The sequence below is a fragment of the Coregonus lavaretus genome, assembly GCF_964263955.1.
Source record: "Coregonus lavaretus genome assembly, chromosome: 3".
NCBI lineage: Eukaryota > Metazoa > Chordata > Actinopteri > Salmoniformes > Salmonidae > Coregonus > Coregonus lavaretus.
In genome coordinates, this window is record NC_139990.1 from 78037614 (window position 1) to 78179939 (window position 142326).

The window sequence follows — 142326 nt, forward strand, 5'->3', positions numbered from 1 at the left end:
AGTGAGAGAGAGCCTCAAATATCACATTTATTTGTATTACTTCACTGTACATGAATCGTGGCAAAGTTGATCCCTTACAAAAATGTACAATGGTAGTACAATGAAAAAAATATACCATGGTACTATTATGTTTTTTGGGTCACTGCCATGGCAAGAAAATACCATGGTACTGGTGCAAATACCACAGTATATTCCTGCCATGGTAGTGACCAAAAAAACATGATACTTTTTTCATGGTATTAGCTACCATGGTAAAAATGAACCATGGTAATACAATGAAAAAAATACCATGGTTTTGTGCTAGCATCATGCAGTGAAATAAGCATGGTAGTTGTTTACAAGGTATTATGATGGTCTGTGTCAAAAAACGTAGTAATTTATTGTACTCACATAATGCAACACTGACTACTCGCTCTGCAATGGCAAAGTGTAGGCCTAGTACCCTCTTAAACCTCTTTAACTCATAGTGAAAAACCACAACACACATGGTCTAGTAATATAGTGTACCCTCTTCAACCTTGGGACCTGGATAGGGTATGGTGAGAAGAATGAAGGGAGTCTGAAACCTTGAAGATTTAAAATAGTTTATCTGGTGCTTCTCTCCTCAATACAGTTTTCAGTTGGCTCTCTCTTATTCAACTGACTTCGCTACTCATATACAATTATAAATAGCCAACATACTAAAAACAATGTATTAAAAGGTATACATCATCATCTTATTACATTTACATTTTAGTCATTTAGCAGACGCTCTTATCCAGAGCGACTTACAGTTAGTGAGTGCATACATTAAAAAAAAAATTATACTGGAATCGAACCCACAACCCTGGCGTTGCAAATGCCATGCTCTACCAACTGAGCTACATCCCTGCCGGCCATTCCCTCCCATACCCTGGACGACGCTGGGCCAATTGTGCGCCGCCCCTTGAGTCTCCCGGTCGGCTACGACAGAGCCTGGATTCGAACCAGGATATCTAGTGGCACAGCTAGCACTGCGATGCAGAGCCTTAGACCACTGCGCCACTCGGGATCTCATAGATACATTTTCATCGTGTAATTATCAACATATCCCTAAAAACAGCAAGTTACAATGTTTCCCATTGTTTACACTGTGTGCGAACGAACGATGGTTGGTCCTGTTGCCATGACTACGACAGGCTCGCTTGACTGGCGCTAACTTTAGCCGACCTTAGCTTCTATGCTAACGGACCTTTAACAGATAAAAAAGCACCGCCAGCATTCAAAAGTGACCAAAACATCAGCCAGGAAGCATAGGAACTGAGAAGTGGTCTGTGGTCACCACCTGCAAAACCAGTCCTTTATTGGGGGTGTCTTGCTAATTGCCTATAATTTCCACTTGTTGTCTATTCCATTTGCACAACAGCATGTGAAATTTATTGTCAATCAGTGTTGCTTCCTAAGTGGACAGTTTGATTTCACAGAAGTGTGATTGACTTGGAGTTACATTGTGTTGTTTAAGTGTTCCCTTAATTTTTTTTGAGCAGTGTACTTAAGTAAAAATACTTTAAAGTACTACTTAAGTAGTTTTTTTGGGTATCTGTACTTTACTTAACTATTTATATTTTTGACAACTTTACTTCATTATATTTCTAAAGAAAATAATGTACTTTTTACTCCATACATTTTCCCTGACACCCAAAAGTACTTGTTAGGAAAATGGTCCAATTCATGTACTTATCAAGAGAACACGTGGTCATCCCTACTGCCTCTGATCTGGCAGACTCACTAAACACAAATGCATCATTTGTAAATTATGTTGGGGTGTGCTCCTGGCTATCCGCAAATGTTAAAAACAAGAACATGTTGCTGTCTGCTTTGCTTAATATAAGGAATCTGAAATTATTTGATTTTTGATACTTAAGTACATCTAAAACCAAATACTTTTAGACTTTTACTCGAGTAGAATTTTACTGGGTGACTTTCACTTTTACTTGAGTCCTTTTCTATTAAGGTATCTTTACTTTAATCAAGTATGACAATAAGGGACTTTTTCCACAACTGATCAATATAATGCCAACCAACCTCTTTTGACCTTGAGGGGTTTATTCATTTAATGCATTATACTGCCATTGTACTACAGTAACACACAATTAATAAAGATGGTACCATATGATAATTTTTAGTACCATTTATCATAATTGTGCATTACTATGGTAGAATGTATAATGCGGTATAAAACCATGGTATTTCCATGATTCAGATCTATACCATGGTATAAATTATGCAATACCATGGTAATATTTAGGTACAATGGCAGCACCATGGCAGTACCATCATACGTCAAGGCTAAAACCATGGTACATTTCCACGATTCAGACTATACCATGGTATCAGTAAAAGTACCATAGTAGTACCATGGTACATTTTTGTAAGGGGTTCCTGTTTCAGTAATGTCTTTGGTCACATTCGCATGTGTCATACAAAAACACCCTAATGATTGGTTGATAACAGATCCTCCCACAATGCAGGCGATGGCTGCAGGATGAAGTTCGTGAAGAGGAACTGTAGAAACCTGCAGTCGACTGCGGTCAAAACTTCATGACCTTTGATCACATGATTTTTGTCAAGTTCATGCAGTTGACATGTAGATGTAAGTCACAAAAGTGATCTGCTTGAACGCACCCAGTGGGAGTCAATTGGGCACTAGCTCAAAAGCCCAACATTAGCATGAATTTCATGAAAAGAAGTACAACATTACAAATATTTTCCGAGATGTGAGATAATTAACTTATTCTCTATAATATCGTAGAGCTTTGGAATAGTGACATTATGTAGGCTACTTTCTATGAAAATAGGCAGGTTTCTATTGCTGCCAGGCCTCAAATTTCCCAGCGGCATTATAATGCCCCCTAAAAACATCCATGCCTTGCAGCCAAAGTAGCCGTTGTGCCCTTGTGCTGAATATAATAATTATAATTCCCTTCTCCCAGCTGCCAACTGCGTGCTCCGAAGCACTTCTCACTCACATGGCTCTCTCAGATATCTCAATTCTTATTAGTCAATGCCCGTCACGTGATTGGGTCCTTCTAACAGGCGTCTCAGCACCGAAGTAGGCTACAAGTGAAGACCGACACATCGGGGATGCAAACGGCGCGCGTCATTCTTATCGAATTCCGAGGCGCATATTGAAGATGTTAAAATAATTGTCCATATTAACTTTGCGTCAGCCAACAAGATGAGTAGGCCTAACGAACAGCAAAAGCACTAGCCTGTGTGAACCTACCATCCCCCATAGGACAAAAGTTCACCTATTCTATTGGTCAGCTTGTCCTTCTCTGCAATAAATAAATATTCCAAACAGGCTCTGGGACAGTTGTGGGAGTGACATATCACAAATTAATAAAACCACTTCAATCAAAAAACCTTTTAAAAGCAATGAGGCTGGTAATAATAATAATAATAATAATAATAATAATAATAAGCCATTTAGCAGACGCTTTTATCCAAAGCGACTTACAGTCATGTGCGCATACATTTTTACGTATGGGTGGTCCCGGGGATTGAACCCACTATCCTGGCGTTACAAGCGCCATGCTCTACCAGCTGAGCTACAGAGGACCAACAGATCAGAATGTTTAGCTTAAAATGTTGACCAACTATTAGGCTATTTCTTCACATTATACAGTGGGGGAAAAAAGTATTTAGTCAGCCACCAATTGTGCAAGTTCTCCCACTTAAAAAGATGAGAGGCCTGTAATTTTCATCATAGGTACACGTCAACTATGACAGACAAAATGAGAAAAAAAAAATCCAGAAAATCACATTGTAGGATTTTTAATGAATTTATTTGCAAATTATGGTGGAAAATAAGTATTTGGTCAATAAGAAAAGTTTCTCAATACTTTGTTATATACCCTTTGTTGGCAATGACACAGGTCAAACGTTTTCTGTAAGTCTTCACAAGGTTTTCACACACTGTTGCTGGTATTTTGGCCCATTCCTCCATGCAGATCTCCTCTAGAGCAGTGATGTTTTGGGGCTGTCGCTGGGCAACACGGACTTTCAACTCCCTCCAAAGATTTTCTATGGGGTTGAGATCTGGAGACTGGCTAGGCCACTCCAGGACCTTGAAATGCTTTTTATGAAGCCACTCCTTCGTTGCCCGGGCGGTGTGTTTGGGATCATTGTCATGCTGAAAGACCCAGCCACGTTTCATCTTCAATGCCCTTGCTGATGGAAGGAGGTTTTCACTCAAAATCTCACGATATATGGCCCCATTCATTATTTCCTTTACACGGATCAGTCGTCCTGGTCCCTTTGCAGAAAAACAGCCCCAAAGCATGATGTTTCCACCCCCATGCTTCACAGTAGGTATGATGTTCTTTGGATGCAACTCAGCATTCTTTGTCCTCCAAACACGACGAGTTGAGTTTTTACCAAAAAGTTCTATTTTGGTTTCATCTGACCATATGACATTCTCCCAATCCTCTTCTGGATCATCCAAATGCACTCTAGCAAACTTCAGACGGGCCTGGACATGTACTGGCTTAAGCAGGGGGACACGTCTGGCACTGCAGGATTTGAGTCCCTGGCGGCGTAGTGTGTTACTGATGGTAGGCTTTGTTACTTTGGTCCCAGCTCTCTGCAGGTCATTCACTAGGTCCCCCCGTGTGGTTCTGGGATTTTTGCTCACCGTTCTTGTGATCATTTTGACCCCACGGGTTGAGATCTTGCGTGGAGCCCCAGATCAAGGGAGATTATCAGTGGTCTTGCATGTCTTCCATTTCCTAATAATTGCTCCCACAGTTGATTTCTTCAAACCAAGCTGCTTACCTATTGCAGATTCAGTCTTCCCAGCCTGGTGCAGGTCTACAATTTTGTTTCTGGTGTCCTTTGACAGCTCTTTGGTCTTGGCCATAGTGGAGTTTGGAGTGTGACTGTTTGAGGTTGTGGACAGGTGTCTTTTATACTGATAACAAGTTCAAACAGGTGCCATTAATACAGGTAACGAGTGGAGGACAGAGGAGCCTCTTAAAGAATAAGTTACAGGTCAGTGAGAGCCAGAAATCTTGCTTGTTTGTAGGTGACCAAATACTTATTTTCCACCATAATTTGCAAATAAATTCATTAAAAATCCTACAATGTGATTTTCTGGAGAAAAAAAATCTCAATATGTCTGTCATAGTTGACGTGTACCTATGATGAAAATTACAGGCCTCTCATCTTTTTAAGTGGGAGAACTTGCACAATTGGTGGCTGACTAAATACTTTTTTTCCCCCACTGTAAGCGTAGCAATGCGCACATTGTAGTAGGCAATAAGCACAAGTGTTCCAAAATGCAGTTCGTGGGAAAACACTGTTCTCAAAAGTGCACCGGAAATGCGAGCGGTTTCATATGACAAATTAATATATCCTTCAGAAATTTAGAGAGATCTAAAGAAGCAACAACTAGCATGGTTGTTAATATGACTAGGATTGTCTTTGGATGCTGGACAACAAAATACATTTGAGAACATGAGAGAAATACTGGTTTCACTGGCATATAAGAAAGTGTTAATAAAATAATCCCCTTCACATTCCTATGGTCAGAACATGGTAAGACATGCCTCATAAAATGACAAAAAACCTCCAGGTTTTAAACAATTTTGTTTATGGTTAAATAGTTTCAAAATGTTGACTACCTCTGCTCAGATTGGAAGGTGGGTGATGTTGCAGTGCGGAACAGGCACTGGCCTTTCTCTCCTGTCAGAACGAACAGTATGTCAACAGAATCAAGCCTTTAGATATTAATAATGATCCTACATTATATTTGTCAAACATTACTGGCTTTTAGCCTATATTTATGTAATTAAACGTCTCATTAAAGCTTGGCTACATTTTCAGGCGCCTCCCTCATATCAGCATCGGTCTGAACATGACTGGCTTTAGCGAATACGCATAGGCTATCACGTACACTTTGACATGTAGGCTAATTATTTATGTACATTTACATACACGTTTTTCTGAACAGAATAGCTAGTGTTTTTCGGTTTTCAAATCAATTTAAAATGGGCTGTTTTGGTTAACGGCCTTGGTGCCCTGGCAGATTGGGCACATCTTGAAGGCCAAATGGCCTTGCTACTAAAATCACGAAATTCCAGGCCTGGTTACTGCGGAAATCAGGAAATGTTCGACTTGCTAACTGGTTGAACGCGGCACGTACATAACTACAACCAGTTATCAAGTCGGACATTTTAGAATGTGGCATCATACCCTGACTTTGAAAAGGGACGATATTTTAGCAACCGTGTGACGCAGCTATGCGTTCCGACATTTATTGCCCATTGGGATTCCCATCTTCTTTCTCTAATATCCCTGGTTTTCATCAAGTATTCACACCCTTTGACTTTTTCCACATTTTGTAGTGTTAAAACGTGGGATTCGAAATTGATTTAATTGTCGTTGTTCGTCAACTATCTACACAAAATACTCTAATGTCAAAGAGGAAGAAAAATACTAACATTTGTAAAAATAAAAAAATCACTAATATATCTTGATTGACAAAAAAAAACTAAATGTAATCAACAAAACAAAATATGGAAAAAGTCAAGGGGTGTGAAATACTTTCTGAAGTATTATCTACATATCATTGCTTTAAATGTTTCATACTGACATTTAAAACAGTTTCACACTCTCCCAGTCAGGACTCTTATAATAAATCAAATACCACAACTGTTTTTAAAAGATCTATGAACCTCCCCACTGAATCAGTTAATGTTTTCATGCTAATGTTTTAATAAATCATAGTATAAAAAGACAAGCACATTATTGTACCCACAAACCATTTTACAAGAGAAATATGCTGTCCTTTTTAGATGAGAGAACTTTATTTCCCAGAGCCTTATTGCAAATCAAATGACAGCACTTCCCAGATATAATAACCCAGCAGTCCTGCATGGGGCAAATGGATGCTGCTGGCCACGTGGCTGGAGAAAATGAAATTACTGGATGTATGACCAAAGGCCTCTTCTAGAAACACTGAATAAATTCCTGGAATGTGGCATCAGTGGTCTCTAATTGAACCTGCATTGATTGAGCCCAGTCATTCACATCATAAAGCACAATGAAATCCTGATGACCACCAGAGACCAGACATCAGGGAGAGGCTGAGAGAGGAGCAGCAGACTGGGTGGATGGAATTGTGGGGGCACTTCAACCTTTTGTCAAGCACAGATTAAACAAAACTAGGTCTACTTCCTACATGTAGTCATTCAGGACACAGTCTACAGCAGGGATCATCAACTAGATTCAGCTGCTGGCCCATTTCTTCTGGAGCGGATGGTCGGGGGGCTGGAACATAATTACAAATCATTTGTAGACTGCAAATTGACCTCTTCTCCCTCCTCTTCTAAATAATGTAAACATAAGATTTCAGTTCCTTCTTCTAAGACCAGCGTATAACCATCACTGATTGAAAACTTAACTCAGTCAAAAGCATGTACTGTTATAAAAAAGACATTTTATTTAACAAGTTCAGGTTGGTTTTTCAAAACATTATCAGTCATGTTGTAACTGCAGCGCCACAGTGTACAAAACTCACCTGAATCTCATGGGAAACAACAAACAAATGGAATGTTATGGTCCAAGCTGTTCTGAGGCCAGTATTACTGAGCCAGTATTACCTGCCTAAACCCTCAACCACATCCAATGGTGGAGGATCGTCCAGTGTCATCACAATGAGGCAGTCCCAAATGGCACCCTTTTCACTATATAGTGCACTACTTTTGACTAGAGCCCTATGCAAAAGTAGTGCACTATAAAGGGAATAGGGCGCCATTTTGAACGAGGCCAATTAATCATTCTATCACAAGGAGTCAGTACCTAGGATGACAAAGAAGACATCTCATCCTAGGTTAGTCCATGCTAACAACACATTTGGTATGCAACTGTGGGCCATACAACCAACATTCAGACTTTAGTTAGCCACACTGTTTTGATCAACAGTATACAGGACAATGACCATTCAGGGTGTATGAACTCAACTCTGCCACACTGTCCTACTAGCAAACAACATGTTCAATTCCCTATCATGTTACTATGGAAGCTAACCATGGGATTATTTTAAAGGCACATTCAAGTATGGGTTTTAAAGCAACAAACTAAAAGATACATCCACATCATATTGTCACCTAGTTTGCTTTCTTTCTTTCAACAACATATTAATTCATTTACTTAGCACCGACTGGCAGGTGCTTTGACTAAACCTGTGAATTGCACTACTAACATAACACTTTTTTTTTTTTTAAATTGGTCCCTCTGATATATAAGCTGATATGACAGGCTCATTTCTGACATTAACTCACACAGAGGAGTTTCTCTATCCATACTGCAACAGAGACCAAGACTACTGTTATACATCACTTCTCCTTATTGTCTGCTGGGCATCAGCCAGCCAGCAAGTCAGCCAGCAAGTTAGCCAGCCAGCAAGTTAGCCAGCCAGCAAGTCAGCCAGCCAGTCAGCCAGCCAATCAGTCAGCCAGCAAGTCAGTCAGCCAGCAAGTCAGTCAGCCAGCAAGTCAGTCAGCCATCTAGTCAGCCAGCCAGCAAGTCAGTCAGCCATCTAGTCAGTCAGCCAGCAAGTCAGTCAGCCAGTCAGCAAGTCAGTCAGACAGCCAGTCAGCCAGCTAGTCAGTCAGCCAGCTAGTCAGCCAGCAAGTCAGTCAGCCAGCAAGTCAGTCAGCCAGCAAGTCAGTCAGCCAGCTAGTCAGCCAGACAGTCAGCCAGCAAGTCAGTCAGTCAGTCAGCCAGCCAGTCAGCCAGCAAGTCAGTCAGTCAGCCAGCAAGTCAGTCAGCCAGCAAGTCAGTCAGCCAGTCAGCAAGTCAGCCAGCTGCTCTAGACTCAACAGAAAATACATTCTGAATCAGATGAATAAGAACAACTAAATAAAACAACCCCAGGTTACCAAAGCTTGTCATATCAAATAGAACCTCATAAGCAGACTTTTCACAAACTAGCTAAGTGAAAAGTCAAATCAGGAGAGACATCCTTACTATGGATCAGCTGCCAGTAGAACCTAACCCAGCCAGTGGGTTGGTAGATACAGTGCCTTCGGAAAGTATTCAGACCCCTTGACTTTTTCCACTTGGTTACGTTACAGCCTTATTCTAAAATGGATAAAATAAATAAAACATCCTCAGCAGTCTACATACAATACCCCATAATGACAAAGCACAAACAGGTTGTTAGACATTTTTGCAAATTTATTAAAAATAAAAAACAGAAATACCTTATTTAGATAAGTAGTCAGATCCTTTGATATGAGACTTCTAAATTGAGCTCAGGTGCTTCCTGTTTCCATTGATCATCCTTGAGATGTTTCTACAACTTGGGAGTCCACCTGTGGTAAATTCAATTGATTGGACATGATTTGAAAAAGGCACACACCTGTCTATATGAAGGTCCCACAGTTGACTGTGCATGTCAGAACAAAGACCAAGCCATGAGGTCGAAGGAATTGTCCGTAGAGCTCCGAGACAGGATTGTGTCAAGGCTCAGATCTGGGGAAGGGTATAAAAAAAAATGTCTACAGCATTGAAGATCCCAAGAACACAGTGGCCTCCATCATTCTTAAATGGAAGAAGTTTGGAACCACCAAGACTCTTCCTAGAGCTGGCCGCCCGGCCAAACTGAGCAATCGGGGGAGAAGGGCCCTGGTCAAGGAAGTGACCAAGAACCCGATGGTCACTGTGACAGAGCTCTATAGTTCCTTTGTGGAGATGGGTGAACCTTCCAGAAGGACAACCATCTCTGCAGCGCTCCACCAATCAGGCCTTTATGGTAGAGTGGCCAGACAGAAGCCACTCCTCAGTAAAAGGCCCATGACAGCCCGCTTGGAGTTTGCCAAAAGGCACCTAAAGACTCTGACCACGAGAAACAAGATTCTCTGGTCTAATGAAACAAGATTGAACTCTTTGGCCTGAATGCCAAGCGTCACGTCTGGAGGAAACCTGGCACCATCCCTACAGTGAAGCATGGTGGTGGCAGCATCATGCTGTGGGGATGTTTTTCAGTGGCAGGGACTGGGAGACTAGTCAGGATCGAGGGAAAGATGAACGGAGCAAAGTAGAGAGAGATCCTTGATGAAAACCTTCTCCAGAGTGCTCAGGACCTCAGACTGGGGCGAAGGTTCACCTTCCAACAGGATAACGACCCTAAGCACACAGCCAAGACAACGCAGGAGTGGCTTCGGGACAAGTCTCCGAATTTCCTTGAGTGGCCCAGCCAGAGCCCGGACTTGAACACAATCGAACATCTCTGGAGACATGAATATAGCTGTGCAGCAACGCTCCCCATCCAATCTGACAGAGCTTGAGGGCATCTGCAGAGAAGAATGGGATAAACTCCCCAAATACAGGTGTGCCAAGCTTGTAGCTTCATACCCAAGAAGACTCTATGCTGTAATCGCTGCCAAAGGTGCTTGAACAAAAGTACTGAGTAAAGGGTCTGAATACTTATGTAAATGTGATATCCGTTTGTTCTGTACATATTTTAAAGAAAATGTATGAATTGATTCGTGTTTGAACGATCAATAGAGCACTTGACCGAAAGCGTTCAGATCAAACTCTGTCTGGTCCTTGCCCTGCCCTGCTGACACAGTGGAAGAACCATGTCTGGTCTGGAAAACATATCAAAGCATGCACCATGAGCATTATGAGGAGCAAATTATGTTGTTGGTTAGAGAACAGCTCTACTGTTATACCCCTGACCTCTATGTTCCTGTTGCACTGTGAGCTCTATGGGAGGATCAAAAGGTCAAAACACAGCCTTTGAAATGCTTCATGTCAAAATATGTACATCAAATCAATCAATCTGACCTTTAAAATGATATAAAGAATGGAAGAAAAGTAAATGTGAAGTACTGAGCCTTTAGTATGTCATTTATGCTGCTGCTCCATATGTTTGCCTACAGTACATTCATCAGGTGCTGCTAACTGGAGCACCAAGATCCTGAGAGAACGTCTTACCAGGAAGATCTTTAACATCAATCTAAATATACACTGGGAGGATTCATCTAGCGCTCTGACGTTTTCACCAGGGTTGGGCTCAATTCCATTTAAAATTCCCAGTCAATTCCGAAAGTAAACCAAACTCAAAATGTTCATAATTGAAAAGGATTGGAATTTCAGTGTACTTCCTGAATTGACAGGAATCGAAATGGAATTAACCCCAACCCTGGTTGACCTGTAGAAATAAATATCCCTGTTATGCACAGACAGACCATGAGAATGTCCCTAAGAGAGAGAGAGGGTTCCGTGTCCCAGGTACTGGTGCAACAAAGAAGAGTGAGTCAGTGTGTCAGACAGAGAGAGGGGGAGGGGGTATCACTGGGAGAAGAACCACCATTAGACCCAAGGCCACGGCAGCTCAGACAGAGAGAGGGGGGTATCACTGGGAGAAGAACCAAACCACCATTAGACCCAAGGCCACGGCAGCTCCAGCCCCCACGTTGAGCAGGATAGGCCTCCAGTACAGCCAGCGCTCTCTCTGCCTCTCTGTGTCCGTCAGTCTCTGTTTCATTAGGTGCAGCTTCTGGGCCGTGCTGGCGATCCGCTCCTCCCTGTGTCTCCTCCTCAGACTGGAATAACATGAGGGTTTCATTACATGGTTACAGAAGTCTGGAGGGGTCCTAATTGAATGCCATCTAAACATGCCAGTCTGGAGGGGTCCTAATTGAATGCCATCTAAACATGCCAGTCTGGAGGGATCCTAATTGAATGCCATCTAAACATGCCAGTCTGGAGGGATCCTAATTGAATGCCATCTAAACATGCCAGTCTGGAGGGGTCCTAATTGAATGCCATCTAAACATGCCAGTCTGGAGGGGTCCTAATTGAATGCCATCTAAACATGCCAGTCTGGAGGGGTCCTAATTGAATGCCATCTAAACATACGAGTCTGGATGAGTCTGGATGTGTCCTAATTGAATGCGAGTCTGGATGGGTCCTAATTGAATGCCATCTAAACAGTCTGCCCAGTACTAAAGGCCTACAGCCAACTTCAGTAGGAGTTAAGCAGACAGAAAGCAGCAACACAATAGAAAGAACCAGTAGAGAGGAATACACCCTGAGGGGAACTGACCTCGTCACCTCCGCCCGGTCCTTCTCTGAGCTGTAGCTGTCTGGATCTGGCCCGTCTCCTGATGTCCCGTCCTCTCTGGACAACGCCACAGCCTCAGGCTCCACACAGGGCAGCGGCTGGCCGTTGGGCTTGTCTGAGGGCCGACTGGGGGACGGGGGGGCAGGGGTGTCTAAAGGCCGTGGTGGGGGTGGAGGGGGGGCGGGGAGACACCTGGGAGGGGGGGCAGGGGGCGACTCACACACTGTCTCTCGGTCCTCTCTGGACAGATCTCTCCACTGGCTCTGTGGAGACAGACAGACCAGTACTTAATGATCAACATGGCTCTGTAGAGACAGACAGACAGACCAGTACATAATGATCAACATGGCTCTGTAGAGACAGACAGACAGACCAGTACATAATTATCAACATGGCTCTGTAGAGACAGACAGACCAGTACATAATTATCAACATGGCTCTGTAGAGACAGACAGACCAGTACATAATGATCAACATGGCTCTGTAGAGACAGACAGACAGACCAGTACATAATGATCAACATGGTTCTGTAGAGACAGACAGACAGACCAGTACATAATGATCAACATGGCTCTGTAGAGACAGACAGACAGACCAGTACATAATGATCAACATGGCTCTGTAGAGACAGACAGACCAGTACTTAATGACCAACAGCTCCTCATACAGACGGACAGACAGACGGACTGAAAGAGGCTGGAATACAGAGGTCTTCATTGATTCTCTTCATGTTACTATAAGGCAGTACAAACCCTCATGTTTGGATACAGTTAGGGAAAAAAGTATTTGATCCCCTGCTGATTTTGTACGTTTGCCCACTGACAAAGACATGATCAGTCTATAATTTTAATGGTAGGTTTATTTGAACAGTGAGAGACAGAATAACAACAAAAAAATCCAGAAAAACGCATGTCAAAAATGTTATAAATTGATTTGCATTTTAAATGAGGGAAATAAGTACAGTGGGGGAAAAAAGTATTTAGTTAGCCACCAATTGTGCAAGTTCTCCCACTTAAAAAGATGAGAGAGGCCTGTAATTTTCATCATAGGTACACGTCAACTATGACAGACAAATTGAGAAGAAAAAAAAAAATCCAGAAAATCACATTGTAGGATTTTTAATGAATTTATTTGCAAATTATGGTGGAAAATAAGTATTTGGTCACCTACAAACAAGCAAGATTTCTGGTTCTCACAGACCTGTAACTTCTTCTTTAAGAGGCTCCTCTGTCCTCCACTCGTTACCTGTATTAATGGCACCTGTTTGAACTTGTTATCAGTATAAAAGACACCTGTCCACAACCTCAAACAGTCACACTCCAAACTCCACTATGGCCAAGACCAAAGAGCTGTCAAAGGACACCAGAAACAAAATTGTAGACCTGCACCAGGCTGGGAAGACAATCTGCAATAGGTAAGCAGCTTGGTTTGAAGAAATCAACTGTGGGAGCAATTATTAGGAAATGGAAGACATACAAGACCACTGATAATCTCCCTCGATCTGGGGCTCCACGCAAGATCTCACCATGTGGGGTCAAAATGATCACAAGAACGGTGAGCAAAAATCCCAGAACCACACGGGGGGACCTAGTGAATGACCTGCAGAGAGCTGGGACCAAAGTAACAAAGCCTACCATCAGTAACACACTACGCCGCCAGGGACTCAAATCCTGCAGTGCCAGACGTGTCCCCCTGCTTAAGCCAGTACATGTCCAGGCCCGTCTGAAGTTTGCTAGAGTGCATTTGGATGATCCAGAAGAGGATTGGGAGAATGTCATATGGTCAGATGAAACCAGAATATAACTTTTTGGTAAAAACTCAACTCGTCGTGTTTGGAGGACAAAGAATGCTGAGTTGCATCCAAAAGAATACCATACCTACTGTGAAGCATGGGGGTGGAAACATCGTGCTTTGGGGCTGTTTTTCTGCAAAGGGACCAGGACGACTGATCCGTGTAAAGGAAAGAATGAATGGGGCCATGTATCGTGAGATTTTGAGTGAAAACCTCCTTCCATCAGCAAGGGCATTGAAGATGAAATGTGGCTGGGTCTTTCAGCATGACAATGATCCCAAACACACCGCCCGGGCAACGAAGGAGTGGCTTCGTAAGAAGCATCTCAAGGTCCTGGAGTGGCCTAGCCAGTCTCCAGATCTCAACCCCATAGAAAATCTTTGGAAGGAGTTGAAAGTCTGTGTTGCCCAGCGACAGTCCCAAAACATCACTGCTCTAGAGGAGATCTGCATGGAGGAATGGGCCAAAATACCAGCAACAGTGTGTGAAAACCTTGTGAAGACTTACAGAAAACGTTTGACCTGTGTCATTGCCAACAAAGGGTATATAACAAAGTATTGAGAAACTTTTGTTATTGACCAAATACTTATTTTCCACCATAATTTGCAAATAAATTCATTAAAAATCCTACAATGTGATTTTCTGGATTTTTCTTCTCATTTTGTCTGTCATAGTTGACGTGTACCTATGATGAAAATTACAGGCCTCTCATCTTTTTAAGTGGGAGAACTTGCACAATTGGTGGCTGACTAAATACTTTTTTTCCCCACTGTATTTGACCCCTCTGCAAAACATGACTTAGTACTTGGTGGTAAAACCCTTGTTGGCAATCAGAGGTCAGACGTTTCTTGTAGTTGGCCACCAGGTTTGCACACATCTCAGGAGGGATTTTGTCCCACTCCTCTTTACAGATCTTCTCCAAGTCATTAAGGTTTTGAGGCTGACGTTTGGCAACTCGAACCTTCAGCTCCCTCCACAGATTTTCTATGGGATTAAGGTCTGGAGACTGGCTAGGCCACTCCAGGACCATAATGTCCTTCTTCTTGAGCCACTCCTTTGTTGCCTTGGCCGTGTGTTTTGGGTCATTGTCATGCTGGAATACCCATCCACGACCCATTTTCAATGCCCTGGCTGAGGGAAGGAGGTTCTCACCCAAGATTTGACGGTACATGGCCCCGTCCATCGTCCCTTTGATGCGGTGAAGTTGTCCTGTCCCCTTAGCAGAAAAACACCCCCAAAGCATAATGTTTCCACCTCCATGTTTGATGGTGGGGATGGTGTTCTTGGGGTCATAGGCAGCATTCCTCCTCCTCCAAACACGGCGAGTTGAGTTGATGCCAAAGAGCTCAATTTTGGTCTCATCTGACCACAACTCTTTCACCCAGTTCTCCTCTGAATCATTCAGATGTTCATTGGCAAACTTCAGACGGCCCTGTATATGTGCTTCCTTGAGCAGGGGGACCTTGCGGGTGCTGCAGGATTTCAGTCCTTCACGGCGTAGTGTGTTACCAATTGTTTTCTTGGTGACTATGGTCCCAGCTGCCTTGAGATCATTGACAAGATCCTCCCGTGTAGTTTTGGGCTGATTCCTCACCGTTCTCATGATAATTGCAACTCCACGAGGTGAGATCTTGCATGGAGCCCCAGGCCGAGGGAGATTGACAGTTGTTTTGTGTTAATTCCATTTGCGAATAATCGCACCAACTGTTGTCACCTTCTCACCAAGCTGCTTGGCGATGGTCTTGTAGCCCATTCCAGCCTTGTGTAGGTCTACAATCTTGTCCCTGACATCCTTGGAGAGCTCTTTGGTCTTGGCCATGGTGAAGAGTTTGGAATCTGATTGATTGATTAGGAGAGTGTGCTCCTAATCTCAGCTCGTTACCTGTACAAAAGACACCTGGGAGCCAGAAATCTTTCTGATTGAGAGGGGGTCAAATACTTATTTCCCTCATTAAAATGCAAATCAATTTATAACATTTTTGACATGCGTTTTTCTGGATTTTTTTGTTGTTTTTCTGTCTCTCACTGTTCAAATAAACCTACCATTAAAATGTAAGACTGATCATTTCTTTGTCAGTGGCCAAACGTACAAAATCAGCAGGGGATCAAATACTTTTTTCCCCTCACTGCATAGGCGTAGCACATTGTGTGGCAAGGAGTGAGCACATATTGTCCCTCAATGAAGAAAGTCACAGTTCTGCTAATGTCTAATTTCACACTGACAGTACTCTTCCCTCCCATACAGCATGACCCTGTACAGAGGAGTCACAACCCCCCCCCCCCAAATAGTTTCACATTGACACAGTACTCATCCCTTACACTAGTTACAGTGTGTGCAGAGCAGTCTCCCACGATGTACTTGGCTCCCTCCAGGACTGCCCTGTAGGAGAAGCGTAGCTGGTCAGGAGTCTGGATCAGACCCATCCTGTACTCCCTCATGTCCAGCAGAACCCTCTGGATGTCCACCGACAAAGGGTCCTTCCTCTTATCCATCTAGACAGGAGAGAGAGAGTTACTGTGAGTGTCCATCTAGCCGAGAGAGAGAGAGTTACAGTGAGGGTCCATCTAGACAGGAGAGGGAGAAAGAGAGAGTTAAAGTGAATGTCCATCTAGATGGGAGAGAGAGAGAGAGTTACAGTGAGTGTCCATCTAGCCGAGAGGGAGGGAGAGAGAGAGAGAGAGTTACAGTGAGTGTCCATCTAGCCGAGAGAAAGAGAGAGAGAGTTACAGTGAGTGTCCATCTAGATGGGAGAGAGAGAGAGAGTTACAGTGAGTGTCCATCTAGCCGAGAGGGAGAGAGAGAGAGAGAGAGAGAGAGAGAGTTACAGTGAGTGTCCATCTAGACAGGAGAGAGAGAGAGAGAGAGTTACAGTGAGTGTACATCTCCGTGTACAACAAAAAACACCAAATAATGCATGCAGAGCAGAATTAGGCCAATTACCGCTAATTATCAAAATCCAGAAAAGAGCCGTTAAATTCTATAACCATTTAAAAGGAAGCGATTCCCAAACCTTCCATAACAAAGCCATCACCTACAGAGAGAGGAACCTGGAGAAGAGTCCCCTAAGTAAGCTGGTCCTGGGGCTCTGTTCACAAACACAAACAGACCCCATAGAGCCCCAGGACAGCAACACAATTAGACCCAACCAAATCATGAGAAAACAAAAAGATAATTACTTGACACATTGGAAAGAATTAACAAAAAAACAGCGCAAACTAGAATGCTATTTGGCCCTAAACAGAGAGTACACAGTGGCAGAATACCTGACCACTGTGACTGACCCAAACTTAAGGAAAGCTTTGACTATGTAGACTCAGTGAGCATAGCCTTGCTATTGAGAAAGGCCGCCGTAGGCAGATCTGGCTCTCAAGAGAAGACAGGCTATGTGCACACTGCCCACAAAATGAGGTGGAAACTGAGCTGCACTTCCTAACCTCCTGCCAAATGTATGACCATATTAGAGACACATATTTCCCTCAGATTACACAGATCCACAAAGAATTTGAAGACAAACCCAATTTTGATAAACTCTCATATCTATTGGGTGAAATACCACAGTGTGCCATCACAGCAGCAAGATTTGTGACCTGTTGCCATGAGAAAATAGCAACCAGTGAAGAAAAAACACCATTGTAAATACAACCTATTTTTATGTTTATTTATTTTCCCTTTTTGTACTTTAACTATTTGTACATCATTACAACACTGTATATAGACATAATGACATTTGAAATGTCTTTATTCTTTTGGAACTTCTGAGTGTAATGTTTACTGTTAATTTTTATTGTTTATTTCACTTTTGTTTATTATCTACTTCACTTGCTTTGGCAATGTTAACATACATTTCAAATGCCAATAAAGCCCTTAAATTGAACTGAATTGAGAGAGAGTTACAGTGAGTGTCCATCTAGACAGGAGAAAGAGAGAGTTACAGTGAGTGTCCATCTAGACAGGAGAGAGAGTATGACTTCACCTTCAACATCAGTGACAAGTGAAGACTGCCTGGTCTACATAATGCTGAACAGTGAATTTAGACTGGAGACACAGGTGAGAAATACAGTTTGACCAGGAGCTGATCTTAAATACCAAGTAGCAAGCCTTGTCCGAGACAGAATCTCCTGTGTCTGTAGCGTGAGCAAGCTTCATGTCCAAGTACACCCCCTGAACAGGACGCTAGTCTGGTTTCATACCAAGTAGGGCATTCAATTAGAACGTAAAACAGGAAGTATTGATATTACCAGGATGAGACACGTGTCAACCAATGAGAAGGTCCCCGAGCGTCCAATCCCAGCGCTGCAGTGGACCACGGCGGGCCCATGCTCCGCCCCCAATGAGCCAGACTCCCGCACCTTGACCAGGAAGTTGAGGAAGGACGCCGGGGATTCTGGGACGCCAAAGTCAGGCCAGGTGGTGTAGTGAAAGTGGTATATCTCTCTGGTTTGTCCTGTCTGGAGAAGGAATGTCATTTTAATACAGTGACTGTGCTAACAACAACTTCATCACACAGAGTCAATGGAGAAGCAGTGCTCACCTCTGTATTCCTCAGCTCCAGCACTCGTATGATGTAGTAGGACTTGTCCTCTTCTTTCACCAGCGTCACAACAAACCCGGTGTCAGTGTAACACAACTGGTGTTCCTCAGCTGTGGGCCAGTACTGAGCACACTTCTCCTGTTGGGGGACAATACATTAGTGATTAGCCCAACCTGAACGCCTGATGGGATGGCTAACTAGCTACGGTAGCTACATGGTCTATTTGTGCATGATGATCACAGTACCCTGGACAGAGATACAATGAACAGCGGTGTGTTGGTCCACACTTGGTTGTGTGGCCTAGAGTGTGGTGTAAACCTAATGCATAGGCTTGTCTGTCAGAGAGGGATGCCAATGTACTGTAGTTACAGATGCCTTCTCTAGGATTCTGTTCAGCATTATAACATTTATGTAGGCTACTTACAGATCCCTTCTCTATGATTCTGTTCAGCATTATAACGGCTTTGGAGTTCTGCTCCCAGATCATCAACCAGAAGTGACCACAGGTGTTCCTCAGGGGTCCCTTTGGGAGAAAACACAACACACTGCTTATTCACCAACTTAAAACACAGACCAATCCTCAAATGTAGATCCATAATCATTAGTACATGTTTTGTGAAAGTCTAATTTACATGATCAGTACATAATGAATGAAAGTCTGAGCTACTTGTCTGCACTTACCTGGGATAGAATATAGGTTCTTTGGGCTTCCTCCACCACGACTAAACTAGCATTGATGTAGTCATTTTCAGAATGTTCAAGTTTAACACGACTGTGATCATCTGTAACCAGAGACAAATATATTTAAATGTGTAAATTAAAACTATTGATAATCGTCGAGGTGCAAGTATTCATCACAATGATGACTAGTGTAGGGTACTTCATAAATTATAGTTAGACAAAATACTTACAGGGGCTGACATCTCTATATCGGTTTAGATTCCGATTCTCTGGAAGTTTTGCCATTTTGTATGAATATTCACTGGCTTGGTTTCGGATTTCCTGAGAAAGCATGAGAACAAATACCAGTCAGTGACTGTGAATATGATTATCATTAAACTGTGTACAGATCAACAGCAACTAGCAGCAGACATCTGCAGTTGCAGCACTAACAAACAAGCTATCAACTTCTGAGAAAGGCTTACTCCTGGCTACTGGCTATACACTACCTAACTAATTAGCTAGGTCAGCTTACTACTGGGTATACACTACCTAACTAATTAGCTAGGTCAGCTTACTACTGGCTACTGGGTATACACTACCTATCTAATTAGCTAGGTCAGCTTACTACTGGGTATACACTACCTAACTAATTAGCTAGGTCGGCTTACTACTGGCTACACACTACCTAACTAATTAGCTAGGTCAGCTTACTACTGGCTACTGGCTATACCCTACCTAACTAATTAGCTAGGTCAGCTTACAACTGGCTATACACTACCTAACTAATTAGCTAGGTCAGCTTACTACTGGCTACTGGCTATACACTACCTAACTAATTAGCAAGGTCAGCTTACTACTGGCTATACACTACCTAACTAATTAGCTAGGTCAGCTTGCTACTGGCTACTGGGTATACACTACCTAACTAATTAGCTAGGTCAGCTTACTACTGGGTATACACTACCTAACTAATTAGCTAGGTCGGCTTACTACTGGCTACACACTACCTAACTAATTAGCTAGGTCAGCTTACTACTGGCTACTGGCTATACACTACCTAACTAATTAGCTAGGTCAGCTTACAACTGGCTATACACTACCTAACTAATTAGCTAGGTCAGCTTACTACTGGCTACTGGCTATACCCTACCTAACTAATTAGCTAGGTCAGCTTACAACTGGCTATACACTACCTAACTAATTAGCTAGGTCAGCTTACTACTGGCTACTGGCTATACACTACCTAACTAATTAGCAAGGTCAGCTTACTACTGGCTATACACTACCTAACTAATTAGCTAGGTCAGCTTGCTACTGGCTACTGGGTATACACTACCTAACTAATTAGCTAGGTCAGCTTACTACTGGGTATACACTACCTAACTAATTAGCTAGGTCGGCTTACTACTGGCTACACACTACCTAACTAATTAGCTAGGTCAGCTTACTACTGGCTACTGGCTATACACTACCTAACTAATTAGCTAGGTCAGCTTACAACTGGCTATACACTACCTAACTAATTAGCTAGGTCAGCTTACTACTGGCTACTGGCTATACACTACCTAACTAATTAGCTAGGTCAGCTTACTACTGGCTATACACTACTGTTCAAAAGTTAGGGGTCACTTAGAAATTTCCTTATTTTCCATGAAAACATACATGAAATGAGTTTGAATAGGAAATATAGCAAAATGAATAGGAAATGTAGTCATTGACAAGTTTAGAAATAATGACTTTTAATTGAAATAATAATTGTGTCTTTCAAACTTTGCTTTCGTCAAATAATCCTCCATTTGCAGCAATTACAGCCTTGCAGACCTTTGGCATTCTAGTTGTCAATTTGTTGAAGTAATCTGAAGTGATTTCACCCCATGCTTCCTGAAGCACCTCCCACAAGTTGGATTGGCTTGATGGGCACTTCTTACATATGGTCAAGCTGCTCCCACAACAGCTCAATAGGGTTGAGATCCGGTGACTGTGCTGGCCATTCCATTATAGACAGAATACCAGCTGACTGCTTCTTCCCTAAATAGTTATTGCATAGTTTGGAGCTGTGCTTTGGGTCATTGTCCTGTTGTAGGAGGAAATTGGCTCCAATCAAGCGCCGTCCACAGGATGTGGCATGGCATTGCAAAATGGAGTGATAGCCTTCCTTCTTCAAGATCCCTTTTACCTTGTACAAATCTCCCACTTTACCACCACCAAAGCACCCCCAGACCATCACATTTGAGATGATTGTGGACTACAGGGAAAAAAAGAGGACTGAGCACGCCCCCATTCTCATCGATGGGGCTGTAGTGGAACAGGTTGAGAGCTTCAAGTTCCTTGGTGTCCACATCACCAACAAACTATCATGGTCCAAACACATCAAGACAGTCGTGAAGAGGGCACGACAAAGCCTATTCCCCCTCAGGAGACTGAAAAGATTTGGCATGGGTCCTCAGATCCTCAAAAAGTTATACAGCTGCACCATCGAGAGCATCCTGACTGGTTGCATCACCGCCTGGTATGGCAACTGCTCGGCCTCCGACCGCAAGGCACTACAGAGGGTAGTGCGTACGGCCCAGTACATCACTGGGGCCAAGCTTCCTGCCATCCAGGACCTCTATACCAGGCGGTGTCAGAGGAAGGCCCTAAAAATTGTTCAAGACTCCAGCCACCCTAGTCAGACTGTTCTCTCTGCTACCGCACGGCAAGCAGTACCAGAGCGCCAAGTCTAGGTCCAAAAAGCTTCTCAACAGCTTCTACCCCAAGCCATAAGACTCCTGAACAGCTAATCATGGCTACCCAGACTATTTGCACTGCCCCCCCACCCCACCCCCCTCTTTTACACTGCTGCTACTCTGTTTATTATTTATGCATAGTCACTTTAACTCTACCCACATGTACATATTAACTCAACTAGCCGTGCCCCCGCACACTGACTCTGTACCGGTACCCCCCTGTATATAGGCTCCCTACTGTTATTTTACTTCGCTGCTGCTCTTTAGTTATTTGCTTTCATTTTTTTTACTTAACACTTTTTTATTTTACTATTTATTTTCTAATTTTTAACTGCATTGTTGGTTAAGGGCTTGTAAGTAAGCATTTAACTGTAATGTCTACACCTGTTGTATTCAGTGCATGTGGCAAATACAATTTGATTTGATTTGATTGACTCCACCATGCTTGACAGGTGGCATCAAGCACTCCTCCAGCATCTTTTCATTTGGTCTGCATCTCACAAATGTTCTTCTTTGTGATCCAAACACCTCAAACTTCGATTCGTCTGTCCATAACACTTTTTTCCAATCTTCCTCTGTCCAGTGTGTGTTCTTTTGCCCATCTTAATATTTTCTTTTTATTGGCCAGTCTGAGATATGGCTTTTTCTTTGCAACTCTGTAGCTCAGCTGGTAGAGCACGGCGCTTGTAACGCCAAGGTAGTGGGTTCGATCCCCGGGACCACCCATACACAAAAAAAAAATGTATGCACGCATGACTGTAAGTCGCTTTGGATAAAAGCGTCTGCTAAATGGCATATTATATTATTATTATTATTATTATTATTATTATTATTATTATAACTCTGCCTAGAAGGTCAGCATCCTGGAGTCGCCTCTTCACTGTTGACGTTGAGATTGGTGTTTTGCGGGTACTATTTAATGAAGCTGCCAGTTGAGGACCTGTGAGGCGTCTGTTTCTCAAACTAGACACTAATGTATTTGTCCTCTTGCTCAGTTGTGCACCGGGTCCTCCCACTCCTCTTTCTATTCTGGTTAGAGCCAGTTTGCGCTGTTCTGTGAAGAAAGTAGTACACAGCGTTGTACGAGATCTTCAGTTTCTGGCTACACACTACCTAACTAATTAGCTAGGTCAGCTCACCTCTATAACCCTGCCTATAATCTATATCCCTGTCCCTAGCCTAGAACCTCTACTATATCCCTGTCCCTAGCCTAGAACCTCTACTATAACCCTGAATATAATCTATATCCCTGTCCCTAGCCTAGAACTACTATAACTGTCTATCCTATGTAGAATACACAACCACATGAGCCAGGTGTGCCAGATATATAATCATGTTCAATTATTCACATAATTGTGGTAAAAATGTGCCCAAAAAGCAGTCTGAATCGCTGATTTCTGAAGATAATGGCAACATTTCATCTTCAAACGTGTAAAATGGATATGTGAATAGTCATGGATGTGAGGGGATTACAATGATATATTATGTTATCCTATTAACTGTTTTCATAAAACAGAAGACTAGAAACTTGCCATATACATTACAATGTAAAATTCCATAGGAATGCCAACACATTTTCACCTGATGATGAGAGCAACAAACCATTACACGTAGTTAGTCTAAATGAAGCTGTATTCCTTTTCTAGCATGATGGAGCACCTTGCAATAAGGCAAAAGTGATAACTAAGTGGCTCGGGGAACAAAACATTGAAATGTCCATGGCCAGGAAACTCCCCAGACCTTAATCCCATTGAGAACTTGTGGTCGATCCTCAAGAGGAAGGTGGACAAACAAAAACCCACAAATTCTGACAAACTCCAAGCATTGATTATGCAAAAATAGGCTGCCATCAGTCAGGATGAGGCCCAGAAGTTAATTGACAGCATGCCAGGGCGGATTGCAGAGGTCTTGAAAAAGAAGGGTCAACACTGCAAATATTGACTCTTTGCATAAACGTAATGTAATTGTCAATAAAAGCCTTTGACACTTATGGAATGCTTGTAATTATACTTCAGTATACCATAGTAACATCTGACAAAAATCTCATTACACTGAAGCAGCGAACTTTGAGGAGACCAATACTTTTGACCACGACTGTAGGTAGAGTTATTAAAGTGACTATGCATAGATAATGGCATGAAACAAACTGTGACTACATACAACTACCATTGCTGCACTGCTAGCACACATTTTTCAACTCTAGGGATCATGGGCGGTGTGTTCAATAGGGCGATATGGGCGACGCACTGCCAAACGGGAAAAGGAAGGGATTTTTTTTCTAATCAATTATATAATGGCAACAGTAGTTCAGTGTTCACGTCTGATCTGCCAGCCACTAAATGTCCAATCAGGCTAAAGTCGTGCTTCAAATGTCCCCGCCCGTTTTGGGGCGATTTCAGTCAGGTTGAAAATCGCCCAGAAGTCTCTCATAGCCTCTAATGTAAAATATTTTTTTTTCAAATTTCGGAGCTTTCAATACATTCTCTATGGGTGTCTGAGGGCTTGCACTTACGCGCTTTCGTCATACGTAACGTAACGTAACCATGAACGGCAGACAGCAACGCTTGGACAGCGACTGGTGTAACCGACATGCACCATCTTTCAGAAAAGATTAAGAAAAATGAGCTGTCAAAGACCCACATTGATAGCTGTTTGAGATTGTCTGCTTTGGTGAGAGTGAATATTGCCACTCAACTGGATGAGGGATACAGGCTAGCTGTCCGCCGCCACAACGATGAGGTTAGCAACAGCAGAGTCGTGAACACTGTCTACGAGAATCGAGACGACCTCATAGAATGTTTTGAAGCCATCCGGACGGGTTCATTGGGTTCATTTGACCAGCCCACCGTACCAGAAGCTACAGAATAAGGACATCGATGCTGTCTTTATCAAACGTGCCCTCGACAGCTTCGCAAGCAGTGTGCAGGCCATAAGGTAAGATAAAGATTAAACAATATCATTCGATCTTTCTCAAAGCAGAGCTTTATTTGAAAATGTATGCATGAAAGGAGACTGCATTTGTGTTTGAAATTACATTATTGTCATTATATATGGCCAGTGGTGTAATCTATCTTATTTTATATACTATGTGTACTGTACAGTGGTGCTCATAAGTGTATGAACACATTCTAAAGCTGACTAAAAAGAGGAATAAAAAAATAAAAAAATCATCTTTTGGAAATTGATCTTAATGACTTAATTAAAAAAGTTGGAAAATCCAACCTTTAAGGACACCAATTTTCTTTTCTTTTTTATTCCTCTTTTTAGTCAACTTTAGCATGGGATCATAAGCTTATGAGCACCACTGTATACTGTGCTGAACATCCAGGCTATGTGAGACACAAAGGCTAACTTAAACACTAAAGACTTTATGCATCCCTGCCCATTTTAAGTGGAACTGAAGTATTTGTACTATACATGGATACATTGCATATACCTGTGCATCACATAGACAACAATACTGTACAAAGCCAACAAACACATTGGTCTGTTTGCCTTCAGGGACTCCTCTCAACAGCAGCTGCAAGAAGCAACAGGAGCCAAAAGACCCAGAACAGCTTTGAGAGAAGAGGAGAAGCAGAGGCTGTCTGAAGAGGTCTGCAACACCATCCTGGATCACACCAAAGAAAGGTTATCTTTCTCTGGCCACCTTGTGAGTGCTACCTTACTGCAAGCAGACATGTTTGAAAGGTACTGCCATTCAAAAAAATAAAAAATCTGTTCATGTTCATTTTTACAAATCTATACAATTGGCCAGAATATGGTTGTTCATATTTACAAATCTATACAATTGGCCAGAATATGGTTGTTCATTTTTACAAAGCCATACATATTGTTTATGCAGTGTTGAGGAATGTGAAAGAACACCCTTGGTTATTTTTACTGTGATAACTTATTTTGCTTTTGTAAGCCAACACTTTTGAGATCAGTCAATAAATGCTTCTGGTATTGACTTATATGCTGCCCCTGTCTTCATGTTGTTGCTGGACATATCTTTTTAAAAATGTGTGTAGGTCACCTAAATCATCAGAAAAATTGCCCCTCCTGAGAATTTTTTCAGGAGCCGCCACTGCTAGGGATATAAACCTTGAAACAAATCACAGACATCGTCGGCCCTAGTGAGCCCGACTGGCTCATGGACTACTAGAGTGCATGTAAATGTATGAAAAATAAATAAATCAAACATTAGCTATAACACTCAAAAACCAGAATTAGAAAACAGGACTATGTGTTCCTTGTGGCCGAGTAGGTATTTATAGGTTATTAACTAACGTTAGTGTTCTGGACATCCACTTCATTGTAATCCGCCCAGTTTCCTAGATATGGCATTAGCAACACATGCGCACATATTATTTCAGGAAGTCTTTGCGACTTCTCAGAAACAGGCTAGCCAGCTAATGTTGATGCACGTTTTCCGGAAGTCTGAGTCTTTTCCTGTAAAGCGTATCAGTTTATTTTTCAGGATGAACACCAGTTTGACCAACATTATCCATTCAATATACGGTTAAAAGGACATAGTTTGGGCTAGTATGATGGATAATGTGCATAATTGCTAGCTAGTAACCGGCAGATAGCTAGTTAGTCAATTTAGCTACCTAACGTTAGCAACCAAAAAGAACACAATGAATGCCCAACTTACATTGTAAAGGTTTTGCCACTGCCCCGACGAATCTATGTCCTCAAACTGTTGATCCATTTTGGTATTGTGGATGTCTTGCTAAAAAATAGTATTTGAACGTTACCGTTGTCAATGGTAAGTTAGCTGGCTAGCAACCGACTGACAGCCATCTACAGCGGAGAGTCAGCCAACTGTGTGTGGGGGGGGGGTAGATACCTACGTCATCTAAGCCAGGGGTTACCAAACTTGGTCCTGGGGGGCAGGTTTAGTTTTTTTTGGACCTAGCGCTACACAGCTTATTCAAGTAATCAAAGATTGGTTATTTGAATCAGCTGTGTGTTGCTAGGGGCAACAACCAAAACGTTCCCCAGGAACGAGTTTGGGGAAAACCTGATCTACGCATGCGCTCTCGCTCAGCCCGTACACAAGAGAAAACTATATATTTGTACTGATGGAAAGGTCTTTATGGTTTTAAATTAGTATTAAAGACTGGCACCCAGACCCAGTGAAGTTTCTTTCGAACGATACGTTAGTTTCGCGTAGCTACCCTTCTCGTGATTGACTCTAGCAAAAAAAAAATGTTTTTACGGCCCTTTGTGGTCGCCATGTGAAGTGTGTGAACTCTTGCTAGTTACTGGCGCCAAGACCGGGAGCCGCATGACAGCAGCGTCCATTCTGAGGAAGAAAACGGAGCTACTAAATAAACATGTTTGTGGCTCGTAGCATTGCAGCAGATCACAAAGATCTAATCCACGATGTTTCCTATGATTTTCACGGCCGGAGAATGGCAACTTGTTCAAGTGACCAAAGTGTCAAGGTAAAAAACAAGTGAGCTAAGCTAGCTAGCTAGTAGCAGGCTAGCTTGCTTGCTAACTCTTTACCTTATCGATATTGAAATAAGTAGCTAATTCAGCAACCAAATTAACTGCAGCAAACTAGTTTAATTGATGACTATTACCCACTTTAGAGAAAAGTAATTAACTGACTATTTGCAGTTTAAAACAGCTTGCTAACGTTAACTAAGCCAGCCAACCAGATTGCAAGCCATGTAACTAGCTTGCTATGTTAGCTGGATGTAAACAAAATGCACAGACTGTAACCAGCGCTTGCTTTAGTAAAACATTGTCAATGTTCTTCCTCCTTCAGGTTTGGGACAAGAGTGAAAGTGGGGAGTGGCACTGCACTGCCAGCTGGAAGGCAAGTCTATTTTATTTCTTACATGCCAAGATTTAAAAGTATGTTTTAAGTGTCTGCTTTGAATTGTAGCTAGCTACTAGGCCTAACTATCTTCTCTCCCTTTGAAAGGTCTTTGCCTATTAAATTTGGAAATGCACTATGTAGAATGAAGGTTTTGTAAGATCTCGTCTTTGCAGACACACAGCGGGTCAGTATGGAGGGTGACATGGGCCCACCCTGAGTTTGGACAGGTGCTGGCCTCCTGCTCCTTTGACCGAACAGCTGCTGTGTGGGAGGAGATAGTTGGGGAGTCAAACGACAAACAGAGGGGGCAGAGCCACTGGGTAAGACTCCTGGACATTCAGCTATGAGCCTGTTCCCACATCTATTTGTACTGTCTCACCAATTCCAATTGTCTTTGTCATGCCAGTTTGGCACATGCCGGTCTTGTACCAGGCTATTATCCAGCCACCGCAGTAAGGTGATTCTCTACCCAAGTGATAGTCAAGGAGACATGCGCCCGGATGTACAGTATCGGTAACAAACTCTCATTCTGTTTAGATAAAGAGGACGACTCTGGTGGACAGCAGGACGTCGGTGACGGATGTGAAGTTTGCTCCTAAACACATGGGTCTGATGCTGACGACGTGCTCAGCAGACGGGGTGGTGAGGATCTACGAGGCTCCAGACGTGATGAACCTCAGCCAGTGGTCCCTGCAGCACGAGATCTCCTGCAAACTCAGCTGCTCCTGTATCTCCTGGAACCCCTCCAGGTCTGCTTCACTGAGTCGGTAGATGTAGGCCTAATTTCAGTCTACGGTCATTTGACTATCGGTTGTGTGAAACCAGTCAGTGATTTAAGATTAATATCACTTTATTCGTCAATTGTACACAATGTCCAATGAACTGAAATGTGACTTCTGCTTTGATGAATCAATGGCAGTGTTGCTGATTGTCCACTGCACACGCTAACAGCCCTGTGTCACGTTCTCTATAGCTGGGGTATTCAACTCGTACCTGACGAGGTCCAGAACCTGCTGGTTTACTGCTCTACCTGATAATTAATTGCACACACCTGGTGTCCCCGGTCTAAACCAGTCCCTGATTAGAGGGGAGCAATGAAAAAATGCAGTGGCACTGGCTTCAAGGTCCAGAGTGTTCCACTGCTGTGAAAATGCATTTGGAGCGCTCCGGCAGCTGTAGATACTAATGAGCTATTGTATTGATGACTATTAACAACATGTTACCTAGTTTAATAACTTGTCTATTTATAATTTTCTCCTTAGCTCTCGTGCCCACCCGCCCATGATAGCAGTGGGAAGTGATGACAGCAACGTGATGTACGGTGGGAAGGTTCAGATCTACGAGTACAACGAAAACACTAGGTCAGTCCTATTACATGATTAGCACAACAAACACTAGGTCAGTCCTATTACATGATTAGCACAACAAACACTAGGTCAGTCCTATTACATGATTAGCACAACAAACACTAGGTCAGTCCTATTACATGATTAGCACAACAAACACTAGGTCAGTCCTATTACATGATTAGCACAACAAACACTAGGTCAGTCCTATTACGCGATTAGCACAACAAACACTAGGTCAGTCCTATTACGTGATTAGCACAACAAACACTAGGTCAGTCCTATTACATGATTAGCACAACAAACACTAGGTCAGTCCTATTACATGATTAGCACAACAAACACTAGGTCAGTCCTATTACATGATTAGCACAACAAACACTAGGTCAGTCCTATTACATGATTAGCACAACAAACACTAGGTCAGTCCAATTACATGAATAGCACAACAAACACTAGGTCAGTCCTATTACATGATTAGCACAACAAACACTAGGTCAGTCCTATTACATGATTAGCACAACAAACACTAGGTCAGTCCTATTACATGATTAGCACAACAAACACTAGGTCAGTCCTATTACATGATTAGCACAACAAACACTAGGTCAGTCCTATTACATGATTAGCACAACAAACACTAGGTCAGTCCTATTACATGATTAGCACAACAAACACTAGGTCAGTCCTATTATATGATTAGCACAACAAACACTAGGTCAGTCCTATTACATGATTAGCACAACAAACACTAGGTCAGTCCTATTACATGATTAGCACAACAAACACTAGGTCAGTCCTATTACATGATTAGCACAACAAACACTAGGTTAGTCCTATTACATGATTAGCACAACAAACACTAGGTCAGTCCTATTACATGATTAGCACAACAAACACTAGGTCAGTCTTACAGATAGATTACATTATTGGGCCCCGTGTAGCTCAGTTGGTAGAGCATGGCAATTGCAACGCCAGGGTTGTGGGTTCGATTCCCACGGGGGGCCAGTATGAAAGAAACACACAAAAAAACATGTATGCACTCACTAACTGTAAGTCGCTCTGGATAAGAGCGTCTGCTAAATGACTAAAAATGTATTTTTAAAAAATGACATTATACAGGTGGAGCTGATGGTTACATGAACCCCACAGTTCCCTTGGGAGAAATAAAGCTATTCTATTTTATTCTACTGTATCATGTTGTTAGACAATTTCGCTCTTAAAATAGAGGAATCTATCTTTGATCAGGAAATATGCCAAAGCTGAGACATTGATGACGGTGACTGACGCGGTGCATGACATAGCCTTCGCCCCTAACCTGGGGCGGTCCTTCCACGTGCTCGCCATAGCAACCAAAGACGTTCGGATCTTTAAGTTGGTACCTTTGCGGTGAGTGGATAAATGTAGATTTGACACTTTTTTTTTTTTTTTTTACTAATGTTTTCTGACTATAGGAGAGGCAAAATAGGACTAATGTGTGAAGTACGTATTGAGAGTTTTCTAATAGATATTAGCTGTATCTTTTGGACTGGCTGTATTGTCTAAGTAGTATGTAGATCACAGCAGTTCACAGGCTGTACAGTGTCAATATATTATACTGACCTGTGCTGCATATCTCTCCCGTCTGTCAGTAAGGAGAGCAGCTCAACAGGCCCTACTAAGTTTGAGGTTCAGATCGTGGCCCAGTTTGACAACCACAACTCCCAGGTGTGGAGGGTCTCCTGGAACATCACCAGCACCCTGCTGGCCTCCTCAGGAGACGACGGCTGTGTCCGACTCTGGAAAGGTAGAGTATATGTCTAGTGTAGACTGAAAAGGCTGTGTCCCACTCTGGAAAGGTTGTAAAATGAGGCAGAGCTGACGACTGACTGCCTCATATGTAATTCTATGCTGGAACTTGACAATAAACCACTAGATTTGGCAAGGCTGCACCAACAGGTTTGGGACCAGGCTAAAAGTCTGTACAATAATTAAAGCCAATGGTTTAGCTGAAATAAAATAAAGTGCCATCTACTAGTGAACTGTGTAAGGTTCCTATTTCATATGTACACCACACATTTACACTATTTCATTAGTTCTCATACCAATCTTCTGGTCCCCAGCCAACTATATGGACAACTGGAAGTGTACAGGCATCCTGAAGGGAGACGGTAGTCCTGTCAACGGGTCGTCAGGACAACCCAGTGCCATGAATACCGTGGTGGGGTCGACTGTCCAGACCTCCCAGAGTGCACTGAACGGCTCTGCTGCAGGAAGGTAGGAGGCTACGCCCACTGTCGGAGCTGACGACTGACTGCCTCACTGCTTTACTCTCTCTGGGCCTGACTGACCCTGCAGCACTGACCCCTCCCTGGGTCAACTGGCACCGTGTGCTGCACTCATGCAAAGAGCTTGGCTTCTGGCAAGGCCTAGCAGGTCAGACCCAGCACATAGGCCTGCTCCCTGTGCTAGGCCTGTCTGCTAGTCATAAAAGGAGTGTTTGGGAGGGGGGTTTGCTACAGTTTAATGTTAGCACAACAGCAGGTTGGTGTTTTATTGTACACTTTTTTTTGGGGGGTGATTGATTGTTTACACAATTTTAGGTTGAGGGAACAAGAATGTTATTTTGAAGAATATAATTTTTACATTTTAGATTAGTTACAATTACAGATGTCTGTCATCATCACATAATGCCCCAGAAATTGAGTTTAAGCTTTTCTCATTTCATGGTCTTTATACCAGGGCCAAACATACAAGCTTGCTAAATGGAATACTTTACTCTTTTGATTTAATCTTCTTATGATAGAATGTAAATAATGTTTGGTGGGCATATTGATAAAAAATAAAAGTTCATATTTTCAATACTTTTAAATTTTTATTTTTATTTTTTTTTTTTACCAAAAAGTTGCCAAAATCTTTGCATGGTGGAGGAACATCTGGACTATAATCTGGTAATAATCCCTATTAACCTGCTGGTAATCTGTAATTAATCTGAAAGAAATAGTGACTACAGGCCGGTAACCATGCTAGTGCTTAACACACAAAGTTAATATTGCTGCGTTTATATTCAATATTCCACCTTGTACTATACATCAACATTCCGTTTCCAGACATTATACTCTCACCTAGTACTGTACGTTGGTTCATAATAAAAGTATAATACTCCCTCGCTTGTGGTGACTATTCTGCCTTAAAATCCACTCCATTCTGAAAGGCCTCTGCTAACCTGTTACATTATGACTGCATTGTACAGCGTATTGTTTCTGTTTTAATAATGACAACTTTTTCTGTACTGTCAATCTTGATAAATGCATCTTATTGTGATTTGTTCATGACTGTGTATGTCTGAATGAAGTTGTTCAGTCTAATTGGAAATGAAGTAGTTTGCTTGCGTGTTATTATCCCGTTTCAATAAGGACTCGTCCCTGTGTGGTCTATTGGACGTGATGGATGCTGCTTGATGCATGCACACAGGAACGGCAAGAGAACCCCCTTTAGCCCTCGCCTGCGAAGCCTGACTGCCCCCAACACACTCCACCAGCCTGCATACTATTAATCTAAAGCCCATTGACCAGCAAGCACCTCAATTCTCTACAGTGTTTCCATACGTGGACAAGGATGCCACTGCTTCAGGAATACTTGGTTCTAATTGGTGGAGTGGGTGTTTTGATTTATTTGAGATAACAGCACAGATCGGTGAAACATCTAAATGAATACCCTACCACAGTCTTCTGTTTTGTTCATGTGTCTGTTAGTTCTGCTGAATACAGTGTCTTCTGTTTTGTGTTCATCATGCTTCTGCACGTCTTACCCTCCCCTTTTACTGTTCTGTATAGCTGCCATAGCCTGTTCATGATTCCCCTTTTACTGTTCTTTATAGCTGCCATAGCCTGTTCTCGATTCCCCTTTTACTGTTCTTTATAGCTGCCATAGCCTGTTCACGATTCCCCTTTTACTGTTCTGTATAGCTGCCATAGCCTGTTCACGATTCCCCTTTTACTGTTCTGTATAGCTGCCATAGCCTGTTCACGATTCCCCTTTTACTGTTCTGTATAGCTGCCATAGCCTGTTCATGATTCCCCTTTTTCCTATTTTAATTCACTTCTCATTTCTCTGTTTTTGTTTATTTATTTGTATCCCATTGTTGTCTGTTCCCTGTTCCTGTCTGGTCCATGTCTGTTCTCTGTCTCTCTGTGTTGTTTCAGGTATTTCTTCCCCACTCTGGACGCCCCCAGGGCAGGGTCCAGGTACGGCCACCTGCTGCCCCCCCCCTCCCTGATAGAGCACTGTGATGCCCAGTCCAGCCCCCCCCTGTCCCCCCACAGCCTGGCTGTACACAGCCAGCTCCCCCAGTCCCCTCTCTCCATCTATGGCCAGCCCCCACACTCCCCTCTGTCTCTGCACAGACTGTACTCACCCTCTAGAGCCCTCAACCCCCTGCCTGAACACGACTGACCCTCCAGAGCCCTCAACCCCCTGCCTGAACATGACTGACCGTCTAGAGCCCTCAACCCCCTGCCTGAACACGACTGACCCTCCAGAGCCCTCAACCCCCTGCCTGAACACGACTGACCCTCCAGAGCCCTCAACCCCCTGCCTGAACACGACTGACCGTCTAGAGCCCTCAACCCCCTGCCTGAACACGACTGACCCTCCAGAGCCCTCAACCCCCTGCCTGAACATGACTGACCGTCTAGAGCCCTCAACCCCCTGCCTGAACACGACTGACCCTCCAGAGCCCTCAACCCCCTGCCTGAACATGACTGACCGTCTAGAGCCCTCAACCCCCTGCCTGAACACGACTGACCGTCTAGAGCCCTCAACCCCCTGCCTGAACACGACTGACCCTCCAGAGCCCTCAACCCCCTGCCTGAACACGACTGACCGTCTAGAGCCCTCAACCCCCTGCCTGAACACGACTGACCCTCCAGAGCCCTCAACCCCCTGCCTGAACACGACTGACCCTCCAGAGCCCTCAACCCCCTGCCTGAACACGACTGACTGGGATGGTACTCTTATTCTTAGTGACTAATCAAAAGAAGACCATCCCTCTTCCAGAACAGTTTGGTTGGTGCATAAAACTAGTGATTCTTGATAAGCAAAAATGTAATGTTTTCTTAGTAAGACATTTTGTTTATGATAGTCCCTCCCTAATATGAACAGCCCTAGTGCTGACTGACAATTCTCCTCCCTTGCAGTCTTCCTAGATGTAGTTGCCCAGAGTTGTGAGTGACGATTCCCTAAATGTATTTGATCTTTAATAGTTGGAGATCAACGGATGTATTTCTTTCATTAAAAACCAACATGCTGGTTTACTATGGTGCCTGCGGTTCAAACTCACAGCACTGTGTTGGAATGTGTCTTACTTTATAAGACAGTGGCTCTATATGTGTTATTCCTGTGTGTTTATTTAATTTCAAGCCTAATGTAGCATTAAACAAATGGGGGCTAGTCGATGCATATGAGAAATGTATTTCAAATAATAAATGTTCATTCACAATGTCTAGACTGTGTGTGTTGTAGACTGTAGCATCACCACAGTAACATTAAAACCCCAACACTGTTATACAATGTAGCTGTGTATCCAACACACAGTGTCATCCATGAATGACTACCATGTGAATCAGCCGTTACTATAATAGGTAGTGATCCAGAGGTATCACATGGTTTAAGCCTGGATTTGGTCTGAGGGCCCTGAGCTCTTCATATTCTAGCAGTGGGTTTCTCTCAGGAAACTATCAGACTGAGGGCCCTGAACACTTCACATTCTAGCACTGGGTTTCTCTCAGGAAACTGTATCAGACTGAGGGCCCTGAACACTTTACATTCTAGCACTGGGTTTCTCTCAGGAAACTGTATCAGACTGAGGGCCCTGAACACTTTACATTCTAGCACTGGGTTTCTCATGAAACCGTATCAGACTGAGGGCCCTGAACACTTCACATTCTAGCACTGGGTTTCTTTCATGAAACTGTATCAGACAGAGGGCCCTGAACACTTTACATTCTAGCAGTGGGTTTCTCTCATGAAACCGTCTATCATTCTCATACTGTACACAAATCACAGCAAGTATCTGAAGTCAACAGAAAGATGGGGGTCAGTAAGAATTGGTATGGTGTGTTTATTTACTGTGCAGCTGTCAGCTAGCCATATGATGGTTGCAGCTGCTGTGGGGAATATATGATACGCCTGCAAGTTCCTGACCACTCCTTAGACTTAGGATTTATGATACAGTATGGATGCTATTGAATCTGCAACAAGTGCTACACATTTTGAATATATATTACATACATTTCAAGAGCAAAATAATATTTCATTTAACTATATGTCACAACAATTAGTTGATGAGAAGCACTTCAATCCAATGCTATAATTTCAGAATGTAAGGACCATAGCGGTAAGGACATTAATCTGAGTAATAAATATATACTTTTTTTGGCCTCTACAATTGAACTAATTATAGTAAAATGACAGGAGCACAATCCAATGGTGATTCAGCCTTTCACAGCGTCAAAGAGGTTAGTCCAATCAAAACGTCTCTTTCTATCTACGTCCCGCCCACAGGGAGTGACGCTAGCGCGGGCTTCCTGTGAATGAACCAACTGGATTCCTTTTTTCTTCGAGAGAAACGCGACGGTTTGTTACTTATCACTATGCAAAACTTATAACTGGGTATGAAAAGCCGTTATCATTTGAACGTTTCGTGGCTTGTGTTATAATTAATCAATTCAACTAAGAAGTGTTGCTACTTAATAAACTATAACGTTACAGTGTGGACTTCATGGTTTCGCGGCCCGGTCTCAAACGTATGCGAGTCGGTTTTCACTCGGGAGAGAAGGCAGAGAGCTTTTTCATTTGTTGGGAAAATTTCAGCGCTGTTTACTTTTGGTATTTTTTGGAAAGTACTGGCCTTAAACTATTCAGTAAGTTAGAAAACGGTTTATTCGTGTGCACAAACCCACTTTGGCTAAAGTGTTTGTAGCTAACTAGCCTTGACAAACTTTCGTCTGTGTCAACACAAGTTTGTTTTGCCAGGCCACAGCGACAGCTGACTGGCTACATTGAGGTAGCTAGGTATCTGTCCATCTAATATTAATCTAGTTTTAACAATGTGGCAGTCTTCTTTGTTTAGTAAATTTTTTTGGTTACCTTGTTGCTTGAGTTTGGACTGGAGTCAATTGATTGGATACTAAAGCGTCTTTGGCATTGCCATCATGTGAACATCACAAGAAGAAATCTGCATGGCAGTTTTGTTTTGACTACAATACAAACTTTCCACTATAAACTGAATTGTTTATCAGCAATTGTGATAAATGCTTTCTCCACTCAGTTGATGGTCTGCAGTAGAACCTGAGGCGGCGGGCCAAACCATAGCCCAACATCATGACAGAGAGTTTCCGCAACATCGAGGATGAGGCTTTCCCCAGTTTCCTGTCTACCTCTGTGGGCAGCGGCCGTGCAACCCTGGGGGACGTCACCCTGGCCTCCACCCTGGGGCTGCCCGTAGCTGCCTCCACCGTGGCTAAAATTAGAGCTGGGGCCGACAACAGGTGGGTCAGCAGCACGACTTGGACAGAAGAGTAGAGCCTTTACCACCAGCCCTCACATCAACAACAATGTTACTGGAACACAGGGCCCTGCAGAGCTATAGAGGTGCAGGGTTTTGTTCTAACTCTGTACCCTCAAATACAGTGTTGTGTAGCACTGATCAGTGTTTATAACAATCTGATTTGTAAAAATGAATCTCACTCCTTTCTCTCCAGAGTAAATTCTATCCAGGCGTCGTATGTGGAGAACGGTCGGCTCTCTCTGGCTAACTCGCAGTCTAACGAGGAGCAGGGGAAATTTGCCCTCAGCTTCACAGATGATCTGTGAGTATCAAGAGTTTTAGCAGCAGTAAAAGTCATGTCATTTAGGGCTCTACGCTGACGTGTTTTCCAAGGAGCACGTGCTCCTAAGTTGAAAAATGAAGGAGCAGATAATGAAATTTAGGAGCACAGTGAAAAATATTTGAGATTTTAATGATAAGAATTGTCAACAATGACAAATTACAGGGTTAAGGAGCACCAGAAATTGATTTTTAAGCTTGCGTTAAAGCATACATTGGTCTGGTCATGCCTAAGGGGTTTAAAGGTGTATATATTAAAACATAAATAATAATAAATAAAGCCACATGGTATAATGCTTTTCCCAAGGGCTTTACCACACGGTGTAATGCTTTACTACACAGTGTAATGCTGTTCCCCGGTGCTTTACCACACGGTGTAATGCTTTACCACACAGTGTAATGCTGTTCCCCGGTGCTTTACCACACGGTGTAATGCTGTTCCCCGGTGCTTTACCACACGGTGTAATGCTGTTCCCCGGTGCTTTACCACACGGTGTAATGCTGTTCCCTGGTGCTTTACCACGGTGTACTGCTGTTCCCCTGTGCTTTACCACACGGCGTAATGGGGCGGCGCACAATTGGCCCAGCGTCGTCCAGGGTAGGGGAGGGAATGGCCGGCAGGGATGTTGGTAGAGCATGGTGTTTGCAACGCCAGGGTTGTGGGTTCGACTCCCGCGGGGGGCCAGTATGAAAAATAAATACAAATATGTATGTACTCACTAACTGTAAGTCGCTCTGGATAAGAGCGTCTGTTAAATGTCTAAAACAATTTTTTTTTAATGTAATGCTGTTCCCCAGTGCTTTACCGCACAGTGTAATGCTTTAACGCACGGTGTAGTGCTGTTCCCCAGTGCTTTACCGCACAGTGTAATGCTTTACCGCACGGTGTAGTGCTGTTCCCCAGTGCTTTACCGCACAGTGTAATGCTTTACCGCACGGTGTAGTGCTGTTCCCCAGTGCTTTACCACACAGTGTAATGCTGTTCCCCAGTGCTTTACCGCACAGTGTAATGCTGTTCCCCAGTGCTTTACCACACGGTGTAATGTTGTTCCCCAGTGCTTTACCACACGGTGTAATGCTGTTCCCCAGTGCTTTACCACACGGTGTAATGCTGTTCCCCAGTGCTTTACCACACGGTGTAATGCTGTTCCCCAGTGCTTTACCACACGGTATAATGCTGTTCCCCAGTGCTTTAGCATGCGGTTTGGGATGTGAATATACCCCATGTTTGTTTCAGTGAAAGATGTTGCCAACATTGATTCCCTCTATCCACCTCTCAGGGATGATGCAGATGACTTCATAGCAGCGCACCGGTTCTCAGACATGCTGGTGAAGGTGAATCTGGACGAGACAGAGCCCAGGACTAGAGCCTCCTCCCTCGGCCCCAACACACAGACTGGACCTCTCCCTGGAAGACACTCTGAACATGGAGATGGTAACAACTTCCACTGTACCATTACCTTGGGTTGGTTTGCGGTTCTGTATGGCTCAGTTGGTAGAGCATAGTGCATGCAACGCCAGGGTTGTGGGTTCGATTCCCGGGCCACCCATATGTAAAATTGTATGCATGCGTGACTAAGTCACTTTGGATAAAAGCATCTGCTAAATGGCTTTTATTGTTGGGTTGAGAGGTAAACCTAATGTACAATGTGGTCTTGCTTAACTCTCCGTCCTTCAGTAGTTGATAGATCAGTGTGTCCATCAGGCTGATGTGTTATGTTCGCTAACAAACCAGCTAATAGCTGTTCTTTTCTCTGGTCTCCCTATCAGATCTCTCTACGGGGTTGCTGACCTTCACCCACCTGGGAAATGGGGATGTTATGGATCTAAAGGTATAGCCTCCCCTCCGTCCCCCTGTCCAGGCCTTTAGGATCCAGTATGAGTGGTCACCTTCCCTCCGTCCCCCTGTCCAGGCCTTTAGGATCCAGTATGAGTGGTCACCTTCCCTCCTTCCCCCTGTCCAGGCCTTTAGGAGCCAGTATGAGTGATAACCTCCCCTCCGTCCCCCTGTCCAGGCCTTTAGGATCCAGTATGAGTGGTCACCTCCCCTCCTTCCCCCTTTCCAGGCCTTTAGGAGCCAGTATGGGTGGTAACCTCCCCTCCTTGCGCCTGTCCAGGCCTTTAGGATCCAGTATGGGTGGTAACCTCCCCTCCTTCCCCCTGTCCTGTCCTTTAGGATCCAGTATGGGTGGTAACCTCCCCTCCTTCCCCCTGTCCAGGCCTTTAGGATCCAGTATGAGTGGTCACCTCCCCTCCTTCCCCCTGTCCAGGCCTTTGGGATCCAGTATGAGTGGTCACCTCCCCTCCTTCCCCCTGTCCAGGCCTTTAGGATCCAGTATGGGTGGTAACCTCCCCTCCTTCCCCCTGTCCTGTCCTTTAGGATCCAGTATGGGTGGTAACCTCCCCTCCTTGCCCCTGTCCAGGCCTTTAGGATCCAGTATGAGTGGTCACCTCCCCTCCTTCCCCCTGTCCAGGCCTTTAGGATCCAGTATGAGTGGTCACCTCCCCTCCTTCCCCCTGTCCAGGCCTTTAGGAGCCAGTATGGGTGGTAACCTCCCCTCCGTCCCCCTGTCCTGTCCTTTAGGATCCAGTATGGGTGGTAACCTCCCCTCCGTCCCCCTGTCCAGGCCTTTAGGATCCAGTATGGGTGGTAACCTTCCCCCTGTCCAGGCCTTTAGGATCCAGTATGGGTGGTAACCTCCCCTCCGTCCCCCTGGCCAGGCATTTAGGATCCAGTATGGGTGGTAACCTCCCCTCCGTCCCCCTGGCCAGGCATTTAGGATCCAGTATGGGTGGTAACCTCCCCTCCTTGCCCCTGTCCAGGCCTTTAGGAGCCAGTATGAGTGGTCACCTCCCCTCCGTCCCCCTGTCCAGGCCTTTAGGATCCAGTATGAGTGGTCACCTTCCCTCCTTCCCCCTGTCCAGGCCTTTAGGAGCCAGTATGAGTGATAACCTCCCCTCCGTCCCCCTGTCCAGGCCTTTAGGATCCAGTATGAGTGGTCACCTCCCCTCCTTCCCCCTTTCCAGGCCTTTAGGAGCCAGTATGGGTGGTAACCTCCCCTCCGTCCCCCTGTCCAGGCCTTTAGGATCCAGTATGGGTGGTAACCTCCCCTCCTTCCCCCTGTCCTGTCCTTTAGGATCCAGTATGGGTGGTAACCTCCCCTCCTTCCCCCTGTCCAGGCCTTTAGGATCCAGTATGAGTGGTCACCTCCCCTCCTTCCCCCTGTCCAGGCCTTTAGGATCCAGTATGAGTGGTCACCTCCCCTCCTTCCCCCTGTCCAGGCCTTTAGGATCCAGTATGGGTGGTAACCTCCCCTCCTTCCCCCTGTCCTGTCCTTTAGGATCCAGTATGGGTGGTAACCTCCCCTCCGTCCCCCTGTCCTGTCCTTTAGGATCCAGTATGAGTGGTCACCTCCCCTCCTTCCCCCTGTCCAGGCCTTTAGGAGCCAGTATGGGTGGTAACCTCCCCTCCGTCCCCCTGTCCTGTCCTTTAGGATCCAGTATGAGTGGTCACCTCCCTTCCTTCCCCCTGTCCAGGCCTTTAGGATCCAGTATGGGTGGTAACCTCCCCTCCTTCCCCCTGTCCTGTCCTTTAGGATCCAGTATGGGTGGTAACCTCCCCTCCGTCCCCCTGTCCTGTCCTTTAGGATCCAGTATGAGTGGTCACCTCCCCTCCTTCCCCCTGTCCAGGCCTTTAGGAGCCAGTATGGGTGGTAACCTCCCCTCCTTCCCCCTGTCCTGTCCTTTAGGATCCAGTATGAGTGGTCACCTCCCCTCCTTGCCCCTGTCCAGGCCTTTAGGATCCAGTATGAGTGGTCACCTCCCCTCCTTCCCCCTGTCCAGGCCTTTAGGATCCAGTATGGGTGGTAACCTCCCCTCCTTGCCCCTGTCCAGGCCTTTAGGAGCCAGTATGGGTGGTAACCTCCCCTCCTTCCCCCTGTCCTGTCCTTTAGGATCCAGTATGGGTGGTAACCTCCCCTCCTTGCCCCTGTCCAGGCCTTTAGGAGCCAGTATGGGTGGTAACCTCCCCTCCTTCCCCCTGTCCTGTCCTTTAGGATCCAGTATGGGTGGTAACCTCCCCTCCGTCCCCCTGGCCAGGCATTTAGGAGCCAGTATGGGTGGTAACCTCCCCTCCTTGCCCCTGTCCAGGCCTTTAGGATCCAGTATGGGTGGTAACCTCCCCTCCTTCCCCCTGTCCTGTCCTTTAGGATCCAGTATGGGTGGTAACCTCCCCTCCTTGCCCCTGTCCAGGCCTTTAGGATCCAGTATGGGTGGTAACCTCCCCTCCTTCCCCCTGTCCAGGCCTTTAGGATCCAGTACATGATACTAGAATGTAGTTGTAATTGTGTCTCTGTGATCCAGGTCCAATCCCTCCAAGGCTCCGTAGAGGACCAGAGTCTGGCCAGTGAGGGAGCCGACAGCGACCACTTCAGTGGGAGTGTCTCCAGCTTCCTGGCCAATGAGAAGCTCATGTCTGTGGACAGCATGAACAGTGATGTCACAGGTGAGGCCCCACCCCTTTCAGTGCACAACATTTATTTTTATTTAACCTTTATTTAACTAGGCAAGTCAGTTAAGAACAAATTCTTATTTACAATGATGGCCTACACCGGCCAAACCCGGACGACGCAGCGCCGCCCTATTGGACTCCCAATCACGGCCGGTTGTGATACAGCCTGGAATCGAACCAGGGGGTCTGTAGTGACGCCTCAAGCTCTGAGATGCAGTGCCTTAGACCGCTGCGCCACTCGGGAGCCCATGAGGCTTATTCAGGAAGATGCAACATTACTGACGATTCAGATTGAAATGTATAGTGCACAGCAGACGTTATACATTTGTCATAAAGGGAATAAGCAATTGTGCCAGCTCTATGCATTTCATTTCTATCTGCTACATTGTGAACATTCACCTTTCTGAACTCACCCCTGCTCTCTGTCTCTGGTGGTGGTTATAGCTGTGTATTGTGTCTGAACTCACCCCTGCTCTCTGTCTCTGGTGGTGGTTATAGCTGTGTATTGTGTCTGAACTCACCCCTGCTCTCTGTCTCTGGTGGTGGTTATAGCTGTGTATTGTGTTTGACTCGTTCTATTGATTATTGATCTGTGCCCGTGTGTGTTTGATCTCCAGATGACGACATGGACGTGAACGACCTGCAGGATGAAGAACTGGACCTGTACTTTAACAAGCTGGTTAGCCCTGCCATGCAGAGAGGACGGGTGGAGGGACAGGAGATACCTGTTGCTGTAAGACAGCCTCTTCCTCTGCTTTCTTCCCGTCTCCTCTTCTCCTCTTCTGACGCATCCGTTATTTATTTTTTAGATCTGTCTGTTTCTTCATTCATAATAATATTGTATTCATTTTCAGGACCAGCCAGCAAACCAAGACTATTCATCTCAGCCCAGTTCCACAGAACCACAGAAGAACAGATACCAGTTCCTGGATGACTATGATCAGGTAGATACAACTTCTCCATGACACAATTACTTTTATTATGCAACTCTCTATACAGACATGCAGTATTCAGTGTTTTCCATTAGCGTTGGCTAATCAGCTGGTTACAGACTTAATTTCAGCCGGTAACTTTTTCCCCTTCATATTAACTAGGCTACTTTTCATAGAAGTTTAAATCCACTAGTCCGTCGAGCCCTTTCCCGCTAGAATGAACAATATGTATATTCTAGCGATCTATTGATAGGCTAGGTGCCTGTCAGTCACAAAGCGAGCTACGACAGGGAAACACAGTCTGCTGTCTGTCCCGCCTCCCAATTTGTGTACTGTTGTTGTTTGCAGTCAAATTTCTTTACACAGAATTTCCACGTCTAAGTGGTAACGATGAGTTGAAATCCGCCACTTAGCCGATTTATAGTTTTTTTGGCACATTAATTTATTTTCACCTGTTTCTCATAGCCAGCCGCGAGGAGTCGTGGAGCATAGTAGGCTATTTACTGTGCTGTGATTGACAACTGAACAGCAAGTGTTGACTAGTGTATAAAAGGTGTCCAGCTGACTGAATAAAGTCTCCTATGTCCCTTTGCCATTCATAAATCATGCAATGTGGTTATATTTACATGGTATCGAATCTGGACAAGTAAACCAAAGGGTTTCCTTTCCTAGGGGCTTGTCAGACAGGGACGCTAAAGTGAGTGACTCTCGTCTCGTCAGTCAGTTGTAGCCAATCCCATCGGTGACAGAGCCGTTCATTTGGCCGTCTAATTCTGGTAGGCTACTGCTATGCCTAGTCGTTTTGGTGATTCTGCAGATCAATGACGAAAACATTCTATGAAGATGGTGAATCATCACTGCAGGAACAATATGTAATGGAGAGTCTCATTCTGGTCCAGATATGATCATTAGGGCACTCACGGAATCCACGCATTAAAACTTGTTGACCTAAGTACAGAATTAATTAAATGTATTGAAAATGTATTAATTAGCCCAGGTTTATCATTTTTTAAATTTGATTTATTAGGATCCCCATTAGCTGACGCAAATGGCGACAGCTAGTCTTACTGGGGTCTGACACATAACGAAAATACATTACTGACAATACTTTACAATTAACATTTTAAAAACATTAACATGTAGTGTGCGTGTGCAGCTATCAGTTACACATACAGTGCCTTGCAAAAGTATTCATCCCCCTTGGCGTTTTTCCTTTTTTGTTGCATTACAACCTGTAATTTAAATCGATTTTTATTTGGATTTCATGTAATGGACATACACAAAATAGTCCAAATTGGTGAAGTGAAATGGAAAAAAAAAACTTGTTAAAAAAAAACTATAAAAAAATAAAATAAATCACGGAAAAGTGGTGCGTGCATATGTATTCACCCTCTTTGCTATGAAGCCCCTAAATAAGATCTGGTACAACCAATTACCTTCAGAAGTCACACAATTAGTTAAATAAAGTCCACCTGTGTGCAATCTAAGTGTCACATGATCTGTCACATGATCTCAGTGTATATATACACCTGTTCTGAAAGGCCCCAGAGTCTGCAACACCACTAAGCAAGGGGCACCTCCAAGCAAGGGGCACCATGAAGACCAAGGAGCTCTCCAAACAGGTCAGGACAAGGTTGTGGAGAAGTACAGCTCAGGGTCTGGTTATAAAAAAAATATCTGAAACTTTGAGCATCCCACAGAGCACCATTAAATCCATTATTAAAAATTGGAAAGAATATGGCACCACAACAAACCTGCCAAGAGAGGGCCGCCCACCAAAACTCACGGACCAGGCAAGGAGGGCATTAATCAGAGAGGCAACAAAGAGACCAAAGATAACCCTGAAGGAGCTGCAAAGCTCCACAGCAGAGATTGGAGTATCTGTCCATAGGACCACTTTAAGCCGTACACTCCACAGAGCTGGGCTTTACGGAAGGGTGGCCAGAAAAAAGCCATTGCTTAAAGAAAAAAATAAGCAAACACGTTTGGTGTTCGCCAAAAGGAATGTGGGAGACTCCCCAAACATATGGAAGAAGGTACTCTGGTCAGATGAGACTAGAATTGAGCTTTTTGGCCATCAAGGAAAACGCTATGTCTGGCGCAAACCCAACACCTCTCATCACCCTGAGAACACCATCTCCACAGTGAAGCGTGGTGGCAGCATCATGCTGTGGGGATGTTTTTCATCGGCAGGTACTGGGAAACAGGTCAAAATTTAAGACATGATGGTGGCATGTCTGGTGGGGTAAGTGTGTGTGTCAGTGCTGTGTGTAAGTTGACTATGCAGACAATTTGGAATTTCCAACACATGAATGTTTCTAATAAAAACAACAAGTGACAAGTCTTTCCTCAACTCTTAGACAAGGGACTGGCATGCATAGTATTTATATCAGCTCTCTGATTACAATGAAGAGCAAGACGTGCCGCTCTGTTCTGGGCCAGCTGCAGCTTAACTTGACCAGATGACTGGACAATAATCAAGATAAGATTAAACTAGTGCCTGCAGGCCTTGCCTTGTGGAGTGTCAAAAAAGCAGAGTATCTCTTTATTACGGACAGACCTCTCCCCATCTTTACAAACATTGAATCTATATGTTTTGACCATAACAGTTTACAATCTAAGGTAACACCAAGTAATTTAGTCTCCTCAACTTGTCCAACAGCCACACCATTCATTACCAGATTCAGTTGAGGTCTAGAATTTCGGGAATGATTTGTACCAAATACAATGCTCTTAGTTTTAGACGTTCAGGACCAGTTTATTACGGGCCACCCATTCCAAAACTGACTGCAACTCTTTAAGGGTTTCAGTGACTTCATTAGCTGTGGTTGTTGATGCGTATATGGTTGAATCATCAGCAGACATGGACACATGCTTTGTTTAATGCCAGTGACTGCATCTTCAAAGTGGTAGGCATGTTGTGTAAATCAAATGATACAAACCCCCCCAAAAATCAATTTTAATTCCAGGTTGTAAGGCAACAAAATTGGAAAAATGCCAAGGGGGGGTGAATACTTTCGCAAGCCACTGTACATGTCAGTACGTGCACACAACAAGTAGGTCACATGGGGGAGTGGCGTTGTGCCGTGAGGTGTTGCTTTATTTGTTTTTTGAAACCAGGTTTGCTGTTTACTTACGCTATATAAGATGGAAGGGAGTTCCATGTACTCATGGCTCTGTATAATACCGTACGTTTCCTTAAATTTGTTCTGGACCTGGGGACTGTGAAAAGACCCCTGGTGGCATGTCTGGTTGGGTAAGTGTGTGTCAGTGCTGTGTGTGTGTAAGTTGACTTAGCAAACAATTGGGAATTTCCTACATTAATATTTCTTATAAAAACAACAAGTGACAACAGTCTTTCCTCAACTCTTAGACAAGCGAGACTGGCAAGCATATTATTAATATTAGCCCTCTGATTACAATGAAGAGCAGGACGTGCCGCTCTGTTCTGTGCCAGCTGCAGCTTAACTAGGTATTTCGTTGCAGCACTTGACCATATGACTGGACAATAATCAAGATAAGGGGCGGCAGGTAGCTTAGTAGTTAAGAGCGTTGTGCCAGTAACCGAAAGGTCGCTGGTTCTAATCCCCGAGCCAACTAGGTGAAAAATCTGTCTGTGCCCTTGAGCAAGGCACTTAACCCTAATTGCTCCTGTAAGTCGCTCTGGATAAGAGCGTCTGCTAAATGACTAAAAATGTTTTTTTTTTTATAATTAAACTAGAGCCTGCAGGACTTGCTTTGTGGAGTGTGGTGTCAAAAAAGCAGAGCATCTCTTTATTATGGACAGACCTCTCCCCATCTTTACAACCATTGAATCTATATGTTTTGACCATGACAGTTTACAATCTAAGGTAACACCAAGTAATTTAGTATCCTCAACTTGTCCAACAGCCACACCATTCATTACCAGCAAGCTGATAGGTCTGCTGTTAGAACCAGAAAAGGCTTCCCTCCAGGCCTGAGGACAAATACTTTCCTCTAGGCTCATATTAAGGATATGATAGATAGGAGTGGCTATAGAGTCAGCTACCATCCTCAGTAGCTTTTCGTCTAAGTTGTCAATGCCAGGAGGTTTGTCATTATTGATCGATAACAATTTTTCCACCTCTCCCACACTAACTTTACAAAATTTCAACTTGCAATGCTTTTCTTTCATTATTTGATTTTTAATGCATGAGTACGATGGCTCACTGTTCGTTGTTGGCATTTCCTGCTTAAGTTTGCCCACTTTGCCAATAATCATTAAATCATTAAAATAATTGGCAACGTCAAATGGTTTTGTGATGAATAAGTCATCTGATTCGATGAAAGAGTTGAATTAGTCTTTCTGCTCAATGTTATTTAAAGTACTCCAATGTTTTTCCCCCCATTCTTTATATCATTGATCTTGGCTTCTTAATACAGTTTCTTCTTCTTTGTTGAGTTTAGTCAAATTTCTCAATTTGCAGGAAGTCAGCCAGTCAGATGTGCAGCCAGACTTATTGGCCACTCCTTTTGCCCCATCTCTTTCAACCATACCGTTTTTCAATTCCTCATCAATCCATGGAGCCTTAACAGTTCTAACAGTCAGTTTCCTAACAGGTGCATGCTTATCAATAATTGGAAGCAATTTCATAAATTCATCAAGTGCAGCGTCTGGATGCTCCTTATTAATCACATCAGACCAACCCAATTTTATGATCTCTTATACACTGTTTTAGGTCAAGCTTTTGGGACTTTGGCTTTCCTGGATATAACCACTATATTGTGATCACTGCATCCAATGGGTATGGATACAGCTTTAGAACAAAGTTCTACAGTATTAGTAAAAATGTGATCAATACATGTGGATGATCTTGGTAGGTTGATTAATAACCTGAACCAGATTACAGGCACTGGTTACAGTTAGAAGCTTCCTCTTGAGTGGACAGCTTGATGAAAACCAGTCAATATTCAGGTCCCCAAGAAAGTAGACCTCTCTGTTTACATCACATACACTATCAAGCATTTCACACATTATATTAGATACTGACTGTTAGCACTTGGCCTATAGCAACACCCCAAAAGAAAAGGCTTTAGATGTGCCAGGTGAGCCTGCAACCATAACACTTGACCTTAGATCTTCTCTAAGCATTACAGGGATATGGCTCTGAATATACAGCAACACCTCCCCCATAAGCGTTCCTGTCGCTTCTATAGATGGTATATCCTTGTATTGCTATTGCTGTATCATCAAATGAATTATCTAAGTGAGTCTCAGAAATGGCTAATATATGAATGTTAGCAAGTTATTGATTTCATGAACCTTATTTCTAAGGCTCCATATATTAATATGGGCGGCCCTTTCTTGTGTAGCTTGTCAGAGATTATGATAATATGGAAAAGAGCAAACCAAAGCATAAGATAATTTGTGATTCCTGCAACTTTCTGAAGATGTAAGGAGAATGCCCCTATGTGTGCGGCGCGCCCATCTACCACTTTGTGTAGCTGTTAGCGATGATGCTAATGAAAACAGTCTCCTGGTAGATGGAAAGGCTTCCCTATAAACCTTCTCAGTTAAATGTTAACTACAAAGTAGCCTATGCTTACCTGGCAGAATGATATTATGTTTATTTTCATCAGCCCAGTGGGTATTTGTTTTGCAAACTCGAACGAAGTGTGTGTGCTACAAAAACACAGCTTCTTGCTAGGTGCACACTGGAATTAAAGGGAAACTGCACCAGAAATCTAATTTGTACAGATTTTTCCCAGACCTCAAAAGTGATCTAATGATGTGGTTTCCACATTATTGTGGACTTTAGAACATCCAATGTTTTTTTCTTCTTCTGTTAATAGTGTGATTTTTGAGAGCGAAAACCTGAAAAAAATGGGAGAGAACTGAAACCTGGAAAAACAAAACCTTTAATTTATTTTTCAAGACAATGTGTGCTATTTACTCCCATTTTTCTGTTTAATAAAATACATAATTTGAAGCACGAACATCATTGTGGTGATTCATATATACATTAAAACTGTAAATAAGACCTTTCAAGAGAAGATCAATTAAAGGTTTAATGTTCTTAGTCCTGATCATATATCCAAAACAACTAACAATACACTGAATTCATACATGTTCAGTAATTTAAATTGTAAAGTCATGTCTTTTTCTACACAATACCACAACAAATGTTTCCAATCTGGGAGGTGAACTCGATAAAGTATTGAATAATTTTGTGTGTATTTCGGATGGAATCAAGTTAGTAGAATGTACCAGATTACACAAATTCCGACCACCTCAGGGGAGCCTGGTTAGCTGCTCCTCTGTACTGGTGGAAAACACTGGTATATTGATACCTTATTTATAAAGCTGAAGAGCAGCTCTGTCATACACTGGTCAGCCAATGGAGCTTGTTCACAACTGGTAGGCTTTATTCATCTTCCTTTACAAACAACACACTATATTAGTATTCTATTTCAGCCTGAGTTGTTTTCACTAAGATTGGGTTGTTTGTCATGTTGTGAGGATTTCCAGATGCCTGACGTGCGGCTGGCTGCTACAGGGATGGACTCGTGTCCTGGTAGTGATGAGGAGGATACTGAGGATGAACTGGAGGCAGCTAGGAGACACAGCAGTTCTACCAGACACAGACTACTGCTGCCCAGCACCACCCGACAGCTGGTACGATATGTCTCTGTTTCTGTCTCTTTCTCTCTGTCCCTGTCTCTGTTGCTGTCTCTGTCAGCTCTGTTCCTCTCTCTGTTGCTGTCTCTGTCAGCTCTGTCCCTCTGTCTATGTCGCTCTGTCGCTCTGTCCCTGTCTCTGTTGCTGTCTCTGTCGCTCTGTCCCCGTCTCTCTGTCCCTGTCTCTTTCTCTCTCACTGCTTCTGTCTGACCTTTGTGGTTTTCAGTAGAAAACACACAAAGTTGAACAACGTTGCAAAACAGAATGTAGAAATCAGTCTCAACCAATCTTAATTGATATGTGGTTTCAAAATGTTTTCTCCCAAATAATCCTACTGCACACAACCCTGGGTTAGCCTGTCAGACCAGAGGTAATGTGTTATGTCTGTCTGGGTTAGCCTGTCAGACCAGAGGTAATGGGTTATGTCTGTCTGGGTTAGCCTGTCAGACCAGAGGTAATGTGTTATGTCTGTCTGGGTTAGCCTGTCAGACCAGAGGTAATGGGTTATGTCTGTCTGGGTTAGCCTGTCAGACCAGAGGTAATGTGTTATGTCTGTCTGGGTTAGCCTGTCAGACCAGAGGTAATGGGTTATGTCTGTCTGGGTTAGGTGGGAGAGAGCAACCGCCCCAGCTTCAGACCTGGGCTGGAGGGAGGCAGCTCTGACGAAGAAGCTTACTCTGGTCGTAACCCTCCTCCTCTAACTGGGATAGAACACAGACACTCTGCAGAGGGCCAAGTCATCAACACTGTAACAGGTAACATATACTGAACAAAAATAGAAACGTAACATGTAAAGTGTTGGTCCCATGTTTCATGAGCTGAGATAAAAGATCCCAGTTAATATTCCATACGCACAAAAAGCTTATTTCTCTCAAATTTTGTGCCCAAATGTGTTTACGTCGCTGTTCGTGAGCATTGACAAGATAATTTGTGAGCATTGACAAGATAACCTGACAGGTGTGGCATATCAATAAGCTGATTAAACAGCATGATCATTACACAGGTGCACCTTGTGCTGGGGACAATAAAAGGCCACTCTAAAATGTGCAGTTTTGTCACACAACACAATGCCACAGATGTCTCAAGGTTTGAGGGTGCGTGCAATTGGCATGCTGACTGCAGGAATGTCCACCAGAGCTGTTGACAGAAAATGTATTGTTCATTTCTCTACCATAAGCCACCTCCAACATCGTTTTAGAGAATTTGGCAGTACATCCAACCGGCCTCACAACCGCAGACCCCGTGTATGGCGTCGTGTGGGCGAGCAGTTTGCTGATGTCAACATTGTAAACAGAGTGCCCCATGGTGGCATTGGGGTTATGGTATGGGCAGGCATAAGCTATGGACAACTAACATAATTGCATTTTATCGATGGCAATTTGAATACACAGAGAAACCGTGACGAGATCCTGAGGCCCATTGTCGTGAGGCTGACATTCTTGGCCAGGACTGCTGCCTTTCTTGGCCAGATTTCAAATCTCAATGAGCCCTTCCTGGTTAAATAAATAAAAATAAAATAAAAATGGTTGTGCCATTCATCTGCCGCATGTTTCAGCATGATAATGCACGTCACCATGTCGCAAGCATCTCTACACAGTTCCTTGAAGCTGAAAATGTCCCTGTTCTTCCATGGCCTGCATACTCACTAGACATGTCACCCATTGAGCATGTTTGGGATGCTCTGGATCGACATGTATGACAGCATGTTCCAGTTCCCGCCAATGTCCTGCAACTTCGCACAGCCATTGAAGAGGAGTGGGACAACATTCCACAGGCCACAATCAACAGCCTGATCAACTCTATGCGAAGGAGATGTGTCGCGCTGCATGAGGCAAATGGTGGTCATACCAGATACTGACTGGTTTTCTGATCCACAGCTCTACCTTTTTTTTAAGGTATCCGTGACCAACAGATTAATATCTGTATTCCCAGTCATGTGAAATCCATAGATTAGGGACTAATGAATTTATTTAAACTGACTGATTTCCTCATCTGAACTGTAAGTCAGTAAAATCTTTGAAAATGTTGCATGTTGTGTTTAACTCACCTATAACTGGTAATGCTATGTAAAATGCTTTATGGGACAAATCATAATTTGACAGCCATGGGTGTAACTATTATTTAACTCACGTTTGCCTAAGTGTTCCATTCACATCAATGTATAAATTACATAAAGGTTTGTTACACCCACAGTTCTCAAGTTAGGATTTTGGATCCACTAACCTCTCTTGAGTGGGTCCACTAACCTCTGAGTGGATGTGTGTTATTCACCAGGAGGAGGAGGAGGGGGTGATGGAAGCAGTGGGAGTGAGGAGGGAGGGAACGATGGAGTGTCTTCTCTTCCCCTCTCCACCTCCTCGGCCCAGACCACCTACGATGTGCTGCGGGGGCTGGGGATCCTGGGGGGCAGCGTGATGGGAGAGAATGCCCAGGACCCTCACTCTCTACTGGGGCTGAGCCGGGGCAGCCTGATGGGGGACCGTGTGGGGCCGGTCGGGACAGGAGAGAACAGCTCTGGATCCCAGAGGATGTCTCCTGTCAACTGGAGTATGTCCTTAGACAGACAGGAGGCGCTGGTGAGTATTCTATTGGCCTTTTCCCATTACAACACTGGTCTGGACTGAGACTTTGAATGTGGCAGGAGTTGTACCTTGAGCCCAGGAGTTCCTCCAGGTCAGGTCACACTGTCAGGAAAGACTCCTGGCCGACCACTACCCTGTGTTCTGTGCTATTTACTGCAGTAATACTGTTACCTGAAGTGAAGTCATACAGTTTCCTGAAGTGAAGTGATACGGTTACCTGAAGTGAAGTGATACTGTTACCTGAAGTGAAGTGATACAGTTTCCTGAAGTGAAGTGATACTGTTACCTGAAGTGAAGTGATTCTGTTACCTGAAGTGAAGTGATTCTGTTACCTGAAGTGAAGTGATACTGTTACCTGAAGTGAAGTGATACTGTTACCTGAAGTGAAGTGATTCTGTTACCTGAAGTGAAGTGATTCTGTTACCTGAAGTGAAGTGATTCTGTTACCTGAAGTGAAGTGATTCTGTTACCTGAAGTGAAGTGATTCTGTTACCTGAAGTGAAGTGATTCTGTTACCTGAAGTGAAGTGATTCTGTTACCTGAAGTGAAGTGATTCTGTTACCTGAAGTGAAGTGATTCTGTTACCTGAAGTGATACGGTTACCTGAAGTGAAGTGATTCTGTTACCTGAAGTGAAGTGATTCTGTTACCTGAAGTGAAGTGATTCTGTTACCTGAAGTGAAGTGATTCTGTTACCTGAAGTGAAGTGATTCGGTTACCTGAAGTGAAGTGATTCGGTTACCTGAAGTGAAGTGATTCTGTTACCTGAAGTGAAGTGATTCTGTTACCTGAAGTGAAGTGATTCTGTTACCTGAAGTGAAGTGATTCTGTTACCTGAAGTGAAGTGATTCTGTTACCTGAAGTGAAGTGATACTGTTACCTGAAGTGAAGTGATACTGTTACCTGAAGTGAAGTGATACTGTTACCTGAAGTGAAGTGATACGGTTACCTGCAACATGGAGACCTGCATAATCTTTCCCCCTCCAATAATATATATATATATATATATATATATATATGTATGTGTATGGTTTGGTTGTGCAGGATGCCATGGACAGTACAGAGTCTGCAGTGGCAGGGGAGGGTCAGGGTGTCTTGGATTCTATATACCTGAGGACTGGTGCTGGACACTGGAGACCCCAGGACATGACCAACACCTCTCACCTCCAGACCACACAGAGCAGCTTCCACCTCTCTCAGGTGCGTATGCACACACACACACACACCAAAACATTAGGACATGCTGCCCTTGGTAAACATCTAATTTGATGTTATTGAGTGCTGACCTTCTATACCAGGTGCTGCCTCCGCATTGTGATGAGGAGGAGGAGGAGGAGGAGGAGGAGGGGAGGCCTGCTGCCTTGGGGCTAAGACGAGGTCCATGTGGGGACTCCTCTGCACCTCCTGGTCCTCCTGGCCTGTCAGACAGGAGTCAGGGTGAGGAGGGTCCTCTCTCCACCTCTCTGGAGGCTAAGTACCTCTCCCAGAGCTTCCACCAGGAGGACTCGTCTCACTCTGACAGCGACTGGAACCACTGCCGTGATAACCTGGAGATCCAATCAGGTACGTCCCAAATGGCACTCCCTATGTAGGTCACAGTGTATTTCATTGCCCATATTACAGGTATTGGTGTGTGGGTTGCATCAGGGTCTTTCTAGAAATAATGAGGCCGATGTGCGACATTGGGGATCGACATTTCAAAATGGTTTGAAACAAAAAATAAAAAATATTCTTATGCAGTTCCACATGTGTACATTGGCCCATAACTCCACCTATATAACAACATAGCCCTAGGACTATACATCCTTGAAGCAGGGTTCATACAGACATCAGCAAGTCAAATTCAGGGACTTTCAAGCACTTCATTGTAATTGTTATATAATTGTATAATTTATATCATTGTACATACAGGGCCTAATATACAGTGAGGGGAAAAAGTATTTGATCCCCTGCTGATTTTGTACTTTTGCCCACTGACAAAGACATGATCAGTCTATAATTTTAATGGTAGGTTTATTTGAACAGTGAGAGACAGAATAACAACAAATAAATCCAGAAAAACGCATGTCAAAAATGTTATAAATTGATTTGCATTTTAATGAGGGAAATAAGTATTTAACCCCTCTGCAAAACATGACTTAGTACTTGGTGGCAAAACCCTTGTTGGCAATCACAGAGCTCAGACGTTTCTTGTAGTTGGCCACCAGGTTTGCACACATCTCAGGAGGGATTTTGTTCCACTCCTCTTTGCAGATCTTCTCCAAGTCATTAAGGTTTCGAGGCTGACGTTTGGCAACTCGAACCTTCAGCTCCCTCCACAGATTTTCTATGGGATTAAGGTCTGGAGACTGGCTAGGCCACTCCAGGACCTTAATGTGCTTCTTCTTGAGCCACTCCTTTGTTGCCTTGGCTGTGTGTTTTGGGTCATTGTCATGCTGGAATACCCATCCACAACCCATTTTCAATGCCCTTGCTGAGGGAAGGAGGTTCTCACCCAAGATTTGACGGTACATGGCCCCGTCCATCGTCCCTTTGATGCGGTGAAGTTGTCCTGTCCCCTTAGCAGAAAAACACCCCCAAAGCATAATGTTTCCACCTCCATGTTTTACGGTGGGGATGGTGTTCTTGGGGTCATAGGCAGCATTCCTCCTCCTCCAAACACGGCGAGTTGAGTTGATGCCAAAGAGCTCGATTTTGGTCTCATCTGACCACAACACTTTCAGCCAGTTCTCCTCTGAATCATTCAGATGTTCATTGGTAAACATCAGACGGCCCTGTATATGTGCTTTCTTGAGCAGGGGGACCTTGAGGGCGCTGCAGGATTTCAGTCCTTCACGGCGTAGTGTGTTACCAATTGTTTTCTTGGTGACTATGGGCCCAGCTGCCTTGATAATTGACAAGATCCTCCCGTGTAGTTCTGGGCTGATTCCTCACCGTTCTCATGATCATTGCAACTCCACGAGGTGAGATCTTGCATGGAGCCCCAGGCCGAGGGAAATTGACAGTTCTTTTGTATTTCTTCCATTTGCAAATAATCGCACCAACTGTTGTCACCTTCTCACCAAGCTGCTTGGCGATGGTCTTGTAGCCCATTCCAGCCTTGTGTAGGTCTACAATCTTGTCCCTGACATCCTTGGAAAGCTCTTTGGTCTTGGCCATGGTGGAGAGTTTGGAATCTGATTGATTGCTTCTGTGGACAGGTGTCTTTTATACAGGTACCAAGCTGAGATTAGGAGCATTCCCTTTAAGAGTGTGCTCCTAATCTCAGCTCGTTACCTGTATAAAAGACACCTGGGAGCCAGAAATCTTTCTGATTGAAAGGGGGTCAAATACTTATTTCCCTCATTAAAATGCAAATCAATTTATAACATTTTTTACATGCGTTTTCTTGATTTTGTTGTTGTTATTCTGTCTCTTACTGTTCAAATAAACCTACCATTGAAATGATAGACTGATCATTTCTTTGTCAGTGGGCAAACTTACAAAATCAGCAGGGGATCAAATACTTTTTTCCCTCACTGTAGACCCCCTCCCCCCAAAAACATGCAAAATGTGTCAAAAAAGTAGGTCATTACCACTAAGAATTATATATAGTTTTGGCCTTGCCAATGCATTGATATTCAAATTACAACATTTGTAAAGAATAATGTGGACCTGCCGGACTGAATATATTGGATGGGATGGTGATTTCTCTGTGCCCTGTGTGGCTGACACAGGCATAATAAAGCCATGAATAGTGGTAGCTTTAATCTCAGGCACACATAATAAAGCCATGAATAGTGGTGGCTTTAATCTCAGGCACACATAATAAACCATGAATAGTGGTAGCTTTAATCTCACCATTTGAATCTCACCATCGCTGTTTTTATAATGAGAAAGTGACCAAAAACCAGGTAAAGTTTTTAATGGAAGGATTTGTATGGAAAGCCAAGTTGAAGCCAACATTAGATCTGTCGTCCTCCATAATAACCTCATTAGATCTGTCGTTCTCCGTAGTAACCTCATTAGATCTGTCGTCCTCCGTAGTAACCTCATTAGATCTGTCGTCCTCCGTAGTAACCACATGGTTTTACCGCCACAGAGTAGCTCAACACCCTTCAATTGAAGCGGCGGGAAACAAACGAAAGTGGCCACATCTCACAAAAACGGATCAAAAATTAATTCACTGGCCGTTATAAGGCAGCAGGAGAACAAATTGGCTACAATAATTACAAGGACATTGAGGAAATGTCGGTTTTTCGAAGTAGGCCTATTCCAGTACTTGAATTTCTGAGCTCCATATTCAAGTTAAAAAAGGCTGCTTCAAGCCCCTTGTATTGTTTAACATTGCTGGTGTAGCATGGAAAACAAAATGTATTTGTCTTATTTCATTACCAGATCATATTATGAAGAAGCCCACTAGGCTATGTAATTTTTTCATTATTCATAATAGTGTTGGATGTTGCGCGATAGTAGACAGTGTCCAATCTGAGGCACAAAAACACATGAAAACTCAAATCCTTGACGCTTTCTCTGTTAAATCTAAGGAGACCCTGCTGTAATTCAAGCAGACAACCGATGATCAACATCAATTCGCTAGGGATATTAGATCCAACTTGGATCCAGGCACAACTGTCTTCACCGGCGTAACCAATGAGACAACAAAATATTCTGGACATTTCTTGTGAACACCTTTTTTCTGTCACATGGGCTGTTGTTGCATTGCATGCACTATCACAACAGCTGTTAGTCACTTGACTGTCATTCACAAAATTCCTTCCTGGGTCAGATGTGTGAAAATATCATGGCGTAACTAAATCAGCTGGACACCAAATGTGCATCCAATAAGTATTATGGGATGGTAGTCCCCTGTAGCTCAGTTGGTAGAGCATGGTGCTTGCAACGCCAGGGTTGTGGGTTCGTTTCCCACGGGGGTCCAGTATGAAAATGTATGCACTCACTAACTGTAAGTCGCTCTGGATAAGAGCGTCTGCTAAATGACTAAAATGTAAAATTATGCATAATCATTGAAGAACCACGATAATGACTGGTAAGGTGATTTTCAGTTAGAAGCATTCGATTTTGCAATCGCATTGATTTTGGGGGATTTGTGTGCCCATGAGAACTGTTTTCACCCCATAACATAAGGAGACACAAAATGTTACGTAGTTAGACAGCATTTCTGAGATCTCTACACAAAAAATTTCTGACCGCTAGAGCCAGGATCCTTACAGGGTTCATGTTTAATATCTAATTTAACTGATTAACGCTTAATATATGATATAACAACTTACACTGCCATAAATTAATGGACAGAAAAGTAATGTTTTGTCATACTATTTTGGACCAATCTGTCAAGACACCAACCATGAGAAAGGGTTAAACAGGTTTTAAATCAACTCGTGAATGTTATTGAATGTAGCTGTGATCCACCCCTTTTATATCTTTAATGTAATGACACGAAAACAATTGTCCGATTATTATCGACGACTTTATCAACAGCCGTACCAAGTTGTCCGGCCTAGTAAATCCTCACTGGTACCCTAGTTTCTAGAACAGGTCAGTGTATCTCATTGCCCTCTGTGTGTGTGAGTTCCAGCCTCTCACAGTGGTGTGGTCTACCAGAATGAGGAGGGGAAGTGGGTGACTGATCTGGCTTACTACTCCTCCTTTGAGAAGGAGGTGGATGGAAACCAGCTGTCTGAGGAGGTAGCAGACCTGTTCCAGGGTGAGGACTTTGTTCCAGGCGGTAAGTAGAGAGGTTATTGTCAAACGGTTCTTTTTTTTTTTTTTTTTTTGCTGTACATGTAAAATAGGGATTTGTGTGTTGTTACTACGGTCATGATTACTAGGTGGTGTGTGTGTGTGTGTGTGTGTGTGTGTGTGTGTGTGTGTGTGTGTGTGTGAGAAACACCGAAACGTTGGTACAAAAGATCCATTGTAAAACTGCTGGTTTGGATGCTGATTGAACGAACAGCGTTCCAAGCCGTGCTGTATTGGCCGTCAGACACGCCTACTGTATGCCTGTTAACAGTTCCATCTGAAAATGATCACTGCGCTTCATAAGATTATCATGTTCATGTTGCTGTCCGAATCATCTCGACTCACACGTTATTTCCCCTTGCTTCCAGCCATGCATTTAGTTTGGTACAGCGGGGGTTAATGATTCTCGCTGTCTGCCTCTTCGACCTCAGAAACATTGTTTCACTTTGGAATTTCGATCTCTTTAGTAGCGTACATAGAGAGTGAACGGTGCCCAGACGATCTCTTTAGTACCGTACATAGAGAGTGAACGGTGCCCAGACGATCTCTTTAGTACCGTACATAGAGAGTGAACGGTGCCCAGACGATCTCTTTAGTACCGTACATAGAGAGTGAACGGTGCCCAGACGATCTCTTTAGTACCGTACATAGAGAGTGAACGGTGCCCAGACGATCTCTTTAGTACCGTACATAGAGAGTGAACGGTGCCCAGACGATCTCTTTAGTACCGTACATGGAAAGTGAACGGTGCCCAGACGATCTCTTTAGTACCGTACATAGAGAGTGAACGTGCCCAGACGATCTCTTTAGTACCGTATATAGAGAGTGAACGGTGCCCAGACGATCTCTTTAGTACCGTACATGGAGAGTGAACGGTGCCCAGACGATCTCTTTAGTACCGTACATGGAGAGTGAACGGTGCCCAGACGATCTCTTTAGTACCGTACATAGAGAGTGAACGTGCCCAGACGATCTCTTTAGTACCGTACATGGAGAGTGAACGGTGCCCAGACGATCTCTTTAGTACCGTACATGGAGAGTGAACGGTGCCCAGACGATCTCTTTAGTACCGTACATAGAGAGTGAACGGTGCCCAGACGATACAACCTTTTCTGAGCTGGACGAAATCACACATCAACGTCATAATCATGGACTTATCCAAGTAAATGCCAATAGAAAAAAATGCTCAAACTAATGCAGCTAGTGACCTGTCATTCCAGGGTCAATGTTTTGAGTTAGCTGAAGATGGCTGGCTAGCAAGTGACAAGAACGCTATCCAGCCTGCATAGCAACCATTTTGTTTAGAATGGATGACCAGTCCTTTTCCATAGCAATTATGCAAAAATAATTAACGACTTGGTCGCGTCTATTAGTAACATGACCAAAATGACTAACAACCAGATTTTTGTCCGGACTATATCTTCCTGTGGAAGAATGAAATTGTATAAATTGACTTATCAAAATAACTTTTTTATTTGAATATGTTGGTAACAGTTTTATAAAAGCAATAAGGCACGTGAGGCAGTACCATAAATAGTCCCAGGTAAATGGGTTGACTGGCTCTATTTTGACGGGCCGAACGGCGCCATTTACCTGGGACTGTATTCATGATACAGCACTGCCTCGCGTGCCTTAATGCTTCATTAAATGTTGGAAGAATGAAGATCACCAGTGTGCTGGAGTTGTCCTATTTATTGTCCTCCAGGTAACGCCATAGAGAAGATCATAGAAGACCAGAAGGAGTTTGAGAAGGAGAACCAGTTCATGCAGGAGGAGGTGATGGCGCCTGCCTCCACCAGTCCAGGTCTCCTAGCTGACTCCTCCTGGAGACTCCCAGCCAGCAGCCACATCCTAATGAGGGCCAGCCAGGTGTCCCAGGAGCTGGATAGAGGGAATCAGAGCTACCTCCGTCTGTCTCTGGGGACCTTCTTCCAGCAGCGCTCCGAGGCCCTGGGCTGTCTTGGGGACGACAGGGAGGACGATGCAGTCAAACGGGTACGGGACTTCTATGTCCTTCTATTGACTTCCACGGCCAGGCCACCGCTCTACCGCCACTGACTGACCACCGCTCTACCCCCACTGCTCTACCCCCACTGACTGACCACTGCTCTACCCCCACTGCTCTACCCCCACTGCTCTACCCCCACTGACTGACCACCGCTCTACCCCCACTGCTCTACCCCCACTGCTCTACCCCCACTGACTGACCACTGCTCTACCCCCACTGACTGACCACTGCTCTACCCCCACTGACTGACCACTGCTCTACCCCCACTGCTCTACCCCCACTGACTGACCACTGCTCTACCCCCACTGACTGACCACTGCTCTACCCTCACTGCTCTACCCCCACTGCTCTACCCCCACTGACTGACCACTGCTCTACCCCCACTGCTCTACCGCCAGGGATTCATCAAAAGTTTCTATTCCCGTAGTCTCTTAGGGTTTGTGTCCTTCTAGTTCACGAATCCGAGGCTTGATCCCGGTCCGAAACCTGCCCACAGTGCATATGGCACAGTAGGGAAACTTAGCCCTGTCTGATACTACTACTGAGGGTTTAAGCCTGTGATTTTCCCATCACCCTTCTGACTTGACCAGTTTGTTGTATCTTCTCTCCAGCCGTCGTTTGGTTATGTCATCACCTCTCCAGAGAAGAGGGAACCGTTTCCTCTGATTCGACCATCAGACTTCCTCTCTCAGGACAGCTCAGTCCACAACGACACCCTCCCACTCACTGACCACGACCACACCATGAACACAGGTAGGTACTCTGGACGTCTAAGACACTTATTCCTGATTCCCACTGTAAGGCCGGCCTTGATCACATCTTTATTCCTCATATTTTAAACACAAATCAGTCATAATCAGATTATGACATATGGCGTTGTTTTTGTAGAGGACTTGGACAAGACTTTGGAGGCAGCTCCAGACAGGGTGTCACCTAAAGGAGATGAAGAGCCAGAGCCTTGTGAATCAGCCTCCCCCCTCCCTGAGGCCCTTCCCTCAGCCTCCCCCCTCCCTGAGGCCCTTCCCTCAGCCTCCCCCCTCCCTGAGGCCCTTCCCTCAGCCTCCCCCGGCTGCAGCCATAACAACAGCAGCAGCACAGACCAGTCTAACCTCATGTTGTCTATCAGCACCATTGCCTCGGCCATGGCAGACGCCTCCATCTCCTCAGACCCCTCCCAGCTGGCTGCCATGATCATGGCGCTGTCCAAGAGGAGTAGGGTAAAGAGGCAACACCAGAAAGGTCTGCCCGGTCCAGCCCCAGGTAACCCATGTTCACTGTCTTTCATTCTGTCTGTGGATTGTGTTTATTGGAATGTGATGTCAGCACCACAGGTCAAATTCCTGGTACATGGAAATGTAAAGGTGATTTGATTGTGATTCCCAGCCTCTGCCCTGGAAGAACAAACACTCAGCCCTAACCAGGTTCAACTGGACCAGAGCACACTGCTGGAGACACTACAGAGGAGCCAGTGTGCCGGGGACCTAAGTGCCTTCGACGTCGAAAAGTACCTGAAGCAGACAGAGGTATCCACCAGCAGCGACAGCGACCAGTCAGGCTCCTCCCACTGCACCTTTGACCTCCTCAGCTGGGCCGACAGCCTCAACTCCTCCCACAGGAAGTCCCAGGCCGCATCACTTCTTGTCACTGTAGAGAACGGGAGCTCGGGTTATCAACACCAGGCTAGCACCAAGGGCGATATCTCCTCTTCCTCTGGCCTTGCTGCTACTGCTGAGGCCCGTCCAGTCTATGCTGGGATACATCCAGGTTCTGGCCAGAGTGGAGCAGGCCCAGCTCCAGCTAACAAGACAGAGGTGAGGAGGAGTTCCATCCCCCGTCCCAGGGCCAGCTCAATCTCTACAGCCTCTGGTAACCCAGGGAGGAGGTCCGTGGGCTCTGGTCAGTTCTCCTCAACCACCTCCTCTACAGCCAAACCAGCTGCTCACAGGAAGGCTGCAGGGAGGAAAAGTGACCCCCAGCCAGCTGGTGTACTGAGCAGGAGCAGCACGGAGAGTGGTGGGGCTGATCTGGGAGCAGTCTGTCCAACACCCAACAACACCCCAGCCCAGAAGGTAGAGGACCGCTCCCCTGCCCCAGGCCCCAAGACCTCCCCTGGCCTGAGGAAGGGGAGCTCAGGGCCGCCCTCCCTCAGAGGCACCACACACGGTACAGGGAGCAGTACAGCCCAGCAGGAGAAACCCAGCGGCCTGGAGAAGGGTCTTGGAGCAGCTCCTCACAGCGCTGTGGCGAAACATGTTGGTTTTACTTCAGCCGGTCACAGCCCCCAGCCTCCTTCTGCACACAGGACATACGGTCAGTCTCTGGTCCAATCATCATTATTCATCTATTCTTCAACTAATTTAAGCGATAAATAAATGTTTTGTTAAGCTTAGCTTAGTTTCTATCCCATTTTCCATGGTCCTTCGAGCCGGATTGAGACATTCTGTTTTTTTATGTTGATTATAGTTTATGTGAGGTGATTTCCTGGTCTTGTATTCTGCAGATAATGACAAAGGATGATTTAGTACATTGGTTAAGGAGTGTATTAATGTCCTGGTCTTGTGGTGTATGCAGGTGATGGATAGTAATGTGTTGTTCTCTGCAGATGTGTCTCCAGGCACTCCTGTGCAGCATGCCGGAGGACCAGAGCAGAGCCAGCTTACCTTCAGACCCTCCACCTCTCCTCTCACCCACTCCTCCCCCTCACAGACCTCCTTCCCCAGCCAAGAAGGGTACACTACTGCGTCAAGTCAATCAATTATTAAATCAATCAGATGTGTCAGGTTGTGCCCTCTAATGTGTAACTCTAGTTGCAGTTCATCCTAAATCTTCTGTTTCTCTCTGGTCTCTGGTGCCTCTACAGGGCTGTGTCGCCCCCCTCCTCCAGGAGACCCCCCAGTGATCTCACTCCCCCCCACTCCCAGTCTCTGTCCCAGTCTGAGTGGAGCTGTTCCAGTCCAAGCCTCAGCAGACTGACATACGTCTCTCTGAACGACAGCACAGCTCTCAACAGCACCAGCATCCCAACTCCTGACAGACACAAGGTATGGTAGACAGGGACTGAACCTCGTATGGTGTTCTCTTTCAAATACTCGTTTCGATGTCTGTGTCTCACTCTGTGTGCAATAATAGTGTTTAAAATGTATTTTTAATGACTACCTCATCTCTGTACCCTACACATACAATTATCTGTAAGGTCCCTCAGTCGAGCAGTGCATTTCAAACAGTTTCAGACAAAAACAAGGGAGATTTTTCAATGCCTCGCAAAGAAGGGCACCTGTTGGTAGATGGGTTAAAAAAAAAAAAAAAGCAGATATTGAATATCCCTTTGCGCATGTTGACTTTAAAACAGTTAGAGGGTAATGGCTGTGATAGGAGAAAACTGAGGATGGATCAAAATTGTAGTTACACCACAATACTAACCTAATTGACCGTGAGAAGAGGAAGTACTGTACAGAAAACATGCATCCTGTTTGCAACAAGGCACTTAAGTAATACTGCAAAGTAATTAACTTTTTGTCCTGTATACAAAGTGTTATGTTGGGGCAAATCCAATACAACACATCACTGAGTACCACTCTCCATATTTTAAAGCATATTGGTGGCTGCATCATGTTATGGGTATGCTTGTAATCGTTAAGGACTGGGGAGTTTTTTAGGATTAAAAAAATGTAAGAAATGGAGCTAAGCACAGGCAAATCCTGGAGGAAAACCAGTTTGTCTGTTTTCCACCAGACACTGGGAGATTAATTCACCTTTCAGCAGGACAATAACCAAAAACACAAGGCCAAATCTACACTGGAGTTGCTTACCAAGAAGATAGTGAATGTTCCTGAGTGGCCGACTTACAGTTTGACTTAAATCTGCTTGAAAATCTATGGCAAGACCTGAAAATGGTTGTCTAGCAATGATCAACAACCAATATGACAGAGCTTGAAGAATTTTAAAAAAGAATAATGGGCAATTGTTGCACAATTCAGGTGTGGAATGCTCTTCGATTAACCCAGAAAGACTCACAGCTGTAATCGCTGCCAACGTGTTGACTCGGGGTTGAATACTTATCTAAGCTGATGTATTAGTGTTTTATTTTTCATAAATGTTTTACAAATGTTAGAATTTTTCTTCCACTTAGAGTATTTTGTGGAAAAAGTGAAGGGGTGTGAATACTTTCTGAAGGCACTGTATCTCTCATTATCAGAGAACCGAGGTAAAGTAACCTTGAGTTTTGGGTTCTTGTCTTGATTGTTGATGCACAATTTTAAATTGAATGACAGTCATCTGCCTGAAAAACCCAGCCAGCTATGTCACGTACTGCTACTGTCTGGAGTTACTACATGAATGAATACTCCACTAATAACGAATTGACTACATGCTATTAATCTCTGCATGATATTAATCTCTCTCCCTTCCCCAGAGTAATGGCACCATGGCGCTGAGCACCACGATCATCAGGGCCAGTCCCACCCCGCCAGTAGAACGGGCCGATACCCAAAGTCATATAGGTCAGGACATACCTCCTCACCGCTCGACAGACGTCCTCTGTCCTCCTAGAGGCCTGTCCTCTCCTCACTGTCACCAGTCCAAGAGCCCAGTCTCTCCTCAACACTCTACCAGTCCTCGTAGCTCGGTAGACCTGCGGAGTGGTTCCGGTCTGGGCTGTACATGCAGCCAGAGTGAGTGTAACTTCCGCTGTGGGAACAACAGGGACTACAACCAGCAGAAACGCTACTCCGAACCCAGCTCCCACCACCTCACCAAGGTGGACTCTGGCTACTCCAGCAACCTGAACATCCAGCAGCCAAGCGGGATGGGTTTGGGGGGCCAGGGGAACCAGCAGTGGTCCGGTGTCTTAGCCCAGGGGAGTGAGGTCTATCCTGGGGCCGGGACGGGCTTCGGCCTGCCTTCCTCGGAGGACCTGTGCTACATGCCCATCTCCAGCTTCAAGCCCCAGGGCTCCAGGGTGGACCTGCCTCCAGGGGTCCCCACCCTCATGACGGGGCGCTCCCTCTTCAGCTCCCAGCTAGCGCAGCAGAACCTGGGCTCAGATGGAGCTCTACATCCTGGTCCCTACCGCCACATGACAGCAGCAGGGAACGGCCCGTATGGTCACGCTGTGTCCTCAGGGTTAGGACCCAATGTTGACCCCTCGGTCAGACACCTCCATAGCTCTGGGGGTTTGTACCCAGGCCAGCTCCACTGCTCCAACCCCCACCACAAACCCTTGGGAGGGAACCCCTACAACCAGCACTGTGTAGCCTCATGGTCTAACGGCAGCCTTCCTGAACTCACAGGTCAGTTTTCAATCAGTTCTTCAGTCAATTCTTCGTTATCTTTCTTGAATCACTCAAGATAAGAGCGTGTGCTGCAGTTGGCAGAGTTTGAAGCAGTTAATCTCAATCTTTCTTGAGTGTTAAATACATGTACAGTGAGGGGAAAAAAGTATTTGATCCCCTGCTGATTTTGTACGTTTGCCCACTGACAAAGAAATGATCAGTCTATAATTTTTATGGTAGGTTTATTTGAACAGTGAGAGACAGAATAACAACAACAAAATCCAGAAAACGCATGTCAAAAATGTTATAAATTGATTTGCATTTTAATGAGGGAAATAAGTATTTGACCCCCTCTCAATCAGAAAGATTTCTGGGTCCCTGGTGTCTTTTATACAGGTAACGAGCTGAGATTAGGAGCACACTCTTAAAGGGAGTGCTCCTAATCTCAGCTTGGTACCTGTATAAAAGACACCTGTCCACAGAAGCAATCAATCAATCAGATTCCAAAATCTCCACCATGGCCAAGACCAAAGAGCTCTCCAAGGATGTCAGGGTCAAGATTGTAGACCTACACAAGGCTGGAATGGGCTACAAGACCATCGCCAAGCAGCTTGGTGAGAAGGTGACAACAGTTGGTGCGATTATTCGCAAATGGAAGAAACACAAAAGAACTGTCAATCTCCCTCGGCCTGGGGCTCCATGCAAGATCTCACCTCGTGGAGTTGCAATGATCATGAGAACGGTGAGGAATCAGCCCAGAACTACACGGGAGGATCTTGTCAATTATCTCAAGGCAGCTGGGACCATAGTCACCAAGAAAACAATTGGTAACACACTACGCCGTGAAGGACTGAAATCCTGCAGTGCCCGCAAGGTCCCCCTGCTCAAGAAAGCACATATACAGGCCCGTCTGAAGTTTGCCAGTGAACATCTGAATGATTCAGAGGAGAACTGGGTGAAAGAGTTGTGGTCAGATGAGACCAAAATCGAGCTCTTTGGCATCAACTCAACTCGCCGTGTTTGGAGGAGGAGGAATGCTGCCTATGACCCCAAGAACACCATCCCCACCGTCAAACATGGAGGTGGAAACATTATGCTTTGGGGGTGTTTTTCTGCTAAGGGGACAGGACAACTTCACCGCATCAAAGGGACGATGGACGGGGCCATGTACCGTCAAATCTTGAGTGAGAACCTCCTTCCCTCAGCCAGGGCATTGAAAATGGGTCGTGGATGGGTATTCCAGCATGACAATGACCCAAAACACACGGCCAAGGCAACAAAGGAGTGGCTCAAGAAGAAGCACATTAAGGTCCTGGAGTGGCCTAGCCAGTCTCCAGACCTTAATCCCATAGAAAATCTGTGGAGGGAGCTGAAGGTTCGAGTTGCCAAACGTCAGCCTCAAAACCTTAATGACTTGGAGAAGTTCTGCAAAGAGGAGTGGGACAAAATCCCTCCTGAGATGTGTGCAAACCTGGTGGCCAACTACAAGAAACGTCTGACCTCTGTGATTGCCAACAAGGGTTTTGCCACCAAGTACTAAGTCATGTTTTGCAGAGGGGTCAAATACTTATTTCCATCATTTAAAATGCAAATCAATTTATAACATTTTCTCACATGCGTTTTTCTGGATTTTTTTGTTGTTATTCTGTCTCTCATTGTTCAAATAAACCTACCATTAAAATTATAGACTGATCATTTCTTTGTCAGTGGGCAAACGTACAAAATCAGCAGGGGATCAAATACTTTTTTCCCTCAGTGTAATTTTGTAAGCTTTAAGGTAACATTGGACCCCTCTCCCTCTCCAATCCTCCAGCCCAGGTAGTGATGCCTGAGGAGCTGAGGTTCCCCCATGCCTGCTGTGTGGGCATCTCCTCTCAGACCTCCCTGGGCATCTTCAACCCCTCTGAGCGCTGGCAGCAGGTCTCCATCACCGTCACCAGCCTGGCCATCGACGGAGAGAAGGTGAGTCACTTTGTTTCTAATGAAATTGTCAAGAGGAATGATTTATGGTCTGAAATAGTGTGAACAAACATTTGGGTGCTCAAAGCATGTAAAGGCAAAAAAATATTGTAAGCAGATTGAGAGCCAATAAATAGTCCTGGAAATGTAGCCACTCCGAATAACTACTAACTCGTGTTGGACCATAATGCCCATTTCCTGTCCCAACCAGGTTGATTCATTCCCGTACCAGTGGCTGATAGTGAAGAACAAGACTATCATCGGCCCTAAGAGCACGGAGGAGCAGAAGGTGTTGTTCATCCCACCCCAGGCCGGGCTGTACCAGGCTGTCCTCAGTGTGTCCTCCTGGCCTGCCTCCGCTGAGGCTGAGGCTGTCGCCCGCGCAGAGGTGTTCGCCAAGAGGGTGGTCCTCGTCGCCATGGCAGAGGACCCTGCTCTGGAGGTAAGGCGGTGTGGCTGATGGATTGTTGGCTTGTTAGCTTTAATCCCCAGTGGGTGTAACCGATGTCGATCGTTAGCTAGTTAGCTTTGAGTCCATGTCGGGACAGGAAGGACACCTACTACGTGGGCATGCTTCCTGTTTAGTTTGTTTTACAGCTTTTCCCTCTTATATTTCAGTATTTGAAACAACAGTGGAGTACAACCTCAAGGTCTCTGTGTTCTAGTTGGTTGATATCAATGATGTTGATGTTTCTCCACTTGTAATAGATAACACTATGTTCTGAATGGTTTCTCCACTGTAATAGATAACACATTTATGTTCTGAATGGTTTCTCCTCTCCAGGTGGATGTAGGGAAGTGTGGCAGTCTGGACTTTGGAGACCTGGCAGGTGGCAGTGCCAAAGCTCTCCCTCTGAAGCTGCTGAACAGGACTCAGGCTACCGTACCTATTAGACTGGTTATCAGTGCTGTAAGACAATGCAATACAATACATTACAATACAGTGCAGTACGTCCATTGAGACAACGGACACGAACTGTCCTCCCGAGTGGCGCAGTGGTCTAAGGCACTGCATCGCAGTGCTAGCTGTGCCACTAGAGATCCTGGTTCGAATCCAGGCTCTGTCGTAGCCGGCCGTGACCGGGAGACCCATGGGGCGGCGCACAATTGGCCCAGCGTCGTCCAGGGTAGGGGAGGGAATGGCCGGCAGTTGGTAGAGCATGCAAACGGCGCGCGTCATTCTTATCGAATTCCGAGGCGCATATTTAAGATGTTAAAAGAATTGTCCATATTAACTTTGCGTCAGCCAACAAGATGAGTAGGCCTAACGAACAGCAAAAGCACTAGCCTGTGAACCTACCATCCCCCATAGGACAAAAGTTCACCTATTCTATTGGTCAGCTTGTCCTTCTCTGCAATAAATAAATATTCCAAACAGGCTCTGGGACAGTTGTGGGAGTGACATATCACAAATTAATTCAACCACTGTAGGCTACATTAAAAAATATGTTTTTAAAGCAATGAGGGTGATGCAACAGATCAGAACGTTTAGCTTAAAATGTTGACCAACTATTAGGCTATTTCTTCACATTATAAGCACAGCAATGCGCACATTGTAGTAGGCTATAAGCACAAGTGTTCCAAAATGCAGTTCGTGGGAAAACACAGTTCTCAAAAGTGCACCGGAAATGCGAGCGGTTTCATATGACAGAAATGAATATATCCTTCAGAAATGTAGAAAGATCTAAAGCAACTAGCATGGTTGTTAATATGACTAGGATTGCGTTTGGCTGCTGGACAACGAAAGAAAGTTGAGAACATGAGAGAAAGACTGGTTTCAATGGCATGTGAGGAAGAGTTAATAAAATAATCCCCTTCACATTCCTATGGTCAGAACATGGTAAGACATGCCTCATAAAATGACAAAAAACCTCCAGGTTTTAAACAATTTCGTTTATGGTTAAATAGTTTCAAAATGTTGACTACCTCTGCTCAGATTGTAAGGTGGGTGATGTTGCAGTGCGGAACAGGCACTGGCCTTTCTCTCCTGTCAGAACGAACAGTATGTCAACAGAATCAAGCCTTTAGATATTAATAATGATCCTACATTATATTTGTCAAACATTACTGGCATTTAGCCTGCTATATTTTCTGGCACCTCCCTCCTGTCAGCATCGGTCAGGACTTGACAGACTGTTGGCTCAATATGCATAGGCTATCAACTACACTTTGACATGTAAGATAATTAATTTACATACGCCTATGTTTTAACAGAAGCGCTAGTGTTTTTCGTTTTTCAAATCAATTTAATTGGCTATTGAGGGTAATGTCCTTTGTGCCCTGGCAGATTGGGCACCTCTTGGAGGCCAAATGGCCTCGGCCCTAAAATTACATTTACATTTTAGTCATTTAACAGACACTCTTATCCAGAGCGACTTACAGGAGCAATTAGGGTTAAATGCCTTGCTTAAGGGCACATCGGCAGATTTTTCACCTAGTCGGCTCGGGGATTAGAACCAGCGACCTTTCGGTTACTGGCACAACGCTCTTAACCACTAAGCTACCTGCCGGTGTCATGTTACTGTTACTCAAAAGCACACCTGAATCCTAACTTGATGTCTGCATGAGTAATTCAAGTTTTGAGTCCTTTGTGACAAATGTATTTTGTTAAAATAGTTGGCTATACAAGCACATTGGTAATATTGTCTTTGTGATGTCATATTTCTAGAATGCCACGGCTTGGCGCTGCTTCACTTTCTCCAAGAGTCCCGTTGCCATGACAGCTGAGGGCGTGCTGCAGGCGGGGACTGTGACCTCACTGGCCGCTCCGTCCGTCATTAACCATGTGATGCACGCCAGCTACGGAGATGTGAGTAAACCTGGAGGGGACCTAGTCTTAGTGACTTAAATAGTTTAGTAGTTTGAGGGATGTTTTGGAATGAAATATGATTTCCTGTTGCATTTCAGAATCCAGAGAGCTTCATGGTTTGGGTTCACTTCCACGCGCCGCAGAAATACCAGCCCTGTTCAGGTATGGCCCCTGTCCTCGCTTGATGAATATTAATACACAAAGATGCCATTCAGCCACCAGTCATAGCTGATGTTTGTGTCATGTGATGTGTAATGTCATACAGGTGATCTAGGTCCAGCTGAAGGGTACAGTGATGTGTGATGTCATAACAGGTGATCTAGGTCCAGCTGAAGAGTACAGTGATGTGTGATGTCATACAGGTGATCTAGGTCCAGCTGAAGAGTGCAGTGATGTGTGATGTTATACAGGTGATCTAGGTCCAGTTGATGAGGACAGTGATGTGTGATGTCATACAGGTGATCTAGGTACAGTGATGTGTGATGTCATACAGGTGATCTAGGTCCAGCTGAAGAGTACAGTGATGTGTGATGTCATACAGGTGATCTAGGTCCAGCTGAAGAGTACAGTGATGTGTGATGTCATAACAGGTGATCTAGGTCCAGCTGAAGAGTACAGTGATGTGTGATGTCATACAGGTGATCTAGGTCCAGCTGAAGAGTACAGTGATGTCATACAGGTGATCTAGGTCCAGCTGAAGAGTACAGTGATGTGTGATGTCATAACAGGTGATCTAGGTCCAGCTGAAGAGTACAGTGATGTGTAATGTCATACAGGTGATCTAGGTCCAGCTGAAGAGTGCAGTGATGTGTGATGTCATACAGGTGATCTAGGTCCAGCTGAAGAGTGCAGTGATGTGTGATGTCATACAGGTGATCTAGGTACAGTGATGTGTGATGTCATACAGGTGATCTAGGTCCAGCTGATGAGTACAGTGCGCGGGTGGACATCGAGGTGGACTGTCCAGGGCCCAGTCATGTGATCAGGAGCGTCCCCCTCAGAGCCAGGTCTGGAATAGCCAGAGTACACGCCCCCAAAGACCTACAGGTAGGAACTGACGTGTCGCACTGCTTACATGAGACTAGTCTTTATATTCAGGATTTAACTGGGAAACCTTTGTGTTTTATTGCCTTTCTAAGACATCCCATATTAGAGTTGGGGTTGACCTTCGTGATAAATATGTTGATATTTCTGCTATTTTCTGATGTACGTTTTTTGCAGACTGTTAACCTCTCGGCACCGTTTGGTCAGTCCAGCAAGCAGACTCTGCCTCTGAAGAACGCAGGCAACATCGATGTCCAGCTGAAACTCAAAGTATTCTGTCCCTTTTTCTTCCCTGGTTGATCTGTGCTTTGATATTTTGGCATTGTGTTTTGGATGCCATCTGGTGGTGGGATGTGATATTGGTTAGTTCCTATGGCAATGAGAAAGGCTAGTCCTCAGTAAGTATGTTTTGCCCTCAAGGTCCTCACAAGGATAGAACAGTGTGTGTGTGTGTTGTTGATATTGACATTACCTCCTGGGTGGTGTTTGTCTTCAGAACAGCGGTGGTGATGACTGTTTCTGTGTGAGTCCTGATGAGCTGTGTCTGCGTGCCGGGGAGGAGCAAGGCATTGTGGTCACGTTCACGTCTCAGGGCGACAGGAAGAACAGAGAGAGGTACATCTTCAGAGATCTGAACATCTAGCCTTCTAGAACACCTTCTACATTACTCTGTGTTGTACTTCAGAGTGTAATAGATCTGTTGCTCTAGGATAATTTTACCGGCAGCCTCAGTCTTTTCCCTGGGCTGTTGTTATGTGTCCTTGTGTTTTCATGGTACTTCCTGTTCTGAGGTTTCTTCCTGCTTGTCCCTCCAGTGTTCTGACCATCCTGGTGCTGCCCTCTGGTCCTCAGTATGAGGTGGTGCTGAAGGGACAGGTGGTACCAGAGGAGAGGGGTAAACCAGCTGCCCCTGGTCCTGCCTCTGCCCTGGGCATGCTGCCCCCCAGCGAGGTTCCCCCCATCCTCTCCAACAAGCAGTTCATGGCCTGGGGAGGGGTCACCCTGGGCAGGGCTGTGTAAGGAACAATTACTAGACTCCTCCGTGTTAGTCATAATGATCAATCCGTACATAGTTGTATCATGTCTTATGAACATGGATAGAAAGCCAATGACGAGGTTGATTGTTGTAGCCAGGCTGTGGAGGTATTGTGTTCTGAAGGTGTGCTTCTACCTCTACAGACAACAGAAGCTGGTTCTTCGTAATAATTCCCCCAACACAACACACCAACTGCGCCTGCTGATCCGAGGACAAGATCACAACTGTTTCCAGGTAAGAACCAAGCAACTAAACTTGTCCAGCTACATATCCACTTCAACAACCTTTTAGATATCAATCGGAACAGCTCTGTGTCAGTCTGCTTGCCTTGAGACTTGGTTGTAGACTCCTGTGGTGTTTGAAGCCATAAGATTGTACAGTCATGTCTCAGGACAAGGACTGTTATTCATCAGTGATTTATTACTACAGTCAGGTCTCATTAACTCCTGGCTCCCCTTGTCTCACTGTGATCTCCTTTCTCTGTCTCTTTCCATCTCTCTCCCTCTCCGTCTCTGTCCCTCTCTCTCTCAATTCAATTCAGTTCAATTTAAGGGCTTTATTGGCATGGGAAACGTATGTTAACATTGCCAAAGCAAGTGAAACAGATAATAAACAAAAGTGAAATAAACAATAAATATTAACAGTAAACATTACACTCAGAAGTTCCAAAAGAATAAAGACATTTCAAATGTCATATTATGTAGATATACAGTGTTGTAATTATGTGCAAATAGTTAAAGTGCAAATGGGGAAATAAATAAACATTAATATGGGTTGTATTTACAATGGTGTTTGTTCTTCACTGGTTGCCCTTTTCTTGTGGCAACAGGTCACAAATCTTGCAGCTGTGATGGCACACTGTGGTTTTTCACCCAGTAGATAAGGGAGTTTATCAAAATTGGGTTTGTTTTCTAATTCTTTGTGGATCGCTGTAATCTGAGGGGAATATGTGTCTCTATGGTCATACATTTGGCAGGAGGTTGTTTTCTCATGATTTGGTTGGGTCTAATTGTGTTGTTGTTGTTGTTGTTGTTGTTGTCCTGGGGCTCTGTGGGGTCTGTTTGTGTTTGTGAACAGAGCCCCAGGACCAGCTTACTTAGGGGACTCTTCTCCAAGTTCATCTCTCTGTAGGTGATGGCTTTGTTATGGAAGGTCTGGGAATCGCTTCCTTTTAAGTGTTTATAGAATTTAACGGCTCTTTTCTGGATTTTGATAATTAGCGGGTATTGGCCTAATTCTGCTCTGCATGCATTATTTAGTGTTTTACGTTGAACACGGAGGATGTCACAAATCTTTCTGCTGTGATTGCACACTGGTATTTCACCCAATAGAAATGGGAGTTTATCAAAATTGGATTTGTTTTCTAATTCTTTGTGGGTCTGTGTAATCTGAGGGAAATATGTGTCTCTAATATGGTCATACATTTGGCAGGAGGTTAGGAAGTGCAGCTCAGTTTCCACCTCATTTTGTGGCGAGTGTGCACATAGCCTGTCTTCTCGAGAGCCAGGTCTGCCTACGGCGGCCTTTCTCAATAGCAAGGCTATGCTCACTGAGTCTGTACATAGAAAAAGCTTTCCTTAAGTGTAGGTCAGTCACAGTGGTCAGGTATTCTGCCACTGTGTACTCTCTGTTTAGGGCCAAATAGCATTCTAGTTTGCTCTGTTTTTTTGTTAATTATTTCCTTTGTGTCAAGTAATTATATTTTAGTTTTCTCATGATTTGGTTGGGTCTAATTGTGTTGCTGTCCTGGGGGTCTGTTTGTGTTTGTGAACAGAGCCCCAGGACCAACTTGCTTAGGGGACTCTTCTCCAGGTTCGTCTCTTTGTAGGTGATGGCTTTGTTATGGAAGGTTTGGGAATCGCTTCCTTTTAGGTGGTTGTAGAATTTAACAGCTCTTTTCTGGATTTTGATAATTAGCAGGTATCGGCCTAATTCTGCTCTGCATGCATTATTTGGTGTTTTACGTTGTACACAGAGGATATTTTTGCAGAATTCTGCATGCAGAGTCTCAATTTGGTGTTTGTCCCATTTTGTGAATTCTTGGTTGGTGAGCGGACCCCAGACCTCACAACCATAAAGGGCAATGGGTTCTATAACTGATTCAAGTATTTTTTGCCAGATCCTAATTGGTATGTTGAATTTTATGATCCTTTTGATGGCATAGAAGGCCCTTCTTGCCTTGTCTCTCAGATCGTTCACAGCTTTGTGGAAGTTACCTGTGGTGCGGATGTTTAGGCCGAGGTACAGTGGAGAGAACAAGTATTTGATACACTGCCGATTTTGCAGGTTTTCCTACTTACAAAGCATGTAGAGGTCTGTAATTTTTATCATAGGTACACTTCAACTGTGAGAGACGGAATCTAAAACAAAAATCCAGAAAATCACATTGTATGATTTTTAAGTAATTTGTTTGCATTTTATTGCATGACATAAGTATTTGATCACCTACCAACCAGTAAGAATTCCGGCTCTCACAGACCTGTTCGTTTTTCTTTAAGAAGCCCTCCTGTTCTCCACTCATTACCTGTATTAACTGCACCTGTTTGAACTCGTTACCTGTATAAAAGACACCTGTCCACACACTCAATCCAACCTCTCCACAATGGCCAAGACCAGAGAGCTGTGTAAGAACATCAGGGATAAAATTGTAGACCTGCACAAAGCTGGGATGGGCTACAGGACAATAGGCAAGCAGCTTGGTGAGAAGGCAACAACTGTAGGCGCAATTATTAGAAAATGGAAGAAGTTCAAGATGACGGTCAATCACCCTCGGTCTGGGGCTCCATGCAAGATCTCACCTCGTGGGGCATCAATGATCATGAGGAAGGTGAGGGATCAGCCCAGAACTACACGGCAGGACCTGGTCAATGACCTGAAGAGAGCTGGGACCACAGTCTCAAAGAAAACCATTAGTAACACACTACGCCGTCATGGATTAAAATCCTGCAGCGCACGCAAGGTCCCCCTGCTCAAGCCAGCGCATGTCCCGTCTGAAGTTTGCCAATGATCATCTGGATGATCCAGAGGAGGAATGGGAGAAGGTCATGTGGTCTGATGAGACAAAAATAGAGCTTTTTCCGTCTAAATTCCACTCGCCGTGTTTGGAGGAAGAAGGATGAGTACAACCTCAAGAAAACCATCCCAACCGTGAAGCATGGAGGTGGAAACATCATTCTTTGGGGATTCTTTTCTGCAAAGGGGACAGGATGACTGCACCGTATTGAGGGGAGGATGGATGGGGCCATGTATTGCGAGATCTTGGCCAACAACCTCCTTCCCTCAGTAAGAGCATTGAAGATGGGTCGTGGCTGGGTCTTCCAGCATGACAACGACTTGAAACACACAGCCAGGGCAACTAAGGAGTGGCTCCATAAGAAGCATCTCAAGGTCCTGGAGTGGCCTAGCCAGTCTCCAGACCTGAACCCAATAGAAAATCTTTGGAGGGAGCTGAAAGTCCGTATTGCCCAGCGACAGCCCCGAAACCTGAAGGATCTGGAGAAGGTCTGTATGGAGGAGTGGGCCAAAATCCCTGCTGCAGTGTGTGCAAACCTGGTCAAGACCTACAGGAAACGTATGATCTTTGTAATTGCAAACAAAGGTTTCTGTACCAAATATTAAGATCTGCTTTGTTGATGTCATGCAATAAAATGCAAATGAATTACTTAAAAATCATACAATGTGATTTTTCTGGATTTTGGTTTTAGATTCCGTCTCTCACAGTTGAAGTGTACCTATGATAAAGAATTACAGACCTCTACATGCTTTGTAAGTAGGAAAACCTGCAAAATCGGCAGTGTATCAAATACTTGTTCTCCCCACTGTATGTATAGTTTTTTGTGTGCTCTAGGGCAACGGTGTCTAGATGGAATTTGTATTAGTGGTCCTGGCAACTCGACCTTTTTTGGAACACCATTATTTTTGTCTTACTGAGATTTACTGTCATGGCCCAGGTCTGACAGAATCTGTGCAGAAGATCTAGGTGCTGCTGTAGGCCCTCCTTGGTTGGGGACAGAAGCACCAGATCATCAGTAGACATTTGACTTCAGATTCTAGTAGGGTGAGGCCGGGTGCTGCAGACTGTTCTAGTGCCCTCGCCAATTCATTGATACAGTATATATGTTGAAGAGGGTGGGGCTTAAACTGCATTCCTCTCTCACCCCACGGCCCTGTGGAAAGAAATGTGTGTTTTTTGCACATTTTAACCACACACTTGTTTGTGTACATGGATTTTATAATGTCGTATGTTTTTCCCCCATCACCACTTTCCATCAATTTGTATAGCAGACCCTCATGCCAAATTGAGTCAAAAGCTTTTTAGAAATCAACAAAGCATGCAAAGACACTGTCTTAATTTTGGTTTGTTTGTTTGGCAATTAGGGTGTGCAGGGTGAATACGGGGTCTGTCCAACGGTAATTTGGTAAAAAGCCAATTTGACATTTGCTCAGTTCACTGTTTTCACTGAGGAAATGTACAACTCTGCTGTTAATGGTAATGCAGAGGATTTTCCCAAGGTTGCTGTTGATGCATATCCCACGGTAGTTATTGCGGTCAAATTTGTCTCCACTTTTGTGGATTGGGGTAATCAGTCCTTGGTTTCAAATATTGGGGAAGATGCCAGAGCTAAGGATGATGTTAAATCTTTTAAGTATAGCCAATTGAAATTTGTGGTCTGTATATTTTATAATTTCATGTAGGATACCATCAACACCACAGGCCTTTTTGGGTTGGAGGGATTGTATTTTGTCCTGTAGTTCATTCAATGTAATTGGAGAATCCAGTGGGTTCTGGTAGTCTTCAATAAGTTTGTAATTGATCATGTATATGTTTTTGCTGTTTTGTTCTTTGTTATAGAGCCAAAAAGATTGGATAAGTGGTTTGTCCATACATCTCAGTTTTGGATAGATAACTCTTTGTGTTTGTTTAGTGTTTTCCAATTTTCCCAAAAGTGGTTAGTCTATGGATTCTTCAATTATATTGAGCTGATTTCTGATGTGCTGTTCCTTCTTTTTCCGTAGTGTATTTCTGTATCGTTTTAGCGATTCTCTCTCTCTCCGTCCCTCTCTCTCTCTCTCCTGTCTCTCCCCTTTCTATCTGTTAATGTAATATATCCATCCCAGCTCCAGAGTAGCTTTGGACTAGAGGAAAGGTTGACCCGGCACAGAGAGCTGTCCATCCGGCCCAGGGAGGATGTTGTGGTCCACCTGCTGTTTGCCCCCACCCGGGTGGCCTGCACCCTGGCCAAGCTGGAGATCAAACAGTCTGGAGTACGGCCCTCACAGCCTGGCATCAAGTTCACTGTGAGGCTCTCTCTACCCTAACATCCTGTAGACCGAAGCTTCTTCATCCTGGTCCTTAGTCGTTGCCCTAGCACTCCAATCCTGATTCCGCTAATCAAAGGCTTGATGAGGAGTTGGTTATTTAAGTCAAGTGTGTAGTGCAACAACAGAAATGTGCACATATTTGGGTCCCCAGGACCTAGTTATTCACTGAAGCGACCAGACTGGTTTTCAATGGTGGTTTCTGATCTTAAAGGGACATTACACTTTAAAGTCAAAGTTGTCAGATGTTTTCAGACCTCAAAATGAGTGTGATAATGAATGGGTTATGTAGATCCAGCTATATGCCTCACATCCAAATACACAATCAGGAAGTAAGACAATGCTCATTGTCTCCTCTCTCTCTTCCCCCCAGATCCCACTATCAGGCTATGGAGGGACCAGTAGCATTATTCTGGAAGACACCAGGAAGCGTTCAGATGGCTACGTGGCTATGCTAATGGGTGTTGCAGCAGGCCAGGTGTCCAAGCTGTGTGTGTGTGTGAGGAACACTGGTTCCAGGGCTGCCTTCATTAAGGCTGTTCCCTACTCTGACCTTCAGACACGCTCTGTCATGGACTCATCTGTCATCAGCCTCTCTCCATCTCAGTTAGTACTGAAGGAGAGGACACAGGAGGTAGGACACATGACTTGTTTCAACATTTCTGCATGTGGTCAGAAAGGAGGTTCTGGTTGACACCTTGTCAAGTTGGTTTTATCTGGACTAACTGTCAAAGAGACCTGACTGAATGACACCTTGTCAAGTTGGTTTGAACTGGACTACCTGTCAGAGACCTGACTGAATGACACCTTGTCAAGTTGGTTTGAACTGGACTACCTGTCAGAGACCTGACTGAATGATACCTTGTCAAGTTGGTTTGAACTGGACTACCTGTCAGACCTGACTGAATGACACCTTGTCAAGTTGGTTTGATCTGGACTACCTGCCAGAGACCTGACTGAATGACACCTTGTCAAGTTGGTTTGAACTGGACTACCTGACAGAGACCTGACTGAATGACACCTTGTCAAGTTGGTTTGAACTGGACTACCTGCCAGAGACCTGACTGAATGACACCTTGTCAAGTTGGTTTGAACTGGACTACCTGTCAGAGACCTGACTGAATGACACCTTGTCAAGTTGGTTTGAACTGGACTACCTGTCAGAGACCTGACTGAATGACACCTTGTCAAGTTGGTTTGAACTGGACTACCTGCCAGAGACCTGACTGAATGACACCTTGTCAAGTTGGTTTGAACTGGACTACCTGCCAGAGACCTGACTGAATGACACCTTGTCAAGTTGGTTTGAACTGGACTACCTGACAGAGACCTGACTGAATGACACCTTGTCAAGTTGGTTTGAACTGGACTACCTGACAGAGACCTGACTGAATGACACCTTGTCAAGTTGGTTTGAACTGGACTACCTGCCAGAGACCTGACTGAATGACACCTTGTCAAGTTGGTTTGAACTGGACTACCTGCCAGAGACCTGACATGAGAGCTGTAGAGCTGTTTCTAACATTCACATTCTCTGGAATGTTTAGTTAAATATTTTGTATTACCTTGGATACTTCCCTTGGCATCTTTCTGTTTGATGACAACATTACGTTTTCTATTTGAATGCCAGTTGAACCAGGTGTTTGTGGACTGGTAACCTTCCCTAGGCTGTACTGGAGTGACACATACCTGCTAGTTAACCTGTGGCTCCTTTCTTCTTGTCTAGGTGATCACGGTTCTGATGAAGGTGACCCATAGAGAGCAGACTCTGTGTCAGTCAGCTAATGCCCTCCTGGCCACAGTCTGTCTCTTCTGTGGAGACGAGGTCTCACGACAACAGTTCAGGAGGTGAGGACCTGTCCCTCGGTTTCTTACATGGACTAATCTGTCATTAACTTGACTTTAAACAGCAATCTTATGAAGCAATAGCATTAGTGTCTTTTGAAGAGGTTGTTTCAGGCTGTCAGACAGAACAGTCTCTGCTGTCCTCCAGGCCCTCTGTTTGATTTACAGCACACACTGTAAGGAGACTCATTTCACTACTCTCTCCATCTCCTGTCCCCCAGGTTGCTGCTGTCGAAGCCCGAGGCAGGCAGGAAGATTCTGTCGGAGAACAGTCTGCTGAAAGGACTCAACTTCAACGAGAGGTTCCTGGGGGAGGAGCAGGTCCTGGAGGGTAAGGGTCATGGGTCTTTCTAGAACAGGAGTGGGAAAATGTCAATGTTGCCTTGGTTAGATAGTAGCTGGGAGCTTCCAGAGTCTGATACTTGTGATATTTGTTTGTCACATTTTGCGGTCTGAATTGATTTTGGCGAGCTGCTCATAGGTGGTCTGGTAGCTACTGGTAGATCAACCTGTTGGAGACCCCTGTTCTAGAAACTAGGGTATCAGTGAGGATTTACTACGCTGGACAACAGCTGTCGATAAGTCATTCATAATAATCAGCAAAAAAATGTTTGTTGTGGAATTACCACCAGGGACACCTGAAGTCAATCTTAAATTAATCATTCTTTATTATCAGCAAGCTGGAGAGGTTCCAACAAACTCAATGCAACGTAGTACACGTCGGTCGGCAGCTCCGCCGGGGCAGTCCCGTTAGTTCTCTTATATACTGCTTACACAGACAAGTTATATTTGCATGATTTACATTATTCATTATTCATAATGAATTCATCATTAACTTTTGGTTCGTGCATGTGACCGACCAATACCTCACAAGGCTTTTTCTCTCCAAGCTGAGACCTTGAAACTGAGAAAGCCCTTTCGATTCTCAAAACAATGTTCTGGGCGGACTGCCAAATTGCTTATACTGATAGTGAGCATTTCACCCAGGCACCATCAATCAGTCACTTGCATGAACCCAGTCGAATTGGTCATTAGAGACGCACAAACATAAAATGTTCCTTCACATGTTCATGTCATTACATTAAGATATAAGGGGGGAACATGGCTATATTCAAAAATATTCATGAGTTGATTTAAAACCTATGTTTAACACTTTCTCATGGTTGGCTTCTTGATGGATTTGTCCAAAATCATGGGACATAAAACATTACTTTTCTGTCCTTACATTTATAGCAGTGTAAGTTGTCGTTATATCAAATATTAAGCATTAGTCAGTTAAATTAGACATTAAACATGAACCCTGTAAGGATCGTGGATCTAGCTGTCAGACATTTTTTGTGTAGAGATCTCAGAAATGCAGTCTAACTACGTAATATTTTGTGTCTCCTTATGTTACGGGGTGAAAACAGTTCTCATGGGCACACAAATCCCCCAAAATCAATGCGATTGCAAAATCAAATGCTTCTAACTGAAAATCACCTTACCTTGATACTTAAAACCTAAATCAATACTGTCATTAACGTGGTTCTTCAATGATTATGCATAATACTTGTTGGATGCGCATTTGCTGTTGAGCAGTTTATAATATTTTCACACCTGATCCAGGAAGGAATTTTCTGAATGACAGTCAAGTGACTAATAGCTGTTGTGATTGTGCATGTGATGCAACAACAGCCCAAGTGTTGGAATATTTTGGTGTCTCATTCGTTACTCCGGTAAAGACCGTTGTGCCTGGATCAAGGTTGGAGTGTCGGAGAATGGGGTGATGAGGCTTGTGGAACGTTGGCAACGGGAGCAATGTCACCATGGACAATTTATTCACTTCACTGTCATTGGAGAACAAGTTGCCTGCAAAGAGAAGAAGTCTGGCCTGCACCATGAACAATTAAAATGGGAGGATGGCTTATAATAATGGCTGGAACAGAGCGAATGGAATGTCATCAAATACCTGGAAATCATGTGTTTGACTTATTTGACCCATTCCGCTCCAGCCATTACCACGAGCCCGTCCTCCCCTATTAATTGTTCATGGTGCCGGCCAGACTTCTTTCCTTTGCAGGCAACTTGTTCTCCAATGACAGTGAAGTGAATAAATTGTCCATGGTGACATTGCTCCCGTTGCCAACGTTCCACAAGCCTCATCACCCCATTCTCCGACACTCCAACCTTGATCCAGATCCTTCTTACATTTACATTTTCGTCATTTAGCAGACGCTCTTATCCAGAGCGACTTACAAATTGGTGCATTCACCTTTATGATAGCCAGCGTGACAACCACTTTACTATATATATATATATATAATTATTATTTATTTTTTTCACCACAGTCTCCGACACTCGCCCCTGCTGCCCGATGTGGATATTTTCCCAGATATTGAAATCCGTTCAGCATGTACAATTACACACGCTATCACTGTGTAGCCTACTCCAAGTAGGCCAGAGTAGACTGATATAGGGTACATACGATGTTAAGATTAGAATTAGAATGGGTCAGTATAATAGAATGTCCCTGTTCTTCATCACAATGTGATTCCATAACTCTGAATCGTTCGCTCCCCGTCGCTCATCAACTGTCCCCGTTCTTCATCACAATGTGATTCCATAACTCTGAATCGTTCGCTCCCCGTCGCTCATCAACTGTCCCTGTTCTTCATCACAATGTGATACCATAACTCTGAATCATTTGCTCCCAGTCGCTCATCAACTGTCCCTTTACTTCATCACAATGTGATTCCATAACTCTGAATCGTTCGCTCCCCGTCACTCATCAACTCTCCCCAGTATATTTTATCTGTTAAATGTGAAATTAGTTTCAGTACAGTTTAGGTTCAGTTTCCAGGCAAATGTCGGTGTGATTATCAGCTGGGCGCTGCACTTTCAACTGTCGGAAGAAGGAGCAGAGCGGGCCTTAGTGTTGGGAGAAGGAGGGGCAACGGGGGGAAACCATTCATAAAAATGACATGCCCTCCTAAAATAAATTAAATATAATAAAATGGTCAAAATGACCAGCGGTTCTGTTATTAAAGGATGTATAGTCCTGTGTCTGTATGTATGTATGTATGTATGTATGTATGTATGTATGTATTCACTTTTATTCCTCCAAGTACACATGTGGAAGTGTAGACTTGACCCCCTATGTTTAGCTCATGGTTTCCAATGCTGTCTGTCTCCAGCCTACGACCTTCCCCAGAGCCCCAACCAGGCCCAGTTGTTCTATGGGAACCTGAGTAAGGTGGTGTTGTCAGTGCTGGGCAGCACAGAGACATTGGACTCTGGAGAGAGTGACCACCAGGTCCACGTTCAGCCCCCCCTAGCTGTCACCAGGAGAGGCTCAGAGGCTGACAGGTACTGGGACTGACAGGGGGAATATCATACCTTAGGAAAGAACATAATCATATGAATGTTTTCATGTAACACCTTCTCATTTGGTTCCTAGTGTGTTTCTTTCTGCTTATAACACACAAGCAGCCCAATTCTGATATTTTGCCACAAATTGTTATTTTGACCAATCACATCTTTTGCCAATAATTTTGCACCCTGAGTAAATGCGGTCATGGGGGCAGTTTCCCAGACACAGGTAAAGCCTAGTGAGTCCTAGACAAGGACATTTGCTCAAAGGAGAATCTCCATTGAAATATATTTTTAGTCCAGGGCTACGCTTCATCTGTGTCTGAGAAACCAGCCCATCATGTCTGAAACAAATCTTATCCTGGTCCTCCAAACACATTCTGTTACTTGAGGTATACTAACAGTATGATGATAAAGGGATACTTCGGAAGTTTGTTGATGAGTCCCTTTATTTACTGCCCCAGAGTCAGATGAACTCATGGATACCATTTTTATGTCTGAGTGGTTTGAAGGAAGTTGCTGACTAGCGCTAGTGCAATTGCTAACTAGCGTTAGCGCAACTGGTAGCATGCTAGCAGATTGGCTTCCGGTCATTATGCTAATGCTACTTAGCAGTTCTGCTAACGCTAGTTAGCAATTGCGCTAGAGCTAGTTAGCAACTTCCTTCAAACCGCTCACAGAGACATTAGTGGTATCCACGAGTTCATCTGAATCTGGGGAAGTAGATACTGTGCCATCAGAAAGTATTCACACCCCTGGACTTTTAACACATTTTGTTCTCTTACAAAGTGGGATTTAATTGTAATTTTTTATCAACACAACATACTCTAATGTCAAAGTGGAAGAAAATTCAAACATTTGTATAAAATTCATAAAAAATAAAACTATCTTGATTTAGATTAGTATTGAACCCCCCCAAGTCAATACATGTCGGCAGCGATTACAGCTGTGAGTCTTTCTGGGTAAGTCTCTAAGAGCTTTCCACACCTGGATTGTGCAACATTTCACATTATTCTTTTCAAAATTCTTCATGTTCTGTCAAGTTGGTTGTTGATCATTGCTAGACAACCATTTTCAGGTCTTGCCATAGATTTTTAAGCAGATTTAATTGAAAACTAACTAGTCACTCAGGAACCATTCACTGTCTTCTTGGGAAGCAACTCCAGTGTAGATTTGGCCTTGTATTTTAGGTTATTGATTGTCCTGCTGAAAGGTGAATTCATCTCCCAGTGTCTAGTGGAAACCAGACTGAAACAGGGTTTCCTCTAGGATTTTGCCTGTGCTTAGCTCCATTCCGTTTCTTTTTTTATCCCCAAAATAACTCCCCAGTCCTTAACGATTACAAGCATACCCATCATAACATGATGCAGCCACCACCATGCTTGAAAATATGGGGAGTGGTACTCAGTAATGTGTTGTACATGGGCCCCGTGTAGCTCAGTTGGTAGAGCATGGCGCTTGCAACGCCAGGGTTGTGGGTTCGATTATGAAAAAAAAAAAAATTATGCACTCAATAACTGCAAGTCGCTCTGGATAAGAGCATCTGCTAAATGACAAAATTGTAAAATGTATTCAGGACAAAAAGTGAATTGCTTTGCCACATTTTTTTGCAGTTGCAAACAGAATATTTTTATTCTGTACAAGCTTCCTTATTTTCACTGTCATTTAGGTTAGTATTGTGGAGTAACTACAATGTTGTTGATCCATCCTCAGTTTTCTCCCATCACAGCCATTAAACTCTCTAACTGTTTTAAAGTCACCATTGGCCTCGTGGTGAAATCCCTGAGCGGTTTCCTTCCTCTCCAGCAACTGAGTTAGGAAGGACGCCTGTATCTTTGTAGTGACTGTGTATTGATACACCATCCAAAGTGTAATTCAAATCAAATTTTATTGATCACATACACGTGTTTAGCAGATGTTATTGCGGGTGTAGTGAAATGCTTGTGCTTCTAGCTCCGACAGTGCAGTAATATCTAACAATTTCACAACATGTACCCAATACACACAAATCTATGTAAGGAATGAATTAAGAATATATACATATATGGACAAGCGATGTTAGAGCGGCATGGACTAAAATACAGTAGAATAGTATAGAATACAGTATATACATATGAGATGAGTAATGCAGATATGTAAACATTATTAAAGTGACTAGTGTTCCATTTTTTTAAAGTGGCCAGTGATTTCAACAGGCAGCAGCAGCCTCTAATGTGCTAGTGATGGCTATTTAACAGTCTGATGGCCTTGAGATAGAAGCTGTTTTTCAGTCTCTCGGTTCCAGCTTTGATGCACCTGTACTGACCTCGCCTTCTGGATGATACCGGGGTGAACAGGCAGTGGCTTGGGTGGTTGTCCTTGATGATGTAGCTCAGTTGGTAGAGCATGGGGTTTGCAACGCCAGGGTTGTGGGTTCGATTCCCACGGGGGGCCAGTATGAAAAAAATATATAAATAATGTACTAACTGTAAATTGCTCTGGATGAGAGCGTCTGCTAAAATGACTAAAATAAAAAAATAAAAATAAAAGATCGTTTTGGCCTTCCTGTGACATCGGGTGCTGTAGGTGTCCTGGAGGGCAGGCAGTGTGCCCCCGGTAATGCGTTCGGCAGACCGCACCACCCTCTGGAGAGCCCTGCGGTTGCGGGTGGTGCAGTTGCCGTACCAGGCGGTGATACAGCCCGACAGGATGCGCTCAATAACTTCACCATGCTCAACAGGATATTCAATATCTGCTTTTTTTTTTTTTTTACCCATCTACCAATAGGTGCCCTTCTTTGCGAGACATTGGAAAACCTCCTTTTTGTGGTTGAATCTGTTTTGAAATTCACTGCTCGACTGAGGGACCTTACAGATAATTGTATGTGTGGGGTACAGAGATGAGGTAGTCATTCAACAATCATGTTAAACACTATTATTGCACACATGCAACTTATTATGTGACTTGTTAAGCACATTTTTACTCAACTTATTTAAACTTGCCATGACGAAGGGGTTGAATACTAACTGACTCAAGACATTTCAGCTTTTCATTTTTTTATTAATTTGTAAAAATGTCTAAACATAATTCCACTTTGACATTATGGGGTATTGTTTGTAGGCCAGTGATAAAAAAACAAATAAAAAACGAATTGAGTCCATTTTAAATTCAGGCTGTAACACAACAGCGTGGAAAAGGTCAAGGGGTGTGAATACTTTCTGAAGGCATTGTAAATGGCCTCATTGACAAAATCCCAAAGTATCCCTTTAATGGTTATATAACGTTGTTCTAGTGGTGTTGACTTATACTAACAGTATGATGTTAATGGTTGTATAACGTTGTTATTATCATGTTGTAGTGGTTTTGGCAACTCAGACCGTCACATCAGCAACGTGTCTCTGGATGTACTGCCTGTGAAGGGTCCTCAAGGCCCAGCGTTACCCAGGACAGAGGCCTCTCAGACGGGGACAGAACCAGGGGACCACAGGGACTCCTGGAGCCTCCAGCCTGAACAGCTGGTTCTCACCTCTCCCACTATCAGTCAGTATTATCATGTCAATGTTTGTGACAAACTCTGTGCTCTTTGCAGCCTGAGCAAGGTCTCTTCTGTTTGTGACAAACTCTGTGCTCTTTGCAGCCTGTGCAAGGTCTCTTCTGTTTGTGACAAACTCTGTGCTCTTTGCAGCCTGAGCAAGGTCTCTCAGGACAGAAACGTTGCTGCTCCAGGTTTTCTTTTCATAAAAAGTGTGGTTTTTAGCAGAGTAGAATTGTGAACCCTTTCCTTTGGTTGATAATGTGTCCAGACGGAGTCGCCGAAACCAGACACGTCCAGATCCAGAACCACTCATCATCCAGAGAGCTGAGCTTTGAGTTGTCCTGGCCAGCCCACTGTCTCACTGTTACCCCTCAGCATGGAGTCATAGAACCACAGTACGTACACACACACACACACACACACACACACACACACAGCTTTGAGTTGTCCTGTCCAGCCAACCGTTACAGCTCAGCATGAACTTCTACATAGAACCACAGGATAGGAAGCCTTGCACACACCTTATTCTATTCATAAATCCTGTGTTATCATCCCAGAACTGGGCTTCAAATGGTTTCCTTCTTAGTAGCCAGTCCAATGTTGTACAAACTCTTAAATACTGTATTTTTCCTCAAACTCATGTCTCATGTCAGCTACTTTGTGGTATTATGAGTAGGAGGGTTTCACCATAGTTAGTTGTTGTTTTCCCAGGTGACTATATTAATAGGAATGTTTCACCATAGTTAGTTGTTGTTTTCCCAGGTGACTATATTAATAGGAATGTTTCACCATAGTTAGTTGTTGTTTTCCCAGGTGACTATATTAATAGGAATGTTTCACCATAGTTAGTTGTTGTTTTCCCAGGTGACTATATTAATAGGAATGTTTCACCATAGTTAGTTGTTGTTTTCCCAGGTGACTATATTAATAGGAATGTTTCACCATAGTTAGTTGTTGTTTTCCCAGGTGACTATATTAATAGGAATGTTTCACCATAGTTAGTTGTTGTTTTCCCAGGTGCCACCTCCAGATCCTCATCAGTCCTAATCCGTCCCTAGCAACCAGGTCTTCCACATTGCCATGGAGTGGACAGATCTATGTCCAGTGTGACAGCCAACAGAAGGTAGTGGTCACCTCCTCAATGTCTTGATGTAGTGGTCACCTCCTCAATGTCTTGATGTAGTGGTCACCTCCTCAATGTCTTGATGTAGTGGTCACCTCCTCAATGTCTTGATGTAGTGGTCACCTCCTCAATGTCTTGATGTAGTGGTCACCTCACCCTCTTGATGTTCTCTCCATCATACTGTTGTATTGTAACTGCTAACATGATGTACTTTGAATTAGCGTCATCCTAGATTAATGTTAGTTTATTGTTAACATGTTATTTTCTCTCCAGTTCATCAGAATCCAGATCCGTCAGGACCTAGCTCTGGATGTATCAACCGCCCCAGCAGACCGGTCCCTAGCCCCCCTTCCCCCCCAGACTGCTACCCCCATGCCCACCACCATGCTGCCCCCTGCAGGCCGACCCCCCCAGACCCTGACCAGGGCAGCTCCAGCCACGGTGGAGATCAGTAACCGCACCATCATGTTTCCTGCCACGCCCTCAGGAGACACCTCAGGTAGGAGACACTCTGACTCCCAGCGTTACTCAGCGTTGGGACATATCTATAATCTCTGACTCCCCAGCGTTACTTAGCATTGGGACATATCTATAATCTCTGACTCCCCAGCGTTACTCAGCATTGGGACATATCTATAATCTGACTCCCAGCGTTACTCAGCGTTGGGACATATCTATCATCTCTGACCCCAGCGTTACTCAGCATTGGGACATATCTATAATCTCTGACTCCCAGCGTTACTCAGCATTGGGACATATCTATAATCTCTGACTCCCCAGCGTTACTCAGCATTGGGACATATCTATAATCTCTGTACTTTGCAATTGCCAGTCAAAATAAACACATTTCCCCTCTAGGATAATACAAAATGCTGTGTATGTTTTTGAAGACTGTTCCTGCATGAGTGGGTGGTTTTCCAGTGTTTTGATCTAAAGGCTGTCTCTTCCTTGGTCAGAGTCCTCTGTGGAGGTGGAGAATAGAGGAGAACAGGTGAGGTGGTACCTGTCATCCTTCGCCCCTCCCTATGTAAAGGGGGTGGACAGCAGTGGGGACGTTTACCGGGCCACCTACACAGCCTTCAGATGTCCCAGAGTCTCTGGAACCCTGGGAGCACACGACAAGATGCAGGTGATTACTCCATCTCTACCCCTACCCATACCTATGGCTTTATTAGGGTTACTGACCTCCTAGCTTTACCCAGTCACACCTCTGGCCCCAGAACATACATCAGGGCTATTCAACTGGTGGCCCGCGGGCCAGATCTGGCCAGTTTATCCATTTAGAATGGCCCTTTGATCGATTCTGAACATTAAGCAAAAAGAATTGGGACCACCCAAAGGGAAAAATGTATGCACACATGACTGTAAGTCGCTTTGGATAAAAGCGTCTGCTAAATGGCATATTATATTATAAATCTGGCCCCCGTAAGAATCTAGTTGAATAGCCCTTCCATACATATTACCATTTGGAGGATGACTGGGCATGTCCTATGTGTCTCCGGTCAATAGGATGCCTTGTGGGGCTTAGCCCATGATGGGTGTTGTCCTCCTGTTGATGTCTGTGTCTCCTCTCCAGGTGCCCATCACCTTCCTGCCGAGGGACCGAGGGGACTATGCTCAGTTCTGGGACCTGGAGTGTCACCCTGTGGCCGAGCCTCAGCACAAGACCAGGATACGCTTCCAGCTCTGTGGCACTGTGAGTAGACTGTTATAGGACATCATCATATACTGCAGGGTGACTTCCTGCTTTGCAGAAGTCTTCCCAATGTGAGCAAGTCTCAACTAGCAGAAGGATGAAGAGAGAGTTTTTTAAAGTAGGGTCGTTTTGAATAGGGGGGGGGGGGTTGCGGGTTGCGGTGGTGGTGATGATGATGATGATTGTGTGTTTCAGGGTGTTAAGGTTGGTCCAGTGGAGGCTCCTCAGGAAGCAGACTGTTCTTTGGTGAAGACTGATGCTACCTTCAAGACCAGGATGAGACCTGACCCTGTTGTTGCTGCTGCTGGGGGCAGGACTGGGTAAGGACTGGCAGTCATGTCTCACTAGTGTTGACTATAAAAACAAGAGGAGTGTATCACAAAACAGGAGCACTAGTTAGTCAGTCAGCTGGCTATCTGGTAAACATTCAGATATAGCTCTTGATTTGATCTGAAGGATAACTGCTCAGAAGCCCACGGAGGAGGAAGGGCCAGGTGGATGTTAAATGTATGAGGTTGTGACAGGTGGATGTTGTGTTCCAGTCAGGAAGAGGCTCTTGGTAGGGGTGTGTACGCCCCTCAGGTCCTCTACTCCTTCCCCCCTACCAGGGTGGGGGAGACCAGCACGCTGAAGGTCAACATGAGAAACAACTCCTTTGACACGCATGGGGTGAGCAACACACACACACACACACACACACACACACACACACACATAATCATTGCATGAGCTGTGTGATTGATGTGATAACTACCAAGAATGCTTTGCGTTGCATGGATTTGATGTTGAGCTTGTCTAATGTTGCAGCTGAGGTTCCTAAGCCCTAGAGAGCCTTTCCACATCAAGCATTCCAAATATTCACTAAGGTGAGTCAACACCACATCACGATGGTCGTATTCCTCTTCTGTTAGCCTGGCCGCAGATCTATACAATGACCATAGAAGTTGACCAAGATGGCCCAACCAGGTCTGGGACCTGGCTATGATGTACTGAAAGGCTGTGATTGATGCAGTGTGTGTAACCTGAGTGTGACTCCCTGCTCCTAATGCTGTTGAAGACCACTGAGCGGGATCGGCCTGAGAGCGTCTGGACAGCAGGTTACTGTGTTGGTCAGCTCTGGGCCTGGGGGTGAGGTCAGGGGTCAGCCTGAGAGCGTCTGGACAGCAGGCTACTGTGTTGGTCAGGCTCTGGGCCTGAGGTCAGGGGTCAGCCTGAGAGCATCTGGACAGCAGGCTACTGTGTTGGTCTGGGGCTGAGGTCAGGGGTCAGCCTGAGAGCGTCTGGACAGCAGGCTACTGTGTTGGTCTGGTCCTGAGGTCAGGGGTCAGCCTGAGAGCGTCTGGACAGCAGGCTACTGTGTTGGTCAGGCTCTGGGGGTGAGGTCAGGGGTCAGCCTGAGAGCGTCTGGACAGCAGGTTACTGTGTTGGTCAGCTCTGGGCCTGGGGGTGAGGTCAGGGGTCAGCCTGAGAGCGTCTGGACAGCAGGCTACTGTGTTGGTCAGCTCTGGGCCTGGGGGTGAGGTCAGGGGTCAGCCTGAGAGCGTCTGGACAGCAGCCTACTGTGTTGGTCAGCTCTGGGCCTGGGGGTGAGGTCAGGGGTCAGCCTGACAGCGTCTGGACAGCAGGCTACTGTGTTGGTCAGGCTCTGGGCCTGGGGGTGAGGTCAGGGGTCAGCCTGAGATCGTCTGGACAGCAGGTTACTGTGTTGGTCAGCTCTGGGCCTGGGGGTGAGGTCAGGGGTCAGCCTGAGATCGTCTGGACAGCAGGTTACTGTGTTGGTCAGCTCTGGGCCTGGGGGTGAGGTTAGGGGTCAGCCTGAGATCGTCTGGACAGCAGGCTACTGTGTTGGTCAGGCTCTGGGCCTGGGGGTGAGGTCAGGGGTCAGCCTGAGAGCGTCTGGACAGCAGCCTACTGTGATGGTCAGCTCTGGGCCTGGGGGTGAGGTCAGGGGTCAGCCTGAGAGCGTCTGGACAGCAGCCTACTGTGTTGGTCAGCTCTGGGCCTGGGGGTGAGGTCAGGGGTCAGCCTGACAGCGTCTGGACAGCAGGCTACTGTGTTGGTCAGGCTCTGGGCCTGGGGGTGAGGTCAGGGGTCAGCCTGAGATCGTCTGGACAGCAGGCTACTGTGTTGGTCAGGCTCTGGGCCTGGGGGTGAGGTCAGGGGTCAGCCTGAGATCGTCTGGACAGCAGGCTACTGTGTTGGTCAGGCTCTGGGCCTGGGGGTGAGGTCAGGGGTCAGCCTGAGAGCGTCTGGACAGCAGCCTACTGTGTTGGTCAGCTCTGGGCCTGGGGGTGAGGTCAGGGGTCAGCCTGACAGCGTCTGGACAGCAGGCTACTGTGTTGGTCAGGCTCTGGGCCTGGGGGTGAGGTCAGGGGTCAGCCTGAGATCGTCTGGACAGCAGGCTACTGTGTTGGTCAGGCTCTGGGGGTGAGGTCAGGTACTAGCTGTGGTGTAATGTATACTGGAGTTGGTGTGGTGTGGAGAATGGCACCTTGCTGCATGTCCTGACTCCTCCCATGATGCATAGCGTTCTCATTCTCACGTCATCGCCATGTGGAATGAACTTCTGTTGCTACATCTTTATCTTTTTTTGTCTTCCCAGTTTGAGTTTGCCAAAGAAACAGTCTATTGTCACTACCTATACAGTATCTGTCAGATGACACTATTCTATTCCAACAGGTCAGGTGTGTAATCATGATCAACACAGTGCAATGTTATTATTTGCATCTGCTCATATCACAGCTCAAAGTGTGTCTCAGTCCATGTTTTGTCTGTCTGTAACTGTCCATGTTTCGTCTGTCTGTAACAGTCCATGTTTTGTCTGTCTGTAACTGTCCATGTTTCGTCTGTCTGTAACTGTCCATGTTTCGTCTGTCTGTAACTGTCCATGTTTTGTCTGTCTGTAACTGTCCATGTTTCGTCTGTCTGTAACTGTCCATGTTTTGTCTGTCTGTAACAGTCCATGTTTTGTCTGTCTGTAACTGTCCATGTTTCGTCTGTCTGTAACTGTCCATGTTTTGTCTGTCTGTCTCAGTCCATGTTTTGTCTGTCTGTAACGGTCCATGTTTTGTCTGTCTGTAACTGTCCATGTTTTGTCTGTGTGTTTCTTTGAACCCGAACATACTTGGTCCATGTATTGATTTCTTACCATTTCTCCCTGCCCTCCAGATCCCAACGCTACATCCACCTCCCAGTCCAGTTCAAACCGGTTGTAACTGGCAACCATTCCAGCCTGCTGTTGGTTCAGATGGATACCAGTGGAAGCCTCACTATCCAGCTAACTGGTGAGGCCCTACCCTGACTGGCCTGAGGACTGCTGGGTCTGAGTGGGTCACTGCATCTGTAGTATGGACTATACTGGATCCCTGCTGAAGGTCATATGGAAGAATGAACTATGAAGCCTTTGTCCAATACGGCACCCTAATCCCATTATGGTGTACTATTTTTGGCCAAAGCCTTAGGAAATAGGGTGCCATTTCAGATGAACCCTAAGTCTTCCTCCTCCTGCCTTATTGACTGTCCATATTGACTGGAGCTGATAAACTGCATCTGACTGAGCTGATGGTGAATACTGCCGACCGACTTACCGCACTTTGTTCTCTCTAACCGCACTTGTACTCACTCACTCACTCACTCACACACAGCTGGCCTGGTCCACAGGTGTCCTGGACTCTGACTGGCAGCTGAACAGTGGCTCTGTTTGTTACCAGCTTGAATCAGTGGTTTAGTCTGGCCGGCCCACAATCAGCCTGTCTCTTCTGGCCTCAGCTCATGATCGGTCTCTTCTGGCCTCAGCTCATGATCGGTCTCTTCTGGCCTCAGCTCATGATCGGTCTCTTCTAGCCTCAGCTCATGATCTGTCTCTTCTGGCCTCAGCTCATGATCGGTCTCTTCTGGCCTCAGCTCATGATCTGCCTCTTCTGGCCTCAGCTCATGATTGGTTTCTTCTGGCCTCGGCTCATGATCTGTCTCTTCTGGCCTCAGCTCATGATCGGTTTCTTCTGGCCTCAGCTCATGATCGGTCTCTTCTGGCCTCAGCTCATGATCGGTCTCTTCTGGCCTCAGCTCATGATCGGTCTCTTCTGGTCTCAGCTCATGATCTGTCTCTTCTGGCGTCAGCTCATGATCTGTAATTTGTCTAATGTTGTTGTCACAAGCAGGCCATTGTTGCCCTGTTATGTAGCAGCGAGCAGCACAGAAACACAAACAGCTGAGAAACGTTAGGGATTACCCTGGTGTAGTTTCACTGGAATGTTTTAGTCTGCTGGGGTTATGGCTGCAGGAACTGTGGTGTGTAAAGTCACTGTTTCTTTGTGCCCATGTCGCAAAAGCCTTAGGAAATAGGCTTGCCTTGAAACAGAACGTTGCCCTTCCAGCACTGAAAATTATCTCTTCAATGTGGGTTGAGAAAATACACGTTCATGAGCTAATTCCTCTAATTAGAATCCAGTGAAATATGTTCCAGTGGTGCCAATGGGTCCTAACCTGAGTGCCAGTCTGTCTGTGTTATCATGCCAACTGTCACTCATTGTCATGACAAACAATGAGCAATGGAGTTGGCAAGAACACAAACAGAACAGATGTGGGACGAAGCTAAATGAGTCATGCTATTTTGTTTTCAGTTAGGTGTCATTTGGGATGCGTCCATGGTAACGCAGCTAGTCAGAACAGTCCCCACCTGGATGGCAGCAGCCTGTCTGCTGTCAGAGACATGTGTTCCATTCCTGGTCCGGACAACATCCCAACGTCTCATTGTTCTATTCCTGGTCCGGGCAACATCCCAACGTCTCATTGTTCCGTTCCTGGTCCGGGCAACATCCCAACGTCTCATTGTTCCGTTCCTGGTCCGGGCAACATCCCAACGTCTCATTGTTCCGTTCCTGGTCCGGGCAACATCCCAACGTCTTATTTGTTCCAGATGCACTTAATGAAGTGAGGAGGAAGGATGTGATTACATGTTAAACCCTCTCCCAGTGGGAAGCGTAGCGTGGTGGTCTGGGCAGCTTGATGTGGTTACCATGGTGAGGTGGTGGGGTAGATGGGTAATGAGTAACGTTGGTTCCACCAGGCCTGGTCCAGTCAGAGGCTGCATCCCAAATGGCACCCTATATAGTGCACTACATTTGACCAGAGCCACATAGGGAACAGGGTGCCATTTGGGATGTAGCCAGAGACCATTGCAGCTCCATTTCCTCTCCACTGGGGTTCTGCATGGGGCTGGCAGACAGACAACATTTTTGCCATGTTTTGTCATGGCTGATGTCATGTGACAGGGCCGATATGGGGTTTTGGTCAGTTGACCTGTTCATGAACTTTAAAAGTAAGCTCAGTGCTTGGACAGGCGGAAGTGGTTTTCCACAATCAACACAATCATTGTTCCATAAAGTTTGAACTTTGTTTTTGTATTAGAAATTGCACACGCTTTAAAAAGCACATTGTTTATATTTGATCTATGTTTTTTTTTAAATGACCTTGATAAAATAAAGATTTGTCAAACATTTCGCTCTCCCGAAGGAGTGAAGTTTTTAGGTTTTGCAATGTAATATTAAATAACTGGACTAACAAAGATGCATATTTCTATTTAAAATGCATTCTGAGACATTGTGTTTTAGCTAAAATGTCAAACGAAATGCACCTAATCATACATTAACGAAATGCACCCCATCATACATTAACGAAATGCACCCCATCATACATTAACGAAATGGACCTCATCATACATTAACGAAATGGACCTCATCATACATTTACATCATTCAGCAGACACTCTTATCCAGAGTGACTTACAGGAGCAATTAGGCTTAAGTGCCTTGCTCAAGGGCACATCGACAGATTTTTCACCTAGTCGGCTCAGATTCAAACCAACAACCTTCCGGTTGCCCAAAGCTCTTAACCGCCAGGCTACCTGCCGCTCATGGACATCATGGACACTGGATGGATTGATTAGGTCTGCGCCAGACGACCTGCCGCCCCTGGACATCATGGACACTGGATTGATTGATTAGGTCTGCGCCAGGCGACCTGCCGCCCCTGGACATCATGGACACTGGATGGATTGATTAGGTCTGCGCCAGACGACCTGCCGCCCCTGGACATCATGGACACTGGATTGATTGATTAGGTCTGCGCCAGGTGACCTGCCGCCCCTGGACATCATGGACACTGGATGGATTGATTAGGTCTGCGCCAGGCGACCTGCCGCCCCTGTACATCATGGACACTGGATGGATTGATTAGGTCTGCATCTTGTAGTGAACCGACACGCCACTAGGGGGCCTGTTTGCCCACTGTGCTTTGCTTGATTTACACACAGAATCCCAGACAGTGAGTAGGGTTACATGCGCTCAATAATGCGATTTATTGTGGATAGTCAGATTAATATAAATGTTAGATTAAAACATTTATATACTTTGCAATAACTATTTCCCTAATAATCCTGTTTACATAGACACATCTGAAAGCAGGCTGCCTGATGGCACTGATAAATGTAGAAAATCTAAATGTTCTACCACAGAGACCATGTTATTTTTGGGTTCGGACATATAAAGTTTGTTTACTTCTAAGGGTGTTTGGTCCCTATCAGACCATGTTTGTGAACTCAGTGCGGTACATTTTTTTTGTAGCAGTGTGAACACCAATAGAAATCAGACCCCTCAAAGGAGCACCCAAAGCGAACCGAACTGAGACCATCTCGAGAGGTTGGTCTGAGTTCGGTTTGCTTGAATTCCGCGGGTTGCTTGTAATTTTTCCCCCACCACACATTACTGCAACACCGTTTTCCCTGCCATAAACCCTCACATTGGTGCCACAAAAGAGAGCTGATGTGCAGGTTCGCAGAAAAAAACGTGTGCCGTTTTTTGGATATTGAGTAGCGGTTGTCAAGGATGCACAGAAATTCCAAAACCTGTGGAGTTTTTAGTGCAGATTATTTGTTTGCAATATGTGATCTATAGGCTAAGAGAGGGTTTATTGATTGTGGGGTTTGAATAGTGTGAGAAGACAATATATTTGGTGAGAATCACACCATGGGGTACAAAATCAATTCTAGCTCTTGAAGGGCCAGTAGCCTACATTGGGTGTACAATTTTCAATTACAGCATTATATAATCTGCAGTTATTCTTCTGCTATTTGTTCTGTTAATATTTACACGTTAATAGTATCTTCTGATTACAATGATTGTCTCATCTTTGAACTAAATGCAATCTATTAGCTTCCAAAATGTAAGTAGTTATTATATCTAGCTGTCCGATGCATTCTGATGGAATGGCTTGTCCTGCACTTTGTAAAAACCCACAGTGCTTTGAGTGAATGTTGGGAAAGGATCTTGGTTCCTTTCTAAACATAGCAATGTGAATGCAAAGAGGACTCGGACCACAAGATAGGTTTAGTGAACTGGCAAGAGTTGAGTCCTCATTTCTAGGAAAACCAAAGTTCCAAAGCCTGGGCCTAATATAGTGTATAAGAGGTCATACAATATGTTTTGTAGTGATTCATATGTTGATGATGTAAATAATATTTGCAGGTCTGTGGTGTGTAATGAGGAGCAGCCAGACGATGCACTTGACACATTTATGAAATTGCTTATTCCAGTTACTAATAAGCACACACCCATTTAAGAAAATGACTAAAAACGATTAAATCCCCTTGGATGGATGATGAGGAATTGAAAAATGGTATGGTTGAGAGGGATGAGGCAAAAGGTATGGCAAATAAGTCTGGCAGCCCAACTGATTGGCAAACGTACTGCAAATTTAAGAAATCATATTTTTATTTTATTTTATTTCACCTTTATTTAACCAGGTAAGCCAGTTGAGAACAAGTTCTCATTTACAACTGCGACCTGGCCAAGATAAAGCAAAGCAGTGCGATTTAAAAACAACAACACAGAGTTACATATGGAATAAACTAAACGTACAGTCAATAACACAATAGAAAATCTATATACATATGACTAAACTAAATAAAAAACGATACTATGAAACAAAGATAAATGATATAAAGAATGATAGTAAAAAGCTTTGGAGCACCTTAAATGACATTTTGGGGAAAAATGCAAACACTGCTCCATCATTCATTGAATCAGATGGCTCATTCAACACAAAACCCACTGACATTGCCAATTACTTTAATGACTTTTGAATTGGCAAGATAAGCAAACTTAGGTATGATATGCCAGCAACAAACGCTTACACCACATCCAAGTATATCTGACCAAATTATGAAAGACAAGGTTTTCACTTTTGAATTCCGTAAAGTCAGTGTGGAAGAGGTGAAACAAATATTATTGTTGATCAACAATGACAAGCCACCGGGGTGGGGGCTGTTTTGTTAGACTTCAGTGCAGCTTTTGACATTTTCGATCATAATCTGCTGCTGGAAAAACATATGTTATGGCTTTACACCCCCCTGCTATATTGTGGATAAAGAGTTACTTGTCTAACAGAACACAGAGGGTGTTCTTTAATGGAAGCCTCTCCAACATAATCCAGGTAGAATCAGGAATTCCCCAGGGCAGCTGTCTAGGCCTCTTAGTTTTTTCAATCTTTACTAATGACATGCCACTGGCTTTGATTTAAAGCCAGTGTGTCTATGTATGCGGATGACTCAACACTATATACACGTCAGCAACTACAGCGACTGCAACACTTAACAAAGAGCTGCAGTTAGTTTCGGAATGGGTAGCAAGGAATAAGTTAGTCCTAAATATTTCCTAAACTAAAAGCATTGTATTTGGGACAAATCATTCACTAAACCTCAACTACATCTCGTAATGAATAATGTGGAAATTGAGCAAGTTGAGGTGACTAAACTGCTTGGAGTAACCCTGGATTGTAAATTGTCATGGTCAAAACATATTGATACAACAGTAGCTAAGATGGGGAGAAGTCTGTCCATAATGAAGCGCTGCTCTACCTTCTTAACAGCACTATCAACAAGGCAGGTCCTACAGGCCCTAGTTTTGTCACACCTGGACTAATGTTCAGTCGTGTGGTCAGGTGCCACAAAGAGGGACTTAGGAAAATTGCAGTTGGCTCAGAACAGGGCAGCACGGCTGGCCCTTGGATGTACGCAGAGAGCTAACATTAATGACATGCATGTCAATCTCTCATGGCTCAAAGTGGAAGAGAGATTGACTTCTTCACTACTTGTTTTTGTAAGAGGTGTTGTGCATGTGCAGATCAAACACACCAACTGGAATGCCGATTGTGTTTAAATGTCCTTACAATTCGAAAGATTGCTCAGAAAACCGGTGTTTTAATCGGCGTATGATTACTTCGATTTAGATCTTACACCGATTAAGATAAGTATGACTATTGCATCATCTGCCTACTGCCATAATCAGTTTAAAAATCTAATAAGTACTGCGCATGTAAACGTACTCCATGTAGCCACCACTACTCCTCAGCAGGGGGCGCTATAGCTCCAGTTTCTTCACTTGGTCAGTGTTGTGTTCCTCTGATGGTGAAGTGCACCAGACCGACAGTCGCGCATGACGGCAACCAGACTTTTAGACACCGTGCAGGAGCGTACTTACTTTACAGGGTAAGACTGTTGGCTGTATTTTTCAATTAAAATGTGTAAATGACGTTGCTTTGGGCATGTAGCTAGCAAGCTAGATGAGGGTGGTCTCAGCACTGTTGGAAAGTTGCAGGGTGCGTAGCCTTGGCAGCGGATACTAGTGCTCCAGATCTGATCAGCGCACTACCGGCTGCAGGGTGCGTAGCCTTGGCACCGGATACTAGTGATCTGATCAGCGGACTACCGGCTGCCAACGCTACAGGGGAAGTTGGGAGACGCCTTTGCTTTGCCTCGGTAACGGTTAGCCAGATATACCCTGCCACACACAGGCCGTGTTAAACGACATTTGTCAAGAATGTTTGTTTATAATCGTTTAGCCTGCTACTAGCCGATGTGGTTGATACACCGGGTACCCTTTGCGGAATTGTGTTGAACTACTGTAGCAGGCCGTTGGCAACAGCTACAGCCAGCATGGATGGTGGTAGACTGGGCCAGCCAGCGAGCTAGTGGAAATGTGGGCATATCAATGCGCCATTGAATACATCATTTCACTGTTATCTAGCCTGCTGGCCAGCCCATCAATCACACTATCCATGTCTGTAGGGGCAGTTTGAAAATGTAGATACAATTTCTATGAAACTAACTAAATGTTTTATAATTGATCACTTCTTGTGAGTTCTCCTGTCATGTGAAGTGTTACACTGGATGTTGTATTGCATGTCTGATCCAACCATGAACTTGTCACACTGTCCATCACCTCACCACCTCAGTTGACACACGAGGACCACAGCTATTATATAGGGTCATGTTGAGCGTTACTCATTTCTGTGTTGTGGGAATGTTCAATACAATACTATATGGACCACCACAGTCAGGAGGTACACCCCTGTCATTGGTACATCATTCAGATTGTGATTCAGATTGGTACATTGGTTCAATAGACTGACTCAAACAATCATCATGTCATTTTTCTCTCTGACTATAGCTGTGAATAGTACAGTTAATCTCCAGTCTCCTCCTGTAGTCTAGTCAGCCCAGACTGGCAGGCTGCTTATATTTAATGCAACAGCCAGACATACTGCCACCCCAGGCAGCACTGAGCCCTCTATGGGGAGAGGAGGACCGGCTGTGTCCCTAATGGCACCCTATTCCCTCTATAGGGCACTACTGTTACCTGGGCCCAAAGGGCTTGTCAAAAGTAGTGCACTATATAGGAGATAGGGTGCCATGTGGCATCAGACAGGGACTGAACCGTGTTGGACAGAGCTCCTAGCCTCTGGCTGTCGTGACCAACTCAGACTGCTGCTCCCTGGCCCTGCTCTAAAGCTACCTGAGGTCATGACCTGCCCTGCTCTAAAGCTACCTGAGGTCATGACCTGCCCTTCTCTATAACTACCTGAGGTCATGACCTGCCCTTCTCTATAACTACCTGAGGTCATGACCTGCTCTATAGTTACCTGAGGTCATGACCTGCTCTATAACTACCTGAGGTCATGACCTGCTCTATAACTACCTGAGGTCATGACCTGCTCTATAACTACCTGAGGTCATGACCTGCTCTATAACTACCTGAGGTCATGACCTGCTCTATAACTACCTGAGGTCATGACCTGCTCTATAACTACCTGAGGTCATGACCTACATGAGGAGAGGGAGCAGACAGGACTAGTGATATTATTTTTGAAGATGCATCATAGAATTTGTACTATCACATTATAATTTTTGCGCTAGTTGGCTGTACCTGCACCAAAACTCCAGTGCTTTTCCTTCATAGCTTGTTCTCCATCTTCTTTTTAAATAGGGAGTCAATTTGTTTTCAGCACTTTTATTTCCATGACTGATCAAAACTGGTTCTCATGGCTCTCTCTTGTCCCTCTGCAGCAGACATACAGTATGGTGAGCAATATGTTTGGACCATGGAATCAGAAGAAAATCACAGTATTGAATCGCGATACATATCGTATCGGCACCTAAGTATGGTGATAATATTGTGTCACAAGGTCCCTAGTAATTCCCAGCCCTAGACAGAACAGGACCGATGATCTGTATTGTTGCAGCCAGGCACAAGTGAAGCCAACTACATTTGAGTCATTTAGCAGACGCTCTTATCCAGAGCGACTTACAGGAGCAAGTGGGGTTAAGTGCCTTGCTCAAGGGCACATCGACAGATTTTTCATCTAGTTGACTCGGTGATTAGATCTAGTGACCTTTCGGTTACTTGTCTAACGCTCTTAACTGCTAAGCTACCTGCAGCGCAGTCTGCTAGCTACTGCAGTCGTAAAGTTGTTCTCCAGATTGTTCTGTGTCTGTGGACTTTCACCGTTCTCTCGGTTTCCTTGGATGTTCAGCGTTGCCTAGCAACATGGCTCCCTCTATAAGCTATCAGAGTTGTTGGAATGTTTCTAAGTCTTAGTGTTGCATTGGCTTTTCTTTATCAATGAATTATTAATATTGTGTATGTATTGTTGATTGGTTGTTCCCCTGTTTGTAAGCAGCTCCACATTCATTACCATTTGAGCACTGTCTTTCTCTGTTCTTTACGCTTTGGCAGATGAAATGTAGAGTATGAAAAGTCTCTCTTCTGCTTGGCTGACTAGGCTGTTACATCACCCCCCCCCCCCCCCCCCCCCCCCCCGTACCGGGACTCTGCTTGTACTGAACACAACACAGTCAGCCATCTTCATCTGAATGAGACTTCCTCGCAAACAATCACAAGCATTGTTTTATAACTCACATATACAAGCATGTGCACACATGGGGTGTGACGGTTTAAAGGGTAGGTAGCATAAACCTATCCACATGTAACATATGGATTTGCATTAGAATATGCATCAAAAGTCCCAATGCAAAGTGGCACCACAATTTTCTATTTTTCGAGTTATTACATAAAACTGATCATAATGCCGAAAAAAACTTTTGCGGGGTGTGACGTAATATGGAGGACCGGTAAGCCAGCCTATTGTTAACTCCATCAAAAATAATATCAAATGTATAACTTCAAATTAAACTAAATTGTTTGCACTCATGACTAATGGTTTCAATTACATTTTCAGCCAACTTACAAGCAAATACTTTATGAATATATGTTTACAAAGTCAGCTTGCAAGGTTGCTAGCCAACTATCCTGCAAACGTTAGCCCTTCATGAGTCAACCAGTTGCTATCAACGCCTAGCTTACAACTACATTAAAGTAAACTAACGTTTTTTTAAATACATAACCACATCGAACCAGTTATCAAAGAATGAGTTTACGTTATCTTAGCCAGCAAACTAGCCAGCCAGTTAATGTTAGCAATTTTAGCCAGCTAACATTACAACAATGGAGACCAGTGAGCACAACTAAAACAAAACCCTCCAGCAGATAAAAACAAAAAGATTGCAGAGACTTACCTATTGACTGCTGGGACACATCATGGTAAGGACTGTAGGTAGAGTTGGCAAAAAAAACAAAGCGAGAGCCAGGGAGAGAGGCACTTCTGACGTGAGAAGTCTAGCTAGCTATTGTAGCCAGCTAACTAGCCTTGCCAGCTAGCGTATCACTGCAGAGGAAACTTCCGCCAGATGTGAAATCTCAAAATGTCAGACAAAAGCAGCGCCTCCGTGCATAGCAGGAACTCTGTTTCCCCTGGGCCTGACCTGATTGGAGAATCTGATGAAGATGAGGTGGTGCTAGAGCAAGCAGCTGAGGCAGGGATCACTGAGACCACCCTGGTGCTGAACTTCCCCCTTTAGATTTGATCCTGAAGCAAGGCACTGAGAGAACCCTGGTGCTGAACTTATAGTGCAGGATATGGCTCGACGTGTGGGGAATGTTGATTGGTAATATGGCTAGCTAGTTTGCTACTGAGAATACGCCCTATGATGTCACTTCCTTCGTAACTAGGTCTGAACCATGTCAGAATAACTTGTTGTAGATTCTCTTGCAGCAGGTGTGTTCCCATGCCGACGGCCATGGAGTCTGTGTGCTGTCAGGAATACCGGCAGACAACGTTCACGATGACAGAGGAAAAAGTGGGTTGTCTAATACTGCGTTCAAGACAACTGGGAACTTGGGAAAAAAACGAGCTCTGGTCAAAAATTGTTTTGAACGGTCATCCAACTCGGAATTCCAAGTCGGAAACGCTTTCTAGAGCTCAGTCTTTCGACCTGAAGCTCACTGACGTCATGATTTGACATTGTTTTTTCCAGAGTTCCCAGTTGTCTTGAACTTACCACTATGCAACATTCTGTCTTCCTTGCGGTCTGCCTGGATGGCAATGTAATGCGCACGGCCTACAGTACCTACCAGCCGTACCTCCAGGATGCAGACATCCATAGTTAACAGTAGTTAGTTCATCTAGAAATAGAATCCTCACTAATAGAAATGTGAGTTATAGATCTGTCATTATTATTGAAAGCAAGTCGAAGAAGCGGTAGATCTGTTATGTGCGCTATTTCTATGCTTGCCGGTCTTAAATTTAGTTTTTGCGTATTTTTATTTTAGATTTTGTACACGAGCTTCAAACAATATTTTGTGTTATGGAAAATATATTTCACAGCGGTTTAGATGGTACAATGATTCGCTCCACTATACTTGCTTATTTTGTCACACAAAGTAAGCGAACTATTAGAATTCTAGCAACCAGAAAATGGTGGTGCGATTTCTGCGTAGTGCACCTTTAAATGAGGTGGTGAAATGCAAACTTTGCAAGGTGGAATTGAGCTACAGTGGCAGTACAGGAGCAATGCTTAAACATCTGAAAGGGAGGCACCTTGAGACCCGTTGCTGGCAGCAATAAGGGACGGAGGGAGAAAATCACAGTGCTGATTACAGAAATGAGTGTAGTTGATATGCAGCCATTGTCAATGGTAGAGGATGTCTGCTTCAATACCCTAATGGCATATATAGTACCAGACTAAAATATGACGTTGAAAAACCGTGATGGCCCGGATGGAGAAATTGCACAAGGATTGCTCTGCAAGTAAAAAGCACGAGCTCTCAAACATCGTACGTGGTGTTAACAGCTTGTTGGATGTCTATTGAACGCAGCACTGCAATGAGCCATCACACTGATGAGCAGTAGGACAGGAAGTCCCATGTACTGACCACTGAGAACATGGAGGACAGGAAGTCCCATGTACTGACCACTGAGAACATGGAGGACTGGAAGTCCCATGTACTGACCACTGAGAACATGGAGGACAGGAAGTCCCATGTACTGACCACTGAGAACATGGAGGACAGGAAGTCCCATGTACTGACCACTGAGAACATGGAGGAGAGGGAGTCCCATGGACTGACCACTGAGAACATGGAGGAGAGGCACAAAGCAGAGAACCTAAAAACAGCATTAACTACCATACCGTCGTTCCTGAGTGGATGTGGGACAGCCGTAAGGTGAGCGCCGTCTGGTAGGTATCCAGGACTGTGATAAATTGCCCCCTAGTGGTCATACGCAGGACTATATCTGAATTGTGAATTCACATGTCATTTTAGGATAAAAATAATTGGACAAATGTACACATTTTCTTAACACACACCACCACCAATGTCCCCTTTTAAGCTGCGCGAGTGCACAGCTCCCCTCAGACTGCCACGCAGAAGAAATATCAGCCTGCACATAGAAGTGCACCGCTCCCCTCAGACTGCCACGCAGAATAAATATCAGCCTGCACAGAGAAGCACTAGATTGAACATCATTCAACATTTTAGTTAACTCTGTCAACGTTTCACTCTACTGTGGGAGTTGTGATCGAATCGACGCAATATTAACCACTTTCAATGTAACAAAACTAACTTTGCAAGAGATTTTCTTGTAGGCAGAGCGCATTGGAGTAGGATTCTATTGCATTGACAGGCATGACTCAGGACCTGTGCCATAACCAATCAGAGCCGCATTAGGCCTCGGTGCAAATAGCCATTGCCATATATGGATCTGTGCCGTTCATTTTGAACTGGACTGTGTTTACAATATGAGTGGTCAGTAGATGAGCTTGTTTTGAGATCAAAGCGAGAACTTCATTTAGCCTCGTGTGCACGTGTTCATATTCTTTGCTAGTTAGTGAGTTAATAGCCCAGTAAAAGCCGGGTGGATTGTCCGTTCCCAACGTTGACGACCCAGAGGCCTTCCCGGCCCTGGCCTAAGACTTCAGCACCGCCACTAGCCCGCCCCGTCAGCACCTCTGGCCACTCTGAGGCTTGCATGCTTACAACTTCTTCAAGTATATGAGAGAAAAAAAAGAAAACTATTTTAACAACGAAAAGAGGACAGTCATCCATACCATTCACACCTGAGGACTGAAATGTTTACCTGTTTTGAAAGGACTGATAAAAATATCAAACACAACATCCTAAGGACAAGTAGATAAACAGGTTAATGTCAAGCCCTGCATGTTTTTTTTTCTAAAGTATCATGGAATACATTGAACACCACACATTGGCTGCTACTGTAGGCTGAATGATAGAACTGCTATTTCCATGTTAAAATGTTATGGGATGCATTTTCTCCATAGTTTTTGATGGTAGGCCACTCTGGTAGGCCTACGTTATGATCAAATAGCCACAGTAGCCTACTTGGCCACTGTTAAAACTGTAACTTAAAGTGGGTACAGCCTCCGTGTTCACAGTAAACGCGCACCGAAAGTTACAGTGAATTTTCACAACATTCAAGTTTGCGCTCAGCAGACCTGAAATTTGCTCAGTGCTGAATTTTTTATTTTTTAGGTAACATTGCACACCACTACCCTAAGTCTGACACCCTCCAAAAATACATCCTGAAAGTGTAATCTCTCTAGAAGCGGATTGGAATGTTGTCAGGGCCGAAGTGGGGGCCAGACAGACAGACAGACAGCCAGCCAGCCAGTGGTTATTTCTGACAGGATGTTTTCATGCTTTCCCCCACTGTGTCTCAGGGAGAGACAGGGCCAGAGATGGGGCCAGGTTGTACGCGATGCTCAGTGTCTGAATGCATGGCTGAGCTGAGTGGCTAGCTAGTCGTGGTGACTCAGAGCCCATTTCTTTATGTGTGTCAGTCAGATCGATTCAAGAATAACATTTAGCTATTTAGAACCGGGACAAATTGACGCAACAAAATGCCTGCAGAGGTGAAGAGTTAGGCTACCAGCTGGGAAATAACCATTTTTGTTGATGCTGACTTTGTTTGCACACCTGAAATGAGACAAGTGAACATGTTTCTTCCTGTCTGCCAAGCCACCACATCACCTCATCTCTCCTGGTGTTGTGATTAGGGCGGCAGGTAGCTTAGTGGTTAAGAGCGTTGTGCCAGTAACCGAAAGGTCGCTGGTTCTAATCCCCGAGCCGACTAGGTGAAAAATCTGTCGATGTGCCCTTGAGCAAGGCACTTAACCCTAATTGCTCCTGTAAGTCGCTCTGGATAAGAGCGTCTGCTAAATGACTAATTATAATTATAATTATATAACATCATACAGACAGACAGACAGACAGACAGGCAGGCAGGCAGGCAGACAGACAGGCAGACAGGGCAGCTTTTATAGGTAGACCAAACACCTGGTGTTCAGATGGGAATCAGGACTGTTGTACTCTGTTCAATCTGACCCTTCTACATTAGTCTGGTGTCAATTCACTTGGCCCAGGTGTGACGCTTCCTGTTGACAGACAGGCAGACAGACAGACAGGCAGACAGACAGACTGACAAAGACAGACAGAGAACGGCTAACAGTCTTGCCCTCTGCCAATTAGCACTGTGTCACGTCCCGGGGCGCGAGCCGTGAGGCTGGTCCTCTGTTAGAGGAGAGAGGCTGGTCCTCTGTTAGAGGAGAGAGGCTGGTCCTCTGTTAGAGGAGAGAGGCTGGTCCTCTGTTAGAGGAGAGAGGCTGTGTGTGTCTGGTAGACTAGAGGCGTCAGAATGCCTGTCTGCCGCCTGGTCAGTGAGCCTGTCTGAACTCCAGCCAGACAGGAATAATACAGGACCTTGTCTCAGCCTGGTGAATGGTCTGCCATGTGACATGATGCTAACATGTGACAGTATTGTGGTGTGAGGGCACCCGCAGAGACAAGTACCAGCACCTGCCTGTCTGTTTGTCTCGGTCTGGCTGCCTTTGTGTGTCTGTCTGTTTGTGTAGTTCTGTCTACAGAGCTCCGAGACAGGATTGTGTCGAGGCACAGATCTGGGGAAGGGTACCAAAAAATGTCTGCAGCATTGAAGGTCCCCAAGAACACAGTGGCCTCCATCATTTTTAAATGGAAGAAGTTTGGAACCACCAAGGCCCTTCCTAGAGGTGGCCGCCCGGCCAAACTGCGCAATCGGTGGAGTAGGGCCTTGGTCAGGGAGGTGACCAAGAACCCGATGGTCACTCTGACAGAGCTCCAGACTTCCTCTGTGGAGATGGGAGAACCTTCCAGAAGGACAACCATCTCTACATGTTTTATTTGTAATAAATGTGCAAAAATGTCTAAACCTGTTTTCGCTTTGTCATTATGGCGTATTGTGTAGATTGATGAGGGGGGAAAAAACTATTTAATCCATTTTAGAATAAGGCTGTAACGTAACATGTGGAAAAAGTCAAGGGGTCTGAATACTTTCTGAATGCACTGTAGTCTAGGAACCTAATTCAGCACTAGACTGACTCTGTGTTGTCTGTCTGACTTGGCTCGCTGCGACAGGTAGGAAGATTATTTAATTGTTTTATTTAACCTTTATTTAACTAGGCGAGTCAGTTAAGAACAAATTCTTATTTACAATGACGGCCTACACCGGCCAAACCCGGACGACGCTGGGCCAATTGTGCGCCACTATGGGACTCCCAATCACGGCCGGTTGTGATGCAGCCTGGAATCGAACCAGGGGGTCTGTAGTGACGCCTCAAGCACTGAGATGCAGTGCCTTAGACCGCTGCGCCACTCGGGAGCCCAGATGGCTCCTGACCGACTGTGACTGGCCTCTCTTGTCCTCTCTCTGGTGGAAGACTGGAGCAGCATGGCTCCTGGTCAACTCTGACAGTTCTCTGGTGGAAGCGTGTAGAGCACTGGGGTTAGAAATATGATACATCTGTCAGAAAGCTGAAAGGAGCTTATCGGGGTCACACACACTTCAGAGATCGACGTGTGCCCTTCCGACGTCAATAGGAGGGTGGTTAGTGGGCAACGTAGGGGGAAAGCTTCCTGCCTCACACAGGGCAGATCAGACGAGGGCAGATCAGAAGACAGCAGGCTGTCTACCTGGCTAAGGATCAGCTGCCCTGGGCGTTTCAGCTGACCCTGGCAGTAGAATATCAGGAGGCTGGCAGCAGTAGAATGTCACTGAGGAGGCTGGCAGCAGTAGAATGTCACTGAGGAGGCTGGCAGCAGTAGAATGTCACTGAGGAGGCTGGCAGCAGTAGAATGTCACTGAGGAGGCTGGCAGCAGTAGAATGTCACTGAGGAGGCTGGCAGCAGTAGAATGTCACTGAGGAGGCTGGCAGCAGTAGAATGTCACTGAGGAGGCTGGCAGCAGTAGAATGTCACTGAGGAGGCTGGCAGCAGTAGAATGTCACTGAGGAGGCTGGCAGCAGTAGAATGTCACTGAGGAGGCTGGCAGCAGTAGAATGTCACTGAGGAGGCTGGCAGCAGTAGAATGTCACTGAGGAGGCTGGCAGCAGTAGAATGTCACTGAGGAGGCTGGCAGCAGTAGAATGTCACTGAGGAGGCTGGGAGCAGTAGAATGTCACTGAGGAGGCTGGCAGCAGTAGAATATCTGGAGGCTGGGAGCAGTAGAATGTCACTGAGGAGGCTGGCAGCCTGGCATGCTCCAGAAGCTCCCCGCAGCACCGGCAGGCCAGGACAGAAAGGAAGTACCATCCAGGAGCCAGGCCAAGCAGACCCACCTGGGCTGGGCTCAGATCAGAGTAGCTGCATGAGGAGGAGGTGGGTCCATCTGAAAGGTTGTCCATGTGTCTCTCTCCGTGGTGGTTCAGGGATTGGACCTGGAGGTCTGGGGCTGTCAGGCTGCCTGCTGTGCTGTAGCCCAGGGCTGAGCCTCAAGGATGGATTGGATGGAAGGAGGGAGGACTGGCCAGAGACGGACTGACTGGGACATATGGCTGCTACATGCTCCCAGGGAGGACCCAGGGACAGCTGACTCTCCTCTTCTCCTCCCCTCCCCTCTCCTCTCCTGGCCAGGCTCCTCAGCACAGGGACAGATGGAGTCTCTGCTCAGTCGACCAGACTTGTACTGGGCTCTAATCCTGAGGTCTGTCAAGGCCCAAAACGCTGGCCCTGTCCCCTGCTTAGTTGCATCTCACTCCCAGAACACTACTGTAGGTTGAGGGAGGATTCTCAGGGGTTTGGAGCTATGAGAGAGACCTTGATTAGACCTGTAATGCATCGTTCAGGGCCTTGGGCTGGGCAGGTAAAGCTCCTTGCTCCTCAATGCTCTATGACCTGTCATGTGGTAAGCGTGTGGTCTGTCTAGCTGGTTATCTGGAGTTAAAGCATGGCGCTGCTCCACTCTGCAGCTGCAGTGAGTCCTGTCTCAGTCTGGTGCAGTGTCCCCCGCTCTCACCCTCCACTTTCAAGAGCACCGCTACGCTGCAGACAGACAGACAGACAGACAGGCATCGCAGGGCAGCGAAGGTTTCCCTGCCGCTCTGCTTGCTGCTCATTGATTGGTTGGAAGGTGAGCTCAGAAAGCCAGTCTCACACTCCACCATCGCCATGGGAGACGCTAGGCAGAAATGAACAAACAGCCGTGGGGTGGGAGGAGAGGAGGGTGCTGTGAAACTTAAATGTGAGTCTCAGGTGGAAGGTCTGTCTTCCTCCTCACCTTGAAAGATGATGTAGCCTGTCTGAGTACCATTCAGTGTGTCTACAGTCACCTCCTGCCTGTCTGAGTACCATTCAGTCTGTCTAGTCACATCCTGTCTGTCTAGTCACATCCTGCCTGTCTGAGTACCATTCAGTGTGTCTACAGTCACATCCTGCCTGTCTGAGTACATTTTACATTTTAGTCATTTAGCAGACGCTCTTATCCAGAGTGACTTACAGGAGCAATTAGGGTTAAGTGCCTTGCTCAAGGGCACATCGACAGAGTTTTCACCTAGTCGGCTCGGGGATTAGAACCAGAGACCTTTCGGTTACTGGCACAACGCTCTTAACCACTAAGCTAACTGCCGTAACCATTCAGTGTGTCTGTCTAGTCACATCCTGCCTGTCTGACTACCATTCAGTGTGTCTGTCTAGTCACATCCTGCCTGTCTGACTACCATTCAGTGTGTCTGTCTAGTCACATCCTGCCTGTCTGACTACCATTCAGTGTGTCTGTCTAGTCACATCCTGCCTGTCTGAGTACCATTCAGTCTGTCTGTCTAGTCACATCCTGCCTGTCTGAGTACCATTCAGTGTGTCTACAGTCACATCCTGCCTGTCTGAGCACCGTTAAGTGTCTACAGTCACATCGTGCCTGTCTGAGTTCCATTCAGTGTGTCTGTCTAGTCACATCCTGCCTGTCTGAGTACCATTCAGTGTGTCTGTCTAGTCACATCCTGCCTGTCTGAGTACCATTCAGTGTGTCTGTCTAGTCACATCCTGCCTGTCTGAGTACCATTCAGTCTGTCTAGTCACATCCTGCCTGTCTGAGTACCATTCAGTGTGTCTGTCTAGTCACATCCTGCCTGTATGAGTACCATTCAGTCTGTCTAGTCACATCCTACCTGTATGAGTACCATTGTCTGTCTAGTCACATCCTGCCTGTCTGAGTACCATTCAGTGTGTCTGTCTAGTCACATCCTGCCTGTCTGAGTACCATTCAGTCTGTCTGTCTAGTCACATCTTGCCTGTCTGACTACCATTCAGTGTGTCTGTCTAGTCACATCCTGCCTGTCTGAGTACCATTCAGTGTGTCTCTCTAGTCACATCCTGCCTGTATGAGTACCATTCAGTCTGTCTAGTCACATCCTACCTGTATGAGTACCATTGTCTGTCTAGTCACATCCTGCCTGTCTGAGTACCATTCAGTGTGTCTGTCTAGTCACATCCTGCCTGTCTGAGTACCATTCAGTGTGTCTGTCTAGTCACATCCTGCCTGTCTGAGTACCATTCAGTGTGTCTGTCTAGTCACATCCTTCCTGTCTGAGTACCATTCAGTGTGTCTACAGTAACATCCTGCCTGTCTGAGTACAATTCAGTCTGTCTAGTCACATCCTGCCTGTATGAGTACCATTCAGTCTGTCTAGTCACATCCTGCCTGTGTGAGTACCATTCAGTCTGTCTGTCTAGTCACATCCTGCCTGTCTGAGTACCATTCAGTGTGTCTGTCTAGTCACATCCTGCCTGTCTGAGTACCATTCAGTGTGTCTGTCTAGTCACATCCTGCCTGTATGAGTACCATTCAGTCTGTCTAGTCACATCCTACCTGTATGAGTACCATTGTCTGTCTAGTCACATCCTGCCTGTCTGAGTACCATTCAGTGTGTCTGTCTAGTCACATCCTGCCTGTCTGAGTACCATTCAGTCTGTCTGTCTAGTCACATCTTGCCTGTCTGACTACCATTCAGTGTGTCTGTCTAGTCACATCCTGCCTGTCTGAGTACCATTCAGTGTGTCTCTCTAGTCACATCCTGCCTGTATGAGTACCATTCAGTCTGTCTAGTCACATCCTACCTGTATGAGTACCATTGTCTGTCTAGTCACATCCTGCCTGTCTGAGTACCATTCAGTGTGTCTGTCTAGTCACATCCTGCCTGTCTGAGTACCATTCAGTGTGTCTGTCTAGTCACATCCTTCCTGTCTGAGTACCATTCAGTGTGTCTACAGTAACATCCTGCCTGTCTGAGTACAATTCAGTCTGTCTAGTCACATCCTGCCTGTATGAGTACCATTCAGTCTGTCTAGTCACATCCTGCCTGTGTGAGTACCATTCAGTCTGTCTGTCTAGTCACATCCTGCCTGTCTGAGTACCATTCAGTGTGTCTGTCTAGTCACATCCTGCCTGTCTGAGTACCATTCAGTGTGTCTGTCTAGTCACATCCTGCCTGTATGAGTACCATTCAGTCTGTCTAGTCACATCCTACCTGTATGAGTACCATTGTCTGTCTAGTCACATCCTGCCTGTCTGAGTACCATTCAGTGTGTCTGTCTAGTCACATCCTGCCTGTCTGAGTACCATTCAGTCTGTCTGTCTAGTCACATCTTGCCTGTCTGACTACCATTCAGTGTGTCTGTCTAGTCACATCCTGCCTGTCTGAGTACCATTCAGTGTGTCTCTCTAGTCACATCCTGCCTGTATGAGTACCATTCAGTCTGTCTAGTCACATCCTACCTGTATGAGTACCATTGTCTGTCTAGTCACATCCTGCCTGTCTGAGTACCATTCAGTGTGTCTGTCTAGTCACATCCTGCCTGTCTGAGTACCATTCAGTGTGTCTGTCTAGTCACATCCTGCCTGTCTGAGTACCATTCAGTGTGTCTGTCTAGTCACATCCTTCCTGTCTGAGTACCATTCAGTGTGTCTACAGTAACATCCTGCCTGTCTGAGTACAATTCAGTCTGTCTAGTCACATCCTGCCTGTATGAGTACCATTCAGTCTGTCTAGTCACATCCTGCCTGTGTGAGTACCATTCAGTCTGTCTGTCTAGTCACATCCTGCCTGTCTGAGTACCATTCAGTGTGTCTGTCTAGTCACATCCTGCCTGTCTGAGTACCATTCAGTGTGTCTACAGTCACATCCTGCCTGTGTGGGTCTGTCTAGTCGCATCCTGCCTGTATGAGTACCATTGTCTGTCTAGTCACATCCTGCCTGTCTGAGTACCATTCAGTGTGTCTACAGTCACATCCTGCCTGTCTATAGGAGGATGAAGGCTTTTAGTGACTCCTCTTCTGTTGCTCTGTAGAGTGGAGCTGCTGCTCTATTGACTGATGCACACAGGAATCCCTCACTTGTTCCCGCTGGTTTGTTACTATTCAAAGTGTCACAGTTGTTTGCAGGTGGCGTAGACGGCCCAGTACATCACTGGGACCTTGCTCCCACCCATCCAGGACATCACTGGGACCTTGCTCCCACCCATCCAGGACATCACTGGGACCTTGCTCCCACCCATCCAGTACATCACTGGGACCTTGCTCCCACCCATCCAGTACATCACTGGGACCTTGCTCCCACCCATCCAGTACATCACTGGGACCTTGCTCCCACCCATCCAGTACATCACTGGGACCTTGCTCCCACCCATCCAGTACATCACTGGGACCTTGCTCCCACCCATCCAGTACATCACTGGGACCTTGCTCCCACCCATCCAGTACATCACTGGGACCTTGCTCCCACCCATCCAGTACATCACTGGGACCTTGCTCCCACCCATCCAGTACATCACTGGGACCTTGCTCCCACCCATCCAGGACATTTTACAGTTTTACATTTTTGTCATTATATGGGTGAGAAAGAAATCTATTTAATCCATTTTGAATTCAGGCTATAACACAACAAATGTGGAATAAGTGAAGGGGTATGCATACTTTCTGAAGGCGCTGTATGTCCACAACAATGCCTAAACCACATCAGGAGACCACGTTTGAGGTCTGAGAAAAATAGAAGAAATGTAGATTTTTGTGTGTAGTCACCCTTTTTAATGCAAGTCCACACCAACATGAGACCGTTGTTTGGTTAGAGATGTTTCTGTAGTGCCCATGGGATTGCAGAGTTGGCAAAACAAATGGCCACTGGATTGATGCAAATAGTCATGATATCATTCTGCCAGCTAGGCATAGGCTGCTTGTTAGTTAACATTGAGAAGGTTTTTGGGAAGAAGGTTATCATTAGCGTCATCGCTAACGACTACGCAAAGTGTAGACATACCTGCACATTACACATACAGACAAGGACATTCCTGTGCATTACACATACAGACAGGGACATTCCTGTGCAATACACATACAGACAGGGACATTCCTGTGCTGTGTCAGAAAGTTGCAGGAAAATATGAATCACTGATGCATTTTGTTCATGTCTTATGATTAACTTGGACAAATTAATGCATTTTCTAATAAGTTCAATACATTTAGTTGATTCCTAAGTTCAATAAATGTTTGAATATTGTTGAATTTCATTTTAATGTCTGGATTCCGTGATTCCGTATTTTATAGGGCCCTAAGAATTCTATTATACAGTGAACAGTGCCTAATATAACTAAAGGTGAAATAAATCAATAAAAAACAGTTTGATGTTCATTCAATATTTGTATTGAGTAAAAGTTTGAATATCAGTGACAGGTTTTTTGCGTAGCACATTCTAATAACGTTTAGAGAATGGGAACAAGCGTCCGGGGCGAACAGGACGCTAGGCCTCTCTGAATTTTACCCCTGTGGTATCGCGATACTACTCAGTATCGTGATACTACTCAGTATTGTGATACTTGGCCTGGGATCATTAGTAAAAAAAATTGTATTGTGACAACACTACTACACACACCCACAAATTGTAATATTTTATTATTGTAGTGTTGTAAAATGTATAGTGTACATTTTACAGGCCGTCCTCTGGGCCGCAGACATTATTTTGCTGTTTTAAAGCACATTTCCAGCAATTTTACACATTTTGTCATGTGCTGCCGCTGCTAAATGAATATAGGGGAACTACTGTGCAGTAATAATATATTGTATGATGTATTGTTTTATTTATGGTGTAGGATATTGTTTTTATTCCTGTATGGACCCCAGGAAGAGTAGCTACAAAGCTAATGGAGATCCGAATAAAATGCTAAATACCAACTCTAAACACACAGTGGTCCTCAGTTTAGTTGAGTAGTGAACTCTAAACACAGTGGTCCTCAGTTTAGTTGAGTAGTGAACTCTAAACACAGTGGTCCTCAGTTTAGTTGAGTAGTGAACTCTAAACACAGTGGTCCTCAGTTTAGTTGAGTAGTGAAGTCTAAACACAGTGAGACACAGAACCCTTTGAAGAATAGAAGCGTTTGAAGTTGAGCTCTGAATAAAACAGAGAGGAGTTAGGGTTAGAGGGCTGTATGAAACAGGAGGTGCTGCTTGGTTAAATGTGGGAGTCTCATCTCTAGTCTAGTTTCCCCTCTGTCCCTGGCACCACACCAACACCCACTCCTCAGGGAGAGAGGGGGAGAGCTGGGCTGGGCAGAGGGGGATGAAAGCTCCTGAACAGCGGACGGAAGGAGAGAGGAGGAGTGGACCCGGCAGGTCACCCCATCCATCCTTTTATTCTGTTCTCCCCTCTGTTCTTCCCTGGTGTCCGTCCTCTCCTCCCTCTCTCCTCCATCTCCTCCCTCTGTTCCTGGCCGGTAGGTGCTTTGTTCTCTCTCCGATCTGGCAGTCTCACCACAGCCTCCTCCTCTGATCTGTTCTGCCCGCTAGACTCCTCACCACACTCTGCTGGCCTGGCACCCCACCTGTTCCCTTCCGCTGGCACCTGAGTGGGCACAGCCTCTTGGTAAGAAGGCAGAGAGAGGGTCTTTCTCACCAGGGCCGGGTCGGTTGCCAGGCTGCAAGGACCAACCCAGAGCACAGAGAGAGCCAGCCAAGAGGACAGTGGACAGGACACTCTGTAGGGGTCGTCTCGCTATTCAGGTATTTCCAAAGGAATGAGGAATACATTTGATATCTAAAAGAGGGGGGGGGGGGGGATCTGTGAAAATGTTGTTGGTTTAAAGCTGAAATCTGCGTAAGGTGAAACAGCGCCACTGTTCGCACCAGCACATTGGTTATTGGTTTTGTTGATGAAATGGAGGAGAGTATCCAGCATCGTGGTAAAAAGAATCACATTACATACTGTTCAATCACACTACATACTGTTCTGTCTTTTCAATCACACTACATACTGTTCTGTCTGTTCAATCACACTACATACTGTTCTGTCTGTTCAATCACACTACATACTGTTCTGTCTGTTCAATCACATTACATACTGTTCTGTCTGTTCAATCACATTACATACTGTTCAATCACATTACATACTGTTCAATCACATTACATACTGTTCTGTCTGTTCAATCACATTACATACTGTTCAATCACATTACATACTGTTCTGTCTGTTCAATCACACTACATACTGTTCTGTCTGTTCAATCACATTACATACTGTTCTGTCTGTTCAATCACATTACATACTGTTCTGTCTGTTCAATCACATTACATACTGTTCAATCACATTACATACTGTTCTGTCTGTTCAATCACACTACATACTGTTCTGTCTGTTCAATCACACTACATACTGTTCTGTCTGTTCAATCACACTACATACTGTTCTGTCTGTTCAATCACATTACATACTGTTCTGTCTGTTCAATCACATTACATACTGTTCTGTCTGTTCAATCACATTACATACTGTTCAATCACATTACATACTGTTCTGTCTGTTCAATCACACTACATACTGTTCTGTCTGTTCAATCACATTACATACTGTTCAATCACATTACATACTGTTCTGTCTGTTCAATCACACTACATACTGTTCTGTCTGTTCAATCACACTGCATACTGTTCTGTCTGTTCAATCACATTACATACTGTTCTGTCTGTTCAATCACACTACATACTGTTCTGTCTGTTCAATCACATTACATACTGTTCTGTCTGTTCAATCACATTACATACTGTTCAATCACATTACATACTGTTCAATCACATTACATACTGTTCTGTCTGTTCAATCACACTACATACTGTTCTGTCTGTTCAATCACATTACATACTGTTCAATCACACTACATACTGTTCTGTCTGTTCAATCACATTACATACTGTTCAATCACATTACATACTCTTCTGTCTGTTCAATCACATTACATACTGTTCTGTCTGTTCAATCACATTACATACTGTTCAATCACATTACATACTGTTCTGTCTGTTCAATCACACTACATACTGTTCTGTCTGTTCAATCACATTACATACTGTTCAATCACATTACATACTGTTCTGTCTGTTCAATCACACTACATACTCTTCTGTCTGTTCAATCACACTACATACTGTTCTGTCTGTTCAATCACATTACATACTGTTCTGTCTGTTCAATCACATTACATACTGTTCTGTCTGTTCAATCACATTACATACTGTTCAATCACATTACATAATGTTCTGTCTGTTCAATCACACTACATACTGTTCTGTCTGTTCAATCACACTACATACTGTTCTGTCTGTTCAATCACACTACATACTGTTCTGTCTGTTCAATCACACTACATACTGTTCAATCACACTACATACTGTTCTGTCTGTTCAATCACATTACATACTGTTATGTTTGTTCAATCACATTACATACTGTTCAATCACATTACATACTGTTCTGTCTGTTCAATCACACTACATACTGTTCTGTCTGTTCAATCACACTACATACTGTTCTGTCTGTTCAATCACATTACATACTGTTCAATCACATTACACACTGTTCTGTCTGTTCAATCACACTACACACTGTTCTGTCTGTTCAATCACACTACATACTGTTCTGTCTGTTCAATCACATTACATACTGTTCAATCACATTACATACTGTTCTGTCTGTTCAATCACATTACACACTGTTCTGTCTGTTCAATCACATTACATACTGTTCAATCACACTACATACTGTTCTGTCTGTTCAATCACACTACATACTGTTCTGTCTGTTCAATCACATTACATACTGTTCAATCACACTACATACTGTTCTGTCTGTTCAATCACACTACATACTGTTCTGTCTGTTCAATCACATTACATACTGTTCAATCACATTACATACTGTTATGTCTGTTCAATCACACTACACACTGTTCAATCACATTACATACTGTTCAATCACATTACATACTGTTCAATCACATTACATACTGTTCTGTCTGTTCAATCACATTACATACTGTTCTGTCTGTTCAATCACACTACATACTGTTCTGTCTGTTCAATCACATTACATACTGTTCAATCACATTACACACTGTTCTGTCTGTTCAATCACACTACACACTGTTCTGTCTGTTCAATCACACTACATACTGTTCTGTCTGTTCAATCACATTACATACTGTTCAATCACATTACATACTGTTCTGTCTGTTCAATCACATTACACACTGTTCTGTCTGTTCAATCACATTACATACTGTTCAATCACACTACATACTGTTCTGTCTGTTCAATCACACTACATACTGTTCTGTCTGTTCAATCACATTACATACTGTTCAATCACACTACATACTGTTCTGTCTGTTCAATCACACTACATACTGTTCTGTCTGTTCAATCACATTACATACTGTTCAATCACATTACATACTGTTCAATCACATTACATACTGTTATGTCTGTTCAATCACACTACACACTGTTCAATCACATTACATACTGTTCTGTCTGTTCAATCACATTACATACTGTTCTGTCTGTTCAATCACACTACATACTGTTCTGTCTGTTCAATCACATTACATACTGTTCTGTCTGTTCAATCACATTACATACTGTTCTGTCTGTTCAATCACACTACATACTGTTCTGTCTGTTCAATCACACTACATACTGTTCTGTCTGTTCAATCACATTACATACTGTTCAATCACATTACATACTGTTCTGTCTGTTCAATCATACTACATACTGTTCTGTCTGTTCAATCACATTACATACTGTTCTGTCTGTTCAATCACACTACATACTGTTCTGTCTGTTCAATCACATTACATACTGTTCAATCACATTACATACTGTTCTGTCTGTTCAATCACACTACACACTGTTCTGTCTGTTCAATCACACTACATACTGTTCTGTCTGTTCAATCACACTACATACTGTTCTGTCTGTTCAATCACATTACATACTGTTCAATCACATTACATACTGTTCAATCACATTACATACTGTTCTGTCTGTTCAATCACACTACACACTGTTCTGTCTGTTCAATCACACTACACACTGTTCTGTCTGTTCAATCACACTACATACTGTTCTGTCTGTTCAATCACACTACATACTGTTCAATCACATTACATACTGTTCTGTCTTTTCAATCACACTACATACTGTTCTGTCTGTTCAATCACATTACATACTGTTCTGTCTGTTCAATCACACTACATACTGTTCAATCACACTACATACTGTTCTGTCTGTTCAATCACACTACATACTGTTCTGTCTGTTCAATCACATTACATACTGTTCAATCACACTACATACTGTTCTGTCTGTTCAATCACACTACATACTGTTCTATCGTGTTGATGTCCGAGGGAAAATAGTTTTGTTGTTTGAACTAACTTCTTTGTTGTTGTAATATCTCAAACGTACGTGGCAGTTTCACCAAGTACGGATTCCAGCTTTAAGGCTGTGTTAATGATGTAAAAACAGTGGATTAATGCCTGGTTTTTGGGCTATGCGGGATTAATGCCTGGGTTTTGGGCTAAATGGGATTAATGCCTGGGTTTTGGGCTATGAGGGATTCATACCTGGGTTTTGGGCTATGAGGGATTAATACCTGGGTTTTGGGCTATATGGGATTAATGCCTGGGTTTTGGGCTATGAGGGATTAATGCCTGGGTTTTGGGCTATATGGGATTAATGCCTGGGTTTTGGGCTATATGGGATTAATGCCTGAGTTTTGGGCTATATGGGATTAATGCCTGGGTTTTGGGCTATGAGGGATTAATGCCTGGGTTTTGAGCTACAAGGGATTAATGCCTGGGTTTTGGGCTACGAGGGATTAATGCCTGGGTTTTGGGCTACGAGGGATTAATGCCTGGGTTTTGGGCTACAAGGGTGTTAATGCCTGGGTTTTGGGCTACGAGGGATTAATGCCTGGGTTTTGGGCTACAAGGGTGTTAATGCCTGGGTTTTGGGCTACGAGGGATTAATGCCTGGGTTTTGGGCTACGAGGGTGTTAATGCCTGGGTTTTGGGCTACGAGGGTGTTAATGCCTGGGTTTTGGGCTACGAGGGTGTTCATGCCTGGGTTTTGGGCTACGAGGGATTAATGCCTGGGTTTTGGGCTACGAGGGATTAATGCCTGGGTTTTGGGCTACGAGGGATTAATGCCTGGGTTTTGGGCTACAAGGGTGTTAATGCCTGGGTTTTGGGCTACAAGGGATTAATGCCTGGGTTTTGGGCTACGAGGGTGTTAATGCCTGGGTTTTGGGCTACGAGGGTGTTAATGCCTGGGTTTTGGGCTACGAGGGTGTTCATGCCTGGGTTTTGGGCTACGAGGGTGTTCATGCCTGGGTTTTGGGCTACGAGGGATTAATGCCTGGGTTTTGGGCTACGAGGGATTAATGCCTGGGTTTTGGGCTACGAGGGATTAATGCCTGGGTTTTGGGCTACGAGGGATTAATACCTGGGTTTTGGGCTACGAGGGATTAATGCCTGGGTTTTGGGCGACGAGGGATTAATGCCTGGGTTTTGGGCTACGAGGGATTAATGCCTGGGTTTTGGGCGACGAGGGATTAATGCCTGGGTTTTGGGCTACAAGGGTGTTAATGCCTGGGTTTTGGGCTACAAGGGATTAATGCCAGGGTTTTGGGCTACGAGGGTGTTAATGCCTGGGTTTTGGGCTACGAGGGTGTTCATGCCTGGGTTTTGGGCTACGTGGGATTAATGCCTGGGTTTTGGGCTACGAGGGATTAATGCCTGGGTTTTGGGCTACGAGGGATTAATGCCTGGGTTTTGGGCAGGCCCCCAGTGTCCGGTCTGGAGTGTGAAGTCACGAGCTCTGGTGGTCTGCTATTGTAAGAATTATATTTTCCAGAGGTTGTTGGAGGCTTGTTCTTGCTGTAAGAATGATATTTTCCAGAGGTGGTTGTAGGATTGTTCTTGCTGTAAGAATTATATTTTCCGGAGGTGGTTGGAGGCTTGTTCTTGCTGTAAGAATTATATTTTCCGGAGGTGGTTGGAGGCTTGTTCTTGCTGTAAGAATTATATTTTCCAGAGGTGGTTGGAGGCTTGTTCTTGCTGTAAGAATTATATTTTCCAGAGGTGGTTGGAGGCTTGTTCTTGCTGTAAGAATTATATTTTCCAGAGGTCGTTGGAGGATTGTTCTTGCTGTAAGAATTATATTTTCCAGAGGTCGTTGGAGGATTGTTCTTGCTGTAAGACGTTTTATTGTTCCTCTTATCCCATCACATGGTGATTTTGGCTTGTGGCATAGAAAGACCAGAGGCACTTCATTCTAAAATCACTCTCATGGTGGCACAACTTGATGAAATCTTTACAATTCTTGTACTGCCCAGCACAGCAGCACTGAAATCGTGAACATTTGTAATGGTTCTATTCATTCACAGCATCACTGAAATAGTGAACATTTGTAATGAGCCTAGCTATTCATTTCCACATTGTTCTCCACATAGTCCATAACCATAGTAGTCATGGCCTTGCAGACCAACTGACATCGAGTCAGGTTGTCAGAAACCAAACGGTGAATCTTCATTGATCTGGTCATTTAACCTGTAGTGCAGTACAGTTTGGTGTAGGGTACACAATTGCTGCCCAGCTAGCACATTTTGTTTCCTTTGAAGTTGTGGGAATGTATGTTTTTGGTTTCACATTGGTTTCGGGAACGAAGTCATACGTTTCCTGACCGGTAAAACTTCTGAGAACAGAAGTGAAAATTTAGCCTGTTCTGGGAACATTTATTTTTAGGTTGCAGTGAGGTTTTGGGAACATTTTATTCTGGTTCCTTGAACGTTTCCGGGAGGTTTTATTAACACTCTGAGAATGAAAATTATAGGTAATTTTGAGGTTTTTAAATAACTTCCTAAAAACGTATATGATAACATATGATTTTACATTTCTTATCCAGAGAGACTTACAGTAGTGGTCCTCTGTAGCTCAATTGGTAGAGCATGGCTCTTGTAACGCCAGGGTAGTGGGTTCGATCCCCGGGACCAACCATACGTAAAAATGTATGCACACATGACTGTAAGTCGCTTTGGTTAAAGCGTCTGCTAAATGGCATATTAAATATTATATTATTAAATTTAGTGAGTGCATACATTTTCATACTTTTTTCGTACTGGTGTCCCGTGGGAATAAAACCCAAGTTGCAAGTGCAATGCTCTACCAACTGCGCTACACGGGACTAAATAACTTAAGTAACGTTCAGAGAACTTTCTAAGAATGTTTTCTTGTGGTTTTTATGGATAGTTTTCCTCACGTTCTGAGAATGTAATGTACACTGAGTGTACAAAACATTAGGAACACTTTCCTAATATTGAGTTGCACCCTCTTTTGCCCTCAGAACAGCCTCAATTTGTTGGAGCATGGACTCTACAATGTGTCAAAAGCGTTCCACAGGGATGCTGCCCATGTTGACTCCAATGCAGTTGTGTCAAGTTGGCTGGATTTCCTTTGGGTGGTGGACCATTCTTGATACACATGGGAAACTGTTGAGCGTGAAAAACCCAGCAGAGTTGCAGTTCTTAACACACTCAAACCGGTGCGCCTGGCACCTACAACCGTACCCCATTCAAAGGCACTTAAATATTTTGTCTTGCCCATTCAACCTCTGAATGGCACACATGCACAATCCATGTCTCAAGGCTTAAAAATCCTTCTTTAACCGGTCTCCTCCCCTTCATCTATACTGATTTGAAGAGGATTTAACAAGTGACATCAATAAGGGATCATAGCTTTCACATGGTCAGTCTGTCGTGGAAAGAGCAAGTGTTCCTAATGTTTTGTACACTCAGTGTATGTTTTTAAATAACATTCTTAGAACGTTCTCTGAGCATTACTAAAGTTTTCTTGTGGTTTTAATGGAAAGTTTTAATGTTCTTGGAACAACTTGAGAACATGACTTTAAATAGAACCATGAGGAAACCGGTAGGAAACGTTATGCTGAAGTACTGAAATTCCCACAGAAGAACATTGTTTCTTAACATTCTCTGAACTATTTGAGAAAATTCCCAGTGTCAAACCAGTTGGAGAACTTTCATATCTAGCTCTTGCTCACAAACCATCAGGTCCACAAGTGCATTAGATACCATAACACTGAAACCATTAGAACTGCTGTAGCCTAATGGTTTGCTAGTTCACCGGGAATGGTCTACTCCAGTCGTTCTGTTGTATGGGATAAGCCACACACTCAATGTATTCTCAACTCGTGACAGGGGGAAAAAATAGTTATATATTGCAATATTATTTTAGGACAATATTAAATCGATACTTTGACTCCAAGTATCGATTTGTACAAATGTATTTATATTTTTTGCTAGGTAGTGTTAGCTAGCGCTAGTCGGCTGTACCTGCGCCAAAACACAGGTATTTTTCATCCTATAACTTGTTCTCCATCTTCTTTTTAAATAGTGAGTGTTTTCAGCACTTTCCATGACTGATCAAAACTAATTTTCTCATGCCGTCTCTTGTCTCTGGTATAATATTTTATAAATGGTTTAAGACATGAGGAATCCAAATAAATTGTCAAATGCCACTTACGGACCCCCCACACCCCTCCCCAAGCCCACCCCAATGGCCAGTATACAGTATCAGTTCTCTGTCTGACCAGTAGTAGCTGTGGCTTGGAGTATTGCTTCTTCATCCTTTGTAATGTATTCCCTGAGAATCTGGCGATGTTCTTTTTCCCCGGTTTAGAGAAATTAGTCATTGAAGTTCTTAGGTTTATGGCCCATCATACAACCTGATATAACCAGGTTCTTACCACTAGATGGTGTTGTTTCTGCTAAACCAGATCACTCTTTTAACCAGTTAGAGGTTGCCAATAACTACACATTCGATACAAATTCATGGTCAGGATTGGTTGAGATTTGGAATGAGAAAGGGCTAACCATCCTATCAGAATGGACCAATCAAGAGGGTCATTGGCCACAGCTGAAGTTGGGTACTACCTAGGTAGAGGGATAGGTTCCGGGGGTTTTGTCCTTATGAGATGGGGGCTTGGGGGCAGAACATAGGGCTATAATGCAGGCATCAACAAGGAACACGAGTTGGATGGAGGTTGCTGCTCTAGAGTTCAACATTGGTTGAGAATAGGGCTGGGAATTAGCAGGGACCTCACCATATTTTCACCGATACCATATGTATCGCGATTCAATACTGTGATTTTCTTCTGATTCCATGGTCCAAACATATTGCTCACCATACTGTATGTCTGCTGCAGAGGGACAAGAGAGAGCCATGAGAAAACCAGTTTTGATCAGTCATGGAAATAAAAGTGCTGAAAACAAATTGAGAACAAGCTATTAAGGAACAATACTGGCTTTTTGGTGCAGGTACAGCCAACTAGGCCAAAAATAATATTGTGATATTGTCTAAGGGATACGATAAATCGTCAGAAATAATATCCCAATGTGTAACTGTACTGATTGTTTTTACCCCGTTACTGTTAGTACTGCTTGTATAGATGTTGTTTACCCCATTACTGCTAGTACTGCCTGTATTGATGTTTACCCCATTACTGCTACTACTGCCTGTATTGATGTTTACCCCATTACTGCTACTACTGCCTGTATTGATGTTTACCCCATTACTGCTAGTACTGCCTGTATTGATGTTTACCCCATTACTGCTAGTACTGCCTGTATTGATGTTTACCCCATTACTGCTAGTACTGCCTGTATTGATGTTTACCCCATTACTGCTAGTACTGCCTGTATTGATGTTTACCCCATTACTGCTAGTACTGCCTGTATTGATGATGATTACCCCATTACTGCTAGTACTGCCTGTATTGATGATGATTACCCCATTACTGCTAGTACTGCCTGTATTGATGATGTTTACCCCATTACTGCTAGTACTGCTTGTATAGATGTTGTTTACCCCATTACTGCTAGTACTGCCTGTATTGATGTTTACCCCATTACTGCTAGTACTGCCTGTATTGATGTTTACCCCATTACTGCTAGTACTGCCTGTATTGATGATGTTTACCCCATTACTGCTAGTACTGCCTGTATTGATGATGTTTACCCCATTACTGCTAGTACTGCCTGTATTGATGTTTACCCCATTACTGCTAGTACTGCCTGTATTGATGTTTACCCCATTACTGCTAGTACTGCCTGTATTGATGTTTACCCCATTACTACTCTCTGCAGCACTCCACCAATCAGGCCTGTTGAGTGGCCAGACGGAAGCCACTCCTCAGTAAAAGGCACATGACAGCCCGCTTGGACTTTGCCAAAAGGCACCTAAAGACTCTCAGACCATGAGAAACAAGATTATCTGGTCTGATGAAACCAAGATTGAACTCTTTGACCTGAATGCCAAGCGTCACGTCTGGAGAAAACCTGGCACCATCCCTACGGTGAAGCAGGGTGGTGGCAGTATCATGCTGCGGGGATGTTTTTCAGCGGCAGGGACTGGGAGACTAGTCAGGATCGAGGGAAAGCTGAACGGAGCAAAGTACAGAGAAATCCTTGATGAAACCCTGCTCCAGAGCACTCAGGACCTCAGACTGGGGCGAAGGATCACCTTCCAACAGGACAACGACCCCAAGCACACAGGCAAGACAATGCAGGAGTGGCTTTGGGACAAGTCTCTGAATGTCCTTGAGTGGCCCAGCCAGAGCATGGACTTGAACCCGATCTAACATCTCTGGAGAAACCTGAAAATAGCTGTGCAGTGACGCTCCCCATCCAACCTGACAGAGCTTGAGAGGATCTGCAGAGAAGAATGGGAGAAACTCCCCAAATACAGGTGTGCCAAGCTTGTAGTGTCATACCCAAGAAGACTCGATGCAGTAATCGCTGCCAAAGGTGCTTCAACAAAGTACTGAGTAAAGAGTCTGAATACAGAAGCCCCCCCCGCTTCTCCTTCACACAAATTCAGACAGCTGATGTTTTGAAAGCGCTGCAAAATCTGGACCCCTACAAATCAGCTGGGCTAGACAATCTGGACCCTTTCTTTCTAAAACTAGCCGCCGAAATTGTCGCAACCCCTATTACTAGTCTGTTCAACCTCTCTTTCATAACGTCTGAGATCCCCAGAGATTGGAAAGCTGCCGCGGTCATCCCCCTCTTCAAAGGGGGTGACACTCTAGATCCAAACTGCTACAGACCTATATCCATCCTGCCCTGCCTTTCGAAAGTATTCGAAAGCCAAGTTAACAAACAGATCATCGACCATTTCGAATACCACCGTACCTTCTCCGCTATGCAATCCGGTTTCCGAGCTGGTCACGGGTGCACTTCAGCCACGCTCAAGGTCCTAAACGATATTATAACCACGATTGATAATAGACAGTACTGTGCAGCCGTCTTCATCGACCTGGCCAAGGCTTTCGACTCTGTCAACCACCGCATTCTTATTGGCAGACTAAATAGCCTTGGTTTCTCAAATGACTGCCTCGCCTGGTTCACCAACTACTTCTCAGATAGAGTTCAGTGTGTCAAATCGGAGGGCCTGTTGTCTGGACCTATGGCAGTCTCTATGGGGGTGCCACAGGGTTCAATTCTTGGGCCGACACTTTTCTCCGTGTATATCAATGATGTCGCTCTTGCTGCTGGTGACTCTCAGATCCACCTCTACGCAGACGACACCATTTTGTATACATCTGGCCCTTCATTGGACACTGTGTTAACAAACCTCCAAACGAGCTTCAATGCCATACAACAATCCTTCAGTAGCCTTCAACTGCTCTTAAACACTAGTAAAAATAAATGCATGCTTTTCAATCGAACGCTGCTAGCACCCGCCCACCCGACTAGAATCACCACTCTCGACGGGTCTGACCTAGAGTATGTGGACAACTACAAATATCTAGGTGTCTGGTTAGACTGTAAACTCAACTTCCAGACTCACATAAAGAATCTCCAATCCAAAGTTAAATCTAGAATCGGCTTCCTATTTCGCAACAAAGCCTCCTTCACTCATGCTGCCAAACATGCCCTCGTAAAACTGACTATCCTACCGATCCTTGACTTCGGCGATGTCATTTACAAAATAGCCTCCAACACTCTACTCAGCAAATTGGATGTAGTCTATCACAGTGCCATCCGTTTTGTCTCCAAAGCCCCATACACTACCCACCACTGTGACCTGTACGCTCTTGTTGGCTGGTCCTCACTACATGTTCGTCGTCAAACCCACTGGCTCCAGGCCATCTATAAATCACTGCTAGGCAAATCCCCGCCTTATCTTAGCTCATTGGTCACCATAGCAGCACCCACCCGTAGTCTGCGCTCCAGCAGGTATATCTCACTGGTCATTCCCAAAGCCAACACCTCCTTTGGCCGCCATTCCTTCCAGTTCTCTGCTGCCAATGACTGGAACGAATTGCAAAAATCTCTGAAGCTGGAGACTCTTATCTCCCTCAATAACTTTAAGCATCAGTTGTCAAAGCACCTTACCGATCACTGCACCTGTACACAGCCCATCTGAAATTAGCCCACCCAACTACCTCATCCCTATATTGTTATTTATTTTGCTCTTTTGCACCCCAGTATCTCTATTTGCACATCATCTCTTGCACATCTAGCATTCCAGTGTTAATACTATTGTAATTATTCTGCACTATAGCCTATTTATTGCCTTACCTCCATAACTTGCTACATTTGCACACACTGTATATATATTTTCTGTTGTATTTCTGACTTTATGTTTTTTTTACCCCATATGTAACTCTGTGTTGTTTTTATTGCACTACTTTGCTTTATCTTGGCCAGGTCGCAGTTGTAAATGAGAACCTGTTCTCAACTGGCTTACCTGGTTAAATAAAGGTTAAATAAAAAAAATAATAAAAAAAAATATGTAAATGTGTTATTTCAGGTTTTTATTTGTAATAAATTAGCAAACAATTCTAAAAACCTGTTTTTGCTTTGTCATTATGGGGTATTGTGTGTAGATTGATGAGGTGGAAAAAAACAATTGAATCAATTTTAGAATAAGGCTGTAACGAAACAAAATGTGGAAAAAGTCAAGAGGTCTGAATACTTTCCGAAGGCTCTGTAAAATTCTAAACTAAACTTTGAATATTTTCCTAGTATGGCGTGGGCAAAGGAAACATGCTAACAAATGATGTCTAGGCAAGACATTCATTTTGACTATCGAAATTGGACCTGATAAAGTTAATGTTAGATTAAACCATCTGTCGAAATCTGATGTAATTGCAGTTGTGACTTGTTTGTAGTTTTTCAAAACATATTTTATCTAGAGTGGAAAAAATGTCAATGCCCAGATATTGTGAGAGTGTGATTTGAAGGAGTCAGGCGCAGGAGGGTAAATCACTGAATACAGAGTTTATTCCGTAGGACACAGTTACGCTGGATAGCGTCAACAGCACAGGGCGTAATACAGGCACACTGGAACACAATACAGGCACACGGGGAGAAATAACCCCGGCAATACAATGTACGGATAGCTCAACACTCATCTTCACATAAAACAATCACCCACAACTACAAGGGGGCATAGGGAACACTTATACACGGACTAATGAGGGGATATGAACCAGGTGTGTGTAATTGACAAGACGAGACAAATGGAATGATGATATATGGAGCGGCAGTGGCTAGTAAGCCGGTGACGACGAATGCCAAAACCTGCCCGAACAAGGAGGGGAGGCAGCCCAGCACCGTTCCTCCGGAGCGTACCCCTCCCACTCCACGAGGTACTGAAGGCCCGACGCCTTGAATCCAGAATGGAACGGACAGAGTACGCCGGGGCCCCCTCGATGTCCAGAGGAGGTGGAGGGACCTCCCTCACCTCAGACTCCTGAAGCAGACCAGCCACCACCAGCCTGAGGAGAGACCCATTAGACTCAGGGTGGAACCCAGAGGTCAGGCTGACCGAGACCCCCAGACGTTCCATGAACACCTTCCAGACTTTGGATGTGAACTGGGGACCTCGGCAGACACTATATCCTCTGGTACCCCATAGTGCCAGAAGACGTGTGTAAACAGGGCCTCCGCAGTTTGCAGGGCCGTGGGGAGACCGGGCAGAGGAAGGAGGCGGCAGGCCTTTGAAAAGCGGTCCACAATGACCAGGATGGTGGTGTTACCTTGGGAGAGGGGAAGATCAGTCAGGAAATCAACACATAGGTAAGACCATGGTCATTGTGGAATTGGTAAAGGTTTTAACTTACCCGCTGGGAGGTGCCTTACTCTGGGCGCACACCGAGCAGGAGGAGACATACACCCTCACGTCCTTAGCCAAGGTAGACCACCAGTACTTTCCGGTCAGGCAGCGCACTGTACGACCGATACCTGGGTGACCAGAGGAGGGTGACATGTGTGCCCAGTAGATCAGACGATTACAGATAAGAGCAGGCACGTACCGCAGCCCAGCTGGACACTGAGGTAGAGATGGATCTGTGCGTAATGCCGCGTCCATCGCCCATACTACCGGCACCACAATGCAGGAAGCCGGGAGTATGGAGGTGTTGTCTCTGGGCCTCTCCTCTGTGTCATACAGCCGTGACAATGTGTCTGCCTTCATGTTCTTCGTACCCGGGATGTATGACAGTGAAAAATCAAACCGGATGAAGAATAGGGCCCACCTGGCCTGGCAAGGATTCAGCCTCCTCACTGCCCAGATGTACTCCAGGTTACGGTGGTCCGTCCAGACGAGGAAAGGGTGTTTCGCCCCTTCGAGCCAATGCCTCCACACGGTAAAGGCTCGGACAACAGCCAACAGCCCTCGATCACCAACGTCGTAGTTCTGCTCCGCCGGGCTGAGCTTCTTAGAGAAGAAGGCACAGGGGCGGAGCTTGGGTGGCGTGCCCGAGCGTTGAGATAGGACAGCGCCTATCCCTACCGCGGACGCATCCACCTACACTACGAACGGTAGTGATGGATCGGGTGGGCCAGTACCGGGGATGAGTTGAACAGACCCCTTTCCTGAAGGCCAGGTCAGCCTCAGCAGACCAGCGGAGCCGGGGCAGCTCACACTTCAACAGAGATGTAATGGGAGCTGCGACCTTGCCAAAGCCCCGGATAAACCTCCGATAGTAGTTGGCGAAGCCCAGAAAGCGCTGCACCTCCTTAACCGTGGTGGGAGTCGGCCAATTACTCACGGCTGAAATGTGATCCCCCTCCATCTCCACACCTGAGGTGGTAATGCAGTATCCGAGGAAGGAGACTGACTGCCGGAAAAACATACACTTCTCTGCCTTGGCATAAAGGTCATTTTCAAAGAGTTGGGCCAGCACTTTGCGAACCAGGGACACATGCTCGGCTCGCGTAGCGGAATACACCAGAATGTCATCGATGTAGACCACTACACCGCGACCAAGCATGTCCCCAAACACCTCGTTCTCAAAGGACTGGAAGACAGATGGAGCATTCATCAAACCATAGGGCATCACCAGGTATTCGTAATGCCCCGTGGTTGTGCTGAATGCTGTCTTCCACTAATCCCCCTCCTGAACACGAACCAGGTTGTATGCACTCCTGAGATCTAATTTGGTGAAGAAGCGTGCCCCATGCATTGACTCGATCACTGACGTAATGAGGGGGGTTGAGGATAACTCAATCTTACCGTCTCCTTGTTCAGTGGTCGATAATCAATGCAAGGGCGCAGACCACCATCTTTCTTCTTCACAAAGAAGAAAGTTGAGGAGGCGGGTGAAGTGAAGGGACGTACAGTGGGGAGAACAAGTATTTGATACACTGCCGATTTTGCAGGTTTTCCTACTTACAAAGCATGTAGAGGTCTGTAATTGTTATCATAGGTACACTTCAACTGTGAGAGACGGAATCTAAAACAAAAATCCAGAAAATCACATTGTATGATTTTTAAGTAATTAATTTGCATTTTATTGCATGACATAAGTATTTGCTCACCTACCAACCAGTAAGAATTCCGGCTCTCACAGACCTGTTAGTTTTTCTTTAAGAAGCCCTCCTGTTCTCCACTCATTACCTGTATTAACTGCACCTGTTTGAACTCGTTACCTGTATAAAAGACACCTGTCCACACACTCAATCAAACAGACTCCAACCTCTCCACAATGGCCAAGACCGGAGAGCTGTGTAAGGACATCAGGGATAAAATTGTAGACCTGCACAAGGCTGGGATGGGCTACAGGACAATAGGCAAGCAGCTTGGTGAGAAGGCAACAACTGTTGGCGCAATTATTAGAAAATGGAAGTTCAAGATGACGGTCAATCACCCTCGGTCTGGGGCTCCATGCAAGATCTCACCTCGTGGGGCATCAATGATCATGAGGAAGGTGAGGGATCAGCCCAGAACTACACAGTAAGACCTGGTCAATGACCTGAAGAGAGCTGGGACCACAGTCTCAAAGAAAACCATTAGTAACACACTACGCCGTCATGGATTAAAATCCTGCAGCGCATGCAAGGTCCCCCTGCTCAAGCCAGCGCATGTCCCGTCTGAAGTTTGCCAATGACCATCTGGATGATCCAGAGGAGGAATGGGAGAAGGTCATGTGGTCTGATGAGACAAAAATAAAGCTTTTTGGTCTAAACTCCACTCGCCGTGTTTGGAGGAAGAAGAAGGATGTGTACAACCCCAAGAACACCATCCCAACCGTGAAGCATGAAGGTGGAAACATCATTCTTTGGGGATGCTTTTCTGCAAAGGGGACAGGACGACTGCACCGTATTGAGGGGAGGATGGATGGGGCCATGTATCGCGAGATCTTGGCCAACAACCTCCTTCCCTCAGTAAGAGCATTGAAGATGGGTCGTGGCTGGGTCTTCCAGCATGACAACGACCTGAAGCACACAGCCAGGGCAACTAAGGAGTGGCTCCGTAAGAAGCATCTCAAGGTCCTGGAGTGGCCTAGCCAGTCTCCAGACCTGAACCCAATAGAAAACCTTTGGAGGGAGCTGAAAGTCCTTATTGCCCAGCGACAGCCCCGAAACCTGAAAGATCTGGAGAAGGTCTGTATGGAGGAGTGGGCCAAAATCCCTGCTGCAGTGTGTGCAAACCTGGTCAAGACCTACAGGAAACGTATGATCTCTGTAATTGCGAACAATGGTTTCTGTACCAAATATTAAGTTCTGCTTTTCTGATGTATCAAATACTTATGTCATGCAATAAAATGCAAATTAATTACTTAAAAATCATACAATGTGATTTTCTGGGTTTTTGTTTTAGATTCCGTCTCTCACAGTTGAAGTGTACCTATGATAAAAATTACAGACCTCTACATGCTTTGTAAGTAGGAAAACCTGCAAAATCGGCAGTGTATCAAATACTTGTTCTCCCCACTGTATATACCCTTGGCGCGGGGACTAGGCAACGTATGTTTCCATAGCCGCCGTTTCAGCCTGTGACAGGGGGTACACGTGACTCCTGGGAGGTACAGCGTCTACCCGGAGGTTTATCGCGCAATCCCCCGCCCGATGAGGTGGTAACTTGGTAGCCTGCGTTTTAGAAAACGTGTGCGCCAAATCGAGTTATTCGGGGGGAATGCGCATGGTGGAGGTACTGTCTGGACTTTCCACTGTGGTTGCACCAATGGAAACACCTAGACACCTACCCTGACACTCTCGCCACCACCCTGTGAAAACCCTCTGCGGCCATGAGAAAGTGGCGTTGTGGAGTGCTAGCCAAGGGAGACCTAATACCACAGGGAATGCAGGAGACTCAATAATATAAAAAGTGACCTGCTCACAATGAGTCTCCTGGGTAATCATGGTGCTTGGTGCAGTAACCTCCTTAACAAACCCAGACCCTAATGGTCGACTATCAAGTGATCTGATGGGGAATGGAATGGATAGGGGAACCCATGAAACAAGTGTGGGTGTTCGATACCTGGGGTGATGCGAGAGTGCCCTGCCTGCCGACTCCAGACCCAAAAGAGCGCTGACGAAAACGTGTGGTGTACTGTCCCTTCGTGCCACCAGTGTGACACTGTCGCTGTCGTCCTCCGCTCGCTCGGTTGGCGGTTCCACCCAGCTCCATCGGCTCGGAATCCGAGTCTGGCTGGCTCTGGCTGCCAGCAGGTTGTCCAAATGAATGGCCATGTCCACCAGTCTCGTGAAGGACAACATGGTGTCCGGCAGGCTAGCTCTCGTTGGACGTCCTCCCGCAGATGGTACCGGAAATGGTCAATAAGGGCCCGCTCCGAAACTCCAAAGCGAAGTTCTGTGCGGTCCTCGTCCCCTGCCTCAGGTGGACCAGCCGCTCGCCCGCCTCTCGACCTTCGGGCGGGTGATCGAAGACCGCCCAAAAGAGGCGAGCGAACTCCCTGTAGTTCTCCAACGTGGCTCCTCCTTCGTTCCACACTGCGTTTGGCCCACTCCAGGGCTTTCCCCGAGAGGCAGGAGACGAGGGCGGACACCTTCTCCCGCTCCTATGGGGCCGGCCTGATGCTGGAGAAATAGAGCTCCAGTTGGAGGAGGTATCCTTGGCAGAGAGCCGCCGTCCCGTCGAACTCCCGTGGTCGGGATATCTGGATCCCTCCAGGTGCTGGGGTGTGGGTGGCTGGATCTGGTTGACCAGCTGGTCTCGACAGCATTCCCCCAAGCTGGCCAGCATCGTGGAATGCTCCTGGACCCGTGCCACGACTCCAGGCATGCTCTCCTCTCCCGCTGACTCCATAGTGACGGGTGGGTGATTCTGTGAGAGTGTGATTTGAAGGAGTCAGGCGCAGGAGGGTAAATCACTGAATACAGAGTTTATTCCGTAGGACACAGTTACACTGGATAGCGTCAACAGCACAGGGCGTAATACAGGCGGACTGGAACACAATACAGGCACATGGGGAGAAATAATCCCGGCAATACAAAGTACGGGTAGCTCAACCGAGCTACACTCATCTTCACATAAAACAATCACCCACAACGACAAGGGGGCAGAGGGAACACTTATACACGGACTAATGAGGGGATATGAACCAGGTGTGTGTAATTGACAAGACAAGACAAATGGAATGATGATATATGGAGCGGCAGTGGCTAGTAAGCCGGTGACGACGAACGCCGAAACCTTCCCGAACAAGGAAGGAAGGCAGCCTCGGCGGAAGTCGTGACAGTTATTTAAAATGGGTCACAATTGGTATCTTAGATTCTATATTGAGATTGAACATTGCTTTGTTAAGTGGGAGCAGAGATCATTTAGTGAGGTTGATCTTATAACTTGATTAACTGCTGAATTGTCTGAATATACTTAATACATTAGGGAGGGATTGTGGTACAATGTCAAGGTACAATAATATGTCATCTGCATGTAATGAGTGGCCAGGGCCCCTGTGTTGAGGATCAGCGAAGTTGAGGTGTTGTTTCCTACCTTCACCACCTCGGGGCCCTGGGTCTGAACCCTGCCCTGTACAACTGGGTCCTGGACTTCCTGACGGGCCGCCCCTAGGTGGTGAAGGTAGGAAACAACACCTCAACTTCGCTGATCCTCAACACAGGGGCCCCACAAGGGTGCATGCTCAGCCCCCTCCTGTACTCCCTATTCACCCATGACTGCGGCCACGCACGCCTCCAACTCAATAATCAAGTTTGCAGACGACACAACAGTAGTAGGCCTGATTACCAATAATGACGAGACAGCCTACAGAGAGGAGGTGAAAGCCCTGGGATTGTGGTGCCAGGAAAATAACCTCTCCCTCAATGTAGACTGTGGTCCTCTGTAGCTCAGCTGGTAGAGCACGGCGCTTGAAACGCCAAGGTAGTGGGTTCGATCCCCGGGACCACCCATACACAAAAATGTATGCACGCATGACTGTAAGTCGCTTTGGATAAAAGCGTCTGCTAAATGGCATATTATTATTATTATTATTTATTATAGACAAAACAAAGGAGCTGATCGTGGACTTCAGGAAACAGCAGAGGGAGCACGCTCCTATCCACATCGACAGGACCGCTGTGGAGCAGGTGGAAAGCTTCAAGTTCCTCAGCGTACACATCACTGACGATCTGAAATGGTCCACCCACACAGACAGTGTGGTGAAGAAGGCACAACAGCGCCTCTTCAACTTCAGGAGGCTGAAGAAATTTGGCTTGGCACCTAAAACCCTCACAAACTTTTCACAGATGCACAATTGAGAGCATCCTGTCGGGCTGTATCACTGCCTGGTACAGCAACTGCACCGCCCGCAACCGCAGGGCTCTCCAGAGGGTGGTGCGGTCTGCCCAACGCATCACTGGGGGAAAACTACCTGCTCTCCAGGACACCTACAGCACCCGATGTCACAGGAAGGCCAAAAATATCATCAAGGACAACAACCACCCGAGCCACTGCCTGTTCACCCCACTATCATCCAGAAGGTGAGGTCAGTACAGGTGCATCAAAGCTGGGACCGAGAGACTGAAAAACAGCTTCTATCTCAAGGCCATCAGACTGTTAAATAGCCATCACTAGGCGGCTTCCACCCGGTTACTTAACCCTGCACCTTAGAGGCTGCTGCCCCACATACACCACCGGTCAAAAGTTACACCTCATTCAAGGGTTTTTCTTTATTTTTACTATTTTCTACATTGTAGAATAATAGTGAAGACGTCAAAACTATGAAATAACACATATGGAATCATTTAGGAACCCAAAAAGTGTTAAACAAATCAAAATATATTTTATATTTGAGATTCTTCAAATAGCCACCCTTTGCCTTGACAGCTTTGCACACTCTTGGCATTCTCTCAACCAGCTTCATGAGGTAGTCACCTGGAATGCATTTCAATTAATAGGTGTGCCTTCTTAAAAGTTAATTTGTGGAATTTCTTTCCTTATTGCGTTTGAGCCAATCAGTTGTGTTATGACAAGGTATACAGAAGATAGGCCTATTTGGTAAAAGACCAAGTCCATATTGTGGCAAGAACAGCTCAAATAAGCAAAGAGAAACGACAGTCCATCATTACTTTAAGACATGAAGGTCAGTCAATACGGAAAGTGCAGTCGCAAAAACCATTAAGCGCTATGATGAAACTTGCTCTCATGAGGACCGCCACAGGAATGGATGACCCAGAGTTACCTCTGCTGCAGAGGATAAGTTCATTAGAGTTACCAGCCTCAGAAATTGCAGTCCAAATAAATGCATGGCTACCACAGCATTCTGCAGCGATACGCCATCCCATCTGGTTTGGGCTTAGTGGGACTATCATTTGTTTTTCAACAGGACAATGACCCAACACACCTCCAGGCTGTGTAAGGGCTATTTGACCAAGAAGGAGAGTGATGGAGTGCTGCATCAGATGACCTAGCCTCCACAATCCCCCGACCTCAACCAAATTGAGATGGTTTGGGATGAGTCGGACCGCAGAGTGAAGGAAAAGCAGCCAACAAGTGCTCAGCATATGTGGGAACTCCTTCAAGACTGTTGGAAAACCATTCCAGGTGAAGCTGGTTGAGAGAAGGCTGAGTGTGCAAAGCTGTGGCTATTTGAAGAATCTCAAAAATAAAATATATTTTGATTTGTTTAACACTTTTTTGGTTACTACATGATTCCATACGTGTTATTTCATAGTTTTGATGCCTTCACTATTATTCTACAGTGTAGAAAATAGTAAAAACAAAGAAAAACCCTTGAATGAGTAGGTGTTCTAAAACTTTTGTCCGGTAGTGTACATAGACTTGAAATCACTGGCCACTCTAATAATGGAACACTAGTCACTCTAATAATGTTTACATATTTTTGCTTTACTCATCTCATATGTATATACTGTATTCTATTCTACTGTAATTTAGTCTATGCCACTCCGACATTGCTCATCTTCATATTTCCATTATTTTACTTTTAGGTTGTGTATTGTTGTGTATTGTTAGATATACTGCACTGTTGGAGCTAGAAATACAAGCATTTCGCTACACCCGCAATAACATCTGCTAAACGTGTATGTGACAAATGCAATTTGATTTAAGTATTGTTATAATATCATATCGTGAGGTCCCTGGCAATTCCCAGCCCTAATAGAAATCCTTAACCGAGCCACCTAAGAGTATTTTTCCGGCCGCCTAAGACCAAACAGTGTAAAAAAAATATATATATATACTCTATGTAAAACATTTTAAATACATTTTAGGTACGGTAAAATGGAAAATTGCTTCCAGTGTAAACTGAAATGGCTAAAACCAGAAATAAAGTATGTAGGAAAGATAATGGACCTAATATACTTTTTAAAAATCTTTGAGGGCTAACCAAAATAAAAGCTAAGACAGTCTGGGAGAATTTTTATTCCAAAAACAGTTTAAGTTAACAGTATTGATTTTGTTATTATGTTTGAGCAAAATAACACTGCATTACATTTACATTTTTAGTCATTTAGCAGACGCTCTTATCCAGAGCAACTTACAGTTAGTGAATAACATTTTTATTTTTTTCATACTGGCCCCCCGTGGGAATCGAACCCACAACCCTGGCGTTGCAAACGCCATGCTCTATCAACTGAGCTACATCCCTGCCGGACATTCCCTCCCCTACCCTGGACAACGCTGGGCCAATTGTGCGCCGCCCATGAGTCTCCCGGTCGGCTGCGACAGAGCCTGGATTCGAACCAGGATCTCTAGTGGCACAGTTATCACTGCGATGCAGTGCCTTAGACCACTGCGCCACTCAGGAGACATGGCATTAGCCATGGCAAAATGGATAGAATGGCAAGAAATGTGATTTAAAACTGCAACATTTCTCTCAGCTTCATGGCAAATATGTAGAATAGCAGGTAAAAGTAGCTTTAGAACGACAACATTTTCTCTCAGCTACATGGCAAGATGTGTAGAATAACAGGAAATTAGCTTTAGAACGACAACATTTTCTCTCAGCTACATGGCAAGATGTGTAGAATACCAGGAAATTAGCTTTAAAACTGCAAACATTTCTCTCAGTTCCATGGATACATTTGTAGAATAGCAGGATAGGCTTTAAAATGTTCAACCCACTACGATTGGCTCAACCCACTACAACAAGTCTTTACCATCTCAACACTACAACAAGTCTTTACCATCTCAACACTACAACAAGTCTTTACCATCTCAACACTACAACTAGTCTTTACCATCTCATCACTACAACAAGTCTTTACCATCTCAACACTACAACTAGTCTTTACCATCTCAACACTACAACAAGTCTGTACCATCTCATCACTACAACAAGTCTTTACCATCTCATCACTCAACAAGTTTGTACCGTCTCAACCCACGACAACAAGTCTGTACCATCTCAACCCACGACAACAAGTCTGTACCATCTCAACCCACTACAACAAGTCTATACCATCTCATCACTCAACAAGTCTGTACCATCTCATCACTCAACAAGTCTGTACCATCTCAACCCACTACAACTAGTCTTTACCATCTCAACACTACAACAAGTCTGTACCATCTCATCACTACAACAAGTCTTTACCATCTCAACACTACAACTAGTCTTTACCATCTCAACACTACAACAAGTCTGTACCATCTCATCACTACAACAAGTCTTTACCATCTCATCACTCAACAAGTTTGTACCGTCTCAACCCACGACAACAAGTCTGTACCATCTCAACCCACGACAACAAGTCTGTACCATCTCAACCCACTACAACAAGTCTATACCATCTCATCACTCAACAAGTCTGTACCATCTCATCACTCAACAAGTCTGTACCATCTCAACCCACTACAACTAGTCTTTACCATCTCAACACTACAACAAGTCTGTACCATCTCATCACTACAACAAGTCTTTACCATCTCAACACTACAACTAGTCTGTACCATCTCATCACTACAACTAGTCTGTACCATCTCATCACTACAACAAGTCTGTACCATCTCAACACTACAACAAGTCTATACCATCTCAACACTACAACAAGTTTGTACCGTCTCAACCCACGACAACAAGTCTGTACCATCTCAACCCACTACAACAAGTCTATACCATCTCATCACTCAACAAGTCTGTACCATCTCATCACTCAACAAGTCTGTACCATCTCAACCCACGACAACAAGTCTGTACCATCTCAACCCACTACAACAAGTCTATACCATCTCATCACTCAACAAGTCTGTACCATCTCATCACTCAACAAGTCTGTACCATCTCATCACTCAACAAGTCTGTACCATCTCATCACTCAACAAGTCTGTACCATCTCATCACTCAACAAGTCTGTACCATCTCATCACTCAACTAGTCTGTACCATCTCATCACTCAACAAGTCTGTACCATCTCAACCCACTACAACAAGTCTATACCATCTCATCACTCAACAAGTCTGTACCATCTCATCACTCAACACGTCCGTACCATCTCAACCCACTACAACTAGTCTGTACCAAACCTGGTTCTCTTGCATATCTGTTCATTGTACATTCCATGATGCACTGTCTTAGAGTTGGGCCATTTATACCTAGTTGTGAAGGTTGTTTTCCCTTCAATTGGTATTATAGACCAGTGGTTCACAACTGGTTTTGCCTCAGGACCCAAATTGAACCAGGTTGTCTCAGTCGCGATCCAATATTCGCATCGCGATAAAGAATCGCCAAAATACAATCTGGAATTTGGTTTTATTGCTATATTGATAGTAAATGCAGCAATTATATGACAAGGGAACAACATTCCCCAGCTCTTTAATTGTCAATAAATACATTATGCCCATATTCTTGATGAAGAATGTTAATAAACTCACTGGTTTGAGACAAAACCAACCAGAAATAGTGCTGCTAATAGCTCTATATTGAAAATACTGTGAAGAAAAAAGTCAGATTAAATTATTTAAAAATGTAAGTTCGTTATCATTTCTACACACTAAGTTCAGTCTGCAGTATTTACAGTTGAAGTCGGAAGCTTACATACACCTTAGCCAAATACATTTAAACTCAGTTTTTTCACAATTCCTGACATTTAATCCTAGTAAAAATTCCCTGTCTTATGTCAGTTAGGATCACCACTCTATTTTAAGAATGTGAAATGTCAGAATAATAGTAGAGAATTATTTATTTCAGCTTTTATTTCTTTCATCACATTCCCAGTGGGTCAGAAGTTTACATACCCTCAATTAGTATTTTGCCACAACTTTGGAAGTATGCTTAGGGTCATTGTCCATTTGGAAGACCCATTTGCGACCAAGCTTTAACTTCCTGACTGATGTCTTGAGATGTTGCTTCAATATATCCACATAATTTATCTTCCTCATGATGCCGTCTATTTTGTGAAGTGCACCAGTCCCTCCTGCAGCAAAGCACCCCCACAGCATGATGCTGCCACCCCCGTGCTTCACGGTTGGGATGGTGTTCTTCGGCTTGCAAGCTACCCCCTTTTTCCTACAAACATAACGATGGTCATCATGGCCAAACAGTTATATTTTTGTTTCATCAGACCAGAGGACATTTCTCCAAAATGTACGATCTTTGTCTCCATGTGCAGTTGCAAACCGTAGTCTGGCTTTTTTATGGCGGTTTTGGAGCAGTGGCTTCTTCCTTGCTGAGCGGCCTTTCAGGTTATATAGGACTCGTTTTACTGTGGATATAGATACTTTTGTACCGGTTTCCTCCAGCATCTTCACAAGGTCCTTTGCTGTTGTTCTGGGATTGATTTGCACTTTTCGCATCAAAGTAAGTTTATCTCTAGGAGACAGAATGCGTCTCCTTCCTGAGCGGTATGACGGCTGCGTGGTCCCATGGTGTTTATACTTGCGCACTATTGTTTGTAAAGATGAACGTGGTGCCTTCAGGCATTTGGAAATTGCTCCCAAGGATGAACCAGACTTGTGGAGGTCTACAATTATTATTATTTTTTTTTTCCCATGATGTCAAGCAAAGAGGCACTGAGTTTGAAGGTAGGCCTTGAAATACATCCACAAGAACACCTCTAATTGACTCAAATTATGTCAATTAGCCTATCAGAAGATTCTAAAGCCATGACATCATTTTCTGGAATTTTCCAAGCTGTTTAAAGGCACAGTCAACTTAGTGTATGTAAACTTCTGACCCACTGGAATTGTGATACAGTGAATTATAAGTGAAATAATCTGTCTGTAAACAATTGTTGGAAAAATTACTTGTGTCATGGACAAAGTACAGTGGGGAGAACAAGTATTTGATACACTACAATTTTGCAGGTTTTCCTACTTACAAAGCATGTAGAGGTCTGTCATTTTTATCATAGGTACACTTCAACTGTGAGAGACGGAATCCAAAACAAAAATCCAGAAAATCACATTGTATGATTTTTAAGTAATTAATTTGCATTTTATTGCATGACATAAGTATTTGATACATCAGCAAAGCAGATCTTAATATTTGGTACAAAAACCTTTGTTTGCAATTACAGAGATCATACGTTTCCTGTAGGTCTTGACCAGGTTTGCACACACTGCAGCAGGGATTTTGGCCCACTCCTCCATACAGACCTTCTCCAGATCCTTCAGGTTTCGGGGCTGTCGCTGGGCAATACGGACTTTCAGCTCCCTCCAAAGATTTTCTATTGGGTTCAGTCTGGAGACTGGCTAGGCCACTCCAGGACCTTGAGATGCTTCTTACGGAGCCACTCCTTAGTTGCCCTGGCTGTGTGTTTCAGGTCGTTGTCATGCTGGAAGACCCAGCCACGACCCATCTTCAATGCTCTTACTGAGGGAAGGAGGTTGTTGGCCAAGATCTCGCGATACATGGCCCCATCCATCCTCCCCTCAATACGGTGCAGTCGTCCTGTCCCCTTTGCAGAAAAGCATCCCCAAAGAATGATGTTTCCACCTTCATGCTTCATGGTTGGGATGGTGTTCTTGGGGTTGTACTCATCCTTCTTCTTCCTCCAAACACGGCGAGTGGAGTTTAGACCAAAAAGCTCTATTTTTGTCTCATCAGACCACATGACCTTCTCCCATTCCTCCTCTGGATCATCCAGATGGTCATTGGCAAACTTCAGACGGGACATGCGCTGGCTTGAGCAGGGGGACCTTGCGTGCGCTGCAGGATTTTAATCCATGACGGCGTAGTGTGTTACTAATGGTTTTCTTTGAGACTGTGGTCCCAGCTCTCTTCAGGTCATTGACCAGGTCCTGCTGTGTAGTTCTGGGCTGATCCCTCACCTTCCTCATGATCATTGATGCTCTATGAGGTGAGATCTTGCATGGAGCCCCAGACCGAGGGTGATTGACCGTCATCTTGAACTTCTTCCATTTTCTAATAATTGCTCCAACAGTTGTTGCCTTCTCACCAAGCTGCTTGCCTATTGTCCTGTAGCCCATCCCAGCCTTGTGCAGGTCTACAATTTTATCCCTGATGTCCTTACACAGCTCTCTGGTCTTGGCCATTGTGGAGAGGTTGGAGTCTGTTTGATTGAGTGTGTGGACAGGTGTCTTTTATACAGGTAACGAGTTCAAACAGGGGCAGTTAATACAGGTAATGAGTGGAGAACAGGAGGGCTTCTTAAAGAAAAACTAACAGGTCTGTGAGAGCCGGAATTCTTACTGGTTGGTAGGTGAGCAAATATTTATGTCATGCAATAAAATGCAAATTAATTACTTAAAAATCATACAATGTGATTTTTGTTTTAGATTCCGTCTCTCACAGTTGAAGGGTACCTATGATAAAAATTACAGACCTCTACATGCTTTGTAAGTAGGAAAACCTGCAAAATCGGCAGTGTATCAAATACTTATTCTCCCCACTGTAGATGTCCTAACCGACTTGCCAAAACTATAGTTTGTTAACAAGAAATTTGTGGAGAGCTCTTTGGTTTTGGCCATGGTGGAGATTTTGGAATCTTATTGATTGATTGCTTCTGTGGACAGGTGTGTTTTATACAGGTAACAAGCTGAGATTTGGAGCACTCCATTTAAGAGTGTGCTCCTAATCTCAGCTCGTTACCTGTATAAAAGACACCTGGGAGCCAATCTTTCGGATTGAGAGGGGGTCAAATACTTATTTCCCTCATTAAAATGCTATTTAAAAAACAAAAACATTTTTGACATGCGTTTTTCTGTATTTTGTTGTTGTTATTCTGTCTCTCACTGTTCAAATAAACCTACCATTAAAATTATAGACTGATCATTTCTTTGTCAGTGGGCAAACGTACAAAATCAGCAGGGGATCAAATACTTAATATTGAAGGACTGCATTTTATTGCAAGTGTAATAACTAGCTGTCCTCATTCAATACTGCAAGAGTAATTTAGCAGAACATTGTTATGAGAAACTCTTCCTGACCTAATCAGACGATAAGTAGTCAACTACATTATCTCCACCTATGCTGTGGTGAGTTGATGTGTCCCATTGACAAATAAACACATTGTTTAATAACACATTTTCTTGTTTCTGTAGTATATGAACATTTATAGCTTTGGCTGAGGTTTTCATATTGTTGGTTTTATGAGTTTAGAGTTACACAGAGCAAATATGCCACTCCCCTGCCTGCACTGAGCTGCTGGGAGACGCAGACTTATAGCTGAAAAAAGAAAGGGGGAGACTTTGAGTACACACAATAAAGTGGCTGTTGCTCAACTATGAAACCATTTGATTGAGATCCATTGAATTTATAAAGGAGAGCTATGTTGACGGATTACAAATAAATAAATAAATAAAATAAAATGTTATTGCGCTATTTATAATATTCCTGAGTTAAGCTGTTTGCTTATTTCTTAGCGCGAATGTGAACATAGGTATGTCTAAACGGGTATTGTATGGTTGAAAATAACCCAGTGAGTGCATAAAAGACTAAATTATTGTCTGTTTCTTTTGTTCAGAGAGAGAGAGAGAGAGAGAGAGAGAGAGAGAGAGAGAGAGAGAGAGAGAGAGAGAGAGAGAGAGAGAGAGAGAGA

At 44.7% G+C, this 142326-nt stretch overlaps 3 protein-coding genes across 4 annotated transcripts; 2 read left to right on the top strand and 1 right to left on the bottom strand.

Moving 5' to 3' along the window:
- Positions 1 to 9185: 9185 nt before the first annotated feature.
- On the bottom strand, positions 9186 to 26627 carry LOC311112195 (tyrosine-protein phosphatase non-receptor type 2-like). Its single transcript, XM_084155220.1, has 9 exons — positions 26450 to 26627; positions 19333 to 19423; positions 19103 to 19203; positions 18846 to 18944; positions 18422 to 18559; positions 18129 to 18338; positions 16209 to 16382; positions 12080 to 12360; positions 9186 to 11576 (listed from the first exon to the last, which is right to left on the bottom strand). Exons 1-9 carry the CDS (start codon positions 26504 to 26506, stop codon positions 11387 to 11389), a joined length of 1341 nt encoding a protein of 446 aa, XP_084011346.1. The 5' UTR covers positions 26507 to 26627; the 3' UTR covers positions 9186 to 11386.
- Positions 26628 to 26833: 206 nt separating this feature from the next.
- LOC311119792 (nucleoporin SEH1) lies at positions 26834 to 34457 on the top strand. 2 transcript variants are annotated; one of them, XM_084157785.1, is made up of 9 exons: positions 26851 to 27245; positions 27575 to 27625; positions 27802 to 27948; positions 28166 to 28377; positions 28891 to 28989; positions 30223 to 30363; positions 30606 to 30760; positions 31077 to 31230; positions 32370 to 34457. In XM_084157785.1, the coding sequence occupies exons 1-9, from the start codon at positions 27135 to 27137 to the stop codon at positions 32398 to 32400; spliced, it is 1101 nt and encodes a 366-aa protein (XP_084013911.1). In that variant the 5' UTR covers positions 26851 to 27134; the 3' UTR covers positions 32401 to 34457. The 2 variants fall into 2 exon arrangements, with proteins under 2 accessions (XP_084013912.1, XP_084013911.1); XM_084157786.1 differs by lacking the exon at positions 32370 to 34457 and having other exon boundaries at positions 26834 to 27245; positions 31077 to 32118.
- A 1104-nt stretch (positions 34458 to 35561) lies between these two features.
- cep192 (centrosomal protein 192) lies at positions 35562 to 93715 on the top strand. The gene is made up of 46 exons (XM_084157915.1): positions 35562 to 35876; positions 36284 to 36503; positions 36717 to 36824; positions 38122 to 38276; positions 38612 to 38673; positions 41204 to 41345; positions 41969 to 42084; positions 42206 to 42295; positions 48774 to 48920; positions 49531 to 49678; positions 51198 to 51499; positions 52549 to 52704; positions 52803 to 53067; positions 57083 to 57232; positions 58952 to 59241; positions 59866 to 60007; positions 60143 to 60514; positions 60638 to 61564; positions 61857 to 61983; positions 62115 to 62295; positions 63666 to 64542; positions 66338 to 66486; positions 66695 to 66925; positions 67268 to 67393; positions 69152 to 69292; positions 69391 to 69454; positions 70200 to 70339; positions 70514 to 70606; positions 70833 to 70951; positions 71152 to 71352; positions 71516 to 71606; positions 76491 to 76670; positions 77065 to 77325; positions 78418 to 78539; positions 78758 to 78867; positions 81710 to 81881; positions 85222 to 85403; positions 85667 to 85793; positions 86416 to 86521; positions 86795 to 87020; positions 87478 to 87650; positions 88098 to 88217; positions 88413 to 88537; positions 88760 to 88886; positions 89025 to 89083; positions 91386 to 93715. Exons 2-46 carry the CDS (start codon positions 36337 to 36339, stop codon positions 91516 to 91518), a joined length of 8502 nt encoding a protein of 2833 aa, XP_084014041.1. The 5' UTR covers positions 35562 to 35876; positions 36284 to 36336; the 3' UTR covers positions 91519 to 93715.
- Positions 93716 to 142326: the final 48611 nt, after the last annotated feature.

Excerpts from the sequence above, each read along its gene's own strand:
- LOC311112195 (XM_084155220.1), bottom strand. The coding sequence starts at position 26,506 with ATGGATCAACAGTTTGAGGACATAGATTCGTCGGGGCAGTGGCAAAAC. Across the intron at positions 19,204-19,332 it reads ATATAGAGATGTCAGCCCCT|ATGATCACAGTCGTGTTAAA; the intron begins GTAAGTATTTTG and ends CTCTGGTTACAG. Across the intron at positions 12,361-16,208 it reads CTGCACACACTGTAACTAGT|AGCCAGTGGAGAGATCTGTC; the intron begins GTAAGGGATGAG and ends CTGTCTCCACAG.
- LOC311119792 (XM_084157785.1), top strand. The coding sequence starts at position 27,135 with ATGTTTGTGGCTCGTAGCATTGCAGCAGATCACAAAGATCTAATCCAC. Across the intron at positions 28,990-30,222 it reads GAGTACAACGAAAACACTAG|GAAATATGCCAAAGCTGAGA; the intron begins GTCAGTCCTATT and ends ATCTTTGATCAG. Across the intron at positions 31,231-32,369 it reads AACGGCTCTGCTGCAGGAAG|GACTCGTCCCTGTGTGGTCT; the intron begins GTAGGAGGCTAC and ends CGTTTCAATAAG.
- cep192 (XM_084157915.1), top strand. The coding sequence starts at position 36,337 with ATGACAGAGAGTTTCCGCAACATCGAGGATGAGGCTTTCCCCAGTTTC. Across the intron at positions 42,085-42,205 it reads GACAGGAGATACCTGTTGCT|GACCAGCCAGCAAACCAAGA; the intron begins GTAAGACAGCCT and ends ATTCATTTTCAG. Across the intron at positions 61,984-62,114 it reads TCCTTCCCCAGCCAAGAAGG|GGCTGTGTCGCCCCCCTCCT; the intron begins GTACACTACTGC and ends GTGCCTCTACAG.